General features: G+C 29.6%; 1 protein-coding gene and 1 long non-coding RNA gene across 2 annotated transcripts in view; one reads left to right on the forward strand and one right to left on the reverse strand.

Moving 5' to 3' along the window:
* The first annotated feature begins 4603 nt into the window (after positions 1–4603).
* Positions 4604–80295, forward strand: Karybeta3 (karyopherin beta 3). Its single transcript, XM_069820123.1, has 21 exons — positions 4604–4748; positions 5011–5160; positions 16407–16633; positions 32930–33026; positions 37216–37320; positions 37505–37630; positions 39653–39864; positions 42714–42836; positions 45154–45262; positions 45724–45987; positions 47752–47970; positions 48438–48564; positions 51586–51759; positions 52319–52510; positions 53970–54082; positions 54431–54571; positions 57232–57381; positions 64029–64236; positions 67332–67494; positions 69033–69252; positions 79368–80295. The coding sequence occupies exons 1-21, from the start codon at positions 4668–4670 to the stop codon at positions 79455–79457; spliced, it is 3291 nt and encodes a 1096-aa protein (XP_069676224.1). The 5' UTR covers positions 4604–4667; the 3' UTR covers positions 79458–80295.
* Positions 80296–109524: 29229 nt separating this feature from the next.
* LOC138695847 (uncharacterized) overlaps positions 109525–144179 on the reverse strand; it is a 115783-nt gene continuing 81128 nt past the window's right edge. Inside the window, exon 4 of the long non-coding RNA XR_011331199.1 lies at positions 109525–111176. This is a non-coding gene — a long non-coding RNA (uncharacterized lncRNA). The remainder of the gene's footprint in view (positions 111177–144179) is intronic.

Raw genomic sequence — 144179 nt, forward strand, 5'->3', positions numbered from 1 at the left:
CTTATAATCACTAGATTGTGCACCAGTATGCCTGCATTAAATTCCAAACTCTCCGCAGTGCATATGAAGAGAAGGCATATGTCACTGTTGATAGTCATTCTTCCGTTGGATGGAGACGTTAAGCCTGGTGGCCCCCTTGGTGCTATTCGACAGGAGTAGGCTATGTGCCGGCACCGGGTTTCCCCTTCTCCCTTCCTCATCTTCATCATCATCACTCATTCCCTACGCTACACTTACACGAACACTTACACATACACTCACCCTAGTACACGACTTAACTCTCCACAGATACACATCTTGTACAGTGTGACCTGCCAAAGTGGTGTACAACTAGAAAATGGGTCACAGTTCTGCCATCTAACTGCAGTATGCGGAACCCAAATCATGCAAGTGAAGTGGGTGGGCATTGGACACACACACACACACACACACACACACACATTGGAAAATGTTACAAGTTACATGGTTAAGACAGGAAAAGGAAGGAAGAATATGTATAACATAATTATAATGTTATTAAATAGATTTAGTTCAATATATATAAGCGTAAAATGACATATTAAACAATAATATAAATACAGGTTTATAATATATTACAGGGTGATTCAGTGATTATGTTATAAACTTTTAGAGATGATAGAGGAGATAATTATCAGAGACGTATATTGAGGGTGTTCAAGGTGTGTGCTGGACGCCCTGTAAATTCGGTAATCTCATTTTTTTTATTTTAAGTTGTTTTATATAATGCAACAATAATTTTAATTTATCACAATTTAAATGCGTGTAATCTCACTGGAAGTTGACGTATATAGTTCAAGACTAATTTTAATTTATTGCCATTTAAATATTTTAAATGCTGGCTGGTTGAATGTGAGGCTGATTGTTACACGTTACAAGAATAACTAAAACATTATCATGGGGGAAGAATGATGTTATCTTATAGGAGATTTTTCTGAGTCATTTCTTTTCCAGCCATAGTTTTGCTGAAAAGAAAGGCATAGTTGACAAAGGTAAATCAACTCCTAATTTAAACAGCCTGATAAGAAAAAAAAAAGTGTATTATGACGTTTTATTAAAGGATGATATGAAATGATATATGGCTATGTGGCTGTAAAAAGTCATATTCTATGTCATTGGCTGCTGACTTTAAAGGACTTTAGGGCGATGCTCGCCCCCCCTCCCGCCTGCTAAAGAAAAACAAAGGAAAGTAAGTACTATGAAGATTCATATTAAGTTAAAAATATACTACTAGGTTCAAAAAGTTCCCGGAATTTTACTACCATTTTTCGTATTAATATATAACAAGGGATATTATACATTTGTTTTCTTGGTAACATTCATGATGTCATTTTCTTTAAGTGTGTTGATAATGGCGATTGTTGGTTTTGAGTTGTAGGCAATTGTTTATCATAGTGTTTTGTTTGTTCGTCGCATTTTGTAATTATGTCCACAGAGCAACGTACAAACATCAAGTTCTGTGTTTTGATACACAAAACTCCTGCAGAGACATTAAGATTGTTGGAAGAAGCATATGGCGAAGCAGCTCAAGTGTATGCCTGGCATAAACGCTTTTCTGGTGGCCGCGATAGCATCAAAGATGACGTATGCAGCGGCCGACCAACAACTGCAACAAATGAAGCAATCGCTCAGCGTGTGCGTAATGTTGTGAGGGACGACCGACGTAAAACCATAAAAGAGATAGCAGCAAAGGTCGGAATATCAGTCGGAAGTGTACACAATGTTCTTCACAAGCATCTCAACATGCATTACGTGCCTCAGAAGTTAGTTCCGAAAATGTTGTCGGCAGAACAGAAAGAAACAAGAATGACTCTTGCTGGGGACATGATCAGTATGGCTGATGAAGATGGTGATTTCTTAAACAAAATTATTGCTGGTGATGAAACTTGGTACTACTTGTACGACCCAGTCCCTAAACGACAGTCATCTGAGTGGAAATCGAAAACATCTCCTCGGAAGCAAAAATTTCCTAGGGACACTTCCAAAGGCAAAGTTATGTTGGAAGTTTTCTTCGACTCTCAGGGTCTCATCCACCATGAGTTCATTCCAGAAGGTCGTACTGTAACGAAAGAATTGTACGTAGAAATCTTCCGTCGCCTCCTGGACGCAGTGAGAAGGAAACGTCCAGAAAAGTGGGTAGAAAACAACTGGTTCCTTATGCATGACAATGCACCTGCTCATCGCGCAATTATTGTAAAGAATTTTCTTGCCAGGCACAACATAACTGCTTTGGATCACCCACCATACTCTCCTGATCTCTCACCACCTGATTACTTCCTGTTTCCCCGTCTGAAAAGTCATCTGAAAGGACGGAGGTTCAATGCTGAAGAGGTTATCGCAAACGCGACGAGAGCACTAAGACGGGTTTCACAAAATGGCTTCCAGCCTGCTTCCAGGAACTCTACACGCGTTGGCAAAAGTGTGTTGTTGCGGAAGGCAACTATTTTGAAGGGAATACTGTGGAATAGTGTTTAAGGTACGTTGTTTCTATGATAATAGCAAATTCCGGGAACTTTTTGAACCTAGTATGTATATTCGTATACTTTCCTATTTTAGTTCTCACTTTTGATGAAAATGTTTTCACAACGCTTGCTAGCAAATAAAAGTCAGTGTTTTCAACAACCATTGCATGTGGACTCTATGAAATCTGTCCGAATTCATGAAATTATTGACGGGTTGTGGAGTGTCAGAAGTAGGAGTATATTGTAGTTGAGGGGAAGGAGACAACATACTTAAGGCCCATTCCCACTTCGTGGAATCGAACCGAATTGGAACAAAACATCTGCTGCCCCCCCCCCCCCCGAACCGATGTGTGTTGCAGTGCAAAATGGATATAGCCTATATCAGTCAGTTTTATGTGGCAGTGATTCATGATTGTTGTTCAGCTTAAATACAATAAGAGCAATAGAACTTTGGCAGGAATTGACCGTCATCTATGGCAGTGATTTTGCAAATGCATCAGATGCTTTGACACTTATTTCTTGCATTTATGAAAGCTATTTAGAACCTCTTTTACTGGAATCAATGAAACTCTTACAGATTATTTGCACGATTCCTATAACTACAATCTACATCAAAGTGCAAGAGATGTTTTTCAACTCTCAGTAGAATCAGAACCTTCGCTAGGAATATAATGAAGGAATATAGACTTATAGTGCATTAGCCATGTGTTCTATTGAAAAAGACCTAGGCCTACTGTCCATTCCTAACTTCAAAGAACATGTCATCAATCATTTTACTGAACAAAAGGAGAGACGGATGGACTTCATCTACAAGGAAATTAATTAGGTAAGCTTAATTATTTTGAAATCTACTGTATTTTTATTATGCATTTCCTCGCTATTATTGTACATAGACTGTTAATATGTTTCAATTATGAAAGTTAGAAATGTAAATAACTGCCCTCCCAATTTTAGAAGCCACGAGCCGCCACTGCAACGGTTGAGTTGCCAAAGTTACAGTTCCCACGTGGCGAATGCTCAATAGCTCTCTTGGCGACAGATTTTGTTGTGCACAAAATGTTGGTATAGTACGAAACGTCTTCCGTTTCTTATTAATTTTTGTATTTTTTTTTTTTACCTTCGCGTCAATTTAAGATTGGACATAAAAAAGGCTGAAGTGTCAAAGAGACAAACCATAGAAAACAGAGCTTTCTTGTGTGACGTCATACGTTTTGCACATCTATGAAAGAAGCTAGGGCCTAAATAAAATTACAATGAAACATCATTTTTCTTAGTGGATTGAGCCAGGAACATAGAATCTCTCTCTCTCTCTCTCTCTTTTTTTTTTTTTTTTTGAAAAACGTATTTTCAACGATATTGGCCATAGGTGCCAGCTTATGTATAGACGCAAACGTCGTACATCGAGTCATGTTTCTTTGAAACTTGATTGCAGATATAATATGCTCGCTCATTACATTGGTGAAATTTCGGGAAAATCGCATGAAGCAGAACATACAAGCTCCGCCAACCACCCCTTCCACCATTCCCCTACTAGCTCACCAGGCACACACAACGTGTGTGCAGTGTTGCGAACTCGATTCTTAAAAATCCGCTGTGAAGCCGTGCAGAAACAGCTAAATTGCTATATTGTCAATGTAAAATTACCGGTATATTATTTTGCTGCTGTGAGTGCTAAAGATACCCGCTAAATCCCTATATCAGCAATACAAATTTCATAAATTTTACCCGCTAAACTAACGCCGAAAACTACATATAGCGGGAAAACCGCTGAATTGGCAACACTGCGTGAGTGTTATGTCGAATGCACATTTCATGTGGATGGGTATAACTTCCCCTACTGGCGTTCTCTTTATTGCGATTTATCACGAATCTTTATTTGAAATATGTCTATTGTATTGACTCCTGCTGTTGGTATAATCTCAAGAATCACACTAGCGGATTTCGTACATGATATTAGGTACAAAGAGAGAAATAGGAACATAATGTCGTATCTTGCAATTCTTAAATGAGGTAACACTGTACTTCGTATAGATAAAAAGTAAAACAATTAACGTGTAGGCAAATTACAACTTACAATCTTTGACAGTACTTAAATTATATTGTTTCTGTAGCGTTGGCAACAATGTTCTAAAACGCGCGAAAAAGTGTAGCCTTGCGCAGCGAGTCATCTTGCGATATACTACAAAAATGGCAGCGGATCCCGACCAATTTCAACAACTATTAGATTCTTTTCTGAATACAGATAATAATATTAGAACTCAAGCAGAGGTAGGCTTACATCACGTACAATAAGTTTGTCAGTTTAATTTGTTATCAACTTCCTCCGAGTTTTATTTGAGAACGTTCAAATATGGAAGTGGAAGTACACGTTGGCATTAGCCTCGTGTTGTCATGGGAGCACGAGGATTATTAATGTACTTTCCCATAAATATTTCAATGGAATTTTAATAAATATACATATCATGTTTAGTGTTTCATGTTTATATTTATGTTTATAAAATTCACAAATGAGGCTTTCTTTGATCTGCAGGAGGCTTATAATAATCTTCCGGTTGAGTCTAAGGTTACATTCCTACTTAGCTCTGTCCACAATGCTGCAATGGGAGAAGAGCTCCGTCAGATGGCCGCTGTTCTTCTGCGAAGATTATTCTCTGCAGAGTTTATGGAATTCTTTCCGAAGGTAAATGCAGTGATATACTAGTGGTTACTAGTGGGGTGAAACGAGAGTTGATTGACTTCCACCGATTATGGAATAGAAAATGGTTGAATTTCAAAGCGAATTTTTGTGGAAATGCATTTTATAACTTAAGCATTCTGTTGGTAATTGTTTCAACTACACTAATTGTAGAGAAAAGTGGCAAATTACCTGTGAAATGACACGTCCAACGTAATGCGAGTGCAAACGTTCTGTTTTCTAGTCATATGGGGAACACCTGTGGAGTAACGGCTAGCGCGTCTGGTCGCGAAACCAGGTGGCCCGGGTTGGATTCGCGGTCGGGACAAGTAACCTGGTTGAGGTTTTTTCCGGTGTTTTCCCTCGACCCAATATGAGCAAATGCTGGGTAACTATCGGTGCTGGACCCCGGACTCATTTCACTAGCATCATCACCTTCATTTCATTCAGACGCTAAATAACCTGAGATGTTGATACAGCGTCGTAAAATAACCTACTAAAAAGAAACACGATGCGATGTAATGTGAAGAACGCAGGACTGTCATTAATTCAATAGCCGCTAGAAAACACTCAGCTAGAGCAGAACTGATGCATTTCAACTGCCAACATAAAAAAAAAACAAAAAAAATCACTACCTCTTCACGACAGCCACACAATCGCTTTCACCTTCTTCGAAACTGACACGGGCAGGTTAGAGTAATTTTACATTTTCAATTAGAGCCTCAAAAGGATCGTGCACCAGCCTCGAACAATCCTTCCTCCATAAATATTCACAAAGAGGTCTTCCTTGCGCACGCTTCCCCGAGACAGACGTCCACGCCATACGTTCTCGATTAAGTTCGTGCATGCACAGCTCTCCGGATCAACAGAGTTAAGGCTGTGACTCACAGTCAAATGACGGAAATTATGAACATCCAGCCCTTCATACCTCTTGCAGCAGTTCCGTCATTATTGTGGTTTGAGCAGCGACATGTTTCCGAATAAGACGAAGCAAAGTATCTTTTTCCCTCTTATTGTTCGGACAAATCTCCAATCGCACTTCCTTTGTCTCACGACCTATAATGCCCAAAACCCAAGAACCCTCAACAACACTACCAGCCTCAAATTTCCTACGTCCAATCTTGCAGTCATAAATTTCTACTATATGATTCGGCCCTCCAATCCTAGGTTCGCTCTTGTAACGGCGATCCATACTGTCTGAAAGAAAAATAAAACTTATAGCAAACAAAAACCTAGAAAAACCTAACCTAACCTGTCACAGTTTCGTATATGCAAAGAATAATAAAAGTCTAAACTAACCTAACCTGTCACTAAAATTATAAACTAACCTAAACCAACACTAAAACCCTAAAGTAACCTAATTTGTCACAGATAATTACGTAACGCATAATAAAAGTCTAAACAAATCTAACCTGTCACCAAAATCCTAACCTAACCTGTCACTAAAACCCTAAACTAACCTAACCTCTCACAGATAATTACGTAACGCATAATAAAAGACTAAACTAACCTAACCTGTCACTAAAATCCTAAACTAACCTAACCTAACACTAAAACCCTAAACTAACCTAACCTGTCACAGATAATTACGTAACCTATAATAAAAGTGTAAACCAACATAACCTGTTACTAAAATCCTAACCTAACCTGTCACTAAAATCCTTAACTAGCCTAACCTGTTACAGATAATTACGTAATGCACAATAAAAGTCTAAACTAACCTAACCTGTCACTAAAATCCTAAACCTAACAGTAAAATCCTAAACTAACCTAGCCCAACCTGTCACAGATAATTTACCTAAGGCATAATAAAAGCCTAAATTAACCTAATCTGCCATAACACTTCATTTTCTTACCTCTACACACTTCCCTCAAGTATGAAAATCAATCCGCAATCGTTGACTCCGCTACATCTGGTACATTAAAACTATATTCGGTGTTTATTGAATATTACAGTATTTATTAATCTCTTCTGTTAAAGTGTATATATATATATATATATATATATATATATATATATATATATATTTTAATTTTATTTATTTATTTAACCTGGTAGGCCATCAGGCCTTCTCTTCCCCTCTACCAGGGGATTACAACTACAATATTAAGAATACAATTACAATTATAATTACAATTAATATTAAATTTACAAATACAATAAAAATCAAAGTACGAAAAGATTAACTGATTAATAAAGGCTAGACAGTTTATTGTAGAAGTTAAGAACAAAGAAAGACTTTTTATCGTACCTAAGTTTTTACAAGATTTACAAGATATTTATTGCAAGCAAAAATTACATACAATAACAAAGATTTTACAATACTATTGTAATACTCGTTTATGAATATTCTTCAAAATTCGAAATTGATTACAAATCTCATAGTCATATACATATTACAAATTATTGTATAAATACAAGGTATCTGGGTCACACCTGAAAAAGCAAAGAAAAAATTAAACCTACTCTACACAGTAAGGAAATGCTTAATGAGTTTGTTTTTGAACACTGTTAAATTCCAATAGTCTCTGTCTCTGGGTAGGGTATTCCACAAGCGCTATAGCGAGATTGTGTATAGTGATGAATATGATGGTATCATATGTGTTGATAATGCTACTAAGCATGTGTGTGAAGAGATTGTGATACGATGACAGGTAACTGAAACAGGAGGAAAGATAAGTGGGTATAGAAGGACTTGAAGAATGAGAACAAAGAAATAAACATTTCTACGTTTGAAATGGATTCGGAACACCTCAAAATCTGTGCTTCAGTGGCTGGTCATGATAATATCTTTGAAAAATATTGGAGTGCAAGAGGTCAAATGACTTTATTATCAAACACCTGCCATTAGAAAACAACAACAACAACATTTCTATGTTTGTTAAGCCATAGCCAGTTTAGAGTTTGGAAGGATGGGGTAATATGGTCAGCATGAATAGTGGATTGAATGATTTTTAATTACATTGAATCAGTATGATAGTGTTAAGGGTTGATACGCCTATTTCTTGTAATACATAATTGTATTTAAAGCTATAGCCTAAAAGATGCTTATACAGGGTGTCTCAGGAGGAATGTACAATATTCAGGATAATGTAGTTTGGGTTAATCTACATCGATTTAACCTGATAGACCGAAATGTCTATTGGGAAGTTATTGATGGGCGAGCTTTTAAATGGAGAGAGGCATTATAGACGTATTTTTAGTTACATTTTAGAACATTGTGATATGGTACATTATTGAAAATACTGCATCTTGTGTTGTTCCAATAAGTTTATTTCATAATTAAGTACAAACTGAGTAAGAAAATAAAAATAATAATAACAAAATAAAGTAATTACACGAGACAAATGACTAATACTGGTACCTTTCTCTTTCCGACCTCAATGAAACATTTGATAGCTTGCCAGTTTCAGATAACATCTGGTAAACATGGGGAAAAACACAGCTAGATTGAACTCTTTGATTGGAAAAACGTCGTCTGTATTCCTCAATAGCAGCCAATGCATTGCCATCACAAAATCCATGAACAAAAAGCACGTTTGCATATTCACTATGTGAATACACGAATTAAATGTCAAGTGAACATGTATTCCGATGCTGTCGTGTGCAAAAGATTTGGCATCAAAAGACCTGGCATAACATGTCAAATATAGTACATGGGATTGCAAGACATTCCAGTATTTCTTCCCAATCGTTAGACTTTGGACATAGGTATATCAGGTTAAATCAATGTAGGTTAACCCAAACTACATTATCCTGAAGTATTTTACATTTCTCCTGAGACACACTATATGGGCTATTCCATATGAAATCGATCAGTAAAAAACCTCGCATTTTTTTTATACTCTAATTTTTTCCCTATTTATACAAGGTACTGAGGAGAGTGCATTTTCAAAAATATACTGTCGAAAGTCAAACGGGTTTTCGTATTATTGAGCGACAAATTTAGCGTATTTTATAAAAACAAGCCTCTTTCAGCGCTCAGAACTCTGGAACCATTTACTGCAGAACATTGAACGGGAGCTTATTTTGAAGCTGACATTTGGTAGGTTATGTTAAGAAGTAATCCTTATTTTTATTGTACACACACAGACAGATAATCTGATTTTACTTACTTTTAGGCTTTTTGCCCATTTGTAAAAATGTAAAAAAAAAAATATTTAGAAAAAACCTTGCATTATTAAGAGGGATTCGGCATTGTTTGCTTAGTGGTACGGCAACAAGTTTCGAGGGTATTAAATAAATTATTTTCACACGCCTGGACTTGAACGGCGCAGTGCCGCATGCACCGGCCGAGAGCTGAAGATAAGCGAGCGTTGGGCGTCATTTTACTCCTGTGTTTATGAAAACCTGTGATAAAGCTAGCACAACCATGTGCTGCTAGGCGACACATCACGTGCTTGTCTCCTGGCCTTGCTTGTCTCGGCTAGCTCCCGTCTCACAGTCAGCTGGTTAGTTCACGTGCGTACTATTTATTTTCTTTATTTGATATTTTCAATATTTTCTTATCAACATACGATCAGTAAAAAATGTGTTTATTTGTACTTTCAATGCGGAATCTAACCATATATTTTTTAAATATTTCTTCCTTGGCAAAGGCGTCTTAATGAGGAAAAATCTAAATTTCTCCATTTCCATAAAAAAGTAAGAAAATCTGTTTATATGTCAATATAAACTTTAATTTCTCAGCATCAAAATAAACCATGATTTTGATCGTTGGGTGAAAGGGTTTTGGAGCTACAACAGTTTAAAGTTGCTAGTTTTATGAAAATACGATAAATTTAAATATTTTAAAATTAAACTCTATGAAGTTCTGATGCCTCAAACTTTGCACAAAGCATTGTATCACAGTCCTCTTACTTATTTACTTACAAATGGCTTTTAAGGAACCCGAAGGTTCATTGCTGCCCTCACATAAGCCCGCCATCGGTCCCTATCCTGTGCAAGATTAATCCAGTCTCTATCATCATATCCCACCTCCCTCAAATCCATTTTAATATTATCCTCCCATCTACGTCTCGGCCTCCCCAAAGGTCTTTTTCCCTGCGGTCTCCCAACTAACACTCTATATGCATTTCTGGATTCGCCCATACATGCTACATGCCCTGCCCATCTCAAACGTCTGGATTTAATGCTCCTAATTATGTCAGGTGAAGAATGCAATGCGTGCAGTTCTCCATTCTCCTGTAACTTCATCCCGCTTAGCCCCAAATATTTTCCTAAGAACCTTATTCTCAAACACCCTTAACCTATGTTCCTCTCTCGGAGTGAGAGTCCAAGTTTCACAACCATACAGAACAACCGGTAATATAACTGTTTTATAAATTCTAACTTTCAGATTTTTGGACAGCAGACTGGATGATAAGAGCTTCTCAACCGAATAATAACACGCATTTCCATATTTATTCTGCGTTTAATTTCCTCCCGAGTGTCATTTATATTTGTTACTGTTGCTCCAAGATGTTTGAATTTTTCCACCCCTTCGAAGGATAAATCTCCAATTTTTATATTTCCATTTCGTACAATATTCTGGTCACGAGACATAATCATATACCTTGTCTTTTCGGGATTTACTTCCAAACCGATCGCTTTACTTGCTTCCAGTAAAATTCCCGTGTTTTCCCTAATCGTTTGTGGATTTTCTCCTAACATATTCACGTCATCCGCATAGACAAGAAGCTGATGTAACCCGTTGAATTCCAAACCCTGCCTGTTATCCTGAACTTTCCTAATGGCAGTCCTACAGTCCTCTACGTACAAAAAAAGTTTTATTGTACTTAGAAATTGTGAGATCAATTTTCTCTATATTTCAGGCGATTTGAGATGGAATAGCTCATATATATGAAACTAAATTATTATCACTGTAATATGGGTATAAATTATTTATCGTAATTTAAATAACTGTTGCAGTTCTGTGGGAGGAATTAACTACTTTAATGAAAGCTCCACTGTTTTGGGAAAAGTAGAAATAAACCAAAAGTAGATAATGAAAAGATAACTGTGTTGTATTGCAGATTATTATGTGGAGGGACAGTATAATACTTTATACTTTGTTAGGTTGACAAAGTAAAAGCAGTTTTACAAATCACGAATGTTATCACTAGACTTGATATTTGTCTTTCACAGACTGTTTAACTACAAAGGTTTTTATACACATCTTAAGATAAGGGTGCTGGTCATCATATAAGACAATGTCCAAAGGTTGGAAACTATACTTGGCATACTAATATCTTTATAAAAAAGGAAAATCGCACAGATTGAAAATTATGTTAATGAGGTTCTGTTATTTCCACTGTTAAATCTATGAGAACAAATTATATTTGAGGATAGGCTAGGTATGTTGCGCCTACCCAGGCTATTTTAATATTAACAATAAATTGTATTTAAAGGTATTACTAGCTTCAGAAGCTAATAAATATCCATTTTCTTTTAACGTAAATTACCTATTCTTTCAAATCTAGTCTAACTTCGTGTTGTCTTGCCAGCATTACAACGGCCTTTTGTATTCTAAAAATTTTTTAAAATGACGCTCGCAACTGCCGAGGTTATATCATCGTCGTCAGTGTGCCGGAATTTTGTCCTGCAGGAGTTCTTTTACATGCAAGTAAATCTACTGACATGAGCCTGTCGTATTTAAACACACTTAAATGCTATCGACCTGGGCCGGGATCGAACCCGCAACCTCGAGCACAGAAGATCAGCACTATACCGACTGCGCTACTCAGGCCGACTCTTGTCTTCTATCTGGTCTCGTTGGCTTCTGGTGCATGCGTGCTTGCTCTCTGTATGCAACCATTTGGTTTGTTACATCGGTCTAATAAGTGCCAAGCAGGTACACTTTCGGTGGTAATTTCTAATTCCAGGAGTATTTTTATGCAATAATAGAAGTTAATAGTGTTTCATGGTTGATGCAAAAGTAGCTATAAATTGAGGTGTAAGTGTCATGTAATGACTTAAAATGAATGCATAATAGAGGAAATCCTGAAAAAGTCGCTTGGTTGCTGCTCTTTCAGTGAAAAAGCAAAGTTGTAAATGTGGGAAAGCTTACACGAGACCTCACGGACTTGAAATTCAAATGTATAAAAGGGGGTAGAATATTTTTGATATTTTAATATAAATCAATATGAAAAAAATATTCATTATAAAAATAACTTCGTGAACTAGCTACACATATGAAATTTAACCAGCTCCACATAGCATTTCTTTGAACTGTATGAGTTGGCGTGACTTTTGTTCATATCCAGCACATCAGTATCGGTCGAAAGATCATTTCAATCCTTAAACAAATGAAATCACTTGAACCATTGATTCAGTGATTTAATGGCAATAATATAATACATAATATGATTCTGAAGCTGGATTATAAAATATAGCCTTGTAATAGTAACATTAAAATATGATCTCTGAAAGGAGAGCCTACCCTAAGACAGAAGACATAAACACGTGATGTTTCATCTAGTAGCGCATAGCTGGGCTAGCTTTATCACAGGTTTTCATAAACACAGGAGTAAAATGATGCCCAACGCTCGCTTATCTTCAGCTCTTGGCCAGTGCGTGCAGTACTGCGCTGTTCAAGTCCAGACGTGTGAAAATCGATTTAATACCCCCGAAACTTATTGCCATACCACTAAGCAAACAATGCCGAATCCCTCTTAATAATGCAAGGTTTTTTCTCAATATTTTTTTACATTTTTACAAATGGGCAAAAAGCCTAAAAGTAAGTAAAATCAGATAATCTGTCTCTCTGTATACAATAAAAATAAGGATTACTTCTTAACATAAACCTACCAAATGTCAGCTTCAAAATGAGCTCCCATTCAATGTTCTGCAGTAAATGGTTCCAGAGTTCTGAGCGCTGAAAGAGGCTTGTTTTTATAAAATACACTAAATTTGTCGCACAATAGTACGAAAACCGTTTGACTTTCGATAGTATATTTTTGAAAATGCACTCTCCTCAGCGCCTTGTATAAATAGGGAAAAAATTAGAGTATAAAAAAAAAACGAGGTTTTTTTACTGATCGATTTCATATGGAATAGCCCTTAAGGATTCCAAACACTGTTCTCTGTCGATCACAAGCAAAATATAACTAACATCTTCATCTGTAATTGAGTTTACAATGCTTCGAACAGCAAGAATTTTTTGTCATTTCTTTTGCCGATGGCGGTAAGGTTAGCGCACTCCAGAAGGAATGCTGACAATAACGGAACAAGGAACACGGGCAATAGGAAAAAGGTGAGGGGTAATAAAAAGTGAAACCAAGAGTCAGGAAGTGATAGGGAAGGAAATAATGTAAAGAATAAGGGTGCAAGTGTAAGTGGAAATCTAGTATGTGAAAGTGAAAGCGTGGGGGCGAAAAATAAAAGAGGAATAGAAGAAGAAATAAATAGAAAGAAAGACAGAGACGAACAGTAAAGAAAGGTCAGAACTTGCGACAGTATAAGGGAGAGAGGAAGTGTATAAGCAGATGTGTAGAATAAAATATAAGTATTTATAGGAAGTGAGAATAGTGACAATGGATTAGGTGTAAGCAGAATAGTGAGAAAGTGGAAGTGAGCGCAAATAGGAATGAGTGAAAATAGTGAGAAAGGGTTAAGAGAAGTGAACAAGTGACAGCATAAAATTAGTACTAACACTTGAACGTTGGAACAGTAAATGAATAAAAGGTCAAAGAACAAATTGGACAAATAATTCAATATGATAATTTATAGAGAAAAATTGAAATTGAGATTTTAGTGAATAGTAGTTAGAGGAAAAGGGGGGTGTGAAAGGAGTATACAATTGTATTGAATTGTATTGTATTGTATTGTATTGTATTGTATTTATTAACATTCCATGGTATTCATACATGCTTACAGATAGAATATGGAACAAGTCAAAAAACTTAATACTATTATAAAATCTTAATTTATAGTCACAGTCTAGATGAAATATATATAGACGAGATTTACAATATAGTCTACTAGTACAACACAAGGTTTTAGTATTAATTTCATGAAGTGTTATTGAATGTCATGAATTCACCTACAGATTAGAAGGCGTGAGAAATTAGGTACTTCTTTAATTTGGTCCTAAATAATTTTGTGTTTTGAGTTTCATTTTTTATATCGATAGGGAGGCTATTAAAAATTTTTACTGCCATATAACGCACTCGTTTTTGATAGCACGATAGACTTGCCGATGGAGTATGAAAGTAATTTTTTTGACGTGTATTTATGCTATGAACTGTTGAATTAGTTACAAAGTTTTCACGATTACATACGAGGAAGACTATTAATGAAAAGATATACTGACAAGCCATGGGGATTATTTGTAGTTTTTTGAAAATAGTCCTACACGATTCCCTAGATTTGGCACCTACTATTATTCTAATTACTCTTTTTTGTAATAGAAATATATTGTTACTATCTGTGGAATTTCCCCAGAATATTATTCCAAAACTCATTACCGCGTGGAAGTATGCAAAGTATATTGTTTTTAAGGTATTGATATTTACTATCTTTTGCATAGATCTAATAGCAAAACAAGCTGAATTTAGTTTGGGGGTAATTTCTTTAATATGATTTTTCCAATTTAACACATTATCGATGAATATTAGATATATTAGGATTAATGAACAAATAAGGAATAGCAATTGAAATGTAGGAGAAATACTGTAGGGGAGATTGACCAAGTAACAAAAAAGGTACATAGTGTAATTGGGAGTATTTGTGTAGACGTGTACTGCAAATAATGTGTTAGTGTAACAATATGTTAATTGGTGGCACCGGATACAGAAATGTGAGGTACGCCATTACATCACAGTCTACTATATACAGTCGCGAAACTTGAGGTGTTTTTTTGCAAATCTCGTGATAAAGCGCTTCAAGCGGTTAGCAACTAGAAACAATAAACTGTCCATGGTCGACTTTGGACTGTGTCGTATTTCTATCGAGTGCTAGCTCGTTGCGTATTTCACATTGATGCTTGTGAAATGTTCGTTATTGGTTGTAATGAAAATGTTAATGGCTAAAATATAATAATTGGTATAATAATATGGGACAAGGAGGAGACGTTTGTAGTGCTATAAATTGTAGCAACAGTAAGAAAAAGAGGCCAGAGTTATCCTTTTTCCGATTTCCGAAAGATTCAGAAAGGTTCCTGGGTTTCCACAAGAATGCTGTGCAGAAACAAAACTCTTAATTTTGAAGTTCTTTGTGACTGTTAGAATACATTATATCCTTAAATTTCACAATGAAATGTTTCAGTCTAACCGAAAGGACAATAGATACCGGTTAAAGTTCTGTCACTTAGGCTGCTAAATTTCCAGAGAAATAAAGGTTAGGTCTACTTTTTTTTTCAGAGGATATATTTTTAATTGTAGCTATTAATTTTGTTATTATTTTTATGTGCTATTTCACTAAAGACGTAGAAAAATTAAGTTTGCTTTAATGAAATTTATTGATCACGTTTTATTTTCAATTCTGGTGGGATTATTATTGCTTAGACCTATTTTTTCAAAGTATGTGTTTTTAATTATAGCTGTTAATTTTGTTGTTATTTTTATTCGTTGCTTTACTAGAGACGTAGAAAAAGTCTGTTACAATAATATTTATTGATCACGTTTTATTTCCAATTCTGGTGTGATTATTATTCCTTAACTTCACCCCACTTTGTTAACTACGTAAGCCTACACTTCAAGTACCGGTACGCGTAAGTTACTCCATTAATTCATATTTCCATTATTATTGTCGTAAAGGGAAATGCAAATTAATATTTATTGGTTTCATAGTTAATTATCGCTATAATCTTGAATGTGTGAAGCTATTATAGTAAATTTCAGTTCGTTTTGCACAAACAAAAATTATATTACTAATTTCTTGCAGGTATCTTCGAGTTTATGGTGGAATTTAATATACTTCATTAAAATAATAAATTAACTTTATGCATTTAATATTTCAATAATGGAAGGAAGGTGTTAATTTTTCCAAAAGAACATGACAACGAAAGTAACATATTTTGACGTCTGCTAGGAGAGAGATCTGCGATGAGGCGATAGTAGCGATCCTAGTGGTGGGCAACTACCCATGTTTGCATTTTTACTACATATTGAGCTTCGCGACTGTATATAGTAGACTGTGATTACATGTAAAGAAGTGCTGTGAAGAAATATATCATATCATATATCATTTCTTTTGCAGTTATCTTTATATCTACTCAGTTTTGAATGTAGATGTGTTGTTTCTATTAAGCTACAACTTGCTTTGATTGCAGCTTCCTCCAGAGGCTCAACAACAGCTGAAGGAACAGGTTCTGCTTGCTGTTCAGCAGGAGCAATCGGATTCAATTCGCAAGAAGGTTTGTGACGTAGCAGCTGAGGTAGCTCGTAACCTTATAGATGAAGATGGAAACAACCAGTGGCCAGAATTTCTGCAGTTTCTTTTCCAGTGTGCTAATGCTCCAACACCTATATTAAAAGAAAGTGCTCTGAGAATGTTTACGTAAGTTAAATCATGGTTTAATTTCTGTTTATCTGTACATATTGGAAAAACGTACAAAAACTTGATATAATTTTGCTGTCTTTTTTTGGTTAAATTTTTGTTGCTGTGATCCTTTTTTTTTATTATCCAATTTAATAAAACCTATTTCACCCTGAGGTATATTAGGGTTATAGTTGGCATCAAAATACATATTTTATAACCAATAAGCAATATTTGAAAGGCATGTTGGTCCGACAAGTTAACAAGTAAATGAAGATAAATATCAAAGGTCCTTCTTTTATATTGTACGTCATTGCACCAGTCACCACCACGTAACCGGCCAGACAACATCGTCTCTTCCCCACTACTTCAAAAATCTCGTAAGTGGTTTATAGTTACATCATCTTTTTGATCCGCATAGGTTCCTTTATTAAAACCTTTCTTATTGATTTTTGCAGATTTTATTACACGCTGCCATTTCATACGTCGTGATGACTGATGCAAATAATATTTTTAATTTTTACTCTTTTAACTGTCTTTGTTACATTTTATAAGCTGCACATAAGTTTTGCTGACTTTTATCTCAAGGCATACTTTTTACTATCTTAATTTCTAGACCTTATACTGGTGTTCATTTCAAAGTGTGTCATGACGTCACTGTTGTTGGGTCACCAATTTGAAGCGAGTTTCAGTTTATATGTTACAGAAGTTGCCTATTATTTAAGGCGTTCTTCAATCTGAACTTGAGAACGTGTACGGTATAACTTGAACGTCGTAGCAACAGATGGCGGTCTGTATGATCTGTGTGCTACCATAACCTCTTTCGAACTGTGTTTTGCGCCGGCAAGTCGTACGCAGGGTATTTGTTATCATCGGTTGCGTACGGTAACATTCCACAACACAAATCAAATGCTCCATGTCCATGTTGACCATCGAAGTTAATGTCAACAAATATGTAAGTAATCGTCTTAACCCTCTCCCCATATCCCAACAGTACGTATTTCCAAACAGTTCACATTCCTGCCACTACCGGCGTTACCGTATGTATCGGTACGTACTCTTCAGAATGAACGCCGTACTTGCTAGGCAACTTCTCTGCCTCATAGGTTATACACCTCTGCGGAAGTGTAGGAAGATTGAATTTTCTAGGCTCATCGGCTAGCCACATGACGGCATACAGTGAGCCATGACACACTTTGAACTGAACACCCAGTAGAGGTTTGAATTATTACAACCATTCGCTCGTTTTTCAAGTCATTTTTTACTTTGTCTTTTTTTGCACTGTTATTTTAATATTGTAATTTCCTCACGTCGTGTACTTTATTACATTTAATTATGTTACATTTTCATATATGTCTTTATGTGAAAAGCTTAATAATGTGCAAACCAGACCTGAAGATGACATCTTAATAGTGAAAGCGCTAGTCGCATATGTGTTTTATGTGTGTAACCTAATGTAATCTTTTGTATTATGCATTAGGTTTAAAAAATAGACAGTTACTGAAGGACTTTTGATATTTATCTTCATTCAATAAACAACAGTAAAGTGATAACATAAAATGGTGGTCACAGTTACAATTCACATGAATTATGTAGAAGCATGCACATTAGTGAAAGAATGGCTCCTGTTAAAGATTAATGAGATGTTTGAGGAATAATCAATGCAAAAGATATACAAGAACGTCTAACCGTTTCAGAGTAAATCACGATCTTAAAAAGATAATCAATAGTAGATTAATAAAACAAAGTTTGACTTTCACTTTCAAATTAATACTTAATTCATGAACAATGAAACAGTTAAGAGCAATAAGTAATGATTTACGGTTACAAGTTACATACATGATTCAGGAACAATTACAATTATTAAAATATAACACAAGTAATGACTTACAACTAATGAATACCGAAATTCTTGAAGGGCAATATATAATGGTAGGGGCAATACAAAAGATTAAAAAACAAGGAATAGTAGAAAAAATGACTTAAGATTACAAATTAAACACATTCTTTTTAAAGCAGTAGGTAACAACAAAGAGATACTAATAACAATACACTGACTGTAATTACAGATTAAACACATTATTTTAAAAACAAACATGCAAAGAATTACTAGCTATTTTCAGGCATCATTCAAAGAGACCATGACTGTAATTCACATCTTCTTGACATTATTTCGTATATTATTTTGTGTTTCAATCTATTTCAATTTGTTATTTTTCACTGTAACAACAAAAATATGTTTCATAAAGCCTCAAGGCATTTCTGTATACTTATTGTATCACGGTTCTCTTTGTCAATGGCAACCTTTAATGGTTATAGGAAGAAATATGTATAAATAAAAATAAAATAGTTATTAAACACATTATTTTAAAAGCAATAAATAGCTATATTAAGAGATGACTTGAAATTTACGAATTAAATGCATTATTTACTAAGGAGGTATTACAAGAAATGGCTCAAAATTGGAAATTAAATACATAATTAAAAATAATAATAAAAAAGAATAAAAACCAATAATACAATAGTATGCGAAATTGAAGACTTACAGTTTAATAATAGTTGATTAGAAGAACTAATACGATTTTTTTCCCCAGAATAATTTAACATTTTACACTTTCACGAATATTCTATTCTGTTATCTTATCACTTAGAAAATTCATGACATTTTTGACAGATACCCGTATTAATTGCAGGATGGGAAATTGCGCGTACAGTCAACTCCGGATGTAGTGAACCTCTGCGGACTTGCATATTTCGTTCACTATATGGGAAGTATCTCTCCCCTAACTTTAAAAGACATAAATGAATGAAATTGTGAACAAGAAAATAAAATATTTCAATTTTGTGCAATGGATTACACTGTATACTGTTACTCACAGTTGATTTACTTAAACTATGCTGTTGCCCCAAATCCTCTTGCGAAAGATCACGTTCAATGTCATTTACAATATTCGCCTTATTTTCCAAAGAAAACACAGTACATTCACTGTTGGAACACTAGATCAGGTAGAAATGACAAACACTGTTATGATGTGACTGCGTACTCAGCCTTGGAATTTCCCGGGTCACTTAATGGAAACTGGTAGAGGGTTGATGGAGTTCGAAAGCCATCGAAATCTTACCTCTGGACGTAATGTCCGTCCCCTTTTAATAAAAGAAGGCTATTTCATTTTCCGTTGTTTCGATGCTATCCATCATAATTCAAATGTTTCTGAGAACAAAAGATAACCCTTTGACAGTGGATTAGAAATAACTGTGGAGTAGAGTGCCTGAGAACAGAATGTCAACCCTTTGATGGTGGAGTTAGGCAAGGTCGTCACACATTGCCTGGATTTACAGTACAGTTCACTGTCTAGGAATCACTAATCCTACCTTTGTCCTTTGACTAAAGGAGTACGAAACTTAAAATGTTGTTCTCAACGCATTCCTTCAATTTTATACAAGAAAGTCTGACTTCAAATAAGAATTTCTCAGGATATAAAGTTTACTATAACTGAAGCGAGGGTTCACTCTAAACGGAAATATTAATGTACTTTTTAATGTTTTTGGGTCGGGACCAACGATTTAGGTTCACTATAGCCAAATGTTCACTATAACCGAGTTCATTATATCCAGAGTTGACTGTATTTACATATGAACTAAGGAAGTTAAGTGTATCAGTTTTGTTTTTAGTTTATAATTTTACTTTATTTCTAACTTTGGTAGAAGGTGTTGAATCATGGAGTAGATGACATTTGGTTTAAATGTAAAATGCTTTTGCTGTTATGATTGTTGACATTGTCATTTAGTAATGTCTACAGATACAGTCAACTAGGACTGTGCATTCCAATTAGAGTGAAATTTAATTTATGAGGTGGGGATATATTGAAGGCTGAATTCATTTTCCCTGATGATGGATTATATAGTACTAGTGGCTTGTGCAGCAAATGCTGCAAACTAAGTTCATTAGACGTTCAAATAAACATTTTTCAGATTTATTTTCAATGAAGAATACCAGATATTCTGAAAGTTATTTGCTTCCATATTAATGAAAGATACTCTCTCTCGAGCCAATACTACGCATATAAATATTTACACCACACCGCCATTAAATATATGAAAAAGACCCAACCCCCTTGATTAACTATAAAAATATTTGATTTTTAATAATATTATTATCTAATTTAAGTTATCCTCTACATCTACTTATATAACCCCAAAACGTTTCACTTTCATATCACAATATAGCATTAATATGTATAATTAATGAAAAATAGTCACATCATGGCATTAACTACAATAATATTTAATTTCTAATGGTAATAATGTCATCAAACCACCTCAAGTTTTATAGTTTTTAATATCCAATACACAGCTGTACCCAGAAAATTACACACCACAGAATCGAACCTGTAAATTAATTTTAGTAAGTTAAATTTTTAATAACCAATTTAATTTGAGCTCTAAATATGTCAGCATTCTTGCAGATCATGGCCTTCGTGTAATATTGTTTACTGTAGTGTGTGTTTTGTTTTATTCTGAAATGCAATTAGCTAGTTCTCAAAACTGACGACAGATGGATTTTGGAAAATAGGAAAATTATGTTGAAAAATTGACATTTCACTGAAAACTACTATTTTTCTGGAAAACTTTGAGTTCCAAGCTTCAAAATAAGGGGTCATTTATTAAAATCCGTTGAGCCGTTTTCCCGTAATTTCCATTACCAGTTCAAATTATATATACAGATTAGCACAGTTGATTTTTAATGTCGGATAAATTTTATCTGGAGGTCTGTCATTCAGGATTCAGAAAGCTCCATACTGCCTCCAGTTTCACAAAACATTTTTGTCAATACTAAAAATCCATCTCGTTCAGATTTGAACTTGCAAACCTCAAGTCTAATAATAACCAGAACAACACTTCCTTGCTTAAAATACGACTCTCATTGCTTGTCAGTTTGTTAGTTTAGACTGCTTGCTCCTACGGAATAAGCCGTATCCTCAACTGTTCAATAATTTATTTAGTTGCATCATGATGTGTTACAAAATATTTCACTGTCACATTAGGGCCTGATTGTATAAACCATTTAATCTTAGATCAGAGGTTAAATTGACCCTTGTTTCAGCTGAACTTGGAATTTTGTGTTGTATAAAGTCTAATCTGAGATTAATTTGTCTCAAACTAAAGTCAACTTTGACTGAAGAAATTTCTCCGATTAAGTTAGATGATCCAAGTTCAGTTATTTCTTTTCTGTTTGAAATATACGAGTGACAGATTGTGCAAATAAAATATCCATTATTATTAATATTAATAGATATGTTATGTACATTTATATATATTTCTTTTAATTTCTTGCCTTAATACACAAACATTCTTATATTTTATAAGGCTCTATCGTGTTCAGCAGCATCAAATAACATAACCTATAATTATATTATGTTTATAACAACCATTAGTTATTAATGGATATGATAGGTACATTCATAAATGTTTAGTTAACTGTATTACTAAACGAAAATTGTCGTTTTATAAAGCTTTATTATGTTTAGCAGTATCAAACACCATAACATGATAACAACTTGGAGAACAGTCAACCTTCTTCTTATTGTCCGCCATTATTTACATTGCACAAAAAAAAAAAAAACCAGTGTCTCCAACAGTGTGTACACAAAGTCGCCAAAAAGTAGTTGTAAAGTCGCTAGATTTCTCATTACCAACAAAGAAAGATTAAATTTTGTCACTATGGGGTGCTAAAAAGATCACTAAATCCCTATTTAAGCAATATAAAAGCTAAAAGAAATTGTTGTTGAAAAAGAGTTAAAGTCGCTAGATTGGCAACACTGAACAAGCTTGTATAACATGGTCCGCGCATCACGTATTTCACCTGTTTATGCGATGTTGCCAAATCCTTTTCACATGAACTTAGATTGCATTTGAACCAAGGTAATTTGATCGCAGAAAAGTTTTATACTATAGAAGAAGTGTCTGAACTCGGTTCACTTTCCGATCTTCGATCAAAGTTGATCTTTAGTCAGGGAGTTTTATACAATTGGGCCTAGATTTGTTCCAGCACAGTTCAGAATAGATTCTGAACTGCCTGCTCATGTACAGTAGTTCAGTGTGCATTCCAACAAGACTAGAGCTGATTCCAAACCGATTCTGAACTCCCAGTTACCTGTCCCAACGTGCTTTAGAACTCGTTGAGAATGAGTGAAATTGGTTCTCGATTAAGAGCAGAAACTGGGAATTCTGAAGTGTTGTGCATGCACAGATGGTTTAATCTGAAGTTATGGTTAAAATGCTTCGAGACTAGGCAGGCTAAAATAAAAAAAAAAATATAGTTTATCATGATTGATTTGAAGGTGATAGTGATATATTTTATCACATATTCATTTTGTATGAGGTCTCGCCCACCTCATTGAATACTACACGGCTACTATGAAGTACCAATATGTATTATTACTATTTAATACGAGAAAAATTCGTACCGGCACCGGGAATCGAACCCAGGACCTCTCAGCTCTGCGCGCTGAGTGCTCTTTCCAACTGAGCTATACCGGAACATGATCCACGGCGCCAGCCGAACCCCTCTCGTACTGCCGGCCGGCGCTAGTAATGATATATTTTAAGACAAATTAAGTTCGAAAGATGAATATATAATTTTGAAATGAGAAGAAAATCCGAAGGCTGTGAAAGAACAGTTCAAGAAACGTTCCAACAGTGTAAAATCCCGAACTAGTTCTGAGACCATATACAACTGGCGCATGTGTCAAAAGAAGTTCGATATTAGTTCAGAACGCGTGTGCCATGCTAAGTATCGATAGTACAGCTGTACCTGTTCGATTACTACACTATACTGTATTTTGGTCAAAGAGTACAGCTACAGCAATATAATTCTAATTATTTTGTGCTTTTTGGTTTGTTCTTTTGTGGTTACAAGGCAACCATTATCATAAAATGACAATCGATATGAACAGCTGTTAGAAGGGCGGTCATTTTCTGTGTCCAAAACTTACCAAGTCGGGTATAACTTTTGCATTACGAAATGGGATCAGTAAATAATCCGTTTTGCCTAAAACGAGGACTTTATCAGAAAAGTTAGGCTGTGTAATTCAGTTGAACACCAAGTATTGTGAAAAGTCGACGCGTGAGAGCTTGAGGTGTTATGAGTGGATAATGTATAGGTGACATGACAGCATCTTAAAGTGCTTTTAATGTGTGTGTTATGTCAGCGAACATAACTTGAAAGTGTTAAGACGTTCCCATATTTTTACTTACTGTAATTATTATATTGCATGCTACTTGAGGCCTTGTGCAATCTGCAAATTCTCCTCCCCCCTTGTACAGTGTAGTAGACGTAATATAATGCTGTCATATAGATAGATAGATAGATTTATTCGTTCCATAATATTCTTACATTTGCTTTATAGCATAGAATAAAGAACATGTCCAATTCTTACGTTTAACAATAAAATGCAATACATATAAAATGCAAATATGAAATATGTACAGAATTAATACCTTAATAACAATAATATTTTATACAATATAATATGTTTACCATTTAATAGTATTATAATATTTACACAGTACTGTGAAATGTCAAGAATTCATCTACAGAATAGAAAGTGTGACATATTAAGTAATTTTTTAGTGTTACCTTAAATAATGCAGGGTTTTGGCTATGATTCTTAATGTCTTCAGGAAGACTATTGAACATTTTTATCGCCATGTAACGTACTCCCCTTTGAAAGCATGATAAATTTGATGATGGCATATGAAAATCATTCCTTCTGCGGGTATTTATACTATGTATGGCTGAGTTAGTTGGAAAATTTTCTTTATTACATAAGAGGAAATTTCTTGTGGAGTATATGTATTGATTTGTTAAGGTTAGAATCTCTAATTTTTTAAAAAATAATCTACATGATTCTCTAGCCTTTGCTCCAACTATTATTCTAACGGCTCTTTTTTGTAATAAGAATATGTTTTTACTATCTGCAGAATTTCCCCAAAATATTATTCCGTAGGACATAATGGAATGAAAATAGGCAAAATATATTGTCTTTAAGATACTGCTGTTTAGAAATTGTTGTAACGACCTAATTGCGAAGGATGCTGAGCTAAGTTTGGGGGTTATTTCTTTGATATGATTTTTCCAATTTATTGTATTATTAATATGCGAACCAAGAAATTTGGTTGTTGATGTTTCTAGTAGAGGTATATTGTTGATAGTTGTGTCCAATGTTTCAGAGATTAAATTTGAAGCGGCTTTAAATTGAATTATGTTAGTTTTATTAATGTTTAATGCTAGTTTATTGGTTGTGAACCAGTCATAAATTTTAAGGAGAATTTTTTCTGTTTTATATTTGAATGTGGCAAAGTTCTTGTCTGTAATTATGATACTTGTGTCATCTGCAAATAGTGTAGGATAACCTATTCCTTTTATTATGGGGCCAAGGTCATTTATAAAAATTAGAAAAAGAAGAGGCCCTAATATAGATCCTTGTGGGACCCCTGTATGAACATTTCCCCATGTTGAAGTAGATTTAAAGGAGTTATTAAATGCGTTGATTTCCACTTTTTGTTTTCTGTTTAGGAGATATGACTCAAACCACTGACATGCTATGCCTTTAATACCATAATATTCTAATTTTTGTAGTAGAATTTTATGGTTAATAAAATCAAAAGCTTTGGAGAGATCACAGAATATCCCTCCTATTTGTAATTTTTTATTAATAGCTTCCAGAATTTTATCAGTTAAATTAAACGTTGCTTGCTCAATTGATTTATTCTTTCTGAATCCAAATTGTTCCGAAATGAGAAAGTTGTATCTATCAAGATGATGATATACTCTCTTATATATAACTTTTTCGAAGACCTTTGAGAAGACTGGTAGAAGGGATATGGGCCTGCAGTTTTCGGGCGAGGTTCTGTCCCCTCTCTTGAATAAAGGAATAACAACTGAATATTTCAGTCGCTCTGGAAATACACCATTAAACATTGAAAAGTTACATAAAACTGAATATTTCAGTCCCTCTGGAAATACACCATTAAAGGTTGAAAAGTTACATAAATAAGACAGGGGCTTGGCTATTATTTGTGAACTGGCTTTTAATATTTTACTAGTAATTTCATCATATCCCGAGGAATTTTTAGACTTTAATTGCTTTAGAATTATAATTATTTATCGTGAATTTGCTGGAAAAATTTGAATATTTGGGAAAGTTACAGGAATAGATATTTTCAAACAATCGATGGCATTATTATTATTATTATTATTATTATTATTATTATTATTATTATTATTATTATTATTCTGTGGGATATTTAGGTTATCAGTTATTGAGAGAAAATGATTGTTGAATATGTTCGCAACTTCTGTTGCATCTGATGTTTTTCTATTATCTGTTACAAAAGTGTAACCCTGTTCCTTACTTCTACACTTTCCACTTTCTTTTTTTATTATGTTCCAAGTTGTTTTGATTTTATTATTCGAGTTTAGAATAATTCCTTTATAGTAAAGTTCTTTGGCTTCTAAGATTACTTTCTGTAATATTTTAGAGTACTTTTTAAAGTGAGCTATTAATCTGGGGTCATTACTGTTTCTACTTTGAATATAGAGAGACCTCTTAGTTTTACAAGAGATTTTTATGCCTTGTGTAATCCAATTGTTTTTAGATGTTTGAGAATTTTTGAACTTTACAGGAAAACTGGATTCAAAGATATTTAAGAATGTATTATGAAACACATTGAATTTACTATTCATATCACCATTATCATATACTGATTCCCATGTTTCATTTTTTAGTTTAGCTTCGAAGTCCTTTAAAGATTCTTCATTTATGACCCTTAACCTAAATTTATTCGGGTGTTTTGATGCAGGAATGCTATCGTTTCTTCTTATTAGTTGAGCATCATGGTCTGAAAGACCATTTATAATGGGAACTGTCTGGTAACTATCTAATCTATCTTTCCTTATAATTATATTATCAATTGCAGAAATCGATTCTTTTTGTATTCTAGTTGGAAAATTGACTATGTATTAAATTGAAGGTTGCTAATAATGTGTTAAATTCTTCTTTTTTAGTGTTCTCAGTGAGATAGTCAATATTTAAGTCTCCACAAAACATGTATTCGTGTTTTTTTCATGTATGTGTTGTAATGTATTTTCTAGTAGATGAAGAAAATGTTTGAAATCTCCAGAGGGCGACCTGTATATACCTATAACTATAAGATTACCAGATTTTAATTCTAATTCTACTGCACACAGCTCTAAATCTTTTTCTCTGCTAAATTTTGAAAGGCTGATATTTTTAACATTTATATCGTTTCGAACAAATATGCACACACCTCCTTTCTGTAGATTCTGTCTACAATAGCTATCTCCTAGTTTGTATCCTTCCAGTGAAAGTGCCGATAATTCCTGTTGTTTCATATGGTGTTCAGTGACTCATATGTCAAAGATAAAGAGAATTTATACGAATATGTAAAGAATCATTATAGGAAAGGATATGGCTTCACTTCTATTTATTTTTATGAATTTACTTATGCGTATAATCTCTTGCATGTCAGAGGTGGACTTGTTAGCATATTTTAAACTGGTATATAAAGAATACTTATACAGCGAAACTTCAATTGCAATATACTTTATCACTTAAGAGGGAAATAAATTCAGGTGTTATGCAAGGTTGTGGACTTTCTTCGCTTTTATTTAATATCTACAGGGTGCCGCATGAAATGTTGAACCATTTGATTTTGATTTTGTGGTTATACTATTTATTATTATACTCCAATTTTACAGAGAACCCTATTTTACCTGAGATAGATATGTTAGGGTTATAAATACATAATAATAATAATAATAATAATAATAATAATAATAATAATAATAATATGATATTGTTTAATAAAGTCTCCTGTTGAATTAATCTTACGTTTCAATTATGAAATTAATACAATTTTACAAATCTATAAATTCAGCAAATCTCTACAAAATTTTATAATTTATACACATGAATGAATGAAACGCAATGAGATGAAATTAAATACTAAAATACAATCTTATATTTCAATTCACAAGTTTCATGAAATGTATAGTATATTGTAAATTTATTTAACTCACAACAATGGAATTTTATTCTTCCAACAATAATTCCTTTCTACAATTCACCTTAAATGCTCTCGTCAACAATAGGATTTTCACTCAACACAGTATTCGTTAGTGCACTCCACTGACGACAATGACAATTTACTTGGACTATTACGAACAACAATGAACTATTAATCTTAACTAATATTTACAAAGCACTGTTTACAAATCAGAACTATCAGTTCTCAGTTCACAGTTCTTCTAGCTCAGTCACTCGAGTTCACAGTATCTCGAACCACAGACCTTCAGAGACAGTCCACTGTACTCGAACTCAGGTCCCTCCAACTGCGGTCCACTGCACTCGAACTCAGGTCCCTCCAACTGCGGTCCACTGCACTCGAACTCAGGCCTTCGGCTGCTGACACAGTTGCGGACGCACACTCGAGTCGAACTCCGGTACACAAGACTGGCTTGCTCTATTCGCTGGCTTACTGACTGAACTAATCATGAATGACACACACACTCCTTTGCGTCCGTAATTTATAACCACAGCAACGTAACCGAGAGACTTCGAATTCGCGATTTTTCCACTTCGACGGGCTTCTGGAAGAGTCGGGAAGGTCCGTTCCCCCTTCACTCCGTAAGCAGCTGCGCGCGTAGCCATGCCCCAGGAGGCAGATGCGCGCGCACCCCGCCCAACACAAGGCCGACTTAGCCTCTCCTCCGTCGGTCGTGAGATTGAATCTCACGTGGGCGTCACAATATTATAACCTAAGCAAATAACTAATCCTAATATTCACTAGAATGTAGTTTAAATTTCTGTGGGTTGAAATCTCTGAAGACGTTACACAGTTTTCCATTAAACAATGTTGTTACAAGCAGTTTCTAAATTTTATGCAACACATTTATCGTGAATCTATTTTAAATTATTATCCTAATTTATTTCTATCAACTGTTAATTTAAATATTTATAGCAAAATATATAAAAACTGTAGAAAGAAAATAATAATAATTCAGTGGATATATATATATATATATATATATATATATATATATATATATATATATATATACAAATTTTATCATGTGTTCAGATTACAACTTTTGTGAACGTAATTTACATATCTTATAAAATCTTGATGACAGCATTTATTTCGGAACACTTGTATTGGTGGGGAGTACTTGGTGTCGCACCTGTCTAATTGACAAACTAGTTCAAGACATTGCAGTTCAAATTTGTGACATTCACATAACAAATGTTGGACTAATCTTGGAATGTAGGCTTTCAGGGCCGGCGTTGATAGGATGCGTATTTTCCAGGCTAGAGTGCCGTGGTCTGTCGGTGTTACAACCATACTACAGACAAGTTACAGACCGGATCAGCAAGATACTACAACACAATGTGGAGACAGTTTTCGCTCCTACTAGGCAGACTCGTACCTGCTTACAGTCTGTTAAGGACAAACGTGACCGACTTTCATCAGCTGGAGTATACAGAATCCCGTGTTCCTGTGGATCAGTGTACATAGGTACAACACAGCGTAGCTTCAAGACCCGAATCACCGAGCTTAGAAGGAACTGCCGTCTAGGTTACGTGGACAAGTCAGCCGTAGCCGAGCAAGCTTATAATGATGGGGATCACAACATCAGGTTCCAGGACACTGACATCCTAAGCAGTACGCCACACTTCTATGCCAGGTTACATCGGGAAGCTATTGAGATTCATAAACACAAAGACAACTTTAACCGTAAGGAGGAAGGACTCAAGGTCAACAAAGCTTGGTATCCGGCCCTCAGAAGCACACACATCAAACCCTTTCTCCGACAATTAGACACTACAGCCCAATTGTATAAAACTCCCTGACTAAAGATCAACTTTGATCGAAGATCGAAAAGTGAACCGAGTTCAGACTCTTCTTCTATTGTATAAAACTTTTCTGCGATCAAATTACCTTGGTTCAAATGCAATCTAAGTTCACATGAAAAGGATTTGGCAACATCGCATAAACAGGTGAAATACGTGATGTGCGGACAGGATTGTTCAATGTTGCCAATCTAGCGACTTTTAACTCTTTTTCAACAACAATTTCTTTTAACTTTTATATTACTTAAATAGGGATTTAGTGACCTTTATAGCACCCCATAGTGACAAAATTTAATCTTTCTTTGTTGATAATGAGAAATCTAGCGACTTCACAGCTACTTTTTGGAGACTTTCCGTACACACTGTTGGAGACACTGGTTTTTTGTGCAATGTAAATAATGGCGGACAATAAGAAGAAGGTTGACTGTTCTCCGAGTTATCATGTTATGGTGTTTGATACTGCTAAACATAATAAAGCTTTATAAAACGACAATTTTCGTTTAGTAATAGAGTTAATTGAACATTTATGAATGTACCTATCATATCCATTAATAATTATTAATGGTTGTTATAAACATAATATAATTATAGGTTATGTTATTTGATACTGCTGAACACGATAGAGCCTTATAAAATATAAGATTGTTTGTGTATTAAGGCAAAAAATTGAAAGAAATATATATAAATGTACCTATCATATCTATTAATATTAATAATAATGGATATTTTATTTGCACCATCTGTCACTCGTATATTTCAAGGAGAAAAGAAATAACTGAACTTGGATCATCTAACTTAATCGGAGAAATTTCTTCATTCAAAGTTGACTTTAGTTTGAGACAAATTAATCTCAGATTAGACTTTATACAACACAAAATTCCAAGTTTAGCTGAAACAAGGGCTCAATTTAACCTCTGATCTAAGATTAAATGGTTTATACAATCGGGCCTCAGACAAACAATCAAAACACCAAAGCCACTGGTGTGGACAGCGGCGACAATGACAAGCAACAACAGCCCCATCGATATTGACGTGCTACCAGTCTCAATGCTAGTTCCTGATACACACAGCAGATCTCTCCGCACACGTGTACCACGCCACTGAAGATGTCCACTGGAGTAGTGGACGAAACGCTTGGTTGTAACACCGACAGACCACGGCCCTCTAGCCTGGAAAATGCACATCCTAAATGTTGGACTGTTTGCAGGGAGTCATCACATGCACAGATATTTCCACCTTCTGTTTGAATCTTGAATCTTTCGAAATAGCTACCAAACTTGCCATGTCCAGATAAGAACTGAGTAAGAACAAAGTTTGGTTGCATTAACTTAGAATTTACTCTATCGTAAATCGTAGGGAAGTATAATTCCCTAGTTAAAGCTCAGTGAACCCAGTAATCATTCATTAATTACACGTTCTTTTAAACGCTTCTTCACATAAGACATAGGGCATTTTGAGTACCTATATTCCAGATCCGTATACTATACTATTAAAATGGCATATTTCAAACTCCACTCGTAAATGCAGCGGTCCCTGGAGAGTCTGCTGGGGCTCAGCACAGATCAGGGTTCCTGCACAACACCTGGTTCTCTGACAAGGGGTATTTCCATGTGAAGTGAGATTTTGGGCTAGAGAACATCCACGCAACATTCATGAAAGGGACAATTACGTCCAAAAAATGTGTGTTTGAGCTACCTTGTCAAGCCATGGGATAATCGGACCTTTCTTCTTCGACCAAACGTTCATATACAGGGTGGCACACGAAATGTTGAACCATTTATATTTCAATTTATTTTAATACTACGACACATAACATTACTATGACACATACATAAATTTAGAATCATAACTACTATATGTTAACTACTTACTACTATATATTACTCATAAAAACAAGTCCACACCTGTGGAGTAACGGTCAGCGCGTCTGGCCGCGAAACCAGGTGGCCTGGGTTCGAATCCCGGTCGGGACAAGTTACCTGGTTGAGGTTTTTTCCGGGGTTTTCCCTCAACCCAATACGAGCAAATGCTGGGTAACTTTCGGTGCTGAACCCCGGACTCATTTCACCGGCATTATCACCATATCATTCAGACACTAAATAACCTAGATGTTGATACAGCGTCATAAAATAACCCAATAAAATAAAAAAAAAAGCATAAAAACAACATATTCTTAAAAAATAGCACTGTACGTTTACTTACAATGCCAAAAATGAAGGTGAAGCAAAATTCTTTCTCAGCTTTTTTTTTTGTAGACTCTTAAGGTAAGCGTTCACTACATTGCATCGCACTCATTGGACAAATCGCACGGATCAGAAAAAGACTATCTTTGCTGTAATTGTTATGTAACCGCGTTCACTACATCATATCGCACTCATCGGACGAATCGCATGGATTGGAAAAAGACTATCTTTGCTGTAATTGTTATGTAACTGCGTTCACTACATCGTATCGGATGCATCGCCTCTTGGCAAATCCGCCCACGTTTCTCGGATGGGCAACTTTTCCGATGCATGCGATCATGGCCTTCTTTAATAAATCAATTTTAATCGGTCAACTGTTACTATTATGTTGTGCCATGTTCAGTGTCACGCCAAAATGGCAGACGGAAAACTTATTTCGCTTGTAGAAAATTGCGAAGAATTATATAATTTGAGGCGTTCCCATTACAGTAATCAAGTCGTTTCTTGCAAATATATTATGTAACCAATATTTCTTTCGTTTCTTCCTCTTCAATTAAGATGCATGAAGCAATTACAAATTCTTATTCGCTAACAGACGTAATTAATAGACCTAACCTCAACTCCTCTGCTTTCAGCAATGTCAATATCGTACGACGTCATGTTTTAAACAGCTGATAGGGGAATCCGATGAGGCGATGAAGTGAAGCTGTTACAGTGAACGCACTGCACTTAAAATATTCGTTGCGTGTGATTCGTACGAGGAATGCGATACGATGTAGTGAACGCTTACCTTTACAAAACATTCGTTCACAACTAAGCAGTTACTTCTATTTGGCGCCAAACTGCTTTGTAGGTTAGCCAACATGTTCATTTAAGTATTCCCCCCGAATTAAAATTTTTATATTGACAGTTTTGTATTTCTCACAGCATTTTTTTTTACAATTACCCTCATCTACCCTATACATAGTGAAGATGATGGTCAACATGGCGCACTATGTATACACAAAATCTGCATGCATCTTAATTGAAATTTTGTTTTCAACTTGATTCTTTCAATATTCTCCCCAGATTTCATGCGTAAATGCATGGAAAATTGAACCATTGTAGGTGCACCTTTATTGCTTCAAAGAATATTCTTCATATAGATTCTGTATGTTTTTTCTTTGAATTTGAAATAGAACATTTTTTTAACATTTCAGCTCTGTTCCTGGCGTTTTTGGGAATCAGCAATCTAACTATTTGGATCTTATTAAGCAAATGATGCAGCAATCACTCATGGAAGGTGCTGGCTATGAAGTGAGTTGTCTATTGTTATGTATTACAAATTTTACTACTACATTTCTTTTACCTTTTCTATTTTCTTTCTTTTTCTCTTTGTTGTGTTCTCTTCTTCCTTCTTTACTTATTTTAGTTTTTGTTTTCCTCCTCCTATGTTCTTCATTTTTGTCCTTTTCTTGCCCTTTTTCTTATTCTTCTTCTTCTGATCCTCAGCATTCCTCTGCTTCTCCTTTTGCTTCTCTTCTTTTTTCTTTCCTTGTATGAAAACAGAAGCTGAAGACTAGCATCACAGCTTCAAATGGGCTTTTATTATACAGTGCGTTCGAGCCAAGATGTTCACTCACTTCCGGCATTACATGGCCTCCGCACTATAATCTTTTCGCTGTAAGAAAAATCCTAATATAAACAATAGCACGTGATTGAAGTGAGGCTTCATTGGCCGCTGTTTGGCGCCATAGATTCTCAGTACATGTTCCCACCTACTGTTGTACATTCTGTTCCATGTTAAACATTTCCCGTTACTCGTCAAGTAGGCCTAACCTCACTACTATGCATTCATTTGCTTAGGAAACATTTACTTTATAATTACTGTAATTAAACCTCACTTATGTTATTATATACATTTAAGACGATTTGTTTTTCTCCGCTTTTGAGAGGGTTTCCACTCTTATGTTTAATAACCACACACACCAGGATACAGAAGCCATATTTCAGTACCACGTGCTTACGGGAACAACTATGAGCTCAAGTGACGCCAGCTTGTTACAAGAACAGAATACCTCGGTATTACTGTTGGTATTCATCCGCGTTCATAGTGCATAACAAAATATAAAAGTAGCTTTTCTTTTACATATTGTTTTACATATGAGTGAAGTTATATGTTTCATCATATTTAAGAACTAGAATTCAATTTTTTATTTTCATATAATACAAGATGATAGTTTCCAAATACGAACTATATTTTCCTGCGTCGTGTGAGTGTTTCGACTGGGAGCCAATCACGGGTATGACAGCCACGTGCTTGTGTTTATATTAGGATTTTTCTTACAGCGAAAACAGTATATATGGGTTACCTATCTCCTGCCAAACAGTGACTGTAATTTGCAGCAAAATAAAACTCATAATACTGAAATAAAAGGGTTACCGGTACCTTTTATTGTAGTAATTTAGGGAAATGGTGACCTTTGGCACTCAAGCATGCTTGACATCGCTTCAGCACATTTTTCCCAGCCACTTTGTCTGGGAGCAAAACCTGATGCACTACATGAGTTTTGTACGGTTTTAACTTCGACAATTTAGTGGCGTGTTGGACTGAGGTTTTTGACATCCCTATTTCCTGGCCTAATCTGCACAAAGATTTCTGAGGATTCGAATCGAAAACCTATTTCATCTAATGTTTAATCAGTTAAGACTCATTTATTCACTCAATTCTTCTTATTTTGAACCGTCTCATTAAATTTCTTTAAGAGTCTGTATATTGTTTTCTCATTTAGCACAGGACCATTGGGGAAACGTCTGAATTTACGGCAACACATTCTCCACGAAATTTTTGCATATAAAAATGCGTTGTTCTGTACTGTACACCACAACACAACCGCACACACCAGAGATGCACTCAATACTGACTTGAGAGAGCTATGGGAGTGAGAATCTACCATACTAGCGAGTGGGATAATGCCGGGAGTTGTATCATTCTCGCCCGCCAACCTTTTTTCAAGGTAGTGGGGGACATCTTGGCTCAAATGCTCTGTATTTTACCATTAATTTACTTAGAAATGTTTGTTGAAATGTAAATTATTGCATTCTTTGTAGATATTATGACTAGGGAGCGGATTTTTATGTGCTAAAAAATTTAAATATATTTATTTTTTATGTGCTAAAAAGTACGAAAATATTTGCTAAAAACAAAAAAATATTTGTTTTAAATATGACAAAAATACCTTACTTAGCTTGGAAAAAAAAAAATGTTACTAGGTACTCACCAACCACACTTGAGTGCTAGTAGTTGGCCGAGAATTGCAGTGAACAACAAAGGTCATCTCCAAATTCTCCATCACAAATGCATGCCGATTATCTCTGAACAACGACTTATATTGTGAAAACGATCTTTCCGCATCACAGGACGTCAGACGTGCATATTTAAAGAGAGGAATGTCGCAAACACATACACCGTCAATTTCACCTACAGGCACATCCTCCAATATTTGAGCAACTTTACACATTTTTTTATATCCACTGTTTTTCCCAAACACATTCTGGAATTTGTCCCTTAGTAATTGTGCTTCTGAACCTGGTAGTGAGTCTAGTTTAATTTCCACGGCACGCATCTAGTTTAATTTCCACGGCACGCACCTCCCTGTTTCAGACAACAGGTTTTTGGATGTTTCGAGTTTTTTTTTATGGTGTCACACAAAAAGCTTAAATTTGCTAATAGGAAAGCCATATAGTTTTTTAAATAACCATCTTTCAGTATATCTTGAAGGATATCAATTGACCAAGCCCGATAACAGGGAATCACAACAAGACATACTTACTTCATGGACATGAGCGAGAGGCGAGAGATTTGTTTAAATTAAATAATGTTCATACCCGAGCTCTTATCTGTTGTGTTTCACAAACAAAGCGTGGAATGATATCATCTTCAGCAACAATAAACATTCCTAATTATGTGTTGCAAGATCTCTCCTCCTTGTCCATGTTAATTTATTCTCTAATAATAACACTGATATGCTGCCTAGCAGTTCTCAGAACTTGCGGCGATACTATTACAAAAATGGATCACGGATACACCACACAGCACTTAGAAACTCGAAGCAACCAAGAATTCTTAAAAAGATAACGTACTTCTGAGTGACAATTGATTTAGTTTTAAAATATTTAAAAGTTCCTTTAAAAAAATTATTTAAGTAAAAAAACTCCAAGATTTATGTGTTTATAATAGATTTCCCGAAAATATGTATTTACATAATTTTTTTGTGAAAATATGTGTTTTTTTTTTGTGAAATAAAATTCGGGTTTTAAACTTGAAACATTATGTTCGGAATTTTTAACTTTGTTAATTGTGTTTTATCACACGCAAAAATAATATTTAATTACATAGAAATCCGCTCCTTAATTATGACTCTGTTGCTTTAGGCATGGCAGTAGAAGTCATGGCTGCCTGTAGTGAAGGCGAGAGTAACCAACACTATATTTACACTTATAAAAACATTGGTCCATTTACAAAAATATTTTTTCAGGTGGAAAATAAAGGGAGTTAGAAAATTTAGATGTAATAAATGAACGAGACTGTTATTTCCACACTAATGCATCTCAGTGTCAGGGTCAGAAAGATGAAGCTGTGACTGGTCGATTTCTGAAGAAATGAGAGAACAGACTGACTGAAATTGCTTTTGTGCCACCTCACTAAATTCAGTCACATGTCATTGTTTGTATGTGGATGGATGATGGCGAAATGTAAGGATGTCTATGACACTGGGGAAAAAAAAAACAAAGACTTCATATATCAATTCCACTCTTAAATGTCAGTTGAAATGGCACGCTCTCAACACTAAGAATAGAAAGGAAGACAGTTAACTTGTTTTCATTCTCTTTTCTCCTACGTGTTCTTATTTTAGTATTTGAGGACCGTTTTTGCAAAACTTGCTAACTGCAAAATTTGCAAAATTGAGATTTTGATGGAATCGTTAACATAAGGCAGGCCTCTACATGTTGTTCAAAGCGTCTTAGTAAAATTGGGTTATTCCTCTTCATTGTAGTGTGTCAAAGTGTGATCGTTTTTTCAAAACTTGCTTTCTGCTGTAAGTGAGAGATACAGCAAAAATTTTGCTTACTACAGTGTTTTGTCTCTCCTGTAAAATTTAGTTTTTTTTCAGTTAGCAAGTTTTGCAAAAACGGTTCTCATTTGTTCTTGTTATCTTTTGTTCATTTATTTTTCTTTTTCCTTCACATTCTTATTGTTTCCCCCCCCCTTTCTTTCTCTTCTTTGTTTACACTGACATTGCCACCATCACTGCAAATGAAAAGATTTTGAAGAGGGAGAAAAAGGAGAAAAGAAGTAGAGTGAAAGCAAGAATTTTTATTTCACTTCTCCATTATGAAAATGATAATATGTTGTTTGAAGATAAATGGAGAAAGTACATGTAGAGTGTGCAATTTCTTTATTGTATTAGTTTTATCATAATTTTACTTCTAAATGTTGTTTCAGGTTCGGTTTCAAGCTGTTCGCGCAGTTACAGCCTTTATAATGCTTCATGAGAAAGAGGCTCCAATCCAAAAACACTTTTCTGACTTACTTCCAAGCATGGTCCAGGTAAATGGTCACGAACATTTCATATATACGTATGTACGATCGTTACAATATTAAATGAGAAGGATTAATCTATGAATTTTAACCTTGTTTATATACTTTCTTTACGGTATTTTAAAATACATTTGTGCAGTTTCTTCATATGAACTGGAATATAATTACTGAATGTACGTTTTATTATGTCTAGGTAACAGCAGAAAGCATTGAGAAACAGGATGACGACACATTACTTAAATGTTTAATTGACATCTGTGAATCTGCTCCCAAGTTTTTAAGACCTCAATTGGACCATATACTCGAGCTGTGTATGAAAGTAAGTAACCATCAACTTATTTATCTTACTGATACTAAGTTTCTGAATGTTTACAAACAATAGAGAGGACTGTATTTCAGTCTACAGTACATTGTTCACAAAGATAGAAATATTATGGGGAAAGGAGAAGGGCTATTAGGAGTCATAGTTTGGAAAATAATTTAATTAGAAATAAACTTCTACATAATATTCATACTTTGCAAAGGAAATTGAAAAAATGGATAAGGAACTTCTCAGTAATCTGCAATCTCAATGTTACTGATCTCTTTCTACCTGAGTTGTGTTGTGTGTCTATAGTAGAAGTTTTGAAATAATTATCAGTTATTTATTTCATACCGATGGAAATTGGCAAGAATAAAGTTTTGCATATCATGAAAGAAATGTTATTGGTATGGTAATTGAGTTTTTTTTTTTTTTACTGAGGACAATAATTCATTTAATTTACCAATACGTAAATCAACTAAGCGAGCTTCAACAGCAAAGTTGGAATGCTATTAATGGAGAAAAATTCGCTCCGGCACTGTTAGGTGAATAATCTATGTAAAGATTAATTTCCATTTGTTATTAAAATTAATCTTTACATAGATTATTCGCCTAACAGTACATATACTGTAGGAGTCCCGGCCACCAAGTCACTCAATTGAGTGTGATCTTTGTGTGATGACAGTTGACTTAATGTACAGGGCGTATCAAAAGTCCGGTAACACTTTCAATATTTTATTACACAAAAACTACTAATGATAGCACTTTCAAACACACGTCAGTTTAAAGTCAAACTCTCAAAGTTCTGTTTACACCTTACAGAGATTCAGTGTGTGAACCACGAGTGACTCGGCAGATGTCCAAACGATAATCAAACTCTTCCCATACCCTTTTCAACATAGCCTCTGTAACCATGGCGGCAGCTTCTCGAATTCTGGTTTTTAGTTCCTCTAAATCACGTGGCAAAGGCGGTACAAACACATGGTCCTTTAGTTACCCTCATAGAAAAAAAAGTCACATGCAGTCATATCGGGTGACCTTGATGGCCATGTCATGAAACATATGTCCCTTACTCCAGCACGCCCTATCCAACGATCAGACATCTCCGTATTCAGGTAAGCACGAACTGCATTGTGGAAATGTGGCGGAGCCCCATCTTGCTGAAAGATGAAATCGTCATCGAGATCTTGTCTAAGTTGAGGCACCAACATGTCCAGATATGAATGTCCAGTCACAGTAGCCTCAATGAAGAAGAAAGGTCCGTACAGTTTTCGTTGTGACAACGCGCAGAAAACATTCACCTTTGGTGAATCACGCTCATGTTCAATGATTCTGTGAGGTTTCTGTATACCCCAAACACGACAGTTGTGCTTGTTAATTTTCTCGTTCGTATGGAATGTCGCTTTGTCGCTGAAAATTAAAAAAAATTAAGTGGCTGAATAACTTTGAGAGTTTGACTTTAAACTGACGTGTGTTTGAAAGTGCTATCATTAGTAGTTTTTGTGTAATAAAATATTGAAAGTGTTACCGGACTTTTGATATGCCTTGTATAAGTTGAACTTGGAGTAAGGCCATTAAGAGAAAAAAATCAAAGGAGTAAGATTTGGTTTGATGCAGTGGGTTGACCTTTGTCGTAACTCAGTGGTTAGAGCACCCAGTGTGTAGAACTGGGGGTTCCGTGTTCGATCCTCGGCACTGGAGCGAATTTTTCTTCATTAATAACAAATGGTAACCATCACAGGTTATTCTGGAGGACCAAAAAATTATTCTTTACATAAAGTTGGAATGATTTATTAAAAGAAAAACAAGATAAATGAAAGTAGCCCATAGTAACTAGACCGAGTTATACACAATACTATTTTTCTTTTAGTAGGGTTCAGAAACCATAATATCTTGTGTATTTATTTGCTATAAAAGTTGCAGAGTATCAGACAGCACTGTGATTGTATCCCTCTCACTAAGAACTAGTGCTCGAGATGATAAGGCAAGGGTTTTACTTTGATTTGTCAGACGATAGACAACTTTTTTTCTGTACACCAGGTTCTTTCAAATGAAGACATCCCAGATACTTGGCGACATTTGGCACTGGAAGTGATGGTGACATTGGCAGAAACAGCACCAGCCATGTTACGTAAAGTGGGAGCCAAATACATACCTTTGTTGGTACCTCAAGTCCTCAAAATGATGACCGATCTAGAAGACGACTCTGACTGGAGTGTATCAGACGAAATTATAGACGACGACAATGACAGGTGATGTCATGTTCTTTTACTTAATGGGATTGGCATAATGTGGTATTAGAATTGGTGGTAATGATTTAATTTGAAATTTGTAAGGTCTGTGGGCTTTTGCTTTAAGGGGAGAGAATGGTATTTTTTGGTGAAAAATGAGAAAATTAAAAAAAAAAAAAAATCTTTAAAATACCCTGTGATATGTATGGAATGCATAGCATAACATTTTGTGGGTATTTGTGCCCTTATCGGATGTTGAGTCGCCATTTTTAAACTTCCTGCATTATGGATTTTTAAATCACTCGCCCACTTTTATTGTTGTTTCCGGTAAATTAAATTTTCAAAAATTTTTTTTTTTCTTTGAAATACTCTTTGATATGTGTGGAATGCATTGTATAACATTTTGTGAGTATTTGTGCCCTTATCGGATGTTGAGACGTCATTTTTAAACATCCTGCGCTATGGATTTTTAAATCACATGCCCGCTTTTATCGGTTTCCAGTAACTTCAATTTTTTTGCTACATTGCCAAACAAAAATGGATATAATTTCTGAACTATTAAAGATACATGCATGAAATTTAGAACACATATTCTTTAGTCTATTAGGAAACTTTTCTCTATAACAGAATTTTGTTAATTGATTTCATTTTGAAAATACTTCCGTTTGATTGCAAGAAAGGAAATCAGAAAATTGTTTTTAAATTTTAATTGTTTATTTTACAAACGTAGGGATTAATATCAAAATTCTGTTACAGACAGTTTGTAGAACATGCTTTTGCAAATACATTGGAAAAAACTGTTTGAATCTATCTTTAAAAACGGTTTAGATATATCGGTTTTAGTACAATCCTGCATTGGGTATATTTTTTTCAAATTTGGGCCTCCAAATAATTTTTTTTTTTTTCAAAATATTTTTATTTGGTTGAGTTGCCACAGCTATGAGCTCTCTACATACAAAAAATTAATATTTTACACCAAATAGGAAAAAAGTTTAAAAAAATACCATCCTCTCCCCTTAAGAACACATGAGTCTTCAAATAAAAAGATTTGATTAGGTACAGTATTTAAGATTATACTGACATCACTTTCCTCAATCCCTTTAGGAAATTGCGTCTGTAAACTGAAAATCTTTTTACTCACCAAAATAATGATCATTTATCACCCTGTCAGTAAAATGTAGGTAGGTAGGTAGGTAGGTATCTAATGATCTTGATTTAACAGTAGAGTTATTTTTTTCTTCTATACTGGAGAATTAGCACAATAGCTTTGAACTGTGCCATTACAGTTACGACCAAATTTAACTAAATACACAATGTTGCCAACATAAGAACATGACTTTGGTCTGTGGTGTCATTAGAAAAAGAAATTTGTTTCTTTTTCTCTCTACCTCCTTCGTTCTGAACATTACTGAGAGATAGCACCACTGTTACTTGCATCTATTTCAATGATTTTTCCTGAACCACCAATTTGTTTGGACTACATTTCTACATAGAAGATTAAGACAGATCTTACAAGCGATCTCCAATTTACTAACAGTATGGTCATCAAAATTGTGTGTCCATTTTATCTCGAACTAAAATCTCTCTCGCTTTTCTTTTGTTTCATCACGGCTGAATGGGTTTATCTCTTCGGTATCGATGTTTCTAGTCGGTCATGGCTTTTATGACAGTTTTTGTTTCGTAATATTGATAAACAGTAATATAATTAAAGCGGTGAATAATTTCATGGCCCCTAAAAGTTTTTTGTTCCCCCCCCCCCCCCATAAAAGGCTAGGTATTTCCTCTAGGCCACAAATAAAACTGCAACGTGTCATAATTATGTACTTAACGCTTTGGTGAACATTAACCGGAAATTTACTTTTCGTTATTTAAATGATATTCCATGGAACACGCCTTTTTTCCCCTTTATTTCGTTGTCATAACCAACTTTAAGATCTTACTACATACACTGCATAAACCTTGCACCTGACTAGAGTTGACGGCAATTCGGAAGGTGGTTGTCTGCTAGCGTTTGCGTCGAGAGAGACAGATAGAGAGAGCAAGGCAGCGTACGACATTGCCACATCGTACTTCACGCGCACGTGCAATACAAATAGCGCAGGAGAGAATTTAAAATTATCAAAAGACAATAATGACCTTAGCTGTTGATTACTGTAAGCATGACACCAAACAAAAACTCTTTCCTTCACTAACAATATTCTTTGCACGGTTCTCAATCCCACACCACATGCCTCTGCAGTCGTTTTTTGCGCGTTGGCAACGTTGCAGCCAGCATCAAGATGGCCAGCAGCGTTCTGCTTGTTAACGTTTTTAAAATAATTATACACCTTAAACACTATTTTCCGCGCCTGCTTGTGTAATACTTGTCTTTTTACAGTCTCTTCTTCCATTTATTTACCTTACATACACACAGTAAATGTTAGTTTTACTTATTCAATGTATTGAAACACTCGCACGTGAACAAATGAACTCGGGAAGTGCTTGTTATAGACTGATTCTGATTGGTTCTACTGTACAAGCTTGTGACGTCACATACCAGAAATGCTACGGCGCATATAGAAGCTAACTGCCTTCCGAAATGCCGTCTAGTCTAATGGAGTGATTTATTTAAGAATATCGTCGCGAATTTCACTACCACCATTTCGATTGTCTTCAGTTTGACACGGCTCGGTACGGCCCGGTGACTAGTGGCCAGCGAGCAATGTCGACTATTGACATTGCTCTACTGTGTGTATTATCAGTTGTTCCTTTTTTTTTCTATTGTTTCCCAGTATTTAGATGTAAGACATATTTATTTGAAGTGCTTCACAGTGTATTAAATGATACATATCCATTTCTTCCGAGGATTTCTACAACATTTTCTCTTACAGCAATACTGTTGTAGCTGAATCAGCTTTGGACAGACTTTCATGTGGTCTTGGGGGTAAGACTATGATGCCACATGTGGAGCAGAATATTCCTGGCATGCTTGCTGATCGTGACTGGAGGTATAGGTAAGCTTATTGAGTTTCACTGCATACATATTCAGTAGCTTTCGTATTTTTTTAAATTACTTGATTTCATCGTAACATACTTAATCAACCAAAACACTATGAGCAATGTGTCTTTGTACTGGTTGGATTATGAAGTATTAGGTTTAATAATCCCTATAAGAAGTAAATCTCTAAACCAAAGTTTCGCTAAGTGACGGAGTTATGCAAGCCATGACAGGTCAGCATGCTGAAATAATATTTCCTCCATTTTTTGTTGGAACAGTTATACCTCTCATTTGTTAAAAATGAGTTGCATCATGGGAAGGTCAGGGTGGAATTTGAGTGGGAAAGGTTATGGAATGCACTTCACTACTCTTTGCAACCCATATTTTTATCATTCTTGTCATCCTGAGCAATGGTGGCTGAAGGCATTTTGTGAGAGTAGTGCCAGAACATTCAAGTCAGAAACGGAAAGTAACGATAATTTATCATTTTATAAAGTGAATATTTTATATAAATAATAATAATAATAATAATAATAATATACCTAGTAATAAATTAATATAATAAATTCACGGAACTTTGAAGTTTTATAAACTGTTCTATACTTGAATTCTATTTTCTTGTAATTTTCAGCAAAGAGTTCAATGACTTCCTGCCTAAAATTGGGGATCTTACTACCACAAGGTGAACTAAATCCATCATACCTTTCTTAGACCAATGCTAGATGCATTCAAAAAGAACACGAAGAAAACAGAAGAAAGAATTTTTAATATCACATCAACAAATCTATTTGTTTTTTGCATAAACATTTTAGCACTTTTTATTTATATATTTATGTTCAAAGCTCAGTTGGTAGAGCAGCTGGCTACGGACTGGAAGATCCGGGGTCCGATCCCAGGTGGTGACAGGATTTTTTCTCGTTGCCAAACTTTCAGAACGACCCCAAGGTTCACTCAGCCTTCTATAAAATTGAGTACCGGGTCTTTCCCGGGGGTAAAAGACGGTCAGAGCGTGGTGCCGACCACACCACCTCATTCTAGTGCCGAGGTCATGGAAAGCATGGGGCTCTACCTCCATGCCCCCCAAGTGCCTTCATGGCATATTACAGGGATACCTTTACCTTGTTTTTTATTTATGTTCAAATCTAGAGTTAATCTTTCCATATGAATTTACTTTCTGTTTATCTTCATATGATGAAGAAAGTGTTCTGTTGGTTGCACTCCACGATAAATCCATATATTTTTTTAATAATATTTGAGATCTTATAGCGCTCTGAATGTAAGTTAAAAATAAGATTTAATTATATTTTATTTAGGCAGTGCCATGAAACGAGGGCACTACCCCTAAAGCCGCCCCTGATCCTGAGTACTGCAGTTGGTATAGCGCTGGCCTTCTGCGCCTGGGGTTGCAGGTTTGTTCCCGGCCCAGGTCAATGGCATTTAAGTGTGCTTAAGTGCGACAGGCACATGTCACTAGATTTAGTGGCATGTAAAAAAAACTCCTGTGGGACAAAATTCCGGCACACTAGTAACGCTGTTATAACCTTGGCAGTTGCGAGCGTCATTAAATAAACCATGATTTAAAAAAAACTTTGTATCATTCTTAAGAACTCAGCTTGTCACTTTATGTGAGGATACTTTCTTCTTTCCATTGCGTACTAGCATTAAAATTATTCGAATATCCAAAAATATCCGCTAGTTATGGAACCATACTTTCTTTCATTCGTCAGTTTTTCACTGCATACAATAAACCTAGGAAGGTCAAAATTTTAAGACTGTGTACATAAATGCATAACTGAAATAACAATTTTGATTTCTGCACATGCCACCCGAAAGTGTCTTGGAAGATACCTTGCCATTGAAACTTAGATCTGGTCGAATCACTCATATTGTCACAATAATGTATAACATAATAATTGTAAGCATTTCCACTGTGAGTGACACCCTTCTTATAGCACTCCTGCAATGTAGTGTACGTTAAAGAAAATTGCGAGTGAAATATCGATGACTGTGTAATGAAGTGGTAGCAGTCATGTTCTGTCATCGACTTTACCTAATAATTTTATGCATTATGTTCTTAAAAGAATTTAAGACATGTAATTTTGTAAAATGTAGAAAGTTTCCAATTTGCATAATATATTCAGGTCCTTGAGATTCTGCTTTCAACAAATTTTACTGTGTATGAAAATCCAACTGCGAGAAATTAACATATTAAGTATAAGAATAATTTTGGTTATGTAATTAATTTGAAATTATAAATCACTTTTAGTTTTTCATGTAATGCATTTATTTAGTTTGGAAGAACTTCATTATGTGTATTACCCCTGTTATCACAGACATGCTGCTTTGATGGCTTTGTCAGCTGTAGGCGAAGGATGTCATAAGCAGATGGAAGCAATGTTACCCCAAATTATGGATGGAGTACTTAGTTTCTTGCAAGATCCTGTAAGTAAATTAGGTTATGAATAGCATGTTTTAATGAAACTGACGATACTTACCATATTTCATTGCATATTCATTGTATTTTTAATGCCTCTCTTTCATAGTTAGTTGCAAGGAGCACTTTTTGTATTTTCGGGAAAATATTTACAGTATATGATATATTTTCTCTCGAATGGTTTGCTTTCATTGTACTTTTGGATGTCTGATAAGTATTATAGTTAAAACGTCGTTATTCACGACTAATACCTTGAGATATATCTATAAATGTTAAACGCTAATTTTTGTAAGTAGTTTGTACGAAATTAAATACATATTACATATATACAACACTATAATCTACTATTTGAATCATGACGTATCTGCAGCTTATGAGAAATTATTTTAATTTACAAATAACCATGTTGAACACACAATAATAGAAGAAACAAGAAATAGGATGTGTTGAGAGAATTTCTCTGTTACAGCATCCACGTGTGAGATACGCAGCTTGCAATGCTATTGGTCAAATGTCGACAGATTTTGCCCCACTTTTCGAAAAGAAGTTTCACGATAAAGTTGTTCCTGGTCTGCTTATGGTGTTGGATGATAATGCAAATCCAAGAGTTCAGGCGCATGCTGGAGCAGCACTTGTCAACTTCAGTGAAGATTGTCCGAAAACTATCCTTACACAGTATTTGGATGCCATCATGGGCAAATTGGAGTCCATACTTAGTGCCAAGTTTAAAGAGGTATAAATAATTTTTTTCTACTAAGTGATTTTTTTTATGTATTCCATGACTGTTTAAATTGCATCGAGTATTGCATTTATAAAAAATAATACACTTACTTGACTAAAATGTACTCCTCCTTCATACTTTGTATGAACATCGAATATACTTCGGCTTTCTGTTGTGTGCTGTTGTTTTCGAAGGTATTTTTCTAGACTTTTCCATTTGAGAATTATTAAAAAATTATAATACTCTCCTTTCTCTCTGAACATAATTCCAATTTCTTCTTCCTTTATTTTCTTTCATTCTTCTTATGATTTAGTTGTTTTGAATAATACATTTTTATTATTATAGATTTATTAATTTGTCATACAGAATAATATCTGTAATATTCTAGTTTGAGACCGTAACAGGCCACTCGGCCTGATACTTGTTAGGAAGATGATGACAACAATAGCTGCATTTTATATTTCCAAATATATTACAAAATTGACTATTGAAGAAACTTCTGGCAAGAATATCGATACTATATACAGTGAAACCTGTTCAAGACAGAAGTGACATGGTCCTAATTTTTTTCTGTTGTGGACAAGTTTCCGTATTATTCAGGTGTGACATTAAAATGGAATATTTTGTCATTCATATACATGAAAAACAAAATGGCATGCCTCAAACTGCAATAAGTACAAAATATTCCATTTAACATTCATCACATTAAATCAGCTTTCTGTCGCTTATTACGTTGGTGAATCATCTTGATTAAAATCTGATTTTCTGTATAAATATTATCGTAACTCACTCATTAGTCATTAAACATTACTAAAGTTTACTAATCTCATTCTATTTAATATCTAACACTATATTCTAATACTGTACTGCATATCACTGCACATTATTAATTAATTAGACTAGGAGCCATCTATTAGAAGCCTTGAATTCTGGTTTATTTAATTTCTTTCCCAGTTCAATAGCTTGCTTTGCAGAATAGATCCAGAAATTGGCTTGTTCTTTGAAAGATCATGAAGAACTCACTCTCACGACAGTTCATTTATTTCCACATAAACAGTTGCTTTCTGGTTCCTTTTGTGTCACCAATATCAGCCGCAAGCCACTCATTCTTTATGATCTTTATTTTTTAAAGTGTCACACCTGAGTTTTCCACAACTGTACTTCAATATTATTTCACATAGACTTTGTTTCTAATTTTCCTTTATCTCGATAACTTTTACTTCATCACTTAATGTTAATGCCACATTTTATGCAACTTTTTTTTTTTACCTGGAAATTACTACACTTGCACTCTATTTAGCTACGACAGTATACGGGTGTGAAGCATTGAAAATCTTTGAAGGGACTCGTCTGCCTAGTCAACAGGGTAATAAAATTTATGACCGACAGGCCAACACACTCTCGTACCCTCTAAAATTTTGCAAAGAAAACTTGTTTTTATCTTAGTGACGTACATATTTCGTATATTCCTTGAAATTACACGCTGTTTCAAAATATAGTTACAAAATAATGTCCAAAATATTGTTTCCGTTTTGAACAGTAGCAGACAGTTTCCGTTTCCGCGTTGGACAGTTTCCGTTTTATTCAGGAAAAATTACACTTAATACATACAAATTTCGCCGGGACCAATAAATTGTTCCGAAATAGACAGGATTCCGGATTATTCAGGTTCCGATTTGAACAGGTTTCACTGTACTTAAGTAGTATTTTCTGTGTGTTAAATTTTCTTTCTTTTAATATTGTTTTCCAGAATTTGATTTTTAATCTTACTTGCAGCTTGTTGAGAAAGGAACAAAACTTGTACTAGAACAAGTTGTGACTACAATTGCCTCTGTGGCAGATACCTCAGAGGAGCAGTTTGTGGCATATTATGATCGTCTGATGCCCTGCCTCAAGTATATTATACAGAATGCCAACACCGACGAGTTGAAGATGCTGCGTGGGAAGGCTATTGAATGCGTCAGTCTCATTGGCTTGGCTGTTGGCCCTGAAAAGGTAAGTAGAACAGTTACCGCTACACTATCCATCTAGCTTAACTAGCCATTATCAAGACTTCCTGACTTGTCTGTCAACAAAAATATCTTAAAAAATTAAATCCTACAAAAACAACAGGAAAATTAAGGGTTGCCTTAAATTCGGTCATATTATATTCAGGTAAATATGGCGCATATTGTACAATCTTTTAACAGTCGGCAGTACCATACATGATTACCAGTTCCCCTTACAACTGTGAACCTCTGGAAGTTAAATTTTTGGTTGACTACAAGTGACATTGTAAGATATGTTGATTGTCAATTTATCTCTACTAGCCATTAGAATTTCGTTTTGAATTAAATATTATAAATAGTAATTTCATGATTAAATAGGAATTTGAAAGAAAATAATGGCTAGTTCGAATTATTCACTGTTGAATCAACCCATTCTTCACTGTATCTCTAACTAAATATTCATCTCTTTTGTAGTTCATGCGTGATGCTAGTGATGTGATGGATATGTTGCTGAAGACACAAACAGAAGGAGAGCTACAGGATGATGATCCTCAGACATCCTACCTCATCTCTGCTTGGGCAAGGATATGCAAGATCTTAGGTCAGTAAGTGAAAGTAATCATACAGTACAGTAGAACACCTATTTAACAGAATAATTAACCTTAAATGGGGGTTGACACTTAGCAGGTGCAAATTTTTTAATACTTTTGCAAAAATTCACTTTACTTGCAAAAATAGCTACAATGAAATGCCAGTGTAACAAACTTGGGGGGTAGCGTAATTATTTTCGTTATAGTGAAATTTCGTTGAACCGAAAATTGATTAAATTTGCCTACAAATTGTGTCCCATATTATAGAATAACAGATATTGTATCTGGGTTAGGTTATGCTGTATATCTATATATATATAATTTGAACTGGTAATGGAAATTACAGGGAAACGGCTGAATGGATTTTAATAAATGAACCTTCATTTTGAAGCTTGAAACCCAAACTTTTTCAGAACAATAGTAGTTTTCAGTGAAGCATTAGTTTTCCTACATAATTTTCCTATTTTCCAAAATCCATCTTTCGTCAGTTTTGAGAACTAATTGCATTACAGGATAAAACAAAACACACACTACAATAAACAATAGGCTATTACACGAAGGCCATGCCCTGCAGGATTGCTGACATATTTAGAACTCAAATTCAATTGGTTATTAAAAATTTCAACTCTTACTAAAAATAATTTACAGGTCTGATTCTGCGGTGTGTAATTTTCTGAGTACTACTGTGTATTGGATATTAAAATCTACAAAATTTGAGGTGGTTTGATGGCATTATTGCCATTAAGAATGAAATATTATTATAGTTAGTGCCATGATGTGACTATTTTTAATTAATTATACATATTAATGCTATGTTCATGATATGAAAGTGGGGTTATGTGAGTAGATGTAGAGAATATCTTAAATTACATCTTCATTTCTATCATTTACTGAGTGGCGGCTATATAGTGTATATAACTACAAAACTATAACTCAGATAATAATATTGTTATTAAAAATCAAATATTTTTATAGTTATTAATCAAGTGGGCTTGGGTATTTTTCATATACTTAATGGCGGTGTAGTGTAGATATTGATATGTGTCATTCTCTTCAGTATTGGCTCGAGAGAGTGCCAAAATTACAGTTCCTAAGAAAAGACCAAAATGTATTATTTACTGATTAAATAAGAGGCCTACAAAATTTTGTAGTCTTCCGATCATTTCAACAAGATCTCTTAGCAAGATAAAATGATTTTACCCTCTACATTTCAAGCTCTACATGCGGCAGCTATACCAAGATGCTTTGTCTATTGTTCGAAAGCATAGCAAACCTGACATTTTTTTTAACTTTCACCTACAATCCACAATGACCTGAAATAGCTATTGCTTTACTCTCACATAAAAAGCTCACTGATCGTCCTGACATTGTTACTTGCGTTTTCGTGTTGAAACTCAAAAACTGAAGGTGGATAGGTTCAAGAAAAAGTATTTGGCATAAAAAACCATTCAGAGGGAGTACATTTCATTATTATGGAAGCAAATAAGTTTCAAAATGTCTGGTATCCTTCACTGAAAATAAATCTGAAAAATTTTTATTTGAACGTCTAATGAACTTCGTTTGCAGCATTTGCTGCACAAGCCACTAGTCCATATTATATTGCAACTTAAATAATGCCATAATGCATATTCGACAACTGAATATTCTTGCATATTTTATTATTCATCATGACCTTGTTAGGACCAAAATTAAGTTTTACAGAGCAAAAAGTACTTGTAAAGTATTCCTTAAAAGCGGGATTTTCCTTAAACCAGATTTCCCTAAGAGCAGGAATTAATTATATTATTCTTATCAGTGGCGGTGCGTCAATAAGAGCACAAGAGCACGTGAACACCTTGTTTCCATTAATGCAGGACTAGTTTTACTATTTAATACCGTATTGGCGTAGTGGGGATGTATAATATCAGGATCGAGTGTTTTAAACTTCCCGCATCTTGCATAAACTTCTTATGTAAACTTCAACATCCGTTCACGTACAAGCCGTGCTCTTTTCAAGAAGGTTACAGAAATTTCACGCATGCGTGGGAAAAAATTGTCTTTCGCTGGCCGCTTATGACTCATCAAGAGCACAAAGCATTAAGTGAACAGTGAATCTATCCTACAGATGGCAGGTGCATCGATTCCTATTGTTTACGTGCTATATATCGAGGAGAAAAGTCTGTATTTTAGCCTGCAGGTGTCAGCATCTCACTGTCAGAATGTTTACTTTATGTCGATGTGTGTACAGCGCTGCTACGAGAGTGTAGTTTGTGAATTACTATACTTCAATGTTGGCATATAGCATAGTTTGGCCATGGATAAATATATTTATCCATGGTGGATAAATATATTTATCCATGGTTTGGCTTTCAAACACGTGCTGGCTGAATGTGATGGTGGTACGAATTTAAATATATGTATGGTGGTGTATATTATTTAAGAATAATATTTACTGGCATGTATTTATAGTAATCAATCTATGCGAATGGGATTACAGTACTGGTATAGGCTATAGTGTATCAGTGTGTTGTGAATCAAAATATATTACTGAACACACGCTTTTGTAAATTGTTTTATGTATTAATTTTTAACAGACGTAAACAATGAACTCTGTTCAAGTAATTTTGAAGAGTAAAGAACTGGGTAAACTGGCTTTCCAGGAAAAATTGGAAATAAAAAGACTAGGTTTCATTATTATTATTATTATTATTATTATTATTATTATTATTATTATTATTATTATTATTATTATTATTATTATATGTTGTTTTGAATTTATATACGGTTTTTTCGACAGTGAAACATTGGAATCATGACATTTCATATTAGGCTAAAAACGTACGATTTCAAATTCTCTTCGATTTTGGAACACAAAATTGTGAACACACATAATATTTCATCACGAGCCGCCACTGATTCTTATGGTAATTTGGCTGGGACTTAACAGATTATTCCTTAAAAATTGGAATGTTAAAATGGGGTTTACTGTATATAAAAACATATGTTACAGATATTTGTTTTGCAATATTGTAAACTGTTCTAATAATTTGCAGGTAAACAGTTCGAACAGTATCTGCCATTAGTGATGGGTCCAGTGATGAAAGCTGCTTCCATGAAACCTGAAGTCGCCCTTCTCGATAATGAAGATATGCAAGGCATTGAGGGTGATATTGATTGGCAGTTTGTATCTCTGGGGGAGCAGCAGAATTTCGGTATCAAGACATCAGGTAATATTCAAAGGTTGTACTTGATCTACTACTTACTGCGATGAAAGCTGCTTCTATGAAACCTGAAGTAGCCTTCTCGAGAATGAAGATGTGCAAACCATTGAGAGTGATATTGATTGGCAGTTTGTATCTCTCTGGGAGCAGCAGAATTTCAGTATCAAGACATCAGGTAATATTCAAAGGTTGTACTTTATCTATTAGGTACTTACTGTGAACCTAGGACCCGGATTTTTAGGTTTTTATAAACCCTCTTTGATTACAATGAAATTGTTGTTAAATTAAGATAACAGCTTTTTATTGTTACTAAATTGAAATTAATATTAACATAACCCACTGTGTTGTCAATTATTCTAGAATTAAAAAAGAAAACATTTTATGCACCCAGATTTTTCAGAGTTCAAAAGGATAAAAGGAGGGTGAAAATTACGTGAATAAATACGGTAATTTGATAAGAGATATTTTATGTACAAAATTGTTCGTTTCAGTACATTCAATGAACAGTAGAAATTGCGAAAATATTCTTAGTAGATTTTAATCTCAAATATTTGATTGGTTGTAGGTCTAGAAGATAAAGCTTCTGCTTGTGAAATGTTGGTCTGCTATGCTCGAGAATTGAAGGAAGGTTTTGCGGACTATGCAGAGGATGTAGTGAAGCTGATGGTGCCAATGCTCAAGTTCTACTTCCACGATGGCGTAAGAACAGCTGCTGCCGAGAGTTTGCCCTTCTTGCTTGATTGCGCTAAAATCAAAGGTTTGTTTTGTCTCATTAAGGAAATTGACAAATTAGGCAAGTTATTCTATCATATAATTTTCAGTGCTTAAATGTCTGTTTACATTTTTTTAAATTGCTGTGTTTTTTAAAGAATTACTTGTTACTCGAATAACTGCATTGTTGATATGGAATTGTTTATCTCAATTTGATTCCCAATGTACAATGACAAACTGGAATAACATATTTGCTACCAGGGCCCGTTTTACAATGTTAACAAATTACAAGTAAAAGACTACAAATGCTTGTAAACTTTGTTTCACAATTGTAGTTTTATTATTTTGTAAAGTTTGACGAACTAAAGAAATTTGCAAACAAAAATACTACGTGGTTAAGCATTATTGCAATATCAGCAACGACAATTTACAAAAATTGCTAAGTAGAGCTGAAATTGCTGTATTTTTACCATTATCAATGGACATGTTTATATTTTATCCTAAAATTGGTTATTGTAAGTTTGCTGAATCATATATTGCCAACAGAAAATATAAAATATCGTTAAGAAATATTTAAAAGTATCTAGATTTTGTTATATTGGCAACAATGGAGTTTCGTGTGATGTGATTGAGTATACCAATGCATTGTGTCTACACGGTGAGTTGTGAACATCATCTTCATATTAATTAATAAATATTGAATATCCAATACTTAAGCCTACTTGATTCGCAAAATTATGTTTGAACACTCCATAGGCACTCGTATTTGCAATAAGCTTCAATAAGGCTAATCGTACTTGATGGCATTTTCAGCTTAAAAGATCCACCATCACCAAACAAAAGAATTTTTAGTTCATTCACGGCCACCTAAAAAGCAATCAGCTGCTTGTCATATGCTACTGTTGGAAGAAATATGCACAAGATACCCAGCTGCGAAGAGTAGTTTTCAATTGCCTCATGTGCTATCATTTTTAGTGGAAAAAACATGCACAATTGAATGTGTTTCATCTAGACCTACATCATCTGTAGGTCTAGGTTTCGTTCACTCTTGCATGCATTGTTTGAATGCTTAAGGGGACACTCAACTTAAAAATTGGAGAAAAAGTGTCATAGAAATGAAAAATTAAATTTCTACACTAATTTACATGACAGAACTAAATCAATACACAGAATTCTTCCCCTATTCATTGAGAAGTCACAGTCAAATGCACAAAGCCAAAAAATAAAAAATGATAATTAAAAGTGATATTTCAATTAATGATTGATTAAAAATTGAAATATTTTTTATTTTGAAAAGTATTTGATCTAATGAGCTGAGATTTTGCATGTTACTTTCCATGTGTATATTAAACGTTTTCTCCAAATTTGAAAAGATTGGTCAAATGGTCAAATAGGAAAAAAGTTCCAAAATATAGTTCAGTGTCCCCTTAAAGGTGAAAGAAAAGTTGAACTGTGTAGATGCACCTTATTACTTTCCTTTTGCTACGTGTTTTAATTTACTACAGGACCACAATATCTACAAGGAATGTGGAGTTTCATCTGTCCCGAACTTCTTAAAGCCATTGATACAGAACCTGAAAACGAGGTGTTGGCTGAACATATGCATTCATTAGCCAAGGTAAGTAATTCAACCACATTAATTATAGTATTAGACGCGTGAAACTATTTACTGTTTATAATGCCTACCTTAAAACAGATGTCATGAATAGGGAACGGATTTCTAGGTGCTAAAAAAAGAGGGATTTAGGACTTTATAAAATCCAATTTAGGACTTTTAAGAATTTATTTAAAACTAACTTACTTACAAATGGCTTTTAAGGAACCTGCAGGTTCATTGTCGCCTTACATAAGCCCGCCATTGGTCCCTATCCTGAGCAAGATTAATCAAATCTCTATCATCATATCCCACCTCCCTCAAATCCATTTTAATATTATCTTCCCATCTACTCTATATACATTGTTCCAGTGCATAGAGACACTCGGAAATGGCTGTCTTACAGAGGAAGCTATGGCTGAATTAATACGAATATTAGACAAGATCATGAAGGATCACTTCACCAAGGCTGCAGCACGTCAAGAAAAGCGAAAAGATGAGGACTATGACGAGGTAAGCATTTTCACTGTTCGACTACTCCCAGTATAATTTTTCAGAATTCAACTTTAGATTTCAGAGTAACTGAAATGCTTTCTGGATAACTATCACTTACATTCAGTATACACAATGAAATAGACGTTTGAATACAGTAGAAATAATGTACGGGGTTATTAGAAAAATATTTTGTGCGAGATCGTGCATATTTGCTAAGTTTTCCGCACAGAACCAATACGCGGTAAGTGTGAAATACCACATTCAGTATTCCCAACGTAACACACATAACAATTTCCCTCTTCTTACCGCGTAAGCGCGACATTCATTTTACTGCTTTAGGCTTTTAACATATTATTTTTAGAGACGTTTAACATAGTAATAATTATAAATTGGAAACTTACCACTGCAATTTCACCTAAATTGCACTGTTAATTATTGTTTTTAAATATTTGCAAAAATTAAGTAAAGTCTACTACTCCACGAAAGCTATTGTATTCCTGATACAAGTAACATTAAGGAAGCCGTGAAAAAAATCAACAAGACTCCAGATGCCGATGTTATTACTGCAATATGTTATATAAATAATATTGTTAAAATATTAAAATGAAAAATAAATCATTACATAACCTTATCGTTTGTTTTAAGTTCGCATTTATAGACTGGGGGAAAAAAAAGACAGGAGTATAGATATTTTTGTTTTCTAATGTTACCGTCATTAAACAGAAACCAAGATGGAGATTTCATTGCAACTTATTAGAATAAACGATCTTTGCACAAAATAATGTACAATACACGAGCGGTATGTTTGTTTTCATGTTCTCGGAAATTAAAAAAGCTCAACTACGTTTCGCTTTTTCAATCTTTTCCTCGAACATGAAAACGTCAACATACCGCTCTTGTAACATATATTACTATTACATTTTTTAATTGTGTAAAAATGTTATTGTAATGCATATGTACTAATTATACAGGGTGTTTCGAAAGTGATGCTTAGTATGTATGCTGCATCTTCCCATTCCATTTCCTCCTAAGTGTGAGATGATATCTAAACAGACGATATGGTGAACAGTGGATAGATAGAGGAGTACCTGTACCTAGATCACCAGATTTAAATTCTTTGGATTTTTGCGTATGGGGTTATGCAAAAAGCCTAGTTCACACAACAGACTACCCCACACCTTAACAGTTGCAGAATTGGATTGTAGATGCCTTCCACCAAATGAAGAATGTCCCAGGTTTGCTCGAGCGCGTTCTTGGGTCTTTGTGGAGAAGACTAGACAGCATTTTGAACACCTGCTGTAAAATTCTTCAGTTAACATGTTTATACAAACAATTAATAGAAAATATCCACAAAAGGACTGGTTGTACATTTACACTGATGGATCTCTCATGGATCAAAATGAAGGAGCTGGAGCAGGAGCTACTTGCCAATACTTTTCTCTTTATAAAAATGTTGGCAAGTACACAACAAATTTTGATGGCGAAGTTGAAGCCATTTATACATCACTTCAAAATGTATTTGTTTGGCTAAACCAGTGCAAAAACATAGTCATCCTGTCTGACTCCAAAGCTGCAATCCAGTCCATCAGCTCAACTACATCCCCTAAAATGGAAAAAGTAAAAGAAATTCATTGCATGATCAAACAAATTCAAATGCTAAATAAAAAAGTGGTCTTCCAATGGATCCCGGCCCACTGCGGACTGAACGGTAACGAGAAAGCAGATATATTAGCAAAGAAAGGAACTTATATCAACTTAAAAACAAATTTCAAGTTCCCATATGAATCAATAAAACGAGTCATAAAAAGAATAAGTTACAGCGACCAGGCAAAACATCAAAATTAAAAATGGAAAGAATCATTCAAAGATCCAAAACTAATTCCTGATCTACCTCGAAAATCTGCCGTGGCCATGTTTAGATTGATTACTGGTCATGATTGCCTCAGTAAACACCTCTATCGTATTGGAGTACTGAATTCACCTAAATGCTTACTGTGCACCAGAGAAGAGGACATGGAGATGGAGCACCTGGCTAATTGTGAAACTCTTAGGACATTTGTGGACCTTCCATCAAAATATTGGGAAGCAAGAAGGATGATGACTTCATTGTTAAATCCAGAGCATTAGACACACACACACACACACACACACACACACACACACACACACACACACACACACACACACACACACACACACATGTTTATACTGTACTGTTCCTTGTTTGTCCAGAAATTTCACACAAAAAATTGCCAAATTCGCAAAAACGAGCTCTGTACGAGCTATAGAATGAGTCTCGTTTGTACCTATAAAAGTTGTAATTCTATGACTCTATAAAAATTCGTGAAAAAATCATAAATTTTCGCGAGTCGCGAAATTTGAGTGTCTTTAGTAATTCTGTGGTGTTCAGGTAAAGGGGGATGTCATTTTTTTTGTGCAGGTGGAATTTTGTTCCCTTGATAAACATACAAGTTAAATTATACAAGTGAGTGTGCAAAAATCAAAAGAATACTAGCAGTTGATGTGTTTTATTTGTGTAGAAAATTATTTGCAAAAAGGGTACGAAGTTTAATTTTAATTTATCTCCGAACTCATTTTTATGACATCTCCCTTTACCCAAACAACAGAATTACACACACATAGATACAGTATTTGTAAAAGCTTTTTTCTGTTGGCAGGTTGTCGAAGAACAACTGGAAGATGAAGACAATGAAGATGTTTATATCTTCAGCAAAGTTGCCGACATAATTCATTCGCTGTTCATGACGTATAAGATCAACTTTTATCCATACTTCGACCAAATAGTTGGTCATTTTGTTAAATGTTTGGTAAGTTAAAAAAATGCAATAAACACATTTTTAAGATATATTTTGCGTATAATTAAAATTAACCCTACTTTTTTTGCTTATGTGTTGAATAAAGAACCACATTTTCTCAATAGTTAAGTAAAGCAGGAGAAGGCCATTATAGGTATTGAGTCTGCATTGCACTCAAATGTTGATGTAAAGCTTCAAAGAAATGCTCAAATTTGCAATACGAATCTGGCATAGATCACTAATAAATTCACATGAAAAGTGCATTTACCAGTACTTCTGTCGTCATAAATTAGGGTTTACCAGATGTAAAAAATGAAAAGCAGGACATTTTTCTTGAAAGAGCAGGATTTTCCACAAAAAAATAGGACATAAAAATGTGACACTAATTTTGAAATCTGATAAGAATGAAAATTGTTGAACTTGGTGTACACCAGAATTTAGTTTTCAAATTTTCAGAAACTTTGCATTTTATTTTACTAGTTTCACCAGCCTTATTCTGAGTAAAGTTCATATAAATTATAATTATTCTTTCATATTTTATAGTATTTTTCATTCGTCATGGCCTTGTTAGGACCAAAATTAAGTTTCACAGAGCAAAAAGTACGTTGAACAGAGTTACATAGGTTAGGTGTTGTTACATTTACAGTCATCTTATCGAGTCGATTTCTCGAAATATTACGATCTACAAAATAGAGTTTTAAATCAGTCAGTCGAAACATTAACTTTGAGATTGATACAGTAATACGTATTACTTTAACAGTTTGACTTATTGAATCGATTTCTCGAAATATTATGATCTACGAAGAGTTCTGAATCAATCAGTCGAAATATTAGCTTTGAGACTGATACAGTAATACATATTACTTTAACAGTTTGACTTATCGAATCGATTTCTCGAAATATTATGATCTACGAAGAGTTCTGAATCAATCAGTCGAAATATTAGCTTTGAGACTGATACAGTAGTACATATTACTTTAACAGTTTGACTTATCGAATCGATTTCTCGAAATATTATGATCTACGAAGAGTTCTGAATCAATCAGTCGAAATATTAGCTTTGAGACTGATACAGTAATACATATTACTTTAACAGTTTGACTTATCGAATCGATTTCTCGAAATATTATGATCTACGAAGAATTCTGAATCAATCAGTCGAAATATTAGCTTTGAGACTGATACAGTAATACATATTACTTTAACAGTTTGACTTATCGAATCGATTTCTCGAAATATTATGATCTACGAAGAGTTCTGAATCAATCAGTCGAAATATTAGCTTTGAGACTGATACAGTAATACATATTACTTTAACAGTTTGACTTATCGAATCGATTTCTCGAAATATTATGATCTACGAAGAGTTCTGAATCAATCAGTCGAAATATTAGCTTTGAGACTGATACAGTAATACATATTACTTTAACAGTTTGACTTATCGAATCGATTTCTCGAAATATTATGATCTACGAAGAGTTCTGAATCAATCAGTCGAAATATTAGCTTTGAGACTGATACAGTAATACATATTACTTTAACAGTTTGACTTATCGAATCGATTTCTCGAAATATTATGATCTACGAAGAGTTCTGAATCAATCAGTCGAAATATTAGCTTTGAGACTGATACAGTAATACATATTACTTTAACAGTTTGACTTATCGAATCGATTTCTCGAAATATTATGATCTACGAAGAGTTCTGAATCAATCAGTCGAAATATTAGCTTTGAGACTGATACAGTAATACATATTACTTTAACAGTTTGACTTATCGAATCGATTTCTCGAAATATTATGATCTACGAAGAGTTCTGAATCAATCAGTCGAAATATTAGCTTTGAGACTGATACAGTAATACATATTACTTTAACAGTTTGACTTATCGAATCGATTTCTCGAAATATTGTGATCTACGAAGAGTTCTGAATCAATCAGTCGAAATATTAGCTTTGAGACTGATACAGTAATACATATTACTTTAACAGTTTGACTTATCGAATCGATTTCTCGAAATATTATGATCTACGAAGAGTTCTGAATCAATCAGTCGAAATATTAGCTTTGAGACTGATACAGTAATACATATTACTTTAACAGTTTGACTTATCGAATCGATTTCTCGAAATATTATGATCTACGAAGAGTTCTGAATCAGTCAGTCGAAATATTAGCTTTGAGACTGATACAGTAATACATATTGCTTTAACAGTTTGACTTATCGAATCGATTTCTCGAAATATTATGATCTACGAAGAGTTCTGAATCAGTCAGTCGAAATATTAGCTTTGAGACTGATACAGTAATACATATTGCTTTAACAGTTTGACTTATCGAATCGATTTCTCGAAATATTATGATCTACGAAGAGTTCTGAATCAATCAGTCGAAATATTAGCTTTGAGACTGATACAGTAATACATATTACTTTAACAGTTTGACTTATCGAATCGATTTCTCGAAATATTATGATCTACGAAGAGTTCTGAATCAATCAGTCGAAATATTAGCTTTGAGACTGATACAGTAATACATATTACTTTAACAGTTTGACTTATCGAATCGATTTCTCGAAATATTATGATCTACGAAGAGTTCTGAATCAATCAGTCGAAATATTAGCTTTGAGACTGATACAGTAATACATATTACTTTAACAGTTTGACTTATCGAATCGATTTCTCGAAATATTATGATCTACGAAGAGTTCTGAATCAATCAGTCGAAATATTAGCTTTGAGACTGATACAGTAATACATATTACTTTAACAGTTTGACTTATCGAATCGATTTCTCGAAATATTATGATCTACGAAGAGTTCTGAATCAATCAGTCGAAATATTAGCTTTGAGACTGATACAGTAATACATATTACTTTAACAGTTTGACTTATCGAATCGATTTCTCGAAATATTATGATCTACAAAGAGTTCCGAATCAATCAGTCGAAATATTAGCTTTGAGATTGATACAGTAATACGTATTACTTTAACAGTTTAACTTATCGAATCGATTTCTCGAAATATTATGATCTACGAAGAGTTCTGAATCAGTCAGTCGAAATATTAGCTTTGAGATTGATACAGTAATGCATATTGCTTCAACAGTTTGACTTAACCTATGTAGTAAAAAATAAACCACTTATACACAGCACTGATCACTTCTTAGCGTCTTTCTTTGAGATCGAGTGGTGTCAGATTCAATACTTTTCTCAATTTTTACTCTGTTTTTGAGAAATGTTGAAAGTGTCGATGCACTTACGCTATATTTTCTTACTACTTTGCTTCTCTTCTCTCCTTTGTCTGCTTCTTCAATGATGTTTTTCTTCTCGTCTAGCAAAAATTGCTTTTTTGTCTTTTTTTCTGTCATACCTGCTTCTTTACTTCTTCCCTCAACAACGTTTAGGAACAAACTGAACAAACTGCCTTCGAAAGTTCGATTTTATTAAACCGTTTCATTTAAATATAAATTCAAACCACAACAATCGTGTCTACAGAAGTGCATTCAGAAAACTCACTGAAACTAAGGATGACCAGTGCCTAACGATAACTCATTTATTTTATTTTCTTTCGAATTTATTGTAAGTATTATTAGGCCTAATTTCGTTAAAATAACATTTTTTTTTTGTAGCAGGATGAATTATTATTACATTAAACTGAATAGTTCGTTACTTATGCGTTCTTTGAACTGAAGATTTTAAGATGTAAATTAATAGTAAAATTTATTTATTTATTTATATATTTATTTATTTATTTATTTATTCATTCATTCATTCATTCATTCATTCTTGTAGAGTTAAGGCCATGAGGTCTTCTCTTCCACACTAACAGAAGTAAAATACATAATGAAACAATGACAAAAATAGTAAAGTCATACTTAAATATAAAAATCATTTTCGTACACATTAACAAGCTTACATGGGCTATAATGAAATATTAACTAAACATGATACGTAATTAAGTTATTTACAATCCATATCCTAATTCTACTTTATGAAATATAAAAATTGGAAATTTATCTTTTGAAGAGGTGGAGAAGTTCGAATATCTTGGAGCAACAGTAACAAATATAAATGATACTCGGGAGGAAATTAAACACAGAATAAATATGGGAAATGCCTGTTATTATTCGGTTGAGAAGCTTTTATCATCCAGTCTGCTGTCAAAAAATCTGAAAGTTAGAATTTATAAAACAGTTATATTACCGGTTGTTCTTTATGGTTGTGAAACTTGGACTCTCACTTTGAGAGAGGAACATAGGTTAAGGGTGTTTGAGAATAAGGTGCTTAGGAAAATATTTGGGGCTAAAAGGGATGAAGTTACAGGAGAATGGAGAAAGTTACACAACACAGAACTGCACGCATTGTATTCTTCATCTGACATAATTAGGAACATTAAATCCAGACGTTTGAGATGGGCAGAGCATGTAGCACGTATGGGCGAATCCAGAAATGCATATAGGGTGTTAATTGGGAGGCCGGAGGGAAAAAAGACCTTTGGGGAGGCTGAGACGTAGATGGGAAGATAATATTAAAATGGATTTGAGGAAGGTGGGATATGATGATAGAGACTGGATTAATCTTGCTCAGGATAGGGACGAATGGCAGGCTTCTGTGAGGGCGGCAATGAACCTCTGGGTTCCTTAAAAGCCAGTAAGTAAGTAAATTCTACTTTATGATAGGCCTAAGTGACAATTTATATACACACAGAATAACCTATAAAATCGGCTAACACAAATCAATTTCATGTAAAAGTATGTAATTCTTAATTTAAATTGATTAACCGTTCGGCAGTCCCTGACATGATGAGGTAAGGAGTTCCATAGGCGACAAACTGACACTGTGAAAGAGGATGAATAGAAAGAGGTATGGTGGCGAGGAATGGATAATAAGGCCTGATGTTGATTCCGTAACGTTGTAAGATATTCAAAGCCAGATCTCAGATATTTAGGAGTAGAAGTGAATAATATTCTAAACAGAACAGATAAAGAATGTGCTATTCTACGCTCCTTTAGGCAGACCAATGAAAGAACTTCAAAAGATGGCGTTATATGGTCAAATTTACGAGTATTGCAGATGAAGCGGACACACATAGTATGAACACGTTGTAGTCTTTCAACTGGCTGGGACTAAAAAATTATTTCGTTATTCTGAAAAATTCGTAATTGAGGCGTTCGTAATTGCAGCATTTCACTGTAGTTTGTAAAATATTAATGCTAATATTTTCTTTACATAATGTATGTCGCAAATTCTAAAATAATTGTATCAAGGAGGGAGACAAATAGAGCTGGGGACGGAGCGAGTAGAACTGTTGAGTTACTCGGTTCTATCGGTTTATGTACTTGGCAGCGGAGCACCAAAGTTACTCGGTTAACTGTAGCCGTTACCGGTCAGTTCAAACGTTCAAACAGAGTTCATGTGTTTCACTTAGTTCTACCAGACAACAGCGTAGGTACTGTTGTATGTAAATATTTTCTGCTGCAGGACAAATTATTTCCTCATCCCCAAGGCGGGCTGAAAGGCCTCTAGTATTGAAGAGGAGTTCATCCTATTATATGACCTGTCAAGTGGGCCTAATGAACACTGACAGTCTGAACATATTACTGTACATAATAATAATAATAATAATAATAATAATAATAATAATAATAATAATAATAATAATAATAATAATGGATTAACCTTGCTCAGGATAGGGTTTATGTGAGGGCAGCAAAGAACCTCCGGGTTACTTAAAGGCCATAAGTATTGTTGTTATTATTATTATTATTGTTATTATTACTATTATTATTATTATTATTATTATTATTATTATCATCATCATATTAGAGTGATTAATATTAAAATATGTTAAAAAAGGAAGTGCATTATATTTTTCTTCTATTTGTGTTTATTGGATTTGTGTTACCTCATCAGTCATCATTTTATTCGTATTTATTTCTATGAATTATGCTATCTAATTACTTTAATTTATCAATAATATTATCCTTCACCAAAGAGAATGTGATTGTATCGAAGGCTACTAATGTTATAATATAAATAAACATTATGTTCTTCAGTTTAAGATTCCACGTTTCATTGATTATTTTATCCACTTTCCGTAATAGTAAATAATTCTCTTTGTTATTTTTAAGTATTTTAGGCAGCGCTTCATGGAGCCCGTTTCTTTCAATCTTCTTTTTTACTTAGCTGCAGCGTTTAACGTTCATTTCATGTGCTAATTTATTAGCTGTTAGTATTATAAATTATTTTATCAATTTTATTTCGTAACAACACTGAAAGTTAAATAGGTCTTTCATATAAAATAACTCCGCAAACAGTTGTAATCACGCAAATCAGATTTGCAACCGCCATTTTGCAATGAAGAGAAGCTCTTTTTCGTTGTCAATTGGGGAAGCGAAAGAGTTTTACTACAACGCTTTTAAAACACGTTCTAAAATTGACTCAATCTATCTAAATTTTAAATCTGCCGCCACAAATTTGTACTTGGTACTGTACTCGGATCAACCGAGTAATGACGTCACAGTAACTGCTCCGAACCGAACCGCTCCGTCCCCAGCCCTAGAGACAAAGTTTGCAGTATTGTAGTATGTAATCAATAATTTTGACTTTTATGCTCAAGAATTGAGATTGAAATATGCTTTATATATTTCTAGGCTCCAGAAATGCCATGGCCAGATCACCAGTGGGCCCTGTGTATATTTGATGACACAATAGAGTATGGTGGACCTGCCTGTGTGAAGTACCAAGAGTATTTCCTTCGCCCAATGTTAAGTTATGTGACAGACAAAGCAGCGGAAGTGAGGCAAGCAGCAGTCTATGGATGGGGTGTCCTAGGACAATTTGGCGGTGAAGCATTTGCTGGTAGGTGTTAAATTTTATCTATATTCGGTGCAATATAGAATTGCAACAAAGTTTTATTTTTAAGTTTTGTAAATTTTACGATGGAGATTTGAAATCTGCCTACTATTTCTTAATGCTAGCTCAAACTACTGTTTCTGAAAAGGAAATAGAAACCATGACATTCGTAAAACATAGATTTCATGTGAGAAAATAGAAACCATGATGATGTTTGGTAAAAAACAGATTTTAAGTTACTGTAGAACCCTGATTTAGGCAACCTCCATTTACTTTTTTTTTTTCCTCATTTAACATTAAATGTTCACGGTCCCAATAATTACTACTAACCAGCAAAAATCCGTTGACCAAATCTGATGGAAGACTGATCTTCAATCAAGTACTGATTGTTTTTTCTGCAAAAAAAAAAAAAAAAAAAAAAAAAAAAATAGAACTGATGGCCAATCAAACCCTCCTTGATTGCCAATCATATTTGATCAGTGTTTCTGCAACCGGGCCTAAGGGTGTGACTTTTTGGGAATTAACGGTATATTACATGTTGAAAACTTAATGCACGGGAAATGGAAATACTTCATGAAAATTAATAAATCAATCTTCTTAATGTATCCAGCTGTTTGCTGGCAACATAAAGTCCACTATAGTCCACTATGGTCTATTCAGTTGTTGTTTTTCACGAGAAATGAGGGGTATTTTGATCGGTGTTCATTATAGATGCCTGTTGCTAGTAGCCAGTCAATATATATTGCAGGGCTGTGTGTTCTGCAACTGGCACTGATGATTTTAATTTACTTCTTTTGTGGTTTATGGATAGACAGTATAGAAGAATGTGTTTCAGATCATCATGATTATTACACCACAAACAAATAGGATTATCAGAAATGTGAAATTGGTGTAGGTACAATTTAGTGACAATGTGACCTGTTCTGGCTCTTGTTAAAAATGTTTGAACATGTCTGGGCAAGTTTTTCTACATTTCCAGGTCATTTGGTTTCTTTTGTACAGACTGTAAAATTTTTCCTTTGACTGAAGAGAGCCAATTGTTGATCCATAGGTTTGTAAAATGAGACTTACTGAAGCAAAAGCATTGGTTAGAGATATCACTTGAAGAGGTCTTGGTTGCAAATATGTTGCCTGTTTTGCAATATTATCGACTTTCTCATTTACAGGTATACCACAATGACTAGGTATCCATTGAAATGTTATTTCCTTTTGGAGTTCTTTTAGTTTAAATTAAATGAAATATATCCACGAATTTTTGCGAAATTGATAGAAATCCACGAAATTGCTTCATAATCAATATTTTCAACAAAAAACATGTTTAATGGAGATTCACACAAAAAATGACTTTCTTCCAAATAAAACGTCAAAAGTCTATAAATCTGATGACTGTATAAAGATGCAGTGCGTGCTATTTATTTAGGGTCGAATTCATAGTCGTCACTTATAAAATGAGGAAACACTTAAGTAATGAGCATTTCCTTAGCACTTATTTCAGATCGTATTGCAGAGACGCTACTCATTCATATGCCCTGAGCATTCCCTTGACATCGAAAGAAATATGGCAACATGGCTAGACGTGAGCGCTTTCCTACATTCAATTGTTTTCCAGCGCCTTCAAATTGTTAAATCGGCATTATTGTCATACACAAATACAGAAGTAAATATTATAGAGCTAAAAATTATACAAAATGTCCAGAAAGCATTTTACAGAAAAGAAAGAAGTGAGCTAAGATAACTAGTTATGAAATATGGAGATATCGTCGAAAGTAAAAAAAATTGATAATATTGTTCTCTCCAAAAGAATAAATTGACATGGAACAAAATTGCAGTAGAGTTTAATGCGAACTCCGGAAATATTCCTGTAAGTAAATCATTTTCATTTATTTTTCAGTTATTTTTATGCTAAACAAAGTGGAAATTATATAATTACGCAAATTTTAACAGCTTATTCCTTGGGTAGAATACAAACAAAAATGCAAATAACACTTTGTTGAGACGTGAATACTTTTCGAAAAAAAAAATGCCACTTAAATCTACCTGAAATGCTGCTGTATCATAAAATCTCAAAGCAACCAGTACTTTCAGCAGTGGCGAAATTGCTAAGCCTCATGGCTGTTTTGTGAATTTAAATGAGAGACACCAGAATATCCACAACAGTGTTCTTGTCGAAATGGTATCTCCTCTTAAATTGTTGATCATTATACATCTCTAAAGGGTTTTCCATACCTCTGATATATCTTTTGCTTGCCAAAACTCATTTTCATTTTAATTACAGAACTCAATAAATTAAATTAAATCATAATCATCATCCACTGTATACCGAATCAGCTGGCTGATTACAATGCATATGAGGAAACACTTGAGTAAGCTGACAAGCTACCTTATTTGAATAAGTGTTCACTTCAGTGGGCTTTATGAATTGGAAATTATTATAAGCAACTGCTTAAGTGTTTCCTTATGATAAGTGTTGACTATGAATTCGGCCCGTAGTCAACAGTCACAATCTAACCACCAGTAGGATACTGCATTTGGTAGTAATGAAAGATTTGAAAGAAATTATAGTACTACCGGGGATAAAGGTACAGTTTATTAGTTTTCTTTCATTCTGTAACATTTTTAATGTAGTGTAATATTTTTATTTTTCTGAAAAGATTATCTGAAAACTTGGCTTAGTAGTCTGGGTATGTATGTCACAAACATCATAATACCACAGACTAGTACATGAAGCTCAGTATGTAGGGAATATGCATCCATTGACAGTTGAATTTGCTAGTTGCTAGCCACTAGGATCGCTACTATCGCCTCATCACAGATCCCTTCCTAGCAGATGACAAAATGTATTATAATTTCGTTATTGTGTGTGTTTTTTTTTTTTTTTTTGGAGAAATTAACACCACCTTTCCATTATTGAAATATTAAATACCTGTGCTGTAGTTATTTGTACTCCTTGTAATTCTATCTGTTGCTATAAATTGTGTCTTTTGGACAAACTATGAATGGATTGTGTAGTTATTTTGTGTGATGAAAACTAAAAAACTCACACTGGCTAACAAATGTATACAATTTGTTATATTTACTGTGCAATTATCTGTCCTTGCCAGGAGCGTGTGGAGGTGCAGTCCCACGACTTGTAGAAATAATAACAGATCCAGAGTCACGTTCTCCTGAGAAGATTAATCCAACAGAAAATGCCATCTCAGCAGTCACAAAAATTCTTAAATACAATAATTCGGCGATCAATGTTAACGACATCTTACCACATTGGTAAGTAGATCTAATTAGTCTGTCTTAATTGTTAGCCAGTGATTGATTATATTAGTAACTGCAGAGTATTTATTTATTCTGGTGTAGCTAAGGCCATCAGGCCTTCTCTTCCACAACACCAGGAATACAAATACAATAATAGAAATAAACATAAAAAAATACACTATATACAAAATAAAGCTACACAAGAAATAAAGAGAGAGAGAAAAAAACACTATAAACAAAGTAAAGCCACAGAAAAATATACACAGGTTGCAGTCACACAAACTTTAAATGAGTGATTAAGTATCATAATTAATTATATCCTAACTAATTAACTAACATAAAAAAGAAACTTGGAATTTTAATCTAGATTAAAAAAGAAAAAGAAAAAAAAAACACAAATCAATACTTCTAGCAATACCTAAAACCTTTAACAAAATTTTCCAATTTAATTTTGAATTGTGATAAAGTCCGGCAGTCCCTGACGTCATTAGGTAACGAATTCCAGATGTGAGGTACTTCTACATATAGGAAGATGAGTATAAAGAGTTCTATGATGAGGGATAGAAAGAAGTGCTTGATGTCGGTTTCGAAGAGTTGTAAGAAATTGAAAGTGCGATGACAGATAATTCGGAGTAGAAGTATGCATGATTCTAAACAGAAGAGACAGTGAATGTATTGTTCTTTGTTTCTTCAGACGCACCCATGAAAGTAACTGGAGGGAAGGTGTTATATGGTCAAATTTACAAGTATTGCAGATGAATCATATGCGCACATTATGAACACATTGTAGTCTCTCAGCTAAGAGTGAACTTATATTAGTTAGCAAAAAAAAATTGGAACTCTCTGCTTTGATCCACAGTTAATTCCCGATTTACCACGAAAATCGTCTGTAGCTGCATTTAGATTGGCAACAGGCCATGATTGTTTGGCCAAACACCTGCATAGAATTGGAATATATCAGTCCCCTAAGTGTCCATTGTGCAACTCAAACCAAGAAATGGATTCGGAACACCTCAAAATCTGTGCTTCAGTGGCTGGTCATGATAATATCTTTGAAAAATAATGGAGTGCAAGAGGTCAAATGACTTTGTCAAACGCCTGGCATTAGAAAACAACAACAACATATTAGTTAGCAAGGAATCGCAATAATCAAAATGGGGCATTACAAGCGTCTGAATAAGATTCTTTTTTAGGCTAAGTGGTAGAAATTCTTTCAAATGGAACAAGGAGTGAAGTTGAGAAAATATTTTTTTGCAAATGTGTGTTACTTGAGTGTTCCAATTTAGATCGCTATCCATAAGAATGCCAAGATTTTTAACTGTTTCACTGTATTTAACAATAATCCCATTCAATATTATATGTGGTATAGTACTACTATCAAGAGGGCTTTGTAGACGATTATGTCCCATTACGATTGCTTGCGATTTCTCTGGATTTAACCTTAATCCACATTAAGTAAGTTAGCAAGAGGGATAAAAAGGCCAAGTACAGTACAAATCGCCATAAGTATGTGAGAAATACGAGAGTTTATTTTATTATGTTTTTCTTTTCAGGTTGTCGTGGTTACCTGTATGGGAGGATGATGATGAGTCTCCACATGTTTATGGCTATTTATGTGACTTGATTGAGAGTAATCATCCATTAATTCTAGGACCAAACCATGCAAACTTACCTAAATTAATAGCCATAATTGGGGAAGCATTTGCAAGAGACGCGATTGATGTTGAACATGAGGTTGCGAAGAGGATGGTCGGCTTAGTAAGACAAATTCAGGTACAGTAGCCTACTGTTTTCATAAATATATATTTTCTTTTGTCAGACAGTTTATTGGTTTCGTGGGAGTGTGCTATTCTGCTAAGTTGGAAGAGACGTCCTAAAGACGGCCTACATTTATATGAACAAAATGACAGTTGGGTAATTCCATGCAAAACAGTATGGCGAAAAATATTCATATCTCCAAATTTGTTAAAAATTGTACATTCAACTCTTTATGTTGTATATATTAATCATGTACAAAATTATGTTTGCGACAGGTACCATTTAAATTTAATGGGCAGTTAAAATATTTTTATTTGAGCACATAGCTCTATTTTAAATTTGTTTTCTGACCATAAGAATAATTTTAAAATTTTTTTAAAGATATCGTTAGATAGCTTACAAAATAGGTTATTAAGATACTATAATTCAGTGCAGCTCTGAAAATTGTGTTTAAAGAAATTAAAAAATGTATTTTAAAAGGTGCCATTACATAAAATCGAATACTTCAATTCGCATGAAAAAAATAAATGACAATTTACTCAGCATTTTCATTAGGCTGTCAAATTTTCATAATGGGATCTTCAAAAATAAGGAAGTTATAAATTAAAACAACTCGCCGTGTAAAGGGTGATCTATGCCGCTGCGCCATGCGCCATCACTGCTGCTGGTCACTGCGAGAAGCGTTTACTCGTTGACAACCTGTGCGCGTCACACATCTGATTTCAACTAATTTCGGTACTTCTGATGAATCAGAATAGGGTTTTATTGCTAACTTCCCATTAACTGGAACCACACAGTGAACATTTCTTGTTCCAGGAATAGTCTTGAGGCCGGCAAATGTTTGAGGATTTAGATTTTGTAACTACTTCTTTATGTTTTTCAATGGATGTGACTGACACAATAATTCCCTGTATATTTTTTTTTGACCAATCATACAGTCCTTTAGGAGTTGAAATTAGAGTTCCTGACTTTTGCAGCGATTCGCTTGATTGTACTCCTTACACTGGGCCCTTTACCGTGACTAGTCCCAAAGAAATGCCACTCCGCAGGTACTTGAAAATCGTGTTCATGATTGAGTAGTTTAACGGATTTTTTTCGTTCTTGTATTCGCTAGCTGCTCTATCACTGAAATCATATATTTTAGATATTTCGGTATGTGTTTGTTTCAGATGTTCTGTCATTTTCCTTTAAAAAATCATGAACTGTTGCACTATCGTGAACTAAGCATTCCGAAATTACTGAAAAACAAAAGTTCTCTAAATTACCACCAACTGAATTTCTGTAATATACTGTGAATGGGTGTATTGTTGCTTGAGAAGTACTCCAGTGATGACCTTGTGTAGCATCCTGAATAATGAAACTGTAAATCTCTGAAAAAACACCAATGATAATGAACTCACCGGGCTTTATTTCATTTTTCAGCTACTTTAAATAATTTGCTTGGGACTTTGCAATGAAGTTGTGTACATTATCTTGAATTTTTTAAGCCAACCAGTGAAGTTATTAATGAAATTTACACAGTCACTTTTCACAGGGGCGGCCCGTCCTTATGTGCTACAGTACAATGATAATTTTTGCTCAAATAGTGTATTTGTAATACTATAGTATTTGATCTGTCATTTGACAATTTCCCGTGGTTATGTTCATGACGCATTATAGTGTGTTTAGTCTTCGCTCTTTGGTGCCTCAGGGGGTTCGTTGTGCTACTCAAAACTCTACATGAAAGTGTAGACAATTAATGCGCATGTGTGAAGCTGAAATAACTGCTCTGATTGGCTATATTTATGCAGGGAAGTGCTGTAGTCAGCTTCAGCACAACACAGCTTGGAGATTGCAAAAGTAAAGCATAACGAAAGAATGCTTGTTTGTGGAAGAACTCGGAACTATATACAATGTATTTGGTAATTCAAGTGTCCGACTACTGCTGCCATCTACCTGTTGAAGTTGCTGTCAACAGCTAGTCTATATTACACTGAACAAAAGTATGTTACAGACACAACTTGGAGTTCTATATGGAAGACCCGACTTACGAAATATAGATGGAGCTGTTCAATTATTGTTACAATACATAGTCTCCAACAATTTACAGGATCCATTCTGTGAAGTAACGAAGTTTGTTAAATATTTTGGTTACAACACCAATGACCACTGCTGAGCCAGAAAGATGTTTTTCTTGCTTGAAACGCATAAAAACGTTTTTAAGGAACACTATGTCCCAGGATCGTCTCACTGCTCTTGCAATACTGTCAATTGAAAAGAGTATGATGTCCAAGATGGAGGGGTTTAACACCAGGGTAAATAACAAGTTGTGCAGTATGAAGGAATATCGTATGGACTTCATATTTCGTCATTAGACGAGTCTCAAATTAAGATAAATACATATGAGTGTATAGAGTATGCCGATACAGAGATTGTAGCACACTCATTATTTTGATCACCAGCCGCTACCGACTTTTCACTAAAATCATATTGGCCCTGTCAGTTGTTGTCCATTCCTTATACTAAATTTCTCTGTAACAATGACGTCAATATTTCTGATAGATTTCTCATAGGTACATTTATAGTTCCTTACGTTCAGGAGCATATGCTTCTTCACTCATTGAATTTCCCACCTCTCTTAGTAAACATTCTTTTTCGCTTGTTGATTTGAGATTTTACTTTCAGTTCCAGCAACTTCACTAATTATTTCAATTTTTGAAATCTTATGGAAAAAGCGTTCTCAAATAGCATCACCTACCTCTTTCCTGGGGGTAAAAGGCAGTCAGAGCGTGGTGCCGACCACACCACCTCATTCTAGTGCCGAGGTCATGGAAAGCATGGGGCTCTACCTCCATGCCCCCAAGTGCCTTCATGTCACACCACCTCATTCTAGTGCCGAGGTCATGGAAAGCATGGGGCTCTACCTCCATGCCCCCCAAGTGCCTTCATGGCATGTTACGGGGATACCTTTACCTTTACCTTTTACCTTTCTTTACCACTAAATGCGGGACCTTTTTACACATCCTACTTGTCACTTTTCTTTTACAGACTTGTGACGAATGTTTTTAAAGTCCGAAAGTGTTGCAACACCACAGATGACGCCAACTTTTCGTCTTTAATTTAGGCATATTGAACACTTACAACTTACAATGACAGAACAGATCAAAATCGCCGTATAAACTGAAGGGAAAAAGTTACAATGACAGATCAGAACAAATCACCCTCTAAACTGAAGGGAAAAAGTTGCGCTGAGATTATAACAGGAAAAAAAAAGCAAACTCTCACGTGAAATCTATTAGCATACAATTGAGCGGATGTCGCAACATCTAGCATTTGTCATATCGATCGCTAAGCGTGCGTGTGGATGTCTGCTATGAGCGCGTGATGTAATACACTGCACGCGACTTTGATCCTTAATGGCAACATTAGCAATTCTGGTTTAGTTAATATTTCCCAAAGTGTTAGAAATCCCATCATAAAATTTTTGTAATAGATTAAGAAATTGTTTATCTCACCGTAAAAAATAGAGCATGGTAAAAAAATATTCGATTTGAAAATATTAACATTTCTTTATTTTACTGTAAGTTTTAATACATGCTCGAAGTAAAAATCCATAATAACTCAGAAGTCAGCTTAAATATATAGAGTCATCATTGTATTAGGACAATTTTTACGTTGATACAATGAAGCATGTCATTCTAATAATATTTTTATCAATGGTCTACATATCAACTCCTCAAATATTTCACCCTTCATTACTTTTCAAGAATGGGTGAAATGAAGTTCATATTAGGCCATTTAACTATTTATTATTATGACATTCATTTACTAGAATATTGAAAAAATCCAGAATTTGACGTTACAAATTTTAAAATTTTGTATGGAATGATCCAGTTGTGTGTTGACCAGTGATTTAACATGCTGTTGGTTATTCACATAAATTATTTCTATGAAAAAATATTTTGTACATTACTAGTATATCATCATCAGCCTTCAAGTGTTAGACCCCAGTGGATCTGTTACGGTCTCTTGCCAGCATTTCCTAGGTCTTCCTAAATTTTCGTGTGCCTATTTATGCTATGGTCGTCAACGAAAGTTTCCATCTGGCTTTTGTTTGGAGACTTGAATGTAATTGAGAAATTCCTGTGGACAAGTTACAAGCATGTCGCACAGTAGCCTAGTGGTGGGGCTGCTACCTATGCCTTCTGGATAGGCTTCATATGGCATTTCCTCCATATGGGCTATTCCATCTCAAATCGACCGAAATATAGAGAAAATTGACCTTGCAATTTTTAAATACAATGAAACTTTTCCTGTCCATAGACAACTATGATACAATGCTTTGTGCAAAGTTTAAGGCATCAGAACTTCATAGTGTTTAAATTAAAAATATTTTAATTTATCGTATTTTCATAAAATTAGCAACTTTAAACTGTTGTGGCTCCGAAACTCTTTCACCCAATGATCAAGATCATGGTTTATTTTGATGCTGAGAAATTAAAGTTCATATTGACATGTAAACAGATTTTCTTACTTTTTATAGAAATGGAGAAATTTAGATTTTTCTTAATTAAGACACCTTTGCTCACGAAAAAATATTTTTGAAATATATGGTGAGATTCCGCATTGAAAGTACAAATAAACACATATTTTTTACTGGTGTAACGTTAATAAGAAAGTATTGAAAAATCAAATAAAGAAAATAAATAGTACGCGCGTGAGCTAACCAGCTGACTGTGAGACGGGAGCTAGCCGAGGCAAGCAAGGCCAGGAGACATAAACACGTGATATTTCGTCTAATAGCGCATAGCTGGGGTAGCTTATCACAGGTTTTCATAAACACAGGAGTAAAATGACGCCCAACGCTCGCTTATCTTCATCTCTCGGCCAGTGCGAGCGGTACTGCGCCGTTCAAGTCCAGGCGTATGAAAATAATTTATTTAATACCCCCGAAACTTATTGCTGTGACACTAAGCAAACAATGCCCAATCCCTCTTAATAATGCAAGGTTTTTTCTCAGTATTTTTTTACATTTTTACAAATGAGCAAAAAGCCTAAAAGTAAGTAAAATCAGATTATCTGTCTCTGTGTATACAATAAAAATAAGGATTACTTATCATAACCTACCAAATGTCTGCTTCAAAATGAGCTCTCGTTCAATGTTCTGCAGTAAATGGTTCCAGAGTTCTGAGCGCTGAAAGAGTCTTGTTTTTATAAAATACGCTAAACTTGTCGCTCAACAATACGAAAACCGTTTGACTTTCGATAGTATATTTTTGCAAATGTACTCTCCTCAGGACCTTGTATAAATAGGGAAAAAATTAGAGTACAAAAAAATGCGAGGTTTTTTACTGATCGATTTCATATGGAATAGCCCATATGTGATGGAACAGTAATACCGCTGTGACTCGGTCTTCAGAGCCTCGTTAGTATAATCAGATTGCACCGCGGGAAAGTGAGGTTGAGAGTAGGATAGGAGAGGTTAAAGAGTGCACATCACTATCCCTTGCAATCCTACTAGTACATCCTTTCTACAAAACTAAGATTTTAAAAAGAAAGTGACATTATGCTTCCTATAATGTTTCCACTTCCAAAGCACAGGAACAATTTCACGTTGCTCCTAATTTTGTTCAGGGTTTTGGATTACTTGAGATATGTAAATTTGACAATTATACTCGTCTGGTTCTATAACGTACAGTCATTCATTCATTCAGGGGCGATTTCTCAGGACATGCTATGCTTGCTGTGCAAGCCCAATATTTTCGTAGAATGTGTATTTCTCAAAATGGCGTTACGTACATTAAAATTTATTTTGATTTTGGAATACTGTATAGGCGTAATACCATCCACAGGTTGCACACCGTAAGTATCGCAACGCTTGCTCATTTCTCGAAGCTACAGAAAAGATGTAGAAACAGCGAGAATATGATGCGCGCGCAAGTGCCTTCCTCCTTGGTCCGTCCTAGGCGCACATGCTTCTGTTATGTGTTCTTTGAAGCTCTGGTCCGAGAGCTACACCAACGACACAGAGCAGTATTGACAGCGGGAATGTGCTGTGATTTGCGAGTGCAATGTAATTGTATGAGCGGAATGCATATGTTAGCTGCTGCATGTATTATTAATTCTTAAACATTAATTTGAAGTATTGCAATGAGTTCGGAATTGTGTCTCATTGAAACCTTATTATTAAATCCATTTTCCCGAAGGACTATTCAAGCAGACATTATAAAGAATATGTGCTCAATAAAACAATATGCATTGGTTGGAAGGGTCGAAAAAACTAAATAAACTATTTTGTTGGCCATGTTTGTTATATTATATCGAACTTCTACAACTGATAAGCAAATAATATTATGATCCATGATTCATAATGATTTCATAATTATAAAATAAATTATTTATGTGGGTCTGATTATTTTTATTAATTATGAATTATTATATCCTCCCATCTTCCCCTATGAATAAAAGAGCAAGCCTAACTTTCGTGACTAGCATTCGCCCCTGCATTCATTCATTCATTCATTCATTCATTCATTCATTCATTCATTCATTCATTCATTCATTCATTCATTTATAATTTTCTGCCCAAGGGCAGGTCTTTCAAACCCAACATTCTCCAATCTTTCCTATCTTTCGCCTTTCTCTTAGTCTCTGCATATGATCCATATATCATGTCTATCATCTGACATCTTCTTCTGCCCTGAACTCCTCTCCCATTCACCATTCCTTCCATTACATTCTTCAGTAGACAGTTTCTTCTCAGCCAGTGACCCAACCAATTCCTTTTTCTCTTCCTGATCAGTTTCAGCATCATTCTTTCTTCACCTACTCTTTCCGACACAGCCTTATTTCTTTTTCTGTCTGTCCATTTCGCACGCTTCATCCTTCTTCATATCCACATTTCAACTGCTTCTTATTCTTGAGCAGTAAACAAAGGTAATGCGGGCTAGAAACTCTACCTATAAGGTCTGTAAAGAAGTTGAGAAAAAAAAAAGAAGCTGAAGTCTCGAAAATTAAGTGCCATTTAACAGGATTTTTGGATGGGTATTGTTTTTAAATCTATGTAGATTGACCTCATGTCAACGGAACTGATGTCTGCAACAATATTGACTCCGCATTGAATTAATGTAAGCTTGACTTAAGTAATGTGAGAGAACACTATGGTCGAGCATAAAAAGTCGTATGAAATTTGCCTATAATGGTAATTAAGACGCTCATATGAAAATTATGAAATTCGCTTGCGCTCGTTTCATAAACATACTCGCGTCTTAATTACTACCATTATAGGCTCGTTGCATAATGTACTAATATTTAACAGTAAAGTAAAATTTTATCTGTTAAAATTGCATTATTTTTCTCTATAATTTGTGTTTTATGGTAACATATCAAACCTGCATCATGATTAAATATTAGAAATTCTTAAATAATTAAAATTAATGTCCTGAAGTGGTTCCAAATGCCTTTTTTTTTTCTTTTGGTATAACCATAAATTTTTCTCGGTGCAATATTGTTGTATCGAAATTTCACTGTGAATATGATAATGTAAACTTAACGCTAGATGATCATGTATACAGACAGAATCTGTATAAAGAACTAAGCTTATTGCTCAGGTACCTTTTGACTATCTACTCTATGTACAAATGCGTAGGTTATCATCAGTGGCGGCTCGTGGGTATTGAATTCAGGGGGGCTGCATACAAAAATAAACCATGCAACTTATCTTATTTAAAGATTAGTTCCATGCGCCTTGTCTTGTAGATTGCAAACTTTTGAATCATCTTCTTATTAAAATCCGATATGTTGTTTAACATAGTCTTTACAATGGAAAACACAGGTAATGCGGTCAGTCTCTCTTCTCTCATCATATTTCTAAGATAGGATTTTACTCTCTTCAAACACGAAACGCAAAGTTCTGGGTCGGAAGTTGTCATTGTATGGTGATAGCTATGCGTAGTAGTTTCACAACTTCTGAAAAATGAGGCCTGCAAGTTCTCAGATAGAATAAACTGCAAGAGCTTGACTAAGTCACTGATATTTCTGAATTCTTGTCTCTGATACAACACAGTGAGTTCCGTTTTTAGTTTGTCTTTATCGAACATTGGAAAAAGCTTCACACATACATTTAGGTCATTTTCAGGAAATGAGCTTTTGTAGCATTCAAATTTTTCTTGACACAGAAGAGAAGATAATATCAGATGATCTATGAAGTGGAATCGGGTGTTAGTTTGTGTGATAATGAGGACACACACTTCCTTGGCTGCGGCAATCCTTGTCTGAATCCCTTCGACCTTACGACGCTTTTTAGGGTTTTCATTTTCACAGATCTCGCTGCTCAACTGTGCACTGTTCCATATTGTCTGTATGGCATTAACAAAGCTTGATGTGCAGAGTCGGCCTCGGTAGCATAGTCGGCTGCGGGTTCGATCCCGGCCCAGGTTGATGGCATTTAAGTGTGTTTAAATGAGACAGGCTCATGTCAGTAGGTTTACTGGCATTTAAAAGAATCCTGCGGGACAAAATTCTGGCACACCAGTGAAGCTGATATAACCCCTGCAGTTGTGAGTGTCGTTAAATAAACATAATTTAATTTTTTATGTGCAGATTTGGACCTTAGAAATATCTAACTGGCGATGTTGTAGTGGGTTGTATAATATAACTGCATGATACATCAATAAATTAAAAAAACTGAGCCAGAAATTGAATTCAGGATCTTCAAGAGCACGCACCAGGGCGCTTGCCTCATTTATTGTGATGTTGTTAGAGGTTTCAGATTCCATTATAGTTTGAAAATATTCTAGCAATGGCTCCTTCTTCTCATGAACAACATTTACTGTTCTTATTTTAAAACTCCACCTTGTTGCCCCAGCTGATAGAATTGTCTTTGAAACACATTAATCTAATACAGACTGTATGGAGATCGAGAGAAGAAAGCAGGGATACTGGATAAATTATCAAAAAATATGCGAGCCTTTGTATTTTGTTTAGCGGCTCTTTCCATTATGAGATTCAACTGATGGCCACTTAGTTTCACATTTCTCTTGAATTGTTAAGGTACTGAACTGAATAGACTGTAAATATTGTACAGAATTAAACATTGTTGCACTTGTTATACTCACAACATTAAAGGAAATGTATTTAAAACTGCGTGCTACTGACAAGCTGCTGTAAATTCTGCAGCTCCTGGAAACTCTGGATTAATGGCCAGGGGAGGAAATGGCTTCACCCATAGTCTTTATCTCTGGCTTCGCTCTGGCAGCACCAGGGGAGGAATTGACTTCACTAACGTTTGCGTACATGTCAATGAGGGCGAAATTTTAAAAACATTCGAGCCACTAAATAGAGACTGTATAATACAGTAGAACTTTGTTATAACGACATCCAAGGGACCTTGAAAATTATGTTGTTATAAACGAGTGTCGTAGTAACCGAGATTCATATTATCAGTCTAGTGAGGTGGAAAATTAAAAATAATAAACATAATTAGGCTTATTTTAGATTTATGTATTCACTTTTAAGCATGCCATGAACATAATAAAATACACGTACAATAAATAAATACAGTATTCTGTATTAAAACTGTTTGTTCATTACTCACCAAACTTATTTACTGGGGAGTGAAGTAATCAGTCATTTTACTCTGTTGTCTCCTATTTGCCCAATTCACACTTTCTAAATTATATTCTATGTTCATTATTTCAGTTGCAATTTCACTCCTCCCTCCTCTAGCTTCATAGAAATGTTCACAATTCTAATGGCTTCTGAAGTGTCACTCACTTCTTTTAGCGGCCATACTGCGTTAAAATGCGTGTACCTAGTGAAAACTTCCTGTCGAAACTGACCGCATGCAGGTACCATTAATACTGCATGAATTCGGGCAGGTTACAATGGGATGAGGAATCTGCCTGCATTCCAGAGGTCTGTGATAGAACATCCCCTTTAAGGAAAAATCCCTGTGCTCTAACCGGGAATGTATTTCACAACATAAAACGAGACAAGAGCCACAAATGTCTGGGGGTGCTGCAGCTCCGCAGCCCCCCTTCGAAAGCCGCCCCTGGTTATCATAAGTAAAGATTTGCATGATTTTCACAAATGCTAGTCACAAGATGTATGCAAGAGATTTTTTATTTTTAAGTCTTCAATTTGATTTCTAGGGAAACAGTGAAGTCTTTCAAGCCTGTATCAGCCAACTTTCAAGTGAGCAGCAACAAGCACTGCATGAAGCTCTCAGTGGAGTGAATTGACCTTCAAGTTTGGTACCAGAAATTAAAGAAACAGTAGAAACAACAAGTGATGAAAGGATTCATACTTCAGGTGCAGTGAAAACATGTCAATGGGGTCCTTATGGTTATCAATTTTCTATTTATGTTGCCCGTTAAACACCACTGCAGTAGTTGAAATTCCTAGTAAAACTCTTAATTACAATCATGAACTGTTTTTCACACAACAGGAGTTTGGAACCGTGTGTGTTATGATGTACGCAGAATGTAGAAATACAGACTATGAAATGAACAAGTGGTAAAAGGAAAGTTTCAGAACCTTATTTATATGTTGTGGATAATTTATCAAAAATTAGCTTGGCGGATAAATGCTGTTGAGGTGTATACTTTATGAATTTATAAGGAGCAGAGTTTTGTATTGTTTTTAACTATTACGGATACTTCATTTTATTCGCCACCCATGTTTTATGAAGTTTATTTTATTTTTTTCTCCTTTCGCTCTCTTTAATTCTCCTCCCTTTCTAATTATTCATAATTCACATATACTGGCACATATTTTTTAATTGTTTTGACCACAAGTTTATTCAAATTTTTAGTAATTTTGCAGTCTAGTTGTTAAAAGAGTCTAGTTTAGAGTTTCTGAATGCAGTATACATCATTTGTAAACAGATCTGTGATAGAGGTGTCTATTTTACCAACGTAAAATAAAAAGCTTTATTTTCCGTTCTTTTCATTTAAATACAAATGATTTATAAAGCTAACTAGAAGTTAACTGTGAGGACATAGATACTGGAATTGTCTGTATGAGTACGTGGATATGTACAATTCCAATATTAAAGGGTCATGACTCATTGCTATTCTATTGTGTTGATCTTCTTTCTTTTGATTATGTTTTACTATCAACTCACATTACACAAAGGCATATATATTTTTATATTGCTCGCAAGCATCTTCTGTGTGCTTGGTGTTCGTTAATGCTTTAGTGTGTGACATGAGTTCAAGTAAGACATTTAATAATACAGTTTGTGCTATGTATGTTACGAAATTTCTTGTATTCTTTTAGTGTATCAAGTATTCCGCTTTTGAATCTGTAGATATATTTGGATACACTAAGAAATTGACTGAATTGTTTGTGGAAGGCAAAATAAACAATCGAGATTTCGATTGTCATCAGACTGAAATACAAATATTTTCTATTATAAAGAAACTTGATCCTTTTCGTATGTTTCAAGTGACGGAATTCCTTAAAATATCCTTTTCCTCTTTTAGTATAGAGAAAATAGTAATATGCGTTACAAGAGTGGTATGTTGAAGTTTTGATGTTCGAGGAAAAGTTTGAAAAAGCGAAATTTAGTTGAGCTTTTTTAATTTCCGAGAATTGAAAGAAAACATACTGCTCGTGTATCGTACATTATTTTGTGCGAAGATCGTTTATTACATACCTGACAGAGGAATTTCTAATCAGTTGCAATGAAATCTCCACCTTGGTTTCTGTTCAATGACGGCAAATTTGCAAAACAGAAATATCTCTCTTCAACATTGTTGCTTTAAAATGTTTTCTGTATTTACTATACTCCAGCAGGCCGTGATATACGTCTGTCTTTTTTTTCCCCCAGTCTATGATGAGTCTGGAATCTTATTGATTTTTTCACGGCTTCCTTAATGTCACTTGCATCACGAATCCAGTAAATTTAGTGGAGTTGTAGAGTTTACTTAATTTTTGCAAATATTTAAAAATAATAATTAACAGTGCAATTTAGGTGAAATTGCAGTGGTAAGTTTCCAATTTATAATTATTACTATATTGAACGTCTCTAAAAATAATATGTTAAAAGCCTTAAGCAGTAAAATCAATATCTCACTTAAACGGTAAGAAGAAGGAAATTGTTATGTGTGTTAGGTTGGGAATACTGAATGTGGAATTTTAGACTTTCCGCGGATTGGTTTTTTGTGCGGAAACCAAGCAAATACGCACAATCTCGCACAAAATCATTTTTCTGCATAACGCACTAACTTGACATGTCTTTCACATGGCTGTACAAATTTACCTTCAAATTAAAATATAATTATGGCTTTAATATTAATAGAAATAGATCTGATAATATCACGTGCAATACAGCAGGTGCAGATTTATATTTCACTACAGCAAACTATTGTTTTATTCCACCCAGTTTAAAATAACTTTTGTTCTCCTTGTGTAGAGAAAAATCTGTCATGGAAAATCAAAATGACCATTTTTTTTTAATTTGCCGGCCTCTACTGTCCATATGCCTCGGGGCAAAAGGTGCCCTTTACACTACAGATAAGAGTTCGAGGACCTCTATTCGCCGTACATACCAGCATTATTCTCACTACACTTACAGCAGAGTTATGGCGGTGAGAATGTTGGCATAATACAGGTTTAAACACATAGTATTTTTTTCTCGAAAATCCACTTGTGTTCGGGATTCCCAACTTGATGCTATTGTGACCGAAGTAAGTGGAGGGGGAGTACACCTCTAGAGATAGAGCTCGACGAGCTCTATTCGCTGTACTTATCAGCTTTGTTCTCACTACACATACAGCGGACTACTGGCTGCGAGAATGTTGGGACTTTTTTTCTAGAAAATCAATTTGTGTTCGGGATTCCCAATTTGATGCTATCGTGAATGAATTAAATCAAGGGGGAATACAACACCGCATCCCGTTCCTCGATATCGTCTTTATTTCCAGACATTATAGACTGAAACGTTCTAGGTAGTCAGATAAAGGACTAGAAAAAAAGTGCAACGGATTTGCTTGATATTAGCGGTGATTACTAGTGCAAATGCGGGGATGCTACAGTTAAAATGGCAGACCCCTGTGCCGCTTCGTTCTCCTTGTCTAGAGAAAATTCTGTTTTGGAAGGCAAAAATTACCATTTTTTTTAAATTTGCCGGCCTCTCCTGTCCAAACGCACGGAGATAGAGAGTTGTCCTTTATGCCACATATAGAGCTCGAGGAGCTGAATTCAACGCACTTATCGGCTTTGTTCTCGCAACGCACTCTTCGGCTTTGTTCTTACTACACGCACTGCGGAGTTATGGCGGCTAGAATGTCGGAGGAAGAGTGGTTTAAACCCTTCCCCTTTATTTCTCGAAAATCAGTTTGTGTTCGCGATTGCCATTTCGATGCTATTGTATAAGAAGTTAGTCAAGGGGGAATACAGGACCGCATCCCGTTCCTTGGTATGGCCATTATTTCCGGAGTTAGAGACTGAAATATTTTAGGTACCCAAAAAGTAAGGGTAGAAAAAAGTGCGGCGGATTTGCCGGATTTTAGCGCTGATTACTAGTGAATATGCGGGGATGATACAGTTAAAACGGCAGGCCTCTGAGCCGCTCCGTTCTCCTTGTGTAGGAAAAATTCTTTTTTTGAGGGTCAAAATGACCAATTTTTGAAATTTTCCCAGCCTCTCCCGTCCAAACGCACAGGGATAGAGAGTTCTACTTTATGCTGGATATAGAGCTCGAGGAGCTGTATTCAACGCACTCTTCGGCTTTGTTCTTACTACACGCACTGCTGAGTTATGGTGGCTAGAATGTCAGCGGAAGGGTGATTTAAACCCATCCCCTTTTTTCTCGAAAATCAGTTTGTGTTCGCGATTGCCATTTCGATGCTATCGTGTAAGAAGTTAGTCAAGGGGGATTACAGGACCGCATCCCGTTCCTTGGTATGGCCATTATTTCCGTAGTTACAGACAGAAATATTTTAGGTACCCAAACAATAAGGGTAGAAAAAAGTGCGGCGAATTTGCCGGATTTTAGCGGTGATTACTAGTGAATATGCAGGGATGCTACAGTTAAAAGGGCGGGCCTCCGAGCCGCTCCGTTCTCCTTGTGTAGAAAAAATTCTTTTTTGGAGGGTCAAAATGACCATTTTTTTAAATTTAGCCAGCCTCTCCCGTCCAAATGCACGTGGATAGAGAGTTGTACTTATGCTGGATATAGAGTTCGAGGAGCTGTAATGAACGCACTCTTCGGCTTTGTTCTTACTACACGCACTGCGTAGTTATGGCGGCTAGAATGTCGGTGGAAGGGTCGAAAATCAGCTTGTGTTCGCGATTGCCATATCGATGCTATCGTGTAAGAAGTTAGACAAGGGGGAATACAGGACCGCATCCTGTTCCTTGGTATGGCCATTATTTCCGTAGTTAGAGACTGAAATATTTTAGGTACCCAAACAATAAGGGTAGAAAAAAGTGCGGCGAATTTGCCGGATTTTAGCGGTGATTACTAGTGAATATGCGGGGATGCTACAGTTAAAAGGGCGGGCCTCTGAGCCGCTCCGTTGTCCTTGTGTAGAAAAAATTCTTTTTTGCAGGGTCATATTGACCATTTTTGGAATTTTTGCCAGCCTCTCCCGTCCACACGCACGGGGATAGAGAGTTGTACTTTATGCTGGAGTTAGAGTTCCAGGAGCTATATTCAATGCACTCTTCGGGTTTGTTCTTACTACACGCACTGCGGAGTTATGGCGGCTAGAATGTTTGTGTTCGCGATTGCCATTTCGATGCTATCGTGTAAGAAGTTAGTCAAGGGGGAATACAGGACCGCATCCCGTTCCTTGGTATGGCCATTGTTTCCGTAGTTAGAGACTGAAATATTTTAGGTACCCAAAAAATAAGGGTAGAAAAAAGTGCGGCGGATTTGCCGGATTTTAGCGGTGATAACTAGTGAATATGTGGTAATGCTACAGTTAAAAGGGCGGGCCTCTGAGCCGCTCCGTTCTCCTTGTGTAGAAAAAATTCTTTTCTGGAGGGTCAAAATAACCATTGTTTTAAATTTTCCAGCCTCTCCCGTCCAAACGCACGGGGATAGAGAGTTATACTTTATGCTGGAGATAGAGTTCGAGGTGCTGTATTCAACGCACTCTTCGGCTTTGTTCTTACTACACGCACCACTGAGTTATGGCGGCTAGAATGTCGGCGGAAGGGTGGTTTTTACCCTTCCCCTTTTTTTCTCGAAAATCAGTTTGTGTTTGCGATTGCCATTTCGATGCTATCGTGTAAGAAGTTAGTCAAGAGGGAATACAGGACCGCATCCCGTTCCTTGGTATGGCCATTATTTCCGGAGTTAGAGACTGAAATATTTTAGGTACCGTAAAGTGGGGGGAATCCGATCAAAATTTTCAGTTTTTTGTAGATATTAACAAAATAGAATTGTTACAACATGATGCAAATTTAAATTTAATTTCATTGAACCTTTAGGGTGATATGTCCATGATTTAATTTTGTTCATAATTATTATTTATTGTATTTTTTTTAATTTAATTGTTGATCGGTTTCACCTCTCAAGTTGGGGTGAATCCGATCACATATTTATTTTCTTTATTCTATCGGATTCAGACTGCCAGTGGGTGAAACCAACCACTGTTTTGAGTTTTAAAAAACCTGTCCATAAAATAAATCAAATTTTATTAGAGTTTCTTTTTTAACAAACGTATTATAAGATGTGTACAGTGTCCTACAAATTCTCTCAAATAAACAACTGGCATTACAAAAACAATTTCTATCTTAAGCTAGCTGCATTGATACACATTTTCAAACAATGTGACCTACTATTCAATGTCATAATCATTAATATTATTGAAAATATATGTACCACGCCTTCCATGCTCTGGCACAACCTTCCGTACAATTTGTTTTTTTTTTCTACTTCAATAGCATCCTCAATTTCTGGAAAGACAAAATACACACTGCTTTCAGCAACTTTCCTTCTTAAAAAAGTCACATTATATGTGTCATTATCATCATCTACACTGTCAATTCTACCAATAAAAAATCGAATCCGCTTTTTTGTTGGGAATTTAACAATGGAAAAATCATTTTTATTTAGTTCTTCATTCCTTTTTCCATTTTCTTCGCCATCATTTTCATCATCATCTTCTTCTTCTTCTTCTTCTTCATCATTGTCGGATAATGTGGAAATAGAAACTAAATCCTGAAAGACTCCAGATTTCCCGTCCTCATCACTGTCATCACTTCCAACAATGTCTCTTGCCAGAATTCCTTTGCCCGGAGTTAGGGGCAAGCGTTTTGCTCGACGAGGTGTTATATTTGATGATTCACGAAAACGAGCCTTTTTCAGTTGCATTTCAAATGCTGATGTCCAAGATCCTTCGGAATTATTGTCACCTGTGTCTTCTTCAGGAATCTGCGAAATGACTTTATTCGGACATAATGGAACTAACTATTCCTGCCTTCCTGAATCCAGACACGACATTGGTTTGTTTGAATGTTCATACCTATTTTTTCAAAGGCACCCTTCAGTAACCTTGGAAATTCAGATTTCGGTACCACACCCCTGTTTTTTGATTTCCAGTCATCTAAAACACTTCTCCACGAACTTTTTAGAGGTCGAAAAAATGCCACATCAAGTGGCTGGCACAAATGGGTAGAGTTAGCTGGTAACAATACAAAACGGATGTCATGTTCCTTGCACAGTTTAATTACATTTAGTAATAATAATAATAATAATAATAATAATAATAATAATAATAATAATAATAATGATTTATTTAACCTGGCAGAGTTAAGGCCATACGGCCTTCTCTAACACTCAACCAGGAGTAAAGACTGCGTTACAAAAACACTACAAATTTACAAATTACACTACAATTTTACACACAAAACTGAATAAGATAATAATAATAATAATAAAAAATAAACAACAAATAAGAAGAAATCAGACATAATATATAACATACAGAAAGAAAGAAAAAAGCATAATAATATGTGAACAGCAGGTCAAAATAAATGAGGCATACAAAAAAAAAGACAATTATTCATAATAATAATAATAATAATAATAATAATAATAGTAATAATGATGATAATAATAATAATAATAATAATAATAATAATAATAATAATAATAATACTAATAGTAGTAATAAAATAGTGCAGTACAAAGTATACAGTGAGTACAATATTTCTAAGTACACACAATAAGGAAAATTAAGATTATATATAGCTCAACTTATCACATTAGAGATATAACATTATCGGAAAATATGAAAACAAAAATATAAAATAAGTTGAATATCATTAGAACATAAAAAAATGTGAATACGTGGAAACATGCAATACAACACTTGTCATAATAGTAAGTTAGTTTGGCAACTCGTCATAAGATAATTTTCTAACTTGGATTTGAAAGAATTCAATGTTCGGCAGCCCTTGACTTCAGGCGGCAGAGAGTTCCAGTGACGAGAGGTAGCAACAGTGAAGGATGAGGAATACAGAGACGATGCGTGAAGTGGAATTTCTAGCGTGTTATCGCATTGTGATCGAGTATTAATATTATGATAGCGAGAGAGAGTATGAAATCGAGCGAATAAATAACAGGGGGATGAAGAGTGCATAATTCGAAATAAGAGAGAAAGTGAGTGCAGATTTCTCCTCTCATGTAACCTAAGCCACGATAACTTCTTGAAAGAAGGTGAGATATGATCATAGTATTGAACATTACAAATGAAGCGGACGCACGCGTTATGAACACACTGTAGTTTCTGAGCGGAATCAATCCTGAGATCACTGAACAAAACGTCGCAATAATCGAAGTGAGGTAGAAGTCTGTTTTAATTTAGTTGGATAATGATACAATCTTTTTAGTGAATGGAGAATAGAGAATGCCTTCTTACATGTATATTTAATATGCGTATCCCAATTGAGATTAGATTCGAAATGTACTCCGAGATTTTTGACGGTAGAGCTAAACGGGATGATTGTTTTATTCAGTTTCACAGGTGGAATATTCAGGTCGTTGACTTCAGGAATTAATCTACGGTTCGCGAACAGAATAGCCTGTGATTTACATGCGTTTAGGTTAAGCCCAAATTGTTGAGACCAGGAAGAGATGGAATCAAGATCTTCATTCAGACTATTAATGCTATCGTTTAGTGCGTCGGGACGGGCTGAAATATACAATTGAACGTCGTCTGCATATATTTGATATCTGCAGTGCTTAAATGAGTTGGAAATTCCATTTATATAAATAGAGAAGAGCAAGGGGCCTAATACTGATCCCTGAGGAACTCCTGTATCTACAGTACGCCAGGATGAGAAACGATTATTAGATATGACACGCTGCTGGCGGCCAGTAAGGTAGGAGTACAGCCAGGTGATAGCACTATCAGAAAGGTGTAGCGTTTGTAGTTTAGTTAATAGTAGATCGAAGTCAACAGAATCAAAGGCTTTGCTATAGTCCAATAAAACTAGTACAGTAGCCTGTCGTTTATCCATGGCTGCGCGTAGTGATAGATGGCTAGACAGATTGTCGCCTATTAACACTTTTGGTCCCTCCAATTTTTTTTTATGTAAGGTAACAAGATTTGGTTAAACCATGCTTCAAACAGTGCAAGGTCAAACCAACCACTTTGGTTTCTGTTATAGCCCGCACCATTTGTACCTCCTTCCGTCCAAGTGTCGTAGAGATGTTTTGCTTTGTAAACAGTGTAGGGTGGAAGCACTGTGCCATCTGCCCCAGCAGCTATCATCACACTTATGCTGGTTTTTGAATAATCTACTATCCTCTCCGGATGTCGAGTCCCTCGCTTCACTATCACTTTTTCTTGACCAGGATCATCACAAAAATTAGTCTCGTCATAGTTTATAATGTTGGTGTGAGGAACACCATTCAAGGACACTTCAAGGTTATTAAAATAATCAGTCACTGTTGATCGAGAAACTGCTGCCCTCGCCCTCTTTACATTTTCTCCCATTCTGACAGTGAGTTCTTTATTTCTATTAAGAAAACTTCTTACCCATTCAAGACCAGGTCGGTTGTCTTGAAATATTTTCTCTACCCTCCCTTTTCTATTTAGGTATGTCTGTACAATATTTCTAACATCTTTGTTCCTCAAAGGGAATCCCCACTTTGCACAACACAATACACCTTCTACAAGTTATTTCTCCTCATTACTGCTAAGTGCTGTCTGACCACCAATTTTGTTTTTGTACTTATTTTTAAGTTTGTCGTTTAACGTGGTGTAAGGTACGCCATATTGTTCAGATGCTTTTCGCATACTTAGTTTGCCTGACTGTACAGCTCTTACAGCATTGAGGAGAAATTCTGGTTTATAGTTGCATTTTCTTGTCGGCCCAACAACTTTCTCGTACACCCGCATGATCGGATTCAGCGTACAAAATTGTAATATTGTGATTATTAATATGTAGCATCAAAATGACACTAACTATTCGCTTGCAAATTAATACTAGTACTAAAGAACCTTGTTAGAAAGTAAAAATATCATGACTTACCAATTTAACAACAGTGGTAAATGACAACAGGAGAAGTTATATTAAACACCACCTTCTTCTACGAACGCCACAAATATTATAAACGTCTGTTGAGAATAAAAACTGTCGACATCGCGCGCTATAACTGGCCATTGTTGTATCTCAATTACACAAGAACAAGAAACATGAGTCGGCCTGGTGATTATTGTTATAGTGAAACGCGCACACTCCCCATTGTTGAAACACGTGCATATGATCGGTTTCAAACCATATGGTCGGAATCACCCCACTTTACGGTACCCAAAAAATAAGGGTAGAAAAAAGTGCGGCGGATTTGCCGGATTTTAGCGATGATTACTAGTGAATATGTGGGGATCCTATAGTTAAAAGGGCGAGCCTCTGAGCCACTCCGTTCTCCTTGTGTAGAAAAAATTCTTTTTTGGAGGGTCAAAACGACCATTTTTTTAACATTTTCCAGCCTCTCCCGTCCAAACGCACGGGGATAGAGAGTTGTACTTTATGCTGGAGATAGAGTTCGAGGAGCTGTATTCAACGCACTCTTCGGCTTTGTTCCTACTACACACACTGCGGAGTTATGGCGGCTAGAATGTCGACGGAAGGGTAGTTCCCCTTTTTTTCTCGAAAATCAATTTGTGTTCGCGATTGCCATTTCGATGCTATCGTGTAAGAAGTTAGTCAAGGGGGAATACAGGACCGCATCCCGGTCCTTGGTATGGCCATTATTTCCGGAGTTAGAGACTGAAATATTTTACGGTACCCAAAAAATAAGGGTAGAAAAAAGTGCGGCGGATTTGCCGGATTTTAGCGGTGATTACTAGTGAATATGCGGGGATGCTACAGTTAAAAGGGCGGGCCTCTGAGCCGCTCTGTTCTCCTTGTGTAGAAAAAATTCTTTTTTGGAAGGTCAAAATGACCATTTTTTTTTAATTTGCCAGCCTCTCCCGTCCAAACGCACGGGGATAGAGAGTTGTACTTTATGCTGGAGATATTGTTTGAGGAGATGTATTCATCGCACTCTTCGGCTTTGTTCTTAGTACACGCACCGCTGAGTTATGGCGGCTAGAATGTCGGCGGAAGGGTGGTTTCTCGAAAATCAGTTTGTGTTCGCGATTGCCATTTCGATGCTATCGTATAAGAAGTTAGTCAAGGGGGAATACAGGACCGCATCCCGTTCTTTGGTATGGCCATTATTTCCGGAGTTAGAGACTGAAATATTTTAGGTACCCAAAAAATAAGGGTAGAAAAAAGTGCGGCGGATTTGCCGGATTTTAGCAGTCATTATTAGTGAATATGCGGGGATCCTACAGTTAAAAGGGCGGGCCTCTGAGCCGCTCCGTTCTCCTTGTGTAGAAAAATTCTTTTTGGAGGGTCAAAATGACCTTTTTTTTAATTTTGCCAGCCTCTCCCGTCCAAACGCAAGGGGATAGAGAGTTGTACTTTATGCCGGAGATAGAGTTCGAGGAGCTGTATTCAACGCACTCTTCGGCTTTGTTCTTACTACACGCACTGCGGAGTTATGGCGGCTAGATTGTCGGAGAAAGGGTGGTTTAACCCTTCCTCTTTTTTTCTCGAACATCAGTTTGTGTTCGCGATTGCCATTTCGATGCTATCGTGTAAGAAGTTAGTCAAGGTGGAATACAGGACCGCATCCCGTCCCTTGGTATGGCCATTATTTCCGGAGTTAGAGACTGGAATATTTTAGGTACCCAAAAAATAAGGGTAGACAAAAGTGCGGCGGATTTTCCGGATTTTACCTGTGATTACTAGTGAATATGCGGGGATCCTACAGTTAAAAGGGCGGGCCACTGAGCCGCTCCGTTCTCCTTGTGTAGAAAAAATTCTATTTTGGAGGGTCAAAATGAGGATTTTTTTTAATTTTGCCAGCCTCTCCCGTCCAAACGCACGGTGATAGAGAGTTGTACTTTATGCTGGAGATAGAGTTCGAGTAGCTGTATTCAACGCACTCTTCGGCTTTGTTCTTACTACACGCACTGCGTAGGTATGGCGGCTAGAATGTCGGCGAAAGGGTGGTTTAACCCTTCCCCTTTTTTTCCCGAAAATCAGTTTGTGTTCGCGATTGCCATTTCGATGCAATCGTGTAAGAAATTAGTCAAGGCGGAATACAGGACCGCATCCCGTTCCTTGGTATGGCCATTATTTCCGGAGTTAGAGACTGAAATATTTTAGGTACTCAAAAAATAAGAGTAGAAAAAAGTGCGGCGGATTTGCCCGATTTTAGCGATGATTACTAGTGAATATGCGGGGATCCTACAGTTAAAAGGGCTGGCCTCTGAGCCGCTCCGTTCTCCTTGTGTAGAAAAAATTCTTTTTTGGAGGGTCAAATTGACCATTTTTTTTTAATTTTGCCACCCTCTCCAGTCCAAACGCACGGGGATAGAGAGTTGTACTTTATGCTGGAGATGGAGTTCGAGTAGCTGTATTCAACAACTCTTCGGCTTTGTTCTTACTACACGCACTGCGGAGTTATGGCGGCTAGAATGTCGGCGAAAATCAGTTTGTGTTCGCGATTGCCATTTCGATGCAATCGTGTAAGAAATTAGTCAAGGCGGAATGCAGGACCGCATGCCGTTCCTTGGTATGGCCATTATTTCCGTAGTTAGAGACTGAAATATTTTAGGCACCCAAAAAATAAGGGTAGAAAAAAGTGCGGCGGATTTGCCGGATTTTACCGGTAATTACTAGTAAATATGCGGGGATCCTACAGTTAAAAGGCCGGGCGTATGAGCCGCTCCTTTCTCCTTGTGTAGAAAAAAATTCTTTTTAAGAGGGTCAAAATGACCATTTTTTGAAAATTTCCCAGCCTCTCCCGTCCAAACGCACGGGGATAGAGAGTTGTACTTTATGCTGGAGATAGTGTTTGAGGAGCTGTATTCAACGCACTCTTCGGCTTTGTTCTTACTACACGCACCGCTGAGTTATGTCGGCGGAAGGGTGGTTTCAACCCTTCCCCTTTTTTTCTCGAAGATCAGTTTGTGTTCGCGATTGCCATTTCGTTGCCTTCGTGTAAGAAGTTAGTCAATGGGGAATACAGGACCGCATCCCGTTCCTTGGTATGGCCATTATTTCTGAGGTTAGAGACTGAAATATTTTAGGTACCCAAAAAATAACGGTAGACAAAAGTGCGGCGGATTTGCCGGATTTGAGCTCTGATTACTAGTGAATATGCGAGGATCCTACAGTTAAATGGGCGGGTGTATGAGCCGTTCCGTCCTCCTTGTGTAGAAAAAAATCTTTTTTGGAGGGTCAAAATGACCATTTTTTGAAAATTTGCCAGCCTCTCCCGTCCAAACGCACGGGGATAGAGAGTTGTACTTTATGCTGGAGATAGTGTTTTAGGAGCTGTATTCATCGCACTCTTCGGCTTTGTTCTTACTAGACGCACGGCTGAGTTATGGCGGCTAGAATGTCGGCGGAAGGGTGGTTTCAACCCTTCCCCTTTTTTTCTCGAAAATCAGTTTGTGTTCGCGATTGCCATTTCGATGCTATCGTGTAAGAAATTAGTCAAGTCGGAATACAGGACCGCATCCCGTTCCTTGGTATGGCCATTATTTCCGAAGTTAGAGACTGAAATATTTAAGCACCCAAGAAATAAGGGTAGAAGAAGTGCGGCTGATTTGCCGGATTTTAGCGTTGAATACTAGTGAATATGTCGTGATCCTACAGTTAAAAGGGCGAACCTCTGAGTCGCTCCGTTCTCCTTGTTTAGAAGAAATTCTTTTTTGGAGGGTCAAAATGACCGTTTTTAGAAAATTTGCCAGCTCCTCCCGTCCAAACGCACGGGTATAGAGACTTGTACTTTATGCGGAGATAGACTTCGAGGAGCTGTATTCAACGCACTCTACGGTTTTGATCTTACTACACGCACTGCGGTGTTATGGCGGCTAGAATGTCGGCGGAAGGGTTTACCTTCCCCTTTTTTTCTTGAAAATCAGTTTGTGTTCGCGATTGCCATTTCGATGCAATCGTGTAAGAAATTAGTCAAGGCGGAATACAGGACCGCATCCCGTTCCTTGGTATGGCCATTATTTCCGGAGTTAGAGACTGAAATATTTTAGGTACTCAAAAAATAAGAGTAGAAAAAAGTGCGGCGGATTTGCCCGATTTTAGCGATGATTACTAGTGAATATGCGGGGATCCTACAGTTAAAAGGGCTGGCCTCTGAGCCGCTCCGTTCTCCTTGTGTAGAAAAAATTCTTTTTTGGAGGGTCAAAATGACCATTTTTTGAAAATTTGCCAGCGTCTCCCGTCCAAACGCATGGGGATAGAGAGTTGTACTTAATGCTGGAGATAGTGTTTGTCGAGCTGTATTCAACGCACTGTTCGGCTTTGATCTTACTACACGCACTGCGGAGTTATTGGCGGCTAGAATGTCGGCGGAACGGTGGTTTAATCTCCTTTTTTTTTTTTCTCGAAAGTCAGTTTGTGTTCGCGATTGCCATTTCGATGCTATCGTGTAAGAAATTAGACAAGGCGGAATACAGGACCGCATCCCGTTCCTTGGTATGGCCATTAATTCCGGAGTTAGAGACTGAAATAATTTAAGCACCCAAAAAATAAGGTAGAAAAAAGTGCGGCGGATTTGCCGGATTTTAGCGGTGATTACTAGTGAATATGCGGTGATCCTACAGTTAAAAGGGCGAACATCTGAGCCACTCCGGTCTCCTTGTGTAGAAGAAATTCTTTTTTGGAGTGTCAAAATGACCATTTTTTGAAAATTTGCCAGCCTCTCCCATCTAAAACGCACTGGGATATAGAGTTGTACTTTATGCTGGAGATAGACTTCGAGGAACTGTATTCAACGCACTCTTCGGCTTTGTTCTTACTACACGCACTGCGGAGTTATGGCGGCTAGAATGTCGGCGAAAGGGTGGTTTAACCCTTCCCCTTTTTTTCCCGAAAATCAGTTTGTGTTCGCGATTGCCATTTCGATGCAATCGTGTAAGGAATTAGTCAAGGCGGAATGCAGGACCGCATCCCGTTCCTTGGTATGGCCATTATTTCCGGAGTTAGAGATTGAAATAGTTTAGGTGCTCAAAAAATAAGGGTAGAAAAAAGTGCGGCGGATTTGCCCGATTTTAGCGATGATTACTAGTGAATATGTCGTGATCCTACACTTAAAAGAGCGGACCTTTGAGCCGCTCCGTTCTCTTTGTATAGAAGAAATTCTTCTTTGGAGGGTCAAAATGACCATTTTTTGAAATTTTGCCAGCCTCTCCCGTCCAAACGCACGTGGATAGAGAGCTGTACTGTATGCCGGAGATAGACTTCGAGGAGCTGTATTCAACGCATTCTTCGGCTTTGTTCTTACTACACGCACTGCATAGTTATGGCGGCTAGAATGTCCCCTTTTTTTCTTGAAAATCAGTTTGTGTTCGCGATTGCCATTTCCATGCTATCGTGTAAGAAATTAGTCAAGGGGGAATACAGGACCGCATCCCGTTCCTTGGTATGGCCATTATTTCCGGAGTTAGAGACTGAAATATTTTAGGTACCCAAAAGAGAAGGGTAGAAAAAAGTGCGGCGGATTTGCCGGAATTTACCAGTGAATACTAGTGAATATGCCGGGATGCTACAGTTAAAAGGGCGGGCCTCTGAGCCGCTCCGTCCTCCTTGCGTAGAAAAAATTCTTTTTTGGAGGGTCAAAATGACCATTTTTTGAAATTTTGCCAACGTCTCCCGTCCAAACGCATGGGGATAGAGAGTTGTACTTTATGCTGGAGATAGTGTTTGACGAGCTGTATTCAACGCACTGTTCGGCTTTGATCTTACTACACGCACTGCGGAGTTCTGGCGGCTAGAATGTCGGCGAAAGGGTGGTTTAACCCTTCCCCTTTTTTTCTCGAAAATCAGTTTGTGTTCGCGATTGCCATTTCGATGCTATCGTGTAAGAAATTAGTCAAGTCGGAATACAGGACCGCATCCCGTTCCTTGGTATGGCCATTATTTCCGAAGTTAGAGACTGAAATATTTAAGCACCCAAAAAATAAGGGTAGAAAAAAGTGCGGCGTATTTGCCGGATTTTAGCGGTGATTACTAGTGAATATGCGGTGATCCTACAGTTAAAAGGGCGAACCTCTGAGTCGCTCCGTTCTCCTTGTTTAGAAGAAATTCTTTTTTGGAGGGTCAAAATGACCGTTTTTAGAAAATTTGCCAGCTCCTCCCGTCCAAACGCACGGGTATAGAGACTTGTACTTTATGCGGAGATAGACTTCGAGGAGCTGTATTCAACGCACTCTACGGTTTTGATCTTACTACACGCACTGCGGTGTTATGGCGGCTAGAATGTCGGCGGAAAATCAGTTTGTGTTCGCGATTGCCATTTCGATGCTATCGTGTAAGAAATTAGTCAAGAGGGAATACAGGACCGCATCTCGTTCCTTGGTATGGCCATTATTTCCGGATTTAGAGACTGAAATATTTTACGTACCCAAAAAAGAAGGGTAGAAAAAAGTGCGGCGGATTTGCCGATTTTAACGGTTATTACTAATGAATATGCGGGAAACCTAGAGTTAAAAGGGCGGGCCTCTGAGCCGCTCCGTCCTCCTTGTGTAGAAGAAATTCTTTTTTGGACGGTCAAAATGACCATTTTTTTTTTAATTTGCCTGCCTCTCCCGTCCAAACGCACGGGGATAGAGAGTTGTACTTTATGCTGGAGATGGTGTTTGAGGAGCTGTATTCATCGCACTCTTCGGCTTTGTTCTTACTAGACGCACGGCTGAGTTATGGCGGCTAGAATGTCGGCTGAAGGGTGGTTTCAACCCTTCCCCTTTTTTTCTCGAAAATCAGTTTGTGTTCGCGATTGCCATTTGGATGCTATCGTGTAAGAAGTTAGTCAAGGGGGAATACAAGACCGCATCCTGTTCCTTGGTATGGCCATTATGTCCGGAGTTAGAGACTGAAATATTTTAGGTACCCAAAAAATAAGGGTAGAAAAAAGTGCGGCGTATTTGCCGGATTTTAGCGGTGATTACTAGTGAATATGCGGGGATCCTACAGTTAAAGGGGCGGGACTCTGAGCCGCTCCGTTCTGCTTGTGTAGAAAAAATTTCAACACTTCCCCTTTTTTTCTCGAAAATCAGTTTGTGTTCGCGATTGCCATTTCGATGCTATCGTGTAAGAAGTTAGTGAAGGGGGAATACAGGACCGCATCCCGTTCCTTGGTATGGCCATTATTTCCGGAGTTAGAGACTGAAATATTTTAGGTACCCAAAAAATAAGGGTAGAAAAAAGTGCGGCGGATTTGCCCGAGTTTAGCGGTGATAACTAGTGAATATGCGGGGATCCTACAGTTAAAAGGGCTGGCCTCTGAGCCGCTCCGTTCTCCTTGTGTAGAAAAAATTCTTTTTTGGAGGGTCAAAATGACCATTTTTTTAAATTTTGCCAGCCTCTCCAGTCCAAACGCACGGAGATAGAGAGTTGTACTTGATGCTGGAGATAGACTTCGAGCAGCTGTATTCAACGCACTCTTCATCTTTGTTCTTACTACACGCACTGCGGAGTAATGGCGGCTAGAATTTCGGCGGAAGTGTGGTTTAAACCCTTCCCCTTTTTTTTCTCGAAAATCAGTTTGAGTTCTCGATTGCCATTTCGATGCTATCGTGTAAGAAGTTAGTCAAGGGGGAATACAGGACCGCATCCCGTTCCTTGGTATGGCCATTATTTCCGGAGTTAGAGACTGAAATATTTTAGGTTCCCAAAAAATAAGGGTAGAAAAAAGTGCGGCGGATTTGCCGGATTTTAGCGGTGATTACTAGTGAATATGCGATGATCATACAGTTAAAAGGGCAGGCCTCTGAGCCGCTCCGTTCTCCTTGTGTAGAAGAAATTCTTTTTTGGTGGGTCAAAATGACCATTTTTTGAAAATTTGCCAGCCTCTCCCGTCCAAACGCACGGGAATAGAGAGTTGTACTTTATGCCTGAAATAGACTTCGAGTAGCTGTATTCAACGCACTCTTCGGCTTTGCTCTTACTACACGCACTGCGGAGTTAATGGCGGCTAGAATGTCGGCAGAAGGGTGGTTTAAACCCCTTTTTTTTCTCGAAAATCAGTTTGTGTTCGCGATTGCCATTACGATGCTATCGTTTAAGACGTTAGTCAAGGGGTATACAGGACTGCATCCCGTTCGTTGGTATGGCCATTATTTGCCTAGTTTGAGACTGAAATATTTTAGGTACCCAAAAAATAAGGGTAGAAAAAAGTGCGGCGGATTTGCCGGATTTTAGCGGTGTTTACTAGTGAATATGCGGGATCCTACAGATAAAGGGCGGGCCTCTGAGCCGCTCCGTTCTCCTTGTGTAGAAAAAATTCTTTTTTGGAGGGTCAAAATGACCATTTTTTGAAAATTTGCCAGCCTCTCCCGTCCAAACGCACGGGTATAGAGAGTTGTATTTTATGCTAGAGATAGAGTTCGAGGAGCTGTATTCAATGCACTCTTCGGCTTTGCTCTTACTACACGCACTGCATAGTTAATGGCGGGTAGAATGTCGGCGGAAGGGTGGTTTAAACCCCTTTTTTTTTTCTCGAAAATCAGTTTGTGTTCGCGATTGCCATTTCGATGCTATCGTGTAAGACGTTAGTCAATTGGGAATACTGGACTGCATCCCGTTCCTTGGTATGACCATTATTTCCGGAGTTAGAGACTGAAATATTTTAGGTACCCAAAAAAAAGGGTAGAAAAAAGTGCGGCGGAATTGCGGGAATTTAGGGACTGATTACTATTGAATATGCTGGGATCCTACAGTTAAAAGGGTGGTCCTCTGAGCCGCTCCGTTCTCCTTGTGTAGAAAAAATTCTTTTTTGGAGGGTCAAAATGGCCATGTGTTGAAAATTTGCCAGCCTCTCCCGTCCAAACGCACGGGGATAGAGAGTTGTACTTTATGCTGGAGATAGAGTTCGAGGAGCTGTATTCAACGCAGTCTTCGGCTTTGTTCTTGCTACACGCACTGCGTAGTTATGGCGGCTAGAATGTCGGCGGAAGGGTTTTTTTTTTTCTCGAAAATCAGTTTGTGTTCGCGATTGCCATTTCGGTGCAATCGTGGAAGAAGTTAGTAAAGGGGGAATACAGGACCGCATCCCTTTCCTTGGTATGGCCATTATTTCCGGAGTTAGATACTGAAATATTTTAGGTACCCAAAAAAATAAGGGTACAAAAAAGTGCGGCGGATTTCTGGATTTTAGCTGTGACTACTATTGAATATGAGCGGATGCTACAGTTAAAAGGCGGGCCCCTGTGGCGCTTTGTTCTCCTTGTGTAGAGAAAATTCTGTTTAGCAAGCCCAAAATTACCGTTTTTTGAAATTTTGCCGGCCTCTCCTGTCCAAACGCATGGGGATAGAGAGTTGTCCTTTATGCCACAGATAGAGTTCGAGGAGCTGAATTCAACGCAATTATCGGCTTTGTTGTCACTACACGGACTGCGGAGTTATGGCGGCTAGAATGTCTGCGGAGTATAGAAAATTCTCTCTCCATCCCTATATGTATTGCACTGTTATTTATATACCAAAATGAACTACACAAAACATTTTTTTGTTATATGTCTTTGATGTTTTATAATAGGCTACCAAAGTCACCTAAAAATTTAAAATGTTATTTATTCAAATCGATAATTACGCAGTTTGTATAGCATTAACGAATATTTTAACTTGGCAAATAATTATGTATCGTTTTATTTATATTGACGTTGCAAAGCATAATGTACTTATGTTCAAGCAATGAAGTATCTGTCTATCTATCTATCTATCTATCTATCTATCTATCTATCTATCTATCTATCTATCTATCTATCTATCTATCTATCTATCTATCTATCTATCTATCTATCTATCTATCTATCTATCTATCTATCTATCTATCTGTCTCTCTGTCTATCTGTCTATCTGTCTATCTGTCTATCTGTCTATCTGTCTATCTATCTATCTATCTATCTATCTATCTATCTATCTATCTATCTATCTATCTATCTATCTATCTATCTATCTATCTATCTATCTATCTATCTGTCTAGCTATCTATCTATTTTATGTATCTATTCTATCTTTTCTCTCTATTCTAACTTATCTATCTATACTCTCTTATCTATCTATTCTATCTTATGTATCTATTCTATCTTTTCCATCTATTCTATTCTACCTTACCCATCTATTCTATTCTACCTTACCCATCTATTCTGTTCTAATTTACCTATCTATTCTGTTCAATCCTATCTATTTATTCTGTTTTCTTATCTATCTATTCTGTTCTGACTTAGCTATTTTGTTCTATCTTATCTATCTATTCTGTTCTGTCTTATCTATTCTGTTTTATCTTATCTATCTATTCTGTTCCATCTTATCTATCTATTCCGTTTTATCTTATCTATTTATTCTGTGTTTATCTTATCTATCTATTCTGTTTTATCTCATCTATCTATTCTGTTCTATCTCATATCTATTCTGTTCTATCTTATCTATCTATTCTCTTCTATTTTATCTATCTATTCTGTTTTATCTTATCTATCTATTCTTTTTTATCTTATCTATCTATACTGTTCTATCTTATCTGTCTATTCTGTTCTATCTATTCTGTTTTATCTTATCGTTCTATTTTGTTTTATCTTATCTATCTATTCTCTTCTATAGTATCTAGTCCACACCTGTGGAGTAACGGTCAGCGCGTCTGGCTGCGAAACCAGGTGGCCCGGGTTCGATTCCCGGTCGGGACAAGTTATCTGGTTGAGGTTTTTTCCTGGGTTTTCCCTCAACCCAATATGAGCAAATGCTGGATAACTTTCGGTGCTGGACCCCGGATTCATTTCACCGTCTCATTCAGACGCTAAATAACCTAAGATGTTGAGAAAGCGTCGTAAAATAACCGACTAAAAAAAAATTTCTATTTAGTCTGTCGTATCTTATCAATTCTGTTCTATCTTATCTATCTATTCTGTTCTATATTATCTATTTATTTGTCCTATCTTATCAATTCTGTTCTATCTTATCTATCCTTTTATCTCATCTATCTATTCTGTTCTGTCTTATCTATCTATTCTGTTCTAACTTATCTGTCTATTCTTTTCTATCTATTCTGTTTTATCTTATCGTTCTATTCCGTTTTATCTTATCTATCTATTCTGTTTTATCTTATCTATTTATTCTGTTCTTTTTATCTATCTATTCTTTTCTGTCTTATCTGTCTGTTCTGTTCTATCTTATCTGTTCTAACTTATCCATCTGTTCTGTTCTATATTATCTATTTATTCTGTCCTATCTTTTCAATTCTGTTCTATCTTATCTATCTATTCTGTTCTATCTTATCTGTCTATTCTGTTCTAGCTTCTCTCTCTGTCTCTCTCTCTCTCTCTCTCTCAATAAACAGGTAAATAGGTAAAATTTTTAAATTGAATTTTTTTAATTCAATTTTTGCTTCTTTTTTGAATTAGAGAAAATATTAAATTTCAAAATATTTTTTCTCAATTGAAAAAAAATTTATTTCAAAATCTTTTTTTATATTTTCAAAAACTTTTTTTTAATTCATAAATTCCTTTTTTTAAATTCAATTTTTTTTTTAAAATGAAAGATAATTTTAATATTTCAAAAAATAATTTTTTTTCTAATTAAATTTTTTCTGAATTTTAAAAAAATGAGATTAAAAAAATTAATTCAATTTTTTTAAAATTAAAATTTAAAAATAAATTTTATTTAAGAAAGTGAAATTGAAAAAATATTAAATTAAATAAAAATATTTTAATGAAAAATTTTTTTTAAATTTCAGAATGAAAAAAAAATTCAAATTTAACAAAATTAAACAAATTTCCAATTTCAAAAATTATTTTAAAAAGTTCACAAATTCTCAGATTTCCAAAATTTACAACACTTTTTTTTAAATATAAAGAATACTGGAATTTTCAGTGAACATTATTTTCACAAATTTTTTAATTCTAAAAAATCTAATCTATTTATTCTGTTCTATCTTATCTATCTATTCTATTCTATCTTATCTATCTATTCTGTTCTATCTTATCTATCTATTCTGTTCTATCTTATCTATCTATTCTGTTCTGTCTTATCTATTTTGTTCTATCTTGTCTATCTATTCTGTTCTATCTTATCTATCTATTCTGTTCTATCTAATCTATCTATTCTGTTCTATCTTATCTATATCTATCTTTTCTGTGTAATCTTATATATCTATTCCGTTCTATCTTATCTATTCTTTTCTATCTGATCTATTCTGTTCTATCTTATCTATATATTCTGTTCTATCTTATCTATTCTGTTCTGGCTTATCTATCTATTCTGTTCTGTCTTATCTATCTATTCTGTTCTGGTTTATCTATCTATTCTGTTCTATCTTATCCATCTATTCTGTTCTATCTTATCTATCTATTCTGTTCTATCTTATCTATTCTGTTCTATTTTATCTATCTATTCTGTTTGAACTTATCTGTCTATTCAGTTCTACCTTATCTATCTATTCTGTTTAATCTCATCTATCTATTCAGTTCTGTCTCATCTATCTGTTCTGTTCTGTCTTATCTACCTATTTTGTTTTATCTTATCCTTTCTATTCTGTTTAAACATATCTATTCTGTTCTATCCTTTCTATCTATTCTGGTCTGTTTCATCTTTCTATTTTGTTCTATCTTATCTATATATTGTTTTGTCTTATCTATCTATTCTGTTCTTTCTTATCTATCTATTCTGTTCTATCTTATCTATATCTATCTATTGTGTTTAATCTCATCTATCTATTCTTTTTAATCTTATCTATCTATTCCGTTCTATCTTATCTATTCTATTTAATCTTATCTATCTGTTCTGTTGTCTTATCTATCTATTCTGTTTTATCTTATCTATTTATTCTGTTTAATCTTATCTATTCTGTTCTATGTTATCTATTCTGTTTAATCTTATCTATTCGGTGTTATCTCATCTATCTCTTGTCTTTTATTTTACCTATCTATTCTGTTCCACCTTGCCTATCTTTTCTGTTCTATCTTATCTATCTATTCTATTCTGTCTTATGTATGTATTCTGTTCTATCTCATCTATCTATTCTGTTTAATATTATCTATCTATTCTGTTCTATCTTATCTATCTATTCTGTTTAATCTCATCTATCTATTCTGTTTAATCTTATCTATCCTGTTTAATCTTATCTATTCTGTTCTATCTTATCTATTCTGTTCTATGTTATCTATCTGTTCTATTCTATCTTATCTATCTATTCTTTTTTATATTATCTATCTATTCTTTTCTATCTTATCTATCTATTCTGTTCTATCTTATCTATTCTGTTTAATGTCATCTATATATTCTGTTTAATCTCATCTATCTATTCTGTTTAATCTTATCTATCTATCCTGTTTAATCTTATCTATTGTGTTCTATCTTATCTATCTATTCTGTTCTATCTTATCTATCTATTCTATTCTATCATATCTATCTATTCTTTTCTCTCTTATCTATCTATTCTCTTCTATCTTATCTATTCTGTTTTATCTTATCTGTCTATTCTGTTCTGGATTATTTCTCTCTCTCTCTCCCTCTCTCTCTCTCAATAGGTAAATACGTAAAATTTGTAGTTGAATTTTTTTAATTCAATTTTTGTTTCTTTTTTAATTAAAGAAAATACTAAATTTCAAATTATGTTTTAAATTAAAAAAAAAAATTATTTCAAAATCTTTTTTTTTATATTTTTCAAAATTTGGTTTTTAAATTCATAAATGCTTTCTTGAAATGAAAAAAGGTTTAATAATTCAAAAAATATATATTTTTTTCTTATTAAATTTTTGTAAATAAAAATTAAAATAAAAAATTAATTCAAATTTTGTAAACCAAAAAACAATTTAACTGAAAAAATTTTTCTTAAATTTCCAGAATTAAAGAAAATCAAATTTAACAATAAAAAAATGCAGGTTCATAATTTAAAAAAAAAATTCACAAATTTTAATAATTCCAAAATTTTCAATGTTTTTTTTTTTTTAACTATTAGGAAATTTTGAAATTTTCAGTGAACAATATTTTCAAAAAATTTTTAAATCCAAAAAATGTTATCTATTTCTTCTGTTCTATCTTATCTATCTATTCTCTTCCATCTTATCTATCTATTCTGTTCTATCTTATCTATACTGTTTTATATTATGTATCTCTTCTGTTCCATCTTATCTCTTTTCTGCTCTATCTTATCTATGTATTCTGTTCCATCTTATCTATCTATTCTGTTCTACCTTATCTATCTATTCTGTATTGTCTTATAAATCTATTCTGTTCTATCTTATTTATCTATTGTGTTCTATCTTATCTATCTATTCTGTTCTATCTTATCTGTCTATTCTGTTCTATCTTCTCTATCTATTCTCTTTTATCTTATCTATCTATTCTGTTCCATCTTATCTATCTATTCTGTTCTATCTTATCCAATTATATTGTTCCATCTTATCTATCTATTCTGTTTTATATTATCTATCTATTCTGTTTCATCTTACCTATCTATTCTGTTCTATCTTATCTATGTATTCTGTTTTATCTTATCTATTCTCTTCTATCTTATCTATATATTCTGTTTTATCTTATCTAACTATTCTGTTCTATCTTATCTAACTATTCTGCTCTATCTTATTTATCTATTCTGTTCTATGCTATGTATCTATTCTGTTCTATCTTATCTATCTATTCTGTTTTATCTTATCTATCTCTTCTGTTCCATCTTACCTATATTCTGTTTAATCTTATCTATCTATTGTTTAATCTTATCTATCTATTTTGTTTAATCTTATCTATCTATTCTGTTATATCTTATCTATCTATTCTGTTCTATCTCATCTATCTATTCTGTTCTATCTTAACTATCTATTCTGTTCTATCTTATCTATTCTGTTCTGGCTTATCTATCTATTCTGTTCTATCTTATCCATCTATTCTGTTCTATCTTATCTATCTATTTTGTTCTATCTTATCTATTCTGTTCTATTTTATCTGTCTATTCTGTTTTAACTTATCTGTCCATTCAGTTCTACTTTATCTATCTATTCTGTTTAATCTCATCTATCTATTCTGTTCTGTCTTATCTATCTGTTCTGTTCTGTCTTATCTACCTATTCTGTTTTATCTTATCATTTCTATTCTGTTTAATCTTATCTGTTCTGTTCTATCTTATCTATCTATTCTGGTATGTTTCATCTTTCTATTCCGTTCTATCTTATGTATCTATTCTGGTTAATCTTATCTATTCTGTTCTATCTCATCTATCTCTTCTCTTTTATTTTATCTTTCTATTCTGTTCTACCTTATCTATCTATTCTGTTCTGTCTTATCTATATATTCTATCTTGTCTATCTATTCTGTTCTATCTTATCTATCTATTCTGTTCTATCTTATCTATCTATTCTGTTTTATATTATCTATCTATTCTGTTTTATCTTATCTATCTATTCTCTTCTATCTTATCTATGTATTCTGTTTTATCTTATCTATATATTCTGTTTTATCTTATCTATACATTCTGTTTATCTTATCTATCTATTCTGCTCTATCTTATTTATCTATTCTGTTCTATCTTATCTATTCTGTTTTATCTTATCTATCTCTTCTGTTCCATCTTATCTATCTTTTCTGCTCTGTCTTATCTATCTATTCTGTTTTATCCTGTATATCTCTTCCGTTCCATCTTATCTATCTATTCTGTTCTGTCTTATCTATCTATTCTGTTCTATCTATCTTATCTGCTCTATCTTACCTATCCTATTCTGTTACTTATTCTGTTCTAAACTACCTATCCTGTTCTATCTTAACTATCTATTCTGTTCTATCTTATCTATCTATTCTGTTCTGTCTTATCTATCTGTTCTGTTCTCTCTTATCTATCTATTCTGTTCTATCTTATCTATCTACTCTGTTTTATCTTATCTGTCCATTCTGTCCTATCTTATCTATCTATTCTGTCCTATCTTATCTATCTATTCTGTTCCATCTTATCTATATTCTGTTCTATCTTATCTATCTATTCTGTTCTATTTTATCTATCTATTCTATTCTGTATTATGTATTTATTCTGCTCTATCTTATCTATCTATTCTGTTTGATATTATCTATCAATTCTATTCTATCTTATCTATCTATTCTGTTTAATCTCATCTATCTATTCTGTTTAATCTTATGTATCTATTCTGTTCTCTCTTATCTATCTATTCTGTTTAATCTTATCTATCTATTCTGTTCTATCTTATCTATCTATTCTGTTTAATCTCATCTATCTATTCTGTTCTATCTCATCTATCTATTCTGTTTAATATTATCTATCTATTCTGTTCTATCTTATCTATCTATTCTGTTTTATCTTATCTGTCTATTCTGTTCTGGATTATTTCTCTCTCTCTCTCTCCCTCTCTCTCTTTCTCAATAGGTAAATAAGTAAAATTTGTTGTTGAATTTTGTTAATTCAATTTTTGTTTCTTTTTTAATTATAGAAAATACTAAATTTCGAATAATTTTTTAATTAAAAAAAATTTATTTCAAAATCTTTAATTTTTATTTTTGAATATTTGTTTTTAAATTCATAAATGCTTTTTTGAAATGAAAAAAGTTTTAGTAATTCAAAAAATATTTTTTTCTAATTAAATTTTTTAAAATAAAAATTAAAATAAAAAATTAATTCAAATTTTGTAAACCAAAAAACAATTTAACTGAAAAAATTTTTCTTAAATTTCCAGAATTAAAGAAAATCAAATTTAACAATAAAAAAATGCAGGTTCATAATTTTTTTTAAAAAATTCACAAATTTTAATAATTCCAAAATTTTCAATATTTTTTTTTTTAACTATAAGGAAATTTTGAAATTTTCAGTGAACAATATTTTCAAAAACTGTTTGAATCCAAAAAATCTTATCTATTTCTTCTGTTCTATCTTATCTATCTATTCTCTTCCATCTTATCTATCTATTCTGTTCTATCTTATCTATACTGTTTTATCTTATCTATCTCTTCTGTTCCATCTTATCTCTCTTTTCTGCTCTATCTTATCTATCTATTCTGTTCCATCTTATCTATGTATTCTGTTCTATCTTATCTATCTATTCTGTATTGTCTTATCTATCTATTCTGTTCTATCTTATTTATCTATTCTGTTCTATCTTATCCATCTATACTGTTCTATCTTATCTGTCTATTCTGTTCTATCTTCTCCATCTATTCTCTTTTATGTTATCTATCTATTCTGTTCCATCTTATCTATCTATTCTGTTCTATCTTATATATTTATTCTGTTCCATCTTATCTATCTATACTGTTTTATATTATCTATCTATTCTGTTTCATCTTATCTATCTATTCTGTTCTATCTTATCTATGTATTCTGTTTTATCTTATCTATATATTCTGTTCTATCTTATCTATTCTGCTCTATCTTATTTATCTATTCTGTTCTGTCCCATCTATCTATTCTCTTCTATCTTATCTACATATTCTGTTTTATCTTATCTATACATTCTGTTTATCTTATCTATCTATTCTGCTCTATCTTATTTATCTATTCTGTTCTATGTTATGTATCTATTCTGTTCTGTCTTATGTATCTATTCTGTTTTATCTTATCTATCTCTTCTGTTCCATCTTATCTATCTATTCTGTTCTATATTATCTATCTATTCTGTTCTGTCTTATCTATCTATTCTGTTCTATCTTGTCTATCTATCTTATCTGTTCTATCATATCTGTTCTATCTTATCTATTCTATCTTACCAATCCTGTTCTGTTACCTATCCTGTTCTAAACTACTTATCCTGTTCTATCTTAACTATCTATTCTGTTCTATCTTATCTACCTATTCTGTTCTATCTTATCTATCTGTTCTGTGTTCTCTTATCTGTCTATTCTGTTCTATCTTATCTATCTATTCTGTTTTATCTTATCTGTCCATTCTGCCCTATCTTATCTATCTCTTCTGTCCTATCTTATCTATCTATTCTGTTCCATCTTATCTATATTCTGTTCTATCTTATCTATCAATTCTGGTGTATTTTATCTATCTATTCTGTTCTGTCTTATCTATCTATTCTGTTTTATCCTATCTATTCTGTTCCATCTTATCTATTCTCTTCTATATTATCTATCTATTCTGTTCTGTCTTATCTATCTATTCTGTTCTATCTTGTCTATCTATCTTATCTGTTCTATCTATCTTATCTGTTCTATCTTACCTATCCTGTTCTGTTACCTATCCTGTTTTAAACTACCTATCCTGTTCTATCCTAACTATCTATTCTGTTCTATCTTATCTATCTATTCTGTTCTGTCTTATCTATATGTTCTGTTCTCTCTTATCAATCTATTCTGTTCTATCTTATCTAACTATTCTGTTTTATCTTATCTGCCCATTCTGTCCTTATCTATCTATTCTGTCCTATCTTATTTATATATTCCGTTCCATCTTATCTATATTCTGTTCTATCTTATCTATTCCGTTCTATTTTATCTATCTATTCTGTTCTTTCTTATCTATCTATTCTGTTCTACCTTGTCTATCTATATTGTTTAATCTTATTTAGGTATCCTGTTCTGTCTTATCTATCTGTTCTGTTCTGTCATATCTATCTATTCTGTTTTATTTTATCTATTCTGTTTAATCTTATCTAGCTATCCTGTTCTATCTCATCTATCTATTCTGTTCTGTTTCATCTATCTATTCTGTTCTATCTCATCTATCTCTTCTCTTTTATTTCATCTATTTATTCTGTTCTACCTTATCTATCTAATCTGATCTACCTTATCTATCTGTTTTATACTATCTTATCTATCTATTCTATTCTATTCTGTCTTATCTATCTATTCTGTTCTATCTTGTATATCTATTCTGTTCTATATTATCTATTCTGTTCTATCCTATCTATTCTGATCTATCTTGTCTATCTATTCTGTTTTATCTTATCTATCTATTCTGTTTAATCTTATCTATCTATTCTGTTCTATCTTATCTATCTCTTCTGATTGAATCTTATCTATATATTCTGTTTAATCTTATCTATCTATTCTGTTTTATCTTTTCTATTCTCATCTATCTTGTCTATCTATTCTGTTTAATCTTATCTGTCTATTCTGGTTTATCTTATCTATCTATTCTTTTCTGACTTATCTATCTATTCTGTTTAATCTTACCTATGTATTCTGTTCTATCTTATCTATCTCTTCTGTTCTATCTTATCTATCTATTCTGTTCTATCTTGTCTATCTATTCTGTTTAATCTTATCTATGTGTTCTGTTTAATCTTATCTAACTATTCTGTTCTATCTTATCTATCTATTCTGCTCTATCTTATTTATCTATTCTGTTCTATGCTATGTATCTATTTTGTTCTATCTTGTCTATCTATTCTGTTTTATCTTATCTATCTCTTCTGTTCCATCTTACCTATATTCTGTTTAATCTTATCTATCTATTCTGTTTAATCTTATCTATCTATTTTGTTTAATCTTATCTATCTCTTCTGTTCTATCTTATCTATCTATGCTGTTCTATCTTATCTATCTAGTCTGTTCTAGCTCATCTATCTCTTCTGTTCTATGTTATCTATCTATTCTGTTCTATCTTATCTATCTATTCTGTTCTGTCTGATCTATCTATTCTGTTCTGGCTTATCTATCTGTTCTGTTCTATGTTATCTATCTATAATGTTCTATCTTATCTATCTATTCTATTCTATTCTATCTTACATATTCTATTCTGTCTTACCTAGTCTTTTCTATCTTATCTTTTCTGTTCTATCTTGCCTATCCTGGTCTATGTTACCTATCCTGTTCTATCCTACTTATCCAGTTCTATCTTATCTATTCTGTTCTATCTTATCTATCTCTTCTGTTCTATCCTATCTTTCTAATCTGTCCTATCTTATCTATGTATTTTGTTCCATCTTATCTATCTATTCTGTTCTATCTAATCTATCTATTATGTTTTATCTTATCTATCTATTCTGTTCTATCTCATCTATCTATTATGTTCTATCTTATCTATCTATTCTTTTCTATCTTATCTATCTATTCTGTTCTATCTCATCTATCTATTATGTTCTATCTTATCTATCTATTCTTTTCTATCTTATCTATCTATTCTGTTCTATCTCATCTATCTATTATGTTCTATCTTATCTATCTATTCTTTTCTATCTTATCTATCTATTCTGTTCTATCTCATCTATCTATTATGTTCTATCTTATCTATCTATTCTGTTCTATCTTATCTATCTATTATGTTCTATCTTATCTATCTATTCTGTTCTATCTCATCTATCTATTATGTTGTATCTCATCTATCTATTATGTTCTATCTTATCTATCTATTCTGTTCTATCTTATCTATCTTCCCCCCCCCTCGGTTTCGCCTTTATTTCCAGAGATTAGTGACTGAGTTGTTACTTTATTGTCGAAAATCAAGTTTTGTTCGGGTTCACAATTTGATGCTGGGGTGTCCTAGCTGTGTCAAGAGGGCATACTAAACCGCATCCTAATGCGGATAACGCCATTATTTACGGATATTAGAGACTGATGCTTTTTAGTTTGGCAAGAAAAGAGTGAGGCAAAGATAAGTGCAACGGATTTGTTCGATTTGTTTGGTCATTATTTGTTCGTGCGCTCCTCCCACGTGGAGGGGGATGGGGATCGAGTGTTTAGCAGCTACGTTTATTATCTCTGATTATATACCTGTTATACTCATGTTATCCTACAGGATTCTGACACGGTTAAGGATTAAGATGAGGATTTCTACTTGGTAAATATTTTGAGGTTATTCATAATTTATTAGAAACTGAAGTTTAGTTCACACAAGATTTATTTAAACTGTAAGGCTGGAACTTGAAATACATGAAATTATGATAATTTCTACTCACAGGTAATTGTTGGCTTGATGCCTATATTCATTGGTGACTTTACGTCCACGCCTGATGCCATTGTTACTGCCTTGTCTCGAAGTCCGGCTTTCTGACAATCGAACTGACTGGCTGTCTCCTAACTCTCTGACTGACTACCCACCTTCTGTCGAGATATCGCGGTCTCTATCCTCACTTCCGTCCTATTATGTAAAGTTACTAATTGAGAGATTTTGAATCGGATCTTGCTTTTACCAAATACACGGTTCTGTTACTTAATGCTTCATGATTCATCATTTGTAGGTTTATGGCATAACGCATAGTTTAACCACAGACTAGTGTATACAGTCACGAAGCTCAATACGTAGTAAATATGCATCCATAGATAGTTGCTAAGCACTAGGATCGCTAATATCGCCTCATTACAGACAATGCGAAATAGTACTGGCACAGTGTATTGTTCCTAGCACCCTCACAACACAAGCTTCGTGACTGTATATACTAGACTGTTGGTTAACTCCTGGCTTAACAAATGGCATCAGCTGAGGAACCTCTGTTTAAAACATAAAGAAAAGAAACGCAAGTGATAGTATGGAGATAAAAAACTCAATGACATTTAATATTATACTGGATTACAATACATTATCGGCTTTTCGCCTATATTTTCATTCAATATACATATTAAATAGTACATTATGCAACGAATGCCCGTATGAAAATTATGAAACTCGCTTGCGCTCGTTTCATAAACATACTCGCGTCTTAATTACCATTATAGGCAAGTTTCATACGACTTTTTATGCTCGACATATTTCTAACTTGAAATTATTCATAAGTATTCATGTTATTCTTATCTGACTGGGGAGCGGAACTGACCTTCTGCAATATCTCGTAAATTGTGAGATGTGCGCAGACGCGAAAGTATTAATTTTTTTCTGAGAAACAAATGTCATTGACCTTGATATAATCTAGAGAGTAAAATAAACATTAATCTTGATGTAACCTTGAAATTGATTTACATATTGAAAAACGAGATGACAAATGGAATTTATTTGAATATTATTTATAATTAACGCTAATTATTATAGTAACAGAGCATAAGCTTCTGCGACAGTACTGGATTTCCAGTTTCGCTAGTTGTCTTTCCATTGCATATCCCAGAATAATCGATACTTGCGCTTTCATATTGCTACAATGATGTTTTCTGATTGGTGGAACACCTGAACTTTAATGAGTAGGTGTACTTTAGTGAGGTCCGTTAAAGGGCTGCTACCTGGTGTATAATTACTACATTTTGGCATGGTCGAGCATAAAAAAAATAATAAATTTGCTGCTCTCAGTTCCGTCTGCAAACGTCGCACACTAGTTCCATGAGACAAAACTTGAACTTAAAATATTGAACAAGGAAGTCACACAATGCCTCAAGAATGTTGCGCTTGCAGTTGCAACCTGCGATGTGTCTATGTCGGCAACTGGGGTCATCTCTAGCGTTGCCGGGCCTCCTTGGTCAGTGCTGGTGGATGCAGTAGGCTACTCAGGACATTGACGGACCTCTTCTTGGTTCCAGACGGGGAAACAGGGTCTGCCGGGTACACGTTGACATCTTTGGTGTCCCTGTAAAATGCGTAATACACTTAGAAGAACAAAGTATAGTCCATGCACATTTGGCTACTACGGGCTCGCTCAGTTTTGCTTTATCTCACACAGAGTAGTTCCTTTTAAAAATCTTTTATTTCTGGCAAAATATTCCCTTAAAAAAATCTCATCTTCATTGGACGTACTCAGGTCTAACTGAAAGACTTCATCAATAAACATCATGCTGGGATGCTACAGTTAAAAGGACGGGCCTCTGCGCCGCGTCGTTCTCCTTGTGTGGAGAAATTTTCGTTATGGAAGGTCAAAATGACCATTTTTTGACAATTTGCCGGCCTCTCCCGTCCAAACGCACCGGGATAGAGAGTTGTCGTTTACACTGAAGATAGAGTTCGAGGAGCACTATTCAACGCACTCGTCGGCTTTGTCCTCAGTACACGTACTGCGGAGGTATGGCGGCTAGAATGTCGGCGGAAGGGTGGTCTAAACCTTTCTCATTTTTTCTCGAAAATCAGTTTGTGTTCGCGATTCCCATGTTGAGGCAATCGTGTAAGATGTAAGTCAAGGGGGAATACAGGACCCCATCACATTCCACGCTATCGCCATTATTCCCGGAATTAGAGGCTGAAATATTTTAGGTACACGAAAAATGGGGCTGAAAAGAAGTGCGGAGGATTTTCCCGATATTAGCGGTGAATACTAGTGAACAGAAAAAAATTTGAATTATTAAATGCTGCAAAAAATGTTTTTTGAATTTTTAAAATTTGAAAAATAAAAAATTTCCAATTTTTAAATTTTGAAAAAAAATTGTTTTGAATTTTTAAAATTAAAAAAAAATTGAATTTTTAAATTTTGAAATATTTTTTTTTGAATTTTTAAATTAAAAAAAAAAAATTTTGAATTATCAAATTTTCAAAAAATTATTTTTGAATTTTTAAATTTGGAAAACAATTTTTTCCCAATTAAAATGTTTTTGATATTTATATTTTGAAAAACGAAATTTTTTCAGTTTTTAAATTTTGAATTTTTAAAATTTGAAAAAAAAAATTTTTGAATTTTTAAATTTGGAAAAAAAAATTTCAATTTTTTAAATTTAAATTTTTAAAAATTTTTTGAATTTTTTAAATTTTCAAAAAATTTTTTTTTTAATTTTCTAATTCTGAAAAAGAAATTTTGTATTTTTAAATATTGAAAAAAATTTTTTGAATTATTAAATTTTGAAAAAAAAAATGGTTTGAATTTTTAAATTTTGAAAAAATTTTTTTAAATTTTGAAAAAAAAATTTTTAATTTTAAATTATGAAAAAAAATTTGAATTTTTAAAATTAAAAAAAAAAATTTTTTGAATTTTTAAATTTTGAAAAAATATTTTTTGAATTATGAAATTTGGGAAAAAAATTTTTTTGAATTTTAAGTTTGAAAAAAATCATTCCTTTTGAAATTTAAAAAAAAATTTTTTTGAATTTTCAAATTTGGAAATTAAAATTTAAAAAAAAATTTTGAATTTTTAAAGTTTGAAAAAAAATGAATTTTTAAATTTTCAAAAATTTGTTTTTATTTTTTTAATTCTGAAAAAGAAATTTTGTGAATTTTTTAAATTTTGAAAAAAATTATTAAATTAAAAAAAAATCTTTTTTGAATTTTTAAATTTTGAATATTTTTTTTTTAATTTTTAAATTATGAAAAAATTTCTTTTTGAATTTTGAAATTTGGAAAAAAATTTTTTTTGAATTAAATTTGGAAAAAATTTTTGTTGAATTTTCAAATTTGGAAATTTAAATTATGAAAAAAATTTGAATTCTTTAATTTTGCAAAAAAAATTTAGAATTTTTAAACTTTGAAATTTTTTTTTTGAATTTTGAAATTTCTAAAATAAATTTTTTTTAATAATTAAATTTGGAAAAAATAATTGTTCAATTTTGAAATTTGGAAAAATTTCTTTTAATTGTTAAATTTTGAAAAAGCATTTTTGAATTATTGAATTTAAAAAAAAATTTGAATTTTTAAATTTAGAAAAAAAATTCTTTTTGAATTTTTAAATTTTGAAAAAAGAAATTTTTTGAATTTTTAAATTTGTGAAAAAAATTTGAATTTTTTAATTTTGAAATTTTTTTAATTTTTAAATTTTCAAAAAAGAAATTTTTTGAATTTTTAAATTTTGAAAAAAAATTAATTCTGAAAAAACAATTTTAGTATATTTAAATTTTGCAGAAAAATATTTTTTGAATTTTTAAAATTTGAAAAAATATTTCCAATTTTTAAATTTTGAAAACAAATTTTTGAATTTTTAAATTTTGAAAAAAAATTGAATTATGAAATTTTCAAAAAATTATTTTTGAATTTTTAAATTTGGAAAAAAAAATTTTCCCCATTTTTAAATTTTGAAACTAAAATGTTTTTGAAATTTTAAATTTTGAAAAACGAAATTTTTTAAATTTTTAAATATTGAATTTTTAAATTTTGAAATAAATTCGAATTATTTAATTTTGAAAAAATTTTGAATTTTGGAAAACAGAAATGCTTTTTAAAATTTTAAATTTTGAAAAAAATTTTTTTTGAATTTTTAAATAAAAAAAAATGTTTTTGAATTTTTTAATTCTGAAAAATAAATTTTGTATTTTTAAATATAGAAAAAAATATATTGAATTAAAAATTTGGAAAAAAAAAAGTTTTGAATTTCTAAATTTTGAAGAAAAATTGGTTTGAATGTTTAAATTTTGAGAAAGAAAATTTTTTTAATTTTTAAATTTTGAAAAAAGATTTTGAATTTTTTAATTTTGAAAAAACAATTTTTGTATATTTAAATCTTGCAAAAAAATATTTTTTCCATTGTTAAAGTTTGAAAAAAAATTCTTCCAATTTTGAAAAATAAATTTTTGAATTTTTAAATTTTGAAAAAAATTGTTTTTTGTTGAAAATTAAAAAAAAAATTTTCCAACTTTCAAAATTCAAAAATTTTCTTTTGAAAATTTAAACATTTAAAAAAATTTTTTCAGAATTTAAAAATTCAAAAATATTTTATTTTCCAAATTTAAAAATTCAAAAATAATTTTGTAAACTTTGATAATTAAAAAAATTTTTTTTAATTTTAAAAATTCAAAAAATTTTCCCAAATTTCAAAATTAAATTTTTTATTCAAAATTTTAAAACTCAAAAAATTTTTCAAAATTAAAAAATTCAAAATTTTTTTCAAAATATTAATTTCGAAATTTGAAAATTCAAAAAAAAATATTTTCCCAAATTTCAAAATTCAAAATTTTTTTCATAACTTTAAAACTCAAAAAAAATTTTCAAAATTAAAAAATTCAAAATATTTTTCAAAATATTAATTTCGAAATTGAAAATTCAAAAAAGAGTTTTTCCAAATTTCAAACTTAATAAATTTCTTTTCCGAATTTAAAAAGTGAAAAAAAACATTTTTCCAAAATTTCAAAATTTAAAATTCAAAAAATTTTATTTTCAAAATTTAAAAATTCAAATGTTTTAAAATTTAAAAATTAAGTTTTTTTTTCAAAATTTAAAAAATTCAATTTTTTCAAAATTTAAAAATTCAAAACTTTTTTTCAAAATATAAAAAATTCACATTTTTATTCAAAATTTAAAAATTATTTTTTTTTCGAATTTAAAAAGAAATTCAAAATTTCTTTTACAGAATTAAAAAATTAAAAAATTTTTGTTTTGAAAATTTAAAAATCCAAAATTTTTTTTTTCAAAATTTAAAAATTCAAAATTTTCTTCAAAATTTTAATTTCCAAATTTCAAAATTCAAAAAAATTTCCTACTTTCAAAATTCAAAAAATTTTATTTTCAAAATTTAAAAATTCAAAAAATTTTTTTTCAAAATTTGAAACTTCAAAAAATTTGGTTATTTAAAATTTAAAAAACATTTTATTTTCCAAATTTAAAAATTAAAAAAAACTTTTTTTATTTAAAAAAATCAAAAAATTTTTTTTTTTTGAAAATTTAAAAATTCAAATTTCATAATTTTTTTTTCAAAATTTAATAATTCAAATTTTTTTTCGAAGTTTAGAAAATATAAAATTTATTTTTCAGAATTAAAAAATAAAAAGAAAATTTGGAAAATTAGATATTCAAAATTTTTTTTCAAAATTTAAAAATTCAGATATTTTGATTTCAAAACTTAAAAATTCAATACTTTTTTTTTCAAAATTTAATAGTTCGAATTTTTTCTTTCATAATTAAAAAATTAAAAAAATTCCTTTTTTTTAAATTAGAAAGAGTTTTTTTTTGAAAATTAAAAAATTCATAATTTTTTCAAAATATTAATTTCGAAATTTGAAAATTCAAAAAAAAATTTTTCCAAATTTCAAACTTAATAGTAAATTTCTTTTCCTAATTTAAAAAGTCAAAAAAAAATTTTTCCAAATTTCTGACTTAATAAATTTGTTTTCCTAGTTTAAAAATTCAAAATAAATTTTTTCCCAAATTTCAAAATTCAAAAATTTTTTTTTCAAAATTTAAAATTCAAAAAATTTTTTTTTTAAATTTAAAAATTCAAATTAAAAAATTTTTTTTTTTCTTCAAAATTTGAAAAATTCCATTTTTCCAAAATTTAAAATTTCAAAACTTTTCTTTTTCAAAATTTTAAAAATTCACTTTTTTTCAAAATCTAAAAATTCAATTTTTTTTTCAAATTTAAAAAAATTCAAAATTTGTTTTACAGGATTTAAAAATACAATTTTTTTTTTAAATTTAAAAATTCAAAATTTTCTTCAAAATTTTAATTTCCTAATTTCAAAATTAAAAAAAAAAAATTTCGTACTTTCAAAATTCAAAAAAATTTTTTTCAAAATTTAAAAATTCAAAATTTTTTTTCCAAATTTCAAAATTCAAAAATTTTTTTTTTTTAAATTTAAAAATTCAAAATTTTAATTTCCAAATTTCAAAATTAAAAAAAAAAAAATTTTTCGTACTTTCAAAATTCAAAAAATTTTTTTTTCAAAATTAAAAAATTCAAAAAAATTTTTTTCAAAATTTAAAACTTCACAAAATTTCGTTTTTTTCCAAAATTAAAAATTCAAATTTTTTTTTCAAAATTTAAAATTCAAAAAAATTTTTCTTCAAAATTTAAAAATACAAATTTTTTAATATTTAAAATGTTTTTTTTTTCAACATTTTAAAAATTCAATTTTTTACAAAATTTGAAAATTAAATTTTTCAAAATTTTTAAAATTCTCTTTTTTTTCAAAATTTAAAAATTCAAAATTTACTTCAAAATTTTAATTTCCAAATTTCAAAATTCAAAAAAAAAAAAATGTTCCTACTTTCAAAATTCAAAAATTTTTTTTTCAAAAATTAAAAATTCAGAAATTTTTTTTTCAAAACTTAAAATTTGAAAAACATTTTATTTTCCAAATTTAAAAATTGAAAAAATTTTTTTTTCCAAAATTCAAAATTCAAAATTTTTTTTTTCAAAATTTAAAAATTCAAAATTTACTTCAAAATTTTAATTTCCAAATTTCAAAATTCAAAAAAAAATGTTCCTACTTTCAAAATTCAAAATTTTTTTTTTCAAAAATTCAAAATTCAGAAATTTTTTTTTCAAAACTTAAAATTTGAAAAACATTTTATTTTCCAAATTTAAAAATTGAAAAAATTTTTTTTTCCAAAATTCAAAATTCAAAAATTTTTTTCTCAAAATTTAAAATTCAAAAAATTTCGTTTTTTAAAATTTAAAATTTCAAAAACATTTTATTTTCCAAATTTAAAAATTCAAAAAAATTTTTTTTCCAAAATTAAAAATTCAAAATTTTTTTTTCAAAATTTCAAAATTCAAAAATTTTTTTTTCAAAATTTCAAAATTCAAAATTTTTTTTCAAAATTTAAAATTTCAAAAAAATTTTTTTTCCAAAATTAAAAATTCAATTTTTTTTTTCAAAATTTCAAAATTCAAAAATTTTTTTTTTCAAAATTTAAATTTAAAAATTCAAAAAATTTCGTTTTTCCAAATTTAAAAATTCAAAAATTTTTTTTTTCCAAAATTAAAAATTCAAAATTTTTTTTTCAAAATTTCAAAATTCAAAATTTTTTTTCACAAAATTTAAAATTTCAAAAAATTTTTTTTTCCAAAAATAAAAATTCAATTTTTTTTTTTAAATTTAAAAAATACAATATTTCTTTTTCAGAATTAAAAAATAAAAAGAAAATTTTGAAAATTAGATATTCAAAATTTTGTTTCAAAATTTAATAATTCAAATTTTATTTTAAAAAATTGAATAATTAAAAAAATTTCTTTTTTAAAATTAAAATTTTTTTTTCAAAAATAAAAAATTCAAAATTTCTTTTAAAGAATTTAAAAATTCAAAATTTTTTTTTTTGAAAATTTAAAAATTCAAAATTTTAATTTCCAAATTTCAAAATTAAAAAAAAAAAAATTACGTACTTTCAAAATTCAAAAATATTTCTTTCAAAATTTCAAAATTCAAAAATTTTTTTTCAGAATTTAAAATTCAAAAAATTTTTTCTTCAAAATTTAAAAATTCAAATTTTTTAATATTTAAAATGTTTTTTTTTCAAAATTTTAAAAATTCAATTTTTTACAAAATTTGAAAATTAAATTTTTCAAAATTTTTAAAATTCTCTTTTTTTTCAAAATTTAAAATTAAATGTTTTTTCAAATTTAAAAAAAAATTCAATATTTCTTTTGCAGAATTAATAAACAAAAAGAAAATTTGGAAAATTAGATATTCAAAATTTTTTTTTCAAAATTTAATAATTCGAAATTTTTTTTCTCAAAATTGAATAATTAAAATAATTTCTTTTTTAAAATTAAAATTTTTTTTTCAAAATTAAAAAATTCAAAATTTTTTCCCGAATTTCAAAATTCAAATTTTTTTGTTAAAATTTTAAAACTCAAAAAATTTTTTAAAATTAAAAAATTCAAAATATTTTTCAAAATATTAATTTCGAAATTTGAAAATTGAAAAAAATATTTTCCAAATTTCAAACTTAATAATAAATTTCTTTTCCTAATTTAAAATTTCAAAAAAAAATTTTTTCCCAAATTTCAAAATTCAAAAATTTTTTTTTTAAATTTCAAAATTCAGAAAATTTTTTTTTCAAAATTTAAAATTCAAAAATTTTCGTTTTCAAAATTTCAAAATGCAAAAATTTTTTTTTCAAATTTTAAAAATTCAAAACATTTTTTTCTTCAAAATTTAAAAAATGCACTTTCTTTTCAAAATTTAAAAATTAAATTTTTTTCAAATTTAAAAAAAATTCAAAATGTCTTTTACACAATTTAAAAATTCCTTTTTTTTTTAATGTAAAAATCCAAAAATTTTTTTTTCAAAATTTAAAAATTCAAAATTTTTTTCAAAATTTTAAATTCCAAATTTCAGAATTAAAAAAAAAAATTTCCTACTTTCAAAATTCAAAAAATTTTTTTTCAAAATTTAAAATTTCAAAAAACAAAAACATTTTATTTTCCAAATTTAAAAATTCAAAAAAATTTTTTTTCCAAAATTTAAAATTCAAAAATTTTTTTTTTCAAAATTTAAAAATTCAAATTTTTTAAAATTAAAAAATTGTTTTTTTTTTTCAAAATTTTAAAAATTAATTTTTTACAAAATTTGAAAATTGAATTTTTCAAAATTTTAAAAATTCTCTTTTTTTTCAAAATTTAAAAATTCAATATTTCTTTTGAAGAATTTAAAATTTGAAAATTTTTTTTTTGAAAATTTAAAAATCCAAAATTTTTTTTTTCAAAATTTAAAAATTCAAAATTTTCTTCAAAATTTTAATTTCCAAATTTCAAAATTCAAAAGAAATAATTTTCCTACATTCAAAATTCAAAAAAAAATTTTTCAAAATTTCAAAATTCAAAAATTGTTTTTCAAAATTTAAAATTCAAAAATTTTTGTTTTCAAAATTTCAAAAATTCAAAAATTTTTTTTTCAAAATTTAAAATTCAAAAATTTTTTTTTTTTCAAAATTTAAAAATTCAAATTTTTTAAATATAAATATAAATTTTTTTTTCAAAATTTAGAAATTCAAAATTTTTTTTTTCAAAATTTAAAAATTAAAATTTCAAAATCTTAAATTCCAAATTTCAAAATTTAAAAAAAAAAATATCCTACTTTCAAAATTCAAAAAATTTTTTTTCAAAATTTAAAATTTCAAAAAACAAAAACATTTTATTTTCGAAATTTAAAAATTCAAAAAATTTTTTTTTCCAAAATTTGAAAATTCAAATTTTTTTTTCAAAATTTCAAAATTCACAAATTTTTTTTTTAAATTTAAAATTCAAAAAATTATTTTTCAAAATTTAAAAATTCAAATTTTTTAAAATTTAAAATTGATTCTTTTTTCAAAATTTTAAAAATTCAATTTTTTACAAAATTTGAAATTTGAATTTTTCAAAATTTTAAAAATTCTCATTTTTTTCAAATTTAAAAAAATTCAATATTTCTTTCACAAAATTTAAAAATTTTTTTTTTGAAAATTTAAAAATCCAAAATTTTTTTTTTCAAAATTTAAAAATTCAAAATTTTCTTCAAAATTTTAATTTCCAAATTTCAAAATTCAAAAGAAATAATTTTCCTACTTTCAAAATTCAAAAAAAATTTTTTCAAAATTTAAAACTTCAAAAAATTTCGTTTTTCAAAATTTAAAATTTGAAAAACATTTTATTTTCCAAATTTAAAACTTGAAATTTTTTTTTTTTTAAATTAAAAATTCAAAATTTTTTTTCAAAATTTCAAAATTCAACAATTTTTTTTCAAAATTTAAAACTCAAAAAATTTCGTTTTTCAAAATTTAAAATTTCAAAAACATTTTATTTTCCAAATTCATAAATACAAAAAAATTTTTTTTAATTAAAAAAAATAAAAAAAATTTTCAAAATTTTAAGAATTCTTTTCTTTTCAAAATTAATTTTTTTTTGAAAATTTAAAAATTCAAATTTTTTTCAAAATTTAAAAATTCAAAATATTTTATTTTACAAATTTAAAAATTCAAAAAAAAAAATTTTTTCAAAATTTCAAAATTCAAAATCTTTTTTTTCAAAATTTTAAAACTCAAAAAGATTTTCAAATTAAAAATCAAATTTTTTCAAAATATTAATTTCGAAATTTGAAAGTTCAAAAAAATAATTTTCCAAATTTCTGACTATAAATTTCTTTTCCTAGTTTAAAAATTCAAAAAGAAATTTTTTCCCAAATTTCAAAATTAAAAATTTTTTTTTCAAAATTTCAAAATTCAAAATTTTTTTTCAAAATTTAAAATTCAAATTTTTTAAATTTAAAAATTAAGATTTTTCTTCAAAATTTTAAAAATTCACTTTTCTTCAAATTCTAAAAATTCAATTTTTTTTCAAATTTAAAAAAATTCAAAATTTCTTTTACAGAATTTAAAAATTCAAAATTTTTTTTTTTTGAAAATTTAAAAATTCAAAATTTTCTTCAAAATTTTAATTTCCAAATTTCAAAATTCAAAAAAAAAAAATTTCGTACTTTCAAAAATTTTTTCCAAAATATAAAACTTCAAAAAATTTCGTTTTTCCAAATTTAAAAATTCAAAAAAAATTTTTTTTTCCAAAATTAAAAATTCAAAATTTTTTTTTCAAAATTTCAAAATTCTTTACCTAGTTTAAATATTCAAAAAAAATTTTCCCAAATTTCAAAATTCAAATTTTTTTTTCAAAATTTAAAAATTCAAAAAAATTTTTTTCAAAATTTAAAACTTCGAAAAATTTCGTTTTTCCAAATTTCAAAATTCAAAATCTTTTTTTTCAAAATTTTAAAACTCAAAAAAATTTTCAAAATAAAAAAATTCAAATTTTTTTCAAAATATTAATTTCGAAATTTGAAAATTAAAAAAAAAATTTTCCAAATTTCTGACTTAATAAATTTCTTTTCCTAGTTTAAAAATTCAAAAAGAAATTTTTTCCCAAATTTCAAAAATCAAAATTTTTTTTTTTCAAAATTTCAAAATTCAAAATTTTTTTTTCAAAATTTAAAATTCAAAAAATTTTTTTTCAAATTTTAAAGTTTCAAATTTTTTAAATTTAAAAATTAAGATTTTTCTTCAAAATTTTAAAAATTCAATTTTTCCAAAATTTAAAATTTCAAAACTTTTTTTTTTCAAAATTTTAAAACTTCACTTTTTTTCAAAATCTAAAAATTCAATTTTTTTTTCAAATTTAAAAAAATTCAAAACTTGTTTTACAGAATTTAAAAATTCAATTTTTTTTTTTATATTTAAAAATTCAAAATTTTCTTCAAAATTTTAATTTCCAAATTTCAAAATTCAAAAAAAAAAAATTTTCCTACTTTCAAAATTCAAAAAATTTTTTTTCAAATTTTAAAAATTCAAATTTTTTAAATTTAAAAATTAAGATTTTTCTTCAAAATTTTAAAAATTCAATTTTTCCAAAATTTAAAATTTTAAAACTTTTTTTTTTCAAAATTTTAAAAATTCACTTTTTTTCAAAATCTAAAAATTCAATAATCTAAAATTTCAATTTTTTTTCAAATTTAAAAAAATTCAAAATTTGTTTTACAGAATTTAAAAATTCAATTTTTTTTTGAAAATTTAAAAATTCAAAATTTTCTTCAAAATTTTAATTTCCAAATTTCATAATTCAAAAAAAAAAAATTTTCCTTTTTTCAAAATTCAAAAAAATTTTTTTCAAAATTTAAAAATTCAAAAAAATTTTTTTCAAAATTTAAAACTTCAAAAAATTTCGTTTTTCCAAATTTAAAAATTCAAAAAAATTTTTTCTTCAAAATTTAAAAATTCAAATTTTTTAATATTTTAAATATGTTTTTTTTCCAAAATTTTAAAAATTCAATTTTTTACAAAATTTGAAAATTAAATTTTTCAAAATCTTTAAAATTCTCTTTTTTTTTCAAAATTTAAAAATTAAATTTTTTTTTTCAAATTTAAAAAAAATTCAATATTTCTTTTGAAAATTTAAAAATCCAAAAATTCAAAATATTTTCAAAATTTTAATTCCAAATATGAAAATTAAAAAAAAAAATTTTCCAACTTTCAAAATTCAACAATTTTTTTTTCCAAATTTAAAATTCAAAAAAATTTTTTCCAAAATTTAAAATTTCAAAAAATTTTGTTTTTCAAAATTTCAAATTTCAAAAATATTTTATTTTACAAATTTAAAAATAAAAAAAAAATTTTTTTCCAAATTTCAAAAGATTTTCAAATTAAAAATCAAATTTTTTCAAAATATTAATTTCGAAATTTGAAAGTTCAAAAAAATAATTTTTCAAATTTCTGACAATAAATTTCTTTTCCTAGTTTAAAAATTCAAAAAGAAATTTTTTCCCAAATTTCAAAATTCAAAATTTTTTTTTTCAAAATTTCAAAATTCAAAATTTTTTTTTCAAAATTTAAAATTCAAAAAATTTTTTTTCAAAATTTAAAAATTCAAATTTTTTAAATTTAAAAATTAAGATTTTTCTTCAAAATTTTAAAAATTCAATTTTTCCAAAATTTAAAATTTCAAAACTTTTTTTTTCAAAATTTTAAAAATTCACTTTTTTTCAAAATCTAAAAATTCAATTTTTTTTTCAAATTTAAAAAAATTCAAAACTTGTTTTACAGAATTTAAAAATTCAATTTTTTTTTATATTTAAAAATTCAAAATTTTCTTCAAAATTTTAATTTCCAAATTTCAAAATTCAAAAAAAAAAAAATTTTCCTACTTTCAAAATTCAAAAAAATTTTTTTCAAAATTTAAAAATTCAAAAAAAATTTTTCAAAATTTAAAACTTCAAAAAATTTCGTTTTTCCAAATTTAAAAATTGAAAAAAATTTTTTTTCCATAATTAAAAATTCTAAATTTTTTTTTCAAAATTGAAAAATTGAAATTTTTTAAAATTTAAAAACTGTTTTCTTTTTCAAAATTTTAAAAATTCAATTTTTCCAAAATTTAAAATTTTAAAACTTTTTTTTTTCAAAATTTTAAAAATTCACTTTTTTTCAAAATCTAAAAATTCAATAATCTAAAAATTCAATTTTTTTTCAAATATAAAAAATTCAAAATTTGTTTCACAGAATTTAAAAATTCAATTTTTTTTTGAAAATTTAAAAATTCAAAATTTTCTTCAAAATTTTAATTTCCAAATTTCAAAATTCAAAAAAAAAAAAATTTTCCTACTTTCAAAATTCAAAAAAATTTTTTTCAAAATTTAAAAATTCAAAAAATTTTTTTTCAAAATTAAAAACTTCAAAAAATTTCGTTTTTCCAAATTTAAAAATTCAAAAAAATTTTTTTTCCAAAATTAAAAATTCAAAATTTTTTTTCAAAATTTAAAAATTCAAAAATTTTTTTTCAACATTTAAAATTCAAAAAATTTTTTCTTCAAAATTTAAAAAATTCAAATTTTTTAATATTTTAAATGTTTTTTTTTTCAAAATTTTAAAAATTCAATTTTTTACAAAATTTGAAATTAAATTTTTCAAAATTTTTAAAATTCTCTTTTTTTTCAAAATTTAAAAATTAAATGTTTTTTTTCAAATTTAAAAAAATTCAATATTTCTTTTGAAAATTTAAAAATTCAAAAATTCAAAATATTTTGAAAATTTTGATTCCAAATATGAAAATTAAAAAAAAAAATTTTCCAACTTTCAAAATTCAACAATTTTTTTTTCCAAATTTAAAAATTCAAAAAAATTTTTTCCAAAATTTAAAATTTCAAAAAATTTTGTTTTTCAAAATTTGAAATTTCAAAAATATTTTATTTTACAAATTTAAAAATAAAAAAAAAATTTTTTTCCAAATTTCAAAATTTTTTTTTTTGAAAATTTAAAATCCAAAATTTTTTTTTCAAAATTTAAAAATTCAAAATTTACTTCAAAATTTTAATTTCCAAATTTCAAAATTCAAAAAAAAAAAATGTTCCTACTTTCAAAATTCAAAATTTTTTTTTTCAAAATTTCAAAATTCAGAAATTTTTTTTTCAAAATTTAAAATTTGAAAAACATTTTATTTTCCAAATTTAAAAATTGAAAAAAATTTTTTTTCCAAAATTCAAAATTCAAAAATTTTTTTTTCAAAATTTAAAATTCAAAAAATTTCGTTTTTCAAAATTTAAAATTTCAAAAACATTTTATTTCCCAAATTTAAAAATTCAAAAAAAATTTTTTTCCAAAATTAAAAATTCAAAATTTTTTTTTCAAAATTTCAAAATTCAAAAATTTTTTTTTCAAAATTTCAAAATTCAAAATTTTTTTTCAAAATTTAAATTTTCAAAAAAATTTTTTTTCCAAAATTAAAAATTCAATTTTTTTTTCAAAATTTCAAAATTCAAAAATTTTTTTTTTTCAAAATTTAATTTAAAACTTCAAAAAATTTCGTTTTTCCAAATTTAAAAATTCAAAAATTTTTTTTTTCCAAAATTAAAAATTCAAATTTTTTTTTTCAAAATTTCAAAATTCAAAATTTTTTTTTTCAAAATTTCAAAATTCAAAATTTTTTTTCAAAATTTAAAATTTCAAAAAAATAAAAATTCAACTTTTTTTTTTTAATTTAAAAAATACAATATTTCTTTTTCAGAATTAAAAAATAAAAAGAAAATTAAAAAATTAGATATTCAAAATTTTTTTTCAAAATTTAATAATTCGAATTTTTTTTTTTCAAAATTGAATAATTAAAAAAATTTCTTTTTTGAAATTAAAATTTTTTTTTTCAAAATTAAAAAATTCAAAATTTTTTCCCGAATTTCAAAATTCAAATTTTTTTGTTAAAATTTTAAAACTCAAAAAATTTTTTAAAATTAAAAAATTCAAAATATTTTTCAAAATATTAATTTCGAAATTTGAAAATTGAAAAAAATATTTTCCAAATTTCAAACTTAATAATAAATTTCTTTTCCTAATTTAAAATATCAAAAAAAAATTTTTCCCAAATTTCAAAATTCAAAAATTTTTTTTTCAAAATTTCAAAATTCAGAAATTTTTTTTCAAATTTTAAAAATTCAAAACATTTTTTTCTTCAAAATTTAAAAAATGCACTTTCTTTTCAAAATTTAAAAATTAAATTTTTTTCAAATTTAAAAAAAATTCAAAATGTCTTTTACACAATTTAAAAATTCAATTTTTTTTTAATTTAAAAATTCAAAAATTTTTTTTTCAAAATTTAAAAATTCAAAATTTTTTCCAAAATTTTAAATTCCAAATTTCAGAATTAAAAAAAAAAATTTCCTACTTTCAAAATTCACAAATGTTTTTTTCAAAATTTAAAATTTCAAAAAACAAAAACATTTTATTTTCCAAATTTAAAAATTCAAAAAAATTTTTTTTCCAAAATTTGAAAATTCAAAATTTTTTTTTCGACATTTGAGAATTCAAAAATTTTTTTTTTCAAAATTTGAAATTCAAAAATTTTTTTTTTCAAAATTTAAAAATTCAAATTTTTTAAAATTAAAAAATTGTTTTTTTTTTCAAAATTTTAAAAATTATTTTTTTACAAAATTTGAAAATTGAATTTTTCAAAATTTTAAAAATTCTCTTTTTTTTCAAAATTTAAAAATTCAATATTTCTTTTACAGAGTTTAAAATTTGAAATTTTTTTTTTGAAAATTTAAAAATCCAAAATTTTTTTTTCAAAATTTAAAAATTCAAAATTTTCTTCAAAATTTTAATTTCCAAATTTCAAAATTCAAACGAAATAATTTTCCTACATTCAAAATTCAAAAAAAAATTTTTCAAAATTTCAAAATTCAAAAATTTTTTTTCAAAATTTAAAATTCAAAAATTTTTGTTTTCAAAATTTCAAAAATTCAAAAATTTTTTTTTCAAAATTTAAAATTCAAAAAATTTTTTTTTCCAAATTTAAAAATTCAAATTTTTTAAATATAAAAATAAATTTTTTTTTCAAAATTTAAAAATTCAAAAAATTTTTTTTTCCAAAATTTGAAAATTCAAATTTTTTTTTCAAAATTTCAAAATTCAAAAATGTTTTATTCAAAATTTCAAAATTCAAAAATTTTTTTTCAAAATTTAAAAATTCAAAAACATTTTATTTTACAAATTTAAAAATAAAAAAAAAAATTTTTCCAAATTTCAAAATTAAAAATCTTTTTTTTCAAAATTTTAAAAATTCAATTTTTTTCAAAATTTAAAATTGTAAAAATTCACTTTTTTTTCAAAATTTAAAAATTCATTTTTTTTTTCAAATTTAAAAAAAATTCAAAATTTCTTTTACAGAATTTAAAAATTCAAATTTTTTTTTTGAAAATTTTAATTTCCAAATTTCAAAATTCAAAAAAAAAATGTTCCTACTTTAAAACTTCAAAAATTTTTTTTTCAAAATTTCAAAATTCAGAAATTTTTTTTTCAAAATTTAAAATTTGAAAAACATTTTATTTTCAAATTTAAAAATTGAAAAAATTTTTTTTTCCAAAATTCAAAATTCAAAAATTTTTTTTTCAAAATAATTTCGTTTTTCAAAATTTAAAATTTCAAAAACATTTTATTTTCCAAATTTATAATTCAAAAAAAATTTTTTTCCAAAATTAAAAATTCAAAATTTTTTTTTCAAAATTTCAAAATTCAAAAATTTTTTTTCAAAATTTCAAAATTCAAAATTTTTTTTCAAAATTTAAAATTTCAAAAAAATTTTTTTTCCAAAATTAAAAATTCAATTTTTTTTTTCAAAATTTCAAAATTCAAAAATTTTTTTTTTCAAAATTTAAATTTAAAACTTCAAAAAATTTCGTTTTTCCAAATTTAAAAATTCAAAAAATTTTTTTTTTCCAAAATTAAAAATTCAAAATTTTTTTTTCAAAATTTCAAAATTCAAAATTTTTTTCTCAAAATTTCAAAATTCAAAATTTTTTTTTCGACATTTGAGAATTCAAAAATTTTTTTTTCAAAATTTCAAAATTCAGAAATTTTTTTTTTCAAAATTTAAAATTCAAAAATTTTCGTTTTCAAAATTTCAAAATGCAAAAATTTTTTTTTCAAATTTTAAAAATTCAAAACATTTTTTTCTTCAAAATTTAAAAAATGCACTTTCTTTTCAAAATTTAAAAATTAAAATTTTTTTCAAATTTAAAAAAAATTCAAAATGTCTTTTACACAATTTAAAAATTCAATTTTTTTTTTAATTTAAAAATCCAAAATTTTTTTTTTCAAAATTTAAAAATTCAAAATTTTTTTCAAAATTTTAAATTCCAAATTTCATAATTAAAAAAAAATTTCCTACTTTCAAAATTCAAAAAATTTTTTTTCAAAATTTAAAATTTCAAAAAACAAAAACATTTTATTTTCCAAATTTAAAAATTCAAAAAAATTTTTTTTCCAAAATTTGAAAATTCAAAATTTTTTTTTCAACATTTAAAAATTCAAGTTTTTTAAAATTAAAAAATTGTTTTTTTTTCAAAATTTTAAAAATTAATTTTTTACAAAATTTGAAAATTGATTATTTCAAACTTTTAAAAATTCTCTTTTTTTTCAAAATTTAAAAATTCAATATTTCTTTTACAGAATTTAAAATTTGAAAATTTTTTTTTTTGAAAATTTAAAAATCCAAAATTTTTTTTTTCAAAATTTAAAAATTCAAAATTTTCTTCAAAATTTTAATTTCCAAATTTCAAAATTCAAAAGAAATAATTTTCCTACATTCAAAATTCAAAAAAAAATTTTTCAAAATTTGAAAATTCAAAAATTTTTGTTTTCAAAATTTCAAAAATTCAAAATTTTTTTTTTCAAAATTTAAAATTCAAAAAATTTTTTTTTCAAAATTTAAAAATTCAAATTTTTTAAATATAAAAATAAATTTTTTTTTCAAAATTTAGAAATTAAAAATTTTTTTTTCAAAATTTAAAAATTAAAATTTCAAAATCTTAAATTCCAAATTTCAAAATTAAAAAAAAAAATATCCTACTTTCAAAATTCAAAAAATTTTTTTTCAAAATTTAAAATTTCAAAAAACAAAAACATTTTATTTTCGAAATTTAAAAATTCAAAAAATTTTTTTTTCCAAAATTTGAAAATTCAAATTTTTTTTCGAAATTTCAAAATTCACAAATTTTTTTTTTTAAATTTAAAATTCAAAAAATTTTTTTTCAAAATTTAAAAATTCAAATTTTTTAAAATTTAAAATTGATTTTTTTTCAAAATTTTAAAAATTCAATTTTTTACAAAATTTGAAATTTGAATTTTTCAAAATTTTAAAAATTCTCATTTTTTTCAAATTTAAAAAAATTCAATATTTCTTTCACAAAATTTAAAAATTTTTTTTTTTGAAAATTTAAAAATCCAAAATTTTTTTTTTCAAAATTTAAAAATTCAAAATTTTCTTCAAAATTTTAATTTCCAAATTTCAAAATTCAAAAGAAATAATTTTCCTACTTTCAAAATTCAAAAAAAATTTTTTCAAAATTTAAAACTTCAAAAAATTTCGTTTTTCAAAATTTAAAATTTGAAAAACATTTTATTTTCCAAATTTAAAACTTGAAATTTTTTTTTTAAATTAAAAATTCAAAATTTTTTTTTCAAAATTTCAAAATTCAACAATTTTTTTTCAAAATTTAAAATTCAAAAAATTTCGTTTTTCAAAATTTAAAATTTCAAAAAAATTTTTTTCCAAAATTAAAAATTCAATTTTTTTTTCAAAATTTCAAAATTCAAAAATTTTTTTTTTCAAAATTTAAATTTAAAACTTCAAAAAATTTCGTTTTTCCAAATTTAAAAATTCAAAAATTTTTTTTTTCCAAAATTAAAAATTCAAATTTTTTTTTCAAAATTTCAAAATTCAAAATTTTTTTTCAAAATTTAAAATTTCAAAAAAATTTTTTTTTCCAAAAATAAAAATTCAACATTTTTTTTTTATTTAAAAAATACAATATTTCTTTTTCAGAATTAAAAAATAAAAAGAAAATTAAAAAATTAGATATTCAAAATTTTTTTTTCAAAATTTAATAATTCGAAATTTTTTTTTTCAAAATTTCAAAATTCAAAATTTTTTTTTTCAAAATTTCAAAATTCAAAATTTTTTTTCAAAATTTAAAATTTCAAAAACATTTTATTTTCCAAATTCATAAATACAAAAAAATTTTTTTTAACTAAAAAAAATAAAAAAAAAATTTCAAAATTTTAAGAATTCTTTTCTTTTCAAAATTAATTTTTTTTTTGAAAATTTAAAAATTCAAATTTTTTTCAAAATTTAAAAATTCAAAATATTTTATTTTACAAATTTAAAAATTAAAAAAAAAATTTTTTCAAAATTTCAAAATTCAAAATCTTTTTTTTGAAAATTTTAAAACTCAAAAAGATTTTCAAATTAAAAATCAAATTTTTTCAAAACATTAATTTCGAAATTTGAAAGTTCAAAAAATTAATTTTCCAAATTTCTGACAATAAATTTCTTTTCCTAGTTTAAAAATTCAAAAAGAAATTTTTTCCCAAATTTCAAAATTCAAAATTTTTTTTTTCAAAATTTCAAAATTCAAAATTTTTTTTTCAAAATTTAAAATTCAAAAAATTTTTTTTCAAAATTTAAAAATTCAAATTTTTTAAATTTAAAAATTAAGATTTTTCTTCAAAATTTTAAAAATTCAATTTTTCCAAAATTTAAAATTTCAAAACTTTTTTTTTTCAAAATTTTAAAAATTCACTATTTTTCAAAATCTAAAAATTCAATTTTTTTTTCAAATTTAAAAAAATTCAAAACTTGTTTTACAGAATTTAAAAATTCAATTTTTTTTTATATTTAAAAATTCAAAATTTTCATCAAAATTTTAATTTCCAAATTTCAAAATTCAAAAAAAAAAATTTTCCTACTTTCAAAATTCAAAAAATTTTTTTTCAAAATTTAAAAATTCAAAAAAAATTTTTTCAAAAGTTAAAACTTCAAAAAATTTCGTTTTTCCAAATTTAAAAATTGAAAAAAATTTTTTTTCCATAATTAAAAATTCTAAATTTTTTTTTCAAAATTTCAAAATTCAAAAATTTTTTTTTCAAAATTTAAAATTCAAAAAATTTTTTTTTCAAAATGAAAAATTCAAATTTTTTAAAATTTAAAAACTGTTTCCTTTTTCAAAATTTTAAAAATTCAATTTTTCCAAAATTTAAAATTTTAAAACTTTTTTTTTCAAAATTTTAAAAATTCACTTTTTTTCAAAATCTAAAAATTCAATAATCTAAAAATTCAATTTTTTTTCAAATATAAAAAAATTCGAAATTTTTTTACAGAATTTAAAAATTCAATTTTTTTTTGAAAATTTAAAAATTCAAAATTTTCTTCACAATTTCAAAATTCAAAAAAAAAAAAATTTTCCTACTTTCAAAATTCAAAAAAATTTTTTTCAAAATTTAAAAATTCAAAAAATTTTTTTTCAAAATTTAAAACTTCAAAAAATTTCGTTTTTCCAAATTTAAAAATTCAAAAAAATTTTTTTTCCAAATTTAAAAATTCAAAATTTTTTTTCAAAATTTAAAAATTCAAAAATTTTTTTTCAACATTTAAAATTCAAAAAATTTTTTCTTCAAAATTTAAAAAATTCAAATTTTTTAATATTTTAAATATGTTTTTTTTTCAATATTTTAAAAATTCAATTTTTTACAAAATTTGAAAATTAAATTTTTCAAAATTTTTAAAATTCTCTTTTTTTTCAAAATTTAAAAATTAAATGTTTTTTTTCAAATTTAAAAAAAATTCAATATTTCTTTTCAAAATTTAAAAATCCAAAAATTCAAAATATTTTGAAAATTTTGATTCCAAATATGAAAACTAAAAAAAAAAAAAATTTTCCAACTTTCACAATTCAACAATTTTTTTTTCCAAATTTAAAAATTCAAAAAAATTTTTTCCAAAATTTAAAATTTCAAAAAATTTTGTTTTTCAAAATTTGAAATTTCAAAAATATTTTATTTTACAAATTTAAAAATAAAAAAAATTTTTTTTCCAAATTTCAAAATTTTTTTTTTTTGAAAATTTAAAATCCAAAAATTTTTTTTTCAAAATTTAAAAATTCAAAATTTACTTCAAAATTTTAATTTCCAAATTTCAAAATTCAAAAAAAAAAATGTTCCTACTTTCAAAATTCAAAAATTTTTTTTTCAAAATTTCAAAATTCAGAAATTTTTTTTTCAAAATTTAAAATTTGAAAAACATTTTATTTTCCAAATTTAAAAATTGAAAAAATTTTTTTTTCCAAAATTAAAAATTCAAAATTTTTTTTTCAAAATTTCAAAATTCAAAAATTTTTTTTTCAAAATTTCAAAATTCAAAATTTTTTTTCAAAATTTAAAATTTCAAAAAAATTTTTTTTCCAAAATTAAAAATTCAATTTTTTTTTTTCAAAATTTCAAAATTCAACAATTTTTTCTCAAAATTGAATAATTAAAAAAATTTCTTTTTTAAAATTAAAATTTTTTTTCAAAATTAAAAAATTCAAAATTTTTTCCCGAATTTCAAAATTCAAATTTTTTTGTTAAAATTTTAAAACTCAAAAAATTTTTTAAAATTAAAAAATTCAAAATATTTTTCAAAATATTAATTTCGAAATTTGAAAATTGAAAAAAATATTTTCCAAATTTCAAACTTAATAATAAATTTCTTTTCCTAATTTAAAATTTCAAAAAAAAATTTTTTCCCAAATTTCAAAATTCAAAAATTTTTTTTTCAAAATTTCAAAATTCAGAAATTTTTTTTTCAAATTTTAAAAATTCAAAACATTTTTTTCTTCAAAATTTAAAAAATGCACTTTCTTTTCAAAATTTAAAAATTAAATTTTTTTCAAATTTAAAAAAAATTCAAAATGTCTTTTACACAATTTAAAAATTCAATTTTTTTTTAAATTTAAAAATCCAAAAATTTTTTTTTCAAAATTTAAAAATTCAAAATTTTTTTCAAAATTTTAAATTCCAAATTTCAGAATTAAAAAAAAAATTTTCCTACTTTCAAAATTCAAAAAATTTTTTTTCAAAATTTAAAATTTCAAAAAACAAAAACATTTTATTTTCCAAATTTAAAAATTCAAAAAAATTTTTTTTCCAAAATTTGAAAATTCAAAATTTTTTTTTCAACATTTGAAAATTCAAAAATTTTTTTTTTCAAAATTTGAAATTCAAAAATTTTTTTTTCAAAATTTAAAAATTAATTTTTTACAAAATTTGAAAATTGAATTTTTCAAAATTTTAAAAATTCTCTTTTTTTTCAAAATTTAAAAATTCAATATTTCTTTTACAGAATTTAAAATTTGAAATTTTTTTTTTTTGAAAATTTAATCAAAATTTAAAAATTCAAATTTTTTAAAATTTAAAATTGATTTTTTTTCAAAATTTTAAAAATTCAATTTTTTACAAAATTTGAAAATTGAATTTTTCAAAATTTTAAAAATTCTCATTTTTTTCAAATTTAAAAAAATTCAATATTTCTTTCACAAAATTTAAAAATTTTTTTTTTGAAAATTTAAAAATCCAAAATTTTTTTTTCAAAATTTAAAAATTCAAAATTTTCTTCAAAATTTTAATTTCCAAATTTCAAAATTCAAAAGAAATAATTTTCCTACTTTCAAAATTCAAAAAAAATTTTTCAAAATTTAAAACTTCAAAAAATTTCGTTTTTCAAAATTTAAAATTTGAAAAACATTTTATTTTCCAAATTTAAAAATTGAAATTTTTTTTTTTTTTTAAATTAAAAATTCAAAATTTTTTTTTCAAAATTTCAAAATTCAACAATTTTTTTTTAAAATTTAAAATTCAAAAAATTTCGTTTTTCAAAATTTAAAATTTCAAAAACATTTTATTTTCCAAATTCATAAATACAAAAAAATTTTTTTTAACTAAAAAAAATAAAAAAAAAATTTCAAAATTTTAAGAATTCTTTTCTTTTCAAAATTAATTTTTTTTTTGAAAATTTAAAAATTCAAATTTTTTTCAAAATTTAAAAATTCAAAATATTTTATTTTACAAATTTAAAAATTCAAAAAAAAAAATTTTTCAAAATTTCAAAATTCAAAATCTTTTTTTTGAAAATTTTAAAACTCAAAAAGATTTTCAAATTAAAAATCAAATTTTTTCAAAACATTAATTTCGAAATTTGAAAGTTCAAAAAAATAATTTTCCAAATTTCTGACAATAAATTTCTTTTTCTAGTTTAAAAATTCAAAAAGAAATTTTTTCCCAAATTTCAAAATTCAAATTTTTTTTTTTCAAAATTTCAAAATTCAAAATTTTTTTTTCAAAATTTAAAATTCAAAAAATTTTTTTTCAAAATTTAAAAATTCAAATTTTTTAAATTTAAAAATTAAGATTTTTCTTCAAAATTTTAAAAATTCAATTTTTCCAAAATTTAAAATTTCAAAACTTTTTTTTTTTCAAAATTTTAAAAATTCACTTTTTTTCAAAATCTAAAAATTCAATTTTTTTTTCAAATTTAAAAAAATTCAAAACTTGTTTTACAGAATTTAAAAATTCAATTTTTTTTTATATTTAAAAATTCAAAATTTTCTTCAAAATTTTAATTTCCAAATTTCAAAATTCAAAAAAAAAAAATTTCGTACTTTCAAAAATTTTTTCCAAAATATAAAACTTCAAAAAATTTCGTTTTTCCAAATTTAAAAATTCAAAAAAAATTTTTTTTTCCAAAATTAAAAATTCAAAATTTTTTTTTCAAAATTTCAAAATTCTTTACCTAGTTTAAATATTCAAAAAAAATTTTCCCAAATTTCAAAATTCGAATTTTTTTTTCAAAATTTAAAAATTCAAAAAAATTTTTTTCAAAATTTAAAACTTCGAAAAATTTCGTTTTTCCAAATTTCAAAATTCAAAATCTTTTTTTTCAAAATTTTAAAACTCAAAAAAATTTTCAAAATAAAAAAATTCAAATTTTTTTCAAAATATTAATTTCGAAATTTGAAAATTAAAAAAAAAATTTTCCAAATTTCTGACTTAATAAATTTCTTTTCCTAGTTTAAAAATTCAAAAAGAAATTTTTTCCCAAATTTCAAAAATCAAAATTTTTTTTTTTCAAAATTTCAAAATTCAAAATTTTTTTTTCAAAATTTAAAATTCAAAAAATTTTTTTTCAAATTTTAAAATTTCAAATTTTTTAAATTTAAAAATTAAGATTTTTCTTCAAAATTTTAAAAATTCAATTTTTCCAAAATTTAAAATTTCAAAACTTTTTTTTTTCAAAATTTTAAAACTTCACTTTTTTTCAAAATCTAAAAATTCAATTTTTTTTTCAAATTTAAAAAAATTCAAAACTTGTTTTACAGAATTTAAAAATTCAATTTTTTTTTTATATTTAAAAATTCAAAATTTTCTTCAAAATTTTAATTTCCAAATTTCAAAATTCAAAAAAAAAAAATTTTCCTACTTTCAAAATTCAAAAAATTTTTTTTCAAATTTTAAAAATTCAAATTTTTTAAATTTAAAAATTAAGATTTTTCTTCAAAATTTTAAAAATTCAATTTTTCCAAAATTTAAAATTTTAAAACTTTTTTTTTTCAAAATTTTAAAAATTCACTTTTTTTCAAAATCTAAAAATTCAATAATCTAAAATTTCAATTTTTTTTCAAATTTAAAAAAATTCAAAATTTGTTTTACAGAATTTAAAAATTCAATTTTTTTTTGAAAATTTAAAAATTCAAAATTTTCTTCAAAATTTTAATTTCCAAATTTCATAATTCAAAAAATTTCGTTTTTCCAAATTTAAAAATTCAAAAAAATTTTTTCTTCAAAATTTAAAAATTCAAATTTTTTAATATTTTAAATATGTTTTTTTTTCCAAAATTTTAAAAATTCAATTTTTTACAAAATTTGAAAATTAAATTTTTCAAAATCTTTAAAATTCTCTTTTTTTTCAAAATTTAAAAATTAAATTTTTTTTTTTCAAATTTAAAAAAAATTCAATATTTCTTTTGAAAATTTAAAAATCCAAAAATTCAAAATATTTTCAAAATTTTAATTCCAAATATGAAAATTAAAAAAAAAAATTTTCCAACTTTCAAAATTCAACAATTTTTTTTTCCAAATTTAAAAATTCAAAAAAATTTTTTCCAAAATTTAAAATTTCAAAAAATTTTGTTTTTCAAAATTTCAAATTTCAAAAATATTTTATTTTACAAATTTAAAAATAAAAAAAAAATTTTTTTCCAAATTTCAAAAGATTTTCAAATTAAAAATCAAATTTTTTCAAAATATTAATTTTGAAATTTGAAAGTTCAAAAAAATAATTTTTCAAATTTCTGACAATAAATTTCTTTTCCTAGTTTAAAAATTCAAAAAGAAATTTTTTCCCAAATTTCAAAATTCAAAATTTTTTTTTTCAAAATTTCAAAATTCAAAATTTTTTTTTTCAAAATTTAAAATTCAAAAAATTTTTTTTCAAAATTTAAAAATTCAAATTTTTTAAATTTAAAAATTAAGATTTTTCTTCAAAATTTTAAAAATTCAATTTTTCCAAAATTTAAAATTTCAAAACTTTTTTTTTCAAAATTTTAAAAATTCACTTTTTTTCAAAATCTAAAAATTCAATTTTTTTTTCAAATTAAAAAAAATTCAAAACTTGTTTTACAGAATTTAAAAATTCAATTTTTTTTTTTATATTTAAAAATTCAAAATTTTCTTCAAAATTTTAATTTCCAAATTTCAAAATTCAAAAAAAAAAAATTTTCCTACTTTCAAAATTCAAAAAAATTTTTTTCAAAATTTAAAAATTCAAAAAAAATTTTTCAAAATTTAAAACTTCAAAAAATTTCGTTTTTCCAAATTTAAAAATTGAAAAAAATTTTTTTTCCATAATTAAAAATTCTAAATTTTTATTTCAAAATTGAAAAATTCAAATTTTTTAAAATTTAAAAACTGTTTTCTTTTTCAAAATTTTAAAAATTCAATTTTTCCAAAATTTAAAATTTTAAAACTTTTTTTTTTCAAAATTTTAAAAATTCACTTTTTTTCAAAATCTAAAAATTCAATAATCTAAAAATTCAATTTTTTTTCAAATATAAAAAATTCAAAATTTGTTTCACAGAATTTAAAAATTCAATTTTTTTTTGAAAATTTAAAAATTCAAAATTTTCTTCAAAATTTTAATTTCCAAATTTCAAAATTCAAAAAAAAAAAATTTTCCTACTTTCAAAATTCAAAAAAATTTTTTTCAAAATTTCAAAATTCAAAAATTTTTTTTTTTCAAAATTTAAATTTAAAACTTCAAAAAATTTCGTTTTTCCAAATTTAAAAATTCAAAAATTTTTTTTTTCCAAAATTAAAAATTCAAATTTTTTTTTTCAAAATTTCAAAATTCAAAATTTTTTTTTTCAAAATTTCAAAATTCAAAATTTTTTTTCAAAATTTAAAATTTCAAAAAAATTTTTTTTTCCAAAAATAAAAATTCAACATTTTTTTTTTAATTTAAAAAATACAATATTTCTTTTTCAGAATTAAAAAATAAAAAGAAAATTAAAAAATTAGATATTCAAAATTTTTTTTTCAAAATTTAATAATTCGAAATTTTTTTTTCAAAATTGAATAATTAAAAAAATTTCTTTTTTAAAATTAAAATTTTTTTTTTCAAAATTAAAAAATTCAAAATTTTTTTCCGAATTTCAAAATTCAAATTTTTTTGTTAAAATTTTAAAACTCAAAAAATTTTTTAAAATTAAAAAATTCAAAATATTTTTCAAAATATTAATTTCGAAATTTGAAAATTGAAAAAAATATTTTCCAAATTTCAAACTTAATAATAAATTTCTTTTCCTAATTTAAAATATCAAAAAAAAATATTTTCCCAAATTTCAAAATTCAAAAATTTTTTTTTCAAAATTTCAAAATTCAGAAATTTTTTTTTCAAATTTTAAAAATTCAAAACATTTTTTTCTTCAAAATTTAAAAAATGCACTTTCTTTTCAAAATTTAAAAATTAAATTTTTTTCAAATTTAAAAAAAATTCAAAATGTCTTTTACACAATTTAAAAATTCAATTTTTTTTTTAATTTAAAAATCCAAAAATTTTTTTTTCAAAATTTAAAAATTCAAAATTTTTTTCAAAATTTTAAATTCCAAATTTCAGAATTAAAAAAAAAAATTTCCTACTTTCAAAATTCAACAAATTTTTTTTCAAAATTTAAAATTTCAAAAAACAAAAACATTTTATTTTCCAAATTTAAAAATTCAAAAAAATTTTTTTTCCAAAATTTGAAAATTCAAAATTTTTTTTTCGACATTTGAGAATTCAAAAATTTTTTTTTTCAAAATTTGAAATTCAAAATTTTTTTTTTTCAAAATTTAAAAATTCAAATTTTTTAAAATTAAAAAATTGTTTTTTTTTTCAAAATTTTAAAAATTTAATTTTTTACAAAATTTGAAAATTGAATTTTTCAAAATTTAAAAATTCAATATTTCTTTTACAGAATTTAAAATTTGAAAATTTTTTTTTTGAAAATTTAAAAATCCAAAATTTTTTTTTCAAAATTTAAAAATTCAAAATTTTCTTCAAAATTTTAATTTCCAAATTTCAAAATTCAAACGAAATAATTTTCCTACATTCAAAATTCAAAAAAAAAAATTTCAAAATTTCAAAATTCAAAAATTTTTTTTCAAAATTTAAAATTCAAAAATTTTTGTTTTCAATATTTCAAAAATTCAAAAATTTTTTTTTCAAAATTTAAAATTCAAAAAATTTTTTTTTCCAAATTTAAAAATTTAAATTTTTTAAATATAAAAATAAATTTTTTTTTCAAAATTTAAAAATTCAAAAAATTTTTTTTTCCAAAATTTGAAAATTCAAATTTTTTTTTCAAAATTTCAAAATTCAAAAATGTTTTATTCAAAATTTCAAAATTCAAAAATTTTTTTTCAAAATTTAAAATCCAAAAAATTTCGTTTTTCAAAATTTAAAAATTCAAAAACATTTTATTTTACAAATTTAAAAATAAAAAAAAAAATTTTTTTCCAAATTTCAAAATTAAAAATCTTTTTTTTCAAAATTTAAAAAATTCAATTTTTTTCAAAATTTAAAATTTTAAAAATTCACTTTTTTTTCAAAATTTAAAAATTCATTTTTTTTTTCAAATTTAAAAAAAATTCAAAATTTCTTTTACAGAATTTAAAAATTCAAATTTTTTTTTTTGAAAATTTTAATTTCCAAATTTCAAAATTAAAAAAAAAAATGTTCCTACTTTAAAAATTCAAAAATTTTTTTTTCAAAATTTCAAAATTCAGAAAATTTTTTTTCAAAATTTAAAATTTGAAAAACATTTTATTTTCCAAATTTTAAAATTGAAAAAATTTTTTTTTCCAAAATTCAAAATTCAAAATTTTTTTTTTCAAAATAATTTCGTTTTTCAAAATTTAAAATTTCAAAATCATTTTATTTTCCAAATTTATAATTCAAAAAAATTTTTTTTCCAAAATTAAAAATTCAAAATTTTTTTTTTAAATTTCAAAATTCAAAAATTTTTTTTCAAAATTTCAAAATTCAAAATTTTTTTTCAAAATTTAAAATTTCAAAAAATTTTTTTTTCCAAAATTAAAAATTCAATTTTTTTTTTTCAAAATTTCAAAATTCAAAATTTTTTTTTTTCAAAATTTAAATTTAAAACTTCAAAAAATTTCGTTTTTCCAAATTTAAAAATTCAAAAATTTTTTTTTTTCCAAAATTAAAAATTCAAAATTTTTTTTTCAAAATTTCAAAATTCAAAATTTTTTTCTCAAAATTTCAAAATTCAAAATTTTTTTTCAAAATTTAAAATTTCAAAAAATTTTTTTTTTCCAAAAATAAAAATTCAACTTTTTTTTTTTTAATTTAAAAAATACAATATTTCTTTTTCAGAATTAAAAAATAAAAAGAAAATTTGGAAAATTAGATATTCAAAATTTTTTTTTCAAAATTTAATAATTCGAAATTTTTTTTTTCAAAATTGAATAATTAAAAAAATTTCTTTTTTAAAATTAAAATTTTTTTTTAAAAATTAAAAAATTCAAAATTTTTTCCCGAATTTCAAAATTCAAATTTTTTTGTTAAAATTTTAAAACTCAAAAAATTTTTTAAAATTAAAAAATTCAAAATATTTTTCAAAATATTAATTTCGAAATTTGAAAATTGAAAAAAATATTTTCCAAATTTCAAACTTAATAATAAATTTCTTTTCCTAATTTAAAATTTCAAAAAAAAATTTTTTCCCAAATTTCAAAATTCAAAAATTTTTTTTTCAAAATTTCAAAATTCAGAAATTTTTTTTTCAAAATTTAAAATTCAAAAATTTTCGTTTTCAAAATTTCAAAATGCAAAAATTTTTTTTTCAAATTTTAAAAATTCAAAACATTTTTTTCTTCAAAATTTAAAAAATGCACTTTCTTTTCAAAATTTAAAAATTAAATTTTTTTCAAATTTAAAAAAAATTCAAAATGTCTTTTACACAATTTAAAAATTCAATTTTTTTTTTAATTTAAAAATCCAAAATTTTTTTTTTTCAAAATTAAAAAATTCAAAATTTTTTTCAAAATTTTAAATTCCAAATTTCATAATTAAAAAAAAAAATTTCCTACTTTCAAAATTCAAAAATTTTTTTTTCAAAATTTAAAATTTCAAAAAACAAAAACATTTTATTTTCCAAATTTAAAAATTCAAAAAAATTTTTTTTCCAAAATTTGAAAATTCAAAATTTTTTTTTCAACATTTAAAAATTCAAATTTTTTAAAATTAAAAATTGTTTTTTTTTTCAAAATTTTAAAAATTCTCTTTTTTTTCAAAATTTAAAAATTCAATATTTCTTTTACAGAATTTAAAATTTGAAAAATTTTTTTTTGAAAATTTAAAGATCCAAAATTTTTTTTTTCAAAATTTAAAAATTCAAAATTTTCTTCAAAATTTTAATTTCCAAATTTCAAAATTCAAAAGAAATAATTTTCCTACATTCAAAATTCAAAAAAAAAATTTTTCAAAATTTCAAAATTCAAAAATTTTTTTTCAAAATTTAAAATTCAAAAATTTTTGTTTTCAAAATTTCAAAAATTCAAAATTTTTTTTTCAAAATTTAAAATTCAAAAAATTTTTTTTTCAAAATTTAAAAATTCAAATTTTTTAAATATAAAAATAAATTTTTTTTTCAAAATTTAGAAATTCAAAATTTTTTTTTTCAAAATTTAAAAATTAAAATTTCAAAATCTTAAATTCCAAATTTCAAAATTAAAAAAAAAAAATATCCTACTTTCAAAATTCAAAAAATTTTTTTTCAAAATTTAAAATTTCAAAAAACAAAAACATTTTATTTTGGAAATTTAAAAATTCAAAAAATTTTTTTTTCCAAAATTTGAAAATTCAAATTTTTTTTCGAAATTTCAAAATTCACAAATTTTTTTTTTCAAAATTTAAAATTCAAAAAATTTTTTTTCAAAATTTAAAAATTCAAATTTTTTAAAATTTAAAATTGATTTTTTTTCAAAATTTTAAAAATTCAATTTTTTACAAAATTTGAAAATTGAATTTTTCAAAATTTTAAAAATTCTCATTTTTTTCAAATTTAAAAAAATTCAATATTTCTTTCACAAAATTTAAAAATTTTTTTTTTGAAAATTTAAAAATCCAAAATTTTTTTTTTCAAAATTTAAAAATTCAAAATTTTCTTCAAAATTTTAATTTCCAAATTTTAAAATTCAAAAGAAATAATTTCCCTACTTTCAAAATTCAAAAAAAATTTTTCAAAATTTAAAACTTCAAAAAATTTCGTTTTTCAAAATTTAAAATTTGAAAAACATTTTATTTTCCAAATTTAAAAATTGAAATTTTTTTTTTTTTAAATTAAAATTTCAAAATTTTTTTTTCAAAATTTCAAAATTCAACAATTTTTTTTCAAAATTTAAAATTCAAAAAATTTCGTTTTTCAAAATTTAAAATTTCAAAAACATTTTATTTTCCAAATTCATAAATACAAAAAAATTTTTTTTAACTAAAAAAAATAAAAAAAAAATTTCAAAATTTTAAGAATTCTTTTCTTTTCAAAATTAATTTTTTTTTTGAAAATTTAAAAATTCAAATTTTTTTCAAAATTTAAAAATTCAAAATATTTTATTTTACAAATTTAAAAATTCAAAAAAAAAATTTTTTCAAAATTTCAAAATTCAAAATCTTTTTTTTGAAAATTTTAAAACTCAAAAAGATTTTCAAATTAAAAATCAAATTTTTTCAAAACATTAATTTCGAAATTTGAAAGTTCAAAAAAATAATTTTCCAAATTTCTGACAATAAATTTCTTTTCCTAGTTTAAAAATTCAAAAAGAAATTTTTTCCCAAATTTCAAAATTCAAAATTTTTTTTTTCAAAATTTCAAAATTCAAAATTTTTTTTTCAAAATTTAAAATTCAAAAAATTTTTTTTCAAAATTTAAAAATTCAAATTTTTTAAATTTAAAAATTAAGATTTTTCTTCAAAATTTTAAAAATTCAATTTTTCCAAAATTTAAAATTTCAAAACTTTTTTTTTTCAAAATTTTAAAAATTCACTTTTTTTCAAAATCTAAAAATTCAATTTTTTTTTCAAATTTAAAAAAATTCAAAACTTGTTTTACAGAATTTAAAAATTCAATTTTTTTTTATATTTAAAAATTCAAAATTTTCTTCAAAATTTTAATTTCCAAATTTCAAAATTCAAAAAAAAAAATTTTCCTACTTTCAAAATTCAAAAAATTTTTTTTCAAAATTTAAAAATTCAAAAAAAATTTTTTCAAAAGTTAAAACTTCAAAAAATTTCGTTTTTCCAAATTTAAAAATTGAAAAAAATTTTTTTTCCATAATTAAAAATTCTAAATTTTTTTTTTCAAAATTTCAAAATTCAAAAATTTTTTTTTCAAAATTTAAAATTCAAAAAATTTTTTTTTCAAAATTGAAAAATTCAAATTTTTTAAAATTTAAAAACTGTTTCCTTTTTCAAAATTTTAAAAATTCAATTTTTCCAAAATTTAAAATTTTAAAACTTTTTTTTTCAAAATTTTAAAAATTCACTTTTTTTCAAAATCTAAAAATTCAATAATCTAAAAATTCAATTTTTTTTCAAATATAAAAAAATTCGAAATTTTTTTACAGAATTTAAAAATTCAATTTTTTTTTGAAAATTTAAAAATTCAAAATTTTCTTCAAAATTTTAATTTTCAAATTTCAAAATTCAAAAAAAAAAAATTTTCCTACTTTCAAAATTCAAAAAAATTTTTTTCAAAATTTAAAAATTCAAAAAATTTTTTTTCAAAATTTAAAACTTCAAAAAATTTCGTTTTTCCAAATTTAAAAATTCAAAAAAATTTTTTTTCCATAATTAAAAATTCTAAATTTTTTTTTTCAAAATTTCAAAATTCAAAAATTTTTTTTTCAAAATTTCAAAATTCAGAAATTTTTTTTTCAAAATTTAAAATTCAAAAATTTTCGTTTTCAAAATTTCAAAATGCAAAAATTTTTTTTTCAAATTTTAAAAATTCAAAACATTTTTTTCTTCAAAATTTAAAAAATGCACTTTCTTTTCAAAATTTAAAAATTAAATTTTTTTCAAATTTAAAAAAAATTCAAAATGTCTTTTACACAATTTAAAAATTCAATTTTTTTTTTAATTTAAAAATCCAAAATTTTTTTTTTTCAAAATTAAAAAATTCAAAATTTTTTTCAAAATTTTAAATTCCAAATTTCATAATTAAAAAAAAAATTTCCTACTTTCAAAATTCAAAAATTTTTTTTTCAAAATTTAAAATTTCAAAAAACAAAAACATTTTATTTTCCAAATTTAAAAATTCAAAAAAATTTTTTTTCCAAAATTTGAAAATTCAAAATTTTTTTTTCAACATTTAAAAATTCAAATTTTTTAAAATTAAAAATTGTTTTTTTTTTCAAAATTTTAAAAATTCTCTTTTTTTTCAAAATTTAAAAATTCAATATTTCTTTTACAGAATTTAAAATTTGAAATTTTTTTTTTGAAAATTTAAAGATCCAAAATTTTTTTTTTCAAAATTTAAAAATTCAAAATTTTCTTCAAAATTTTAATTTCCAAATTTCAAAATTCAAAAGAAATAATTTTCCTACATTCAAAATTCAAAAAAAAAATTTTTCAAAATTTCAAAATTCAAAAATTTTTTTTCAAAATTTAAAATTCAAAAATTTTTGTTTTCAAAATTTCAAAAATTCAAAATTTTTTTTTCAAAATTTAAAATTCAAAAAATTTTTTTTTCAAAATTTAAAAATTCAAATTTTTTAAATATAAAAATAAATTTTTTTTTCAAAATTTAGAAATTCAAAATTTTTTTTTTCAAAATTTAAAAATTAAAATTTCAAAATCTTAAATTCCAAATTTCAAAATTAAAAAAAAAAAATATCCTACTTTCAAAATTCAAAAAATTTTTTTTCAAAATTTAAAATTTCAAAAAACAAAAACATTTTATTTTGGAAATTTAAAAATTCAAAAAATTTTTTTTTCCAAAATTTGAAAATTCAAATTTTTTTTCGAAATTTCAAAATTCACAAATTTTTTTTTTCAAAATTTAAAATTCAAAAAATTTTTTTTCAAAATTTAAAAATTCAAATTTTTTAAAATTTAAAATTGATTTTTTTTCAAAATTTTAAAAATTCAATTTTTTACAAAATTTGAAAATTGAATTTTTCAAAATTTTAAAAATTCTCATTTTTTTCAAATTTAAAAAAATTCAATATTTCTTTCACAAAATTTAAAAATTTTTTTTTTGAAAATTTAAAAATCCAAAATTTTTTTTTTCAAAATTTAAAAATTCAAAATTTTCTTCAAAATTTTAATTTCCAAATTTTAAAATTCAAAAGAAATAATTTCCCTACTTTCAAAATTCAAAAAAAATTTTTCAAAATTTAAAACTTCAAAAAATTTCGTTTTTCAAAATTTAAAATTTGAAAAACATTTTATTTTCCAAATTTAAAAATTGAAATTTTTTTTTTTTAAATTAAAATTTCAAAATTTTTTTTTCAAAATTTCAAAATTCAACAATTTTTTTTCAAAATTTAAAATTCAAAAAATTTCGTTTTTCAAAATTTAAAATTTCAAAAACATTTTATTTTCCAAATTCATAAATACAAAAAAATTTTTTTT

The sequence above is a fragment of the Periplaneta americana genome, chromosome 3 (genome assembly GCF_040183065.1).
Source record: "Periplaneta americana isolate PAMFEO1 chromosome 3, P.americana_PAMFEO1_priV1, whole genome shotgun sequence".
Lineage (NCBI taxonomy): Eukaryota > Metazoa > Arthropoda > Insecta > Blattodea > Blattidae > Periplaneta > Periplaneta americana.

Excerpts from the sequence above, each read along its gene's own strand:
- Karybeta3 (XM_069820123.1), top strand. The coding sequence starts at position 4,668 with ATGGCAGCGGATCCCGACCAATTTCAACAACTATTAGATTCTTTTCTG. Across the intron at positions 48,565-51,585 it reads AAGGATATGCAAGATCTTAG|GTAAACAGTTCGAACAGTAT; the intron begins GTCAGTAAGTGA and ends AATAATTTGCAG. Across the intron at positions 64,237-67,331 it reads TGGCGGTGAAGCATTTGCTG|GAGCGTGTGGAGGTGCAGTC; the intron begins GTAGGTGTTAAA and ends TGTCCTTGCCAG.